Genomic DNA, 144,179 nt, shown 5'->3' with positions numbered 1-144,179 from the left:
CTTACCTACAAATAAATGTAGCATGTTCGATTTCAGTTGTAAATTTGATCCTAAATAAATTAACGATGCTAGGCCTCAGAATTTTATATATTATTTATAATACCTATTTGGGACCTTCGCGTGACTACGGTATTATCACACTCGCTAGTAGTAGATATATGTCGTATTTATCTTTGAAGTCCGATATAGTTTTATGGTTTGCACCGTTGTAATGAATCGCTGATAAGCGAAACATTTTTCATTAATAACAGAGCAATATGAATATGACAATAAAACTTATCGCACCTTGGGAAATATGACAATAAAATGTATCGCACCTTGTATTGCTTAAAAAATCTGAAATGATTATTATATGTATTTCCATATTTTTTTATCTCACTAACCATATGCGAGATGTCTTTTTCAATCAACAAGATAGGCAAGTTTACTTTACCACTTATGACATGACAGTAACGCAGTTCGTTCACCCGCGTCGTCTGCTAACGGTACGCGACGTGAGCTAACTAAGTGGCCAAATACGTTTCATAGATTTCATCGGCGCTTGATTCACACAGGTCAATGGCCAAAACAGCATCTCTTAGAATTGGATTTTCTTAGTGAGAACACGTGCCAAAAAACTGTTTAATTTAGTTACATTATGACCTAGTTTATCAAAAACGAAGTCGAAGACGGTTTTTAAATCAGCATAATTAATATTTAAGGCCTGCATCCAACAATAGTTTTTCTGGCATTACTTCGAAACGAAACAACAGAAAAAAAAACTTCATTTTAAAAGTGTTTGTGCAATAGCAATAGGCAATTATCATATTCGTGACCGGTCTTCTATTTTAGTATCAATATGAATAATTTCACGGATGGCGTGTCATAGGTGCTGAATGTGTCAAATTCTTGTTGCATTATCTAGTATATTATTTGGAATTTCGGACACATGAAATACATATAAGAAAAAAAAATACATACATATATGAATATAGGAAAAATAGCGGCTACATATTGCACTAATTGAATTAATAAATCTTATAAGAGACGATTATGAAGCTAAGATATAGAACTTTACACATCGAAACTGAGGGCATTACAAATCGAAAATCGTTACCTTCTTCTGTAGCGCTCGAATGTACAAGAGTGATACAGAGAGAGATAACTACTCGCGATGGTGGCGGCAGGCCACATAATATTACCAGTATGAAACACGTACATTTTTAACTTGTCGCTTTGTGAAGACTTGAAGAGGCTAAGCAAATAAGGTCCAAAATAGACCTGCCAAGCAAATGTGGTCTTACTTCATAATACATTAACACCGTATTTCAGGTGCACGTGATCTTCAGCTACAAGGGCAAGAACCACCTGATCAAGAAGGACATCCGCTGCAAGGACGACGTGTACACCCACCTGTACACGCTGATCGTGAGGCCCGACAACACGTACGAGGTGCTCATCGACAATGAGAAGGTCGAGTCTGGGGACTTGGAGGCTGACTGGGACTTCCTGCCGCCTAAGAAGATCAAGGTACGGTATTTTCCTTTCCTCATATCGGAGAAAAAAAAATCTTTTATCTGCTTCTCTCTCGCTCATGTATATTCAAGCGACAAAGGCAGATAAATAAATATCTATTTTCGTTTTTCGCGGCAGGGCCTCAGGTACCTTACCGTATACATTATCCAATAATTAAACAAAAATTTAAATAATAAAGAGTAAAACACGGCGGCGCGAACATGAAAATTAAATTAAATGTTATCTGCTTCTTTGCTATCTATGCTTCTTCACATTCAAAAGATGAGAGGCGAATAGTCGAATGAACGAAGTGAATAGCCGGGTCCACACAGTATTGTGCGTGAGGAAATTGCCTCGCACGTATGCTCGCTCTGTGTGGATCCAGCTAATCGCAATAGGCTATACAGGTGCAGTTTGTCTCCTATACACTGTTGATAATATAGTAACTTGACTTAGATACCCTGTGACAAATCAAAAACTCATCTTGGTCTTATAAAATAAACAATTGAATTCAAGATGAGGCACAAATCTCGCTTGAAAACAAAAACATTATTTGAAATGACAAGCCTTGATTTTAATGTTGTTGGTGGCAGTGAGCATTTTCTACAATAATGTGTTTAGCCCATATTTGGCATTTCACCGCACAGTTGAATTAACCCATATTGTCATCCCAGGATCCTGAAGCCAAGAAGCCCGAAGACTGGGACGACCGCGCCACCATCCCCGACCCCGAGGACAAGAAGCCCGAGGACTGGGAGAAGCCCGAACACATCCCCGACCCCGACGCGGCCAAGCCCGACGACTGGGACGACGAGATGGACGGCGAGTGGGAGCCGCCCATGATCGACAACCCCGAGTACAAGGGCGTCTGGGCACCCAAGCAGGTACGACGCGTTTATTGCACTCTTGTTGTTACTAAGCTATGAAACCGCACTAGGCTCATATACAAGCCCAACGACTGGGAGTGGCCAACGCCAACTCATGTCACAGTGGATATTAAGCGTGATATTGACACACCAAAAGCCTAACAATTAGTAAATAACTAGTAGCTACACTATACTCTTAATTAACTGTCTTAACCCATATCAGCTTCCATTTTTCACTCAATTTCTAATGTATAGAACAAAGTGATAGTGTCAATGTCTCATGAATTATAAGCATTGTGACCAACTGAAAAATTAAAAGTAGTTACGAAGATGAGAGTACATTGCTAACATCATTCTCAATTTTCCACAGATTGACAACCCCGCCTACAAGGGTCCCTGGATCCACCCCGAGATCGACAACCCCGAGTACACTCCCGACCCCACCCTGTACAAGCGCGACGAGCTGTGCACCGTCGGCCTCGACCTCTGGCAGGTCAAGAGCGGAACCATCTTCGACAACATCCTGTTCACGGATGACGTCGAGCTCGCCAAGGAGCGCGGGGAGGCGATCAAGAAGACGCAAGAGGGAGAGAAGAAGATGAAGACTGAGCAGGATGAAGCGGAGAGAGACAAGGAGAAGGCTGAGAGGCCCGATGATGAGGAGGATGATGAGGACTTGGATGATGAGGCCGGTGAAGCGGCGCCCGTGGTAAGTGGATCGTGTTAGGGTCGGCAACGCGCATGTTACTCCTCTGGAGTTGCAGGCGTACATAGGCTACGGAGACTGCTTACCATCAGGCGGGCCGTATGCTTGTTTGCCACCGACGTCGTATAACAAAAAAGTAGTAAATCTATTATGTATATTTGGTGGCCAACGAAATGTAAGCTGTATACCATAGCACGGCGTAAACGAGTTTTTATGTCCAGAGACTTTTTTGGTATGTGCTAGTATTTATCTAAATGACATGATACTCCATTAAAATTGATGATTATGGTAACTTAAGCTTCAAAGCCGATATCTACATGAGTTGAGTCATAGATTTCATACTTTCTCTTTTATGTAGGTAGATGATTGATAATCTTTTTATTACCACAACACTATTCAGTCATGCAAATGTTGTTTCGTTTGTTTGAGGTGTAAATAATACGTAGTCAAGCGTCTCGTTCTGAGTAATTATATTTGAACAAAGAATATGATTTGATGTCTGAAGCCAACAAATGTTAACAAAGGATTTTGGCCTGTAGCCAATTTCAACACAAATAAGTATATTGTGAAGATTTACAGCTACAAAGCTGAATCGTGCTACGCAACTGGTGGAAATAATTTTATACAAAAGGATTTCAATCATTAGTTAATCCCTGTTAGCTCTCGAATACAATTTATCAACTAGATTATCTTAAGAGGGAAGAATAGCTTTGCGATCCTAACGAAATAGCGGTACAGTCAACATCTATAGTAACGGATGAAACAACGCGCCAAAAGTATCTGATATTCCGGATAACTTTTCGAAATATAAATCTCTAAATTTCACGTTCGAAAGTATAAATTTTACAGTCTTCATTGTTCTACAGATAGAACCATCAATTTTTGTTAAGCTGATACCAAATGGTAGATACTTTTGAAGCGTTGTTTGATCCGCTACTTTCGATACTGACTGTACTATTTCTATAAAATTCCATTTCGGAAGAAAACGGTTTCCACTAAATAAATCTTAGATTTTGATGTCGATCGCTTCAGCATAATATAAACTAGATTTATAGGTTTCGCCTTTTCTACAGTTCTATGAAAACATACTAAAAAATCATGGAGAATGGAAAATATTTAGAAGTGGAAAAACATTTTCTCTTTTTGTATGGTCGAGTACGTGGTACGGTCACGTCTGAAAATATCGATACGAAAAAAGTGCCAAAAATATGTATACACGACTTTATTGCCCATATATATTATTAAGGTAGTGTATACATATTTTTGGCACATTTTTCGTACTTATATTTTCAGACGTGACTGTACTTCCCTCTTAAATTCGTACATTGATTCAATTGAATAAAACAGTGTGTCGCCTTTTTCTTTTGATGAAAGACTTAAAATATTCAGCGTTCTTATTTATCGTTATAAGCGTTTAAGTCGCTTTCACTGTTTACTGACTGACAATGTTCAGTGACTGTGTAAGCATTTCTGATTATTGTATACATTTAAGTTGGATTTATTTAACACAATTTACTAACGTAAGTTTATTTGTTTGTTTACAGGAGGAGCATGATGAGCTGTAAGCGTAGTGATTAGTGTAAAGACATTAGTACCGCCGGGTACATGAGTGAAACGTTCCAGCACGTGGGGCCCGAGCCCCCGTGTCGCGCAGTGTGCACGGGCCCTAACGTTCCTTAGTAACCTATGTTAATGTGTGAAACTATCTGGACGCCACAAGTATCTATTTATTGTCTGCAACTTGTGTACATAAGTCACGCTCATTTGAAAACACTGCAGACTTATCTGAGACGGTTAGGCTGTGTGGATTAGTGTTGTCGTCTCAGTAAGTTCGCAGCGTCGTTTTATTTACGACACTGTGTGTCGTCTGTGGGTGGTTTTACAACGTCGGCAGCCTAATTTTGTAAGTGTAAAGCCTATGTTGTAAAATAATCTCGAGTGTATGAGTTTTGTTATGTTGTGAAATGAGTCTGATTAAAAAATTAATATAAACTGATTTTTTTTTAATGATCTAAGGCTATTTTAGGAATGAACGAAGGTTGATATTGACGTCTTTGCAGTTGACGTCGTTGAGAGAATGCCGAAAACTACAGTCCCATTATATAAGATGCTTATACGTCTGTGACGGGCTAAGGCCAGAGCACACCGGATGCGTGTGTGTAGACGTACACGCTTGCGTGCGCTAAAATGTTGGCAGTCGTGCACGACGCACACGTCACGCAAGCGGTGTGTCGTCTTTTAAAGGATATGTATATTACAACGTGCACATGCGCGCGCCTATCTACGCATGCGCAGCCGGTGTGCACCCTTATCCTGTTTGAATTTTTGGTCTTTTTAGGGTTCAGTTCCGTACCCAAACGGTAAAACGGGACCCTATTACTAAGACTCCGCTGTCCGTCCGTCTGTTACCAGGCTGTATCTCATGAACCGGGATAGACAGTTTAAATTTTCTTTTGCCGCTATAACAACTCGTCGATAGCAATCGGTGAAAAAGAAAAAAGATTATTATAAAGTTAACATTATATTTACATTGCTTCATTTAACAATTAGGTACTTAATCTACGATTTTGTCTTTCGGGATAGACCTTAAAATAGTGAAATCAGCGAATCTGTAAAAGAAAACCACAAAATTAAAAATATTCCGTGAGCGTAGCGCGAATCAATTAGTTACGTTTGTCTATTTCCTTTTCTATAACTCGAATGTGCAATATCTAATATAGGTACCTACAATTCGGGTTATAAATATGTACCTGCTAATAATACTATTAAATACGCAATATGCTGTTTTGAGATCAGATGTAAGTAAATACATAGGATTAGGTACCTAACAAGGCGAATTTTAGAGGGAAGAAAGTCATACCGTTTATATGTAATTGTCGAAATAAGAACAGGCCTATATAATAATAGGCAGTAAATATATATATCACCCTGGCTGATCCATGACACGGGCAAGGGCAGCATCCGCTCGGTGTACCCTACACATCTCGTTTACCTTTTCAACGCCAAAGACCACTAAAACGCCCGCCGCCGCCGTCTGTCGTGCCCGCGACGCCAATGACCATTAAAAAGGCTATGGCGGACGTTGTCAAAGCGACTTTCCTACTGTCAGTTAAGCTTCATATTCGCTCTTCACCAGTTAACTTTTTGGCGTCCATGGCATTTATTTCTTGACACGTGTGGAAAAGCGTTGAAAAGGTTAAGTGTCAAAAGGGACTCTACGTGTTGGCCTTGCCTCTGCGCACGTCTCTCAAATGTCCGGAACACCATTGTTCCGGGATGGGTAAAGCGCTACGCTAATATATTTTAAATGTAATAAGCAGCATAGTTTTGACACTTACTAAAATCCTTCTTGAGTTCTGGAACAAAGTAATAAAAGTAGGTAAGTAACATTTTGTAAGTACGTATAAGTGGGCCATATACAGCAAGCAAGACAAACAAATGATGCCCCAGTATCCTAAAGTTCCTGTATCCCAGAGGGCCTACCGGAAAAATGGAAATTTCGTTATCTGCCTCTCTATCATTCTTGCTCTATTCGAGCGATAGAGAAGTAGAGAACGAAACTTAGATTTTGTTGGTAAGGCCTCTGGTTGTTACTTCGCGTAAGGGGTAAGGGACTCTACAAACCACCCCGATAACGCATGCGCTTTCTGATACATTGAGGCATTTGATCGATCGATCTAATTCGATTGCATCTCAGTGGGCCTACCGTGAAAAAAGAAAATCGAAATTTCGTTATCTGCCTCTCTATCACTCCTGCATATTCGAGCGATAGAGGGGCAAATAAATCAATTTCTATGTTAACTTTTTGCGGTAGGGTCTCAGTATTAATATCGTGGGCGTTTGTGTCGCTAATGTTCTTAACTTTCGGGGCCAAAAATATAAATTTGAACTCTAAAATTTAATAATGTAGGTACCTAGGTGCTATGTCACAATAAAAAATGTCTAGTTTTGAAAGCCTTGTTGAGGTGAATTAAGGTACTTACGGTCAATTATTTTCTTAGGTATTTTCTCCTGTTTCTTCTTTTCTTTATCTTTATCTGGTTTATTGTCATCGTCATCCTTAGGTCTCCTGCGCCGGGGCAACCGGAATGGAAAGTCGAAGAAACAAGGCTCTGGCGATGCGGCTGCTGTCACTGCAATTGATATGTAAAATTTCGGCAACTGTCTAACCTAATTTTATAGCTTTGTCTCTAGTTTGCCGAATCTTGCTTGCTTGGTAGAAATTCGAATCGAAGACATATCGACTGATATTCATTCTAAAGGCTTCTACAGACCTTACAACGAATGGCATGCGATTTTATGTCAGTGACGCGCCCAATCGGCTTACTTGAACCTTTACTGAATTACATCTGATGCGTTGCGGATATAAAATTATGGTCACTGAATAAAAATATATTCATTATAGACAGTCTGTAAAGCCATTTCCGTCAGTTGAATTTATCGTTTATTAGAAAATTTGAATTTCACGCCTTTTTTCTACTGACATCAGTGTTGGCTATTCACGATATGGACTGAGATACAATAGGTACATTTTATAGAAAAATAATTCGATTTAAGCTAAATATATTCTAATAAATTAGGTAAGCTTACCTTCATGTTCAGCGACGTAGGATAATATCTGAAATAATTAAAATTTTATTACCTATATTTGTATGTGGGGACTCCTCTCGCGCACGAGAGGAAGCTTGTGCCCAACTGCCTAGCAGTGGGACGTATTGTACTGAACTTTTTTATAATTATATTTAATATAATATAATATATTATAATTAAATTATTTATTTATTTAAACTTTATTGCACAAAAGAAAAAAAAATTGTACAAAAGGCGAACTTAATGCCATGTCTCTACTAGTCAACCTTAGGGCAAAGCAGAAAAGATTGTAGGCGGTGCATTTAAAACTAAGGAAATTGTTATTGAAAGAAGCAAGTCCTCATTAATACATATAAATTGATAATAAACTACTTAAATACATATACATAAATTACATGGTGATGTGAAATATTATCATGATGTTCGGAATCTATGTCACTTGCATTAGTCGCTTCTTCGTCAGCGGTAATTTTCAACTGTCAATATTGTTGGCTTAATGTATAAAAAGAAAAACCAATGAATGTTATTTACCATAATGGATAACACCAGGACGAACACTATCGAATGTCTTCTCATACCGGCCTGTTGTTTTGTCTGACACTTTATCATGAGAATGCCGAAGAATTTATATAGCAATATTTGGACACGGTCGTACATCGTGGACGTGGAATATCATTATGTCATACAAAAGACTTAACTAGTGGAATAGTATATTTTATTTTTTACGGACACAGTCACGTGACAGTCACAAGATGTAAAATAAAATTAGTTTTCTGAATAGAAGAATATATGAGTGGGTTAGTACTTGTTGTATTGTATGAGTAATGTACAGTCTAATAATAATATGTAATTATCAACGCAGGGCAGCTTGTGGCGAGCTCTTGGGGAGCAGCGACCCCAAGTACCCGAGTAGTCCTGGGGATCTCTGTCAACCGAAAGGTGGGTGATAGAGGATTTTATGCCCCTGCCTTAGCCGGCTGGAGTCGCGAGAGCTGAGTTCTCGAGTGGATATGGAAACGTATAAGTGGCGAGTTGGCAATATGTTTAAAGTACAGTAGTGTAGTGACACCTCTCTACCCTCAGCCCTCACACCGGTTTTGCCCTTGAGCCATCCTAGATGTCGCTTTTTGTGGAGGCCCATCTTATGGGGGCGAGTCACCGTCTGCCAAAAATAAAATTGCATACCATTTGATTAGGCAGGCGTCCAGGCAGGCAGGCAGGTTTTTTTATCCCATAATCCAGCAATTAATCCATAGCTTTCACCCAATAATTCATTAATTCTCAATAATCCCTACACATTGGCGGATGCTGCCTCTGTGTGCGTCCCTTGACACGGGCAAGGGCAGCATCCGCTCGGTGTCTCTTACATCTAATTAAAATGTCAAAGGCGCCTTTACGTGTTGCGTGCATCTCATCTTACGGCTTACCTCCCAAATGTTCTGAATACCATTGTTCCGGCTTGAGAAAAGACATGTTATAATAATGTGCCTAAATTACTAGGGTGGAGAAAGAAAATAATACAACTACAGTGTTCACCACATTTGCATGTAATTAAACTACATTAATTAAATTGATAAATTCAATTATTAATACATTTTAAATTCGAAGTATTTAATCTCTGGGCTTCATATTTGTCCTTCATCGCGAAAATAGATCTTTCATGATCTTTTCTGTAAAAGAAAAAAAATGTTTAAACCCCAATTTGAACCATTTTTTAATGAATTTCTTTGTTTCAAAAAGTGTTTTTATTGACTATCTATACAATTCATACGATGAGCAAAAACACAATATAATTAATGTAAAACATGTACGTATACACATACGTACATGTTTTACAATTGCTATGTCGTTGCAAATACCTACGTAATGCATCATTTATTTGATTACAGTGCAATATAGGTATACTGTTAAGTATCTTTTATCTTGGAATAAATAATGCTAGTTGATTAGAGAGAGAGAGAGAGATTAAATACCTATTTTTTTATTCGAATGACAAATAAGCAAAGCGTTTTAACTCCGAGTCCAAGAGGTCTAAATTGGGCAGCGAAAAAACAACCTCGAGGTTTTCAATTTAGAATTGAATGAGTAATCAATTAATAAATTTAAGAATCATGTAAAGCGTAAACTTATTTCTAAAGATTATTATACCACACAAGACTACACGAATGATAAAACAACGTGGGATTAATTGTGATTCGAAATGATTAATTATTTATTATATTTGAATAGATAATGATGATGAAATGGATATTCCAATGCATGTACTTCCTTTGTTGTTTTTATTTTTTATTTCATTTGTTGGCATTTAGAATTTATTCTAGAAACATTCCAGACTAGTATTTTTTATACAATTGTTTTTAGGGTTCCGTAGCCAAATGGCAAAAAACGGAACCCTTATAGATTCGTCATATCCGTCTGTCTGTCCGATTATGTCACAGCCACTTTTTTCCGAAACTATAAGAGCTATACTGTTCAAACTTAGTAAGTGGATGTATTCTATGAACCGCATTAAGATGTTCATACAAAAATAGAAAAAAAAACAATAAATTTTGGGGGTTCCCCATACTTAGAACTGAAACTCAAAAAATCTTTTTTCATCAAACCCATACGTGTGGGGTATCTATGGATAGGTCTTCAAAAATGATATTGAGGTTTCTAATATCATTTTTTTTAAATGAATAGTTTGCGCGAGAGACACTTCCAAAGTGGTAAAATGTGTCCCCCCCCCCCGTAACTTCTAAAATAACAGAATGAAAATACTAAAAAAAAATATATGATATACATTGTCATGCAAACTTCCACCGAAAATTGGTTTGAACGAGATCTAGTAAGTAGATTTTTTTTAATACGTCTTAAATGGTACGGAACCCTTCAAGCGAGACCGACTCGCACTTGGCCGCTTTTTTTTGTTGTATGACGATATTTTGTGAAATTCTTAGTATTAAATTTTATCTATGAATTATATTCATTAGTATTATATATGGAATAATAATTACAACATCAATAAATTGCTCTGATAATTAGCTTAAGATAACTATATGTAATACTGTCTTACTATTCATAAGTGCTTGTTGCTAGGCCTACATGAATAACGTATATTTGAACTTTGAATTTTAACTCATCGAGGGTGCGGAGTGTTAGGGTCGGCAACGCGCATGTAACTCCTCTGGAGTTGCAGGCTACGGAGACTGCTTACCATCGCGCGGGCCGTATGCTTGTTGCCACCGACTTAGTATTAAAAAAAAAACTAACATTTTTTACGTGATTTCGCGTTCATGGCGTTAAAGAGTAGATGATGTCTTCACGTCAGCGTTAGTGGAATTGATTAATAAAGAAAGACTCAAAGATGATTATTTATTGATGACGATGAAAAATTAAACTACATACCAATGTCCTTTAGAAACTCTGAAACAATAAATGTGAGGTTAAGTAAGGAAAATATGAGGAAACTTATACTACAGAGGGAGCTGAGCTAAATTAATATTATTATATTTGAATTAATTTGCTGTATTAACAAGATCCTGAGTAGTTTTACCTTTTCCATCCTTCTCCAACTTCTTGCCTTTTTCCTTTAATTTATCATCATCCTTCTTATCTTTCTTCTTATCTTTTTTCTTATCTTTTTTCTTATCTTTATCCTTATCTTTATCCTTGTCATCATCTTTATCTTTGTCATCATCTTTATCGTCCTTATGCTTTTTAGGCTTGTGCTTTTTAGGTTTCTCGTCATCGTCGTCATCATCATCATCGTCGCAGTCTTCTCTGGGCCGGTGATGATGAGGCCCGCATGGCGCAGATGTTACTGAAATCAAATATATAAATATTTGTTGAGACGTGTCCTACTTAGTGGCGACAGGAAATGTTCGACAATATACATGCTTAAATAAACATTAATGTAAAGATACATTTAATATAGGTACCTAACCCAGGAACAATATTCGCGATGAACCCGGGACCTTGAAAAGATTTCATTTCTTTATTCATGACCATTTCTGACAAAAATAGAAGATTTAGAGAGTAAAGTTCTGCTGTTTTTCAGCGGTTCCCATAAAATATTTAAGAGCGTATTTTTTTTTAATCTAGAGGTTGATCTGCCAAATGCAACTTTTTTAACTTGTTTAATGGGGTTGGCAACTGTCAAAGGTTTGCATAGATGGCGCCATCATAGCTTGCCCCTGTCTCTAGTTTTGTTCTATGAGATTTGGCTTAAAGTACTGGAATCCAGGTCACAAAATTCCAAAAAAAAACAAGAATTTGACACAATTCTAGGGATTGACAGGGCAAGCTATGATGGCGCCATCTGTTTAATACTTCGACCGGCCAACCCCATTTAAGTAACTAACTTAGAGGAAAACATACGGTCATACGAAAACAAAATGCCGATTTAAAACGGAGACCTTCGCTAACGCTTCGGTCAATTCGCTAATTATCATGTCACGATTACCTATATAAGTAAATATAAGTTATATTATAAGTAAACAAATAAAAAAGACTTGCTAACGCACTCATTAGGTTAAAACATAAGATCTTATACTAACCTTCATTGTCAGCTACGTACGTTAACACCTGTAAATAAACAACATATTAAGTCCCTGAATAGTGACAAGTTTTGAGTGAGTTGAATATCCGTCTAAGAAGGTACAGTCAGCGTCAAATAATTTGTAGCAGTCAAAGTGGCCAAATAGTTCGGTACACCATATTAAATATATGGTGTACCGAACTATTTGGCTACTTTGGTTGCTACAAAGTATTTGACGCTGACTGTACATGCCGTTCACATTCCATTAGTAGAAGTAGTTTTTACTAACGGAAAGGGTTGTCAATTGATATCTCGTCATAATAATTAGTTACGTAGGAAGTACTTAGGTACTTACTTCAAATATATTATCTGTTACAAGAGTGAATCGAAAGTACTTATTATTCAACTTACAACAAGTTACAAAGGCTCTGGTTGCTTTCTTAGTACTTTATTAAGGTATTTTGTCAATGGGGAAGGCGGCTGTCAAACTTTGCTACTAGGTGGCGCCACTAGAGTTTGTGACATGACATTAGTTTGGCCCCACCTTTTTTCTTTGAATAAATAAATTATCGTAATAGTTAATGGAAATGTGAGTTACCACAATCAAATAAGTTTTGTATTAATTTAATGAGATATTTATGTACCGGTCTAAATAGTTTCAGAGCTTTGAATTTGCATTGATATTTCTGTAAGAATTTACATCATAAGCGAATTCTGTTGGTGCCTCATAATTGACATTTAATGCTGGATTCAATTGAAAATTATTATTTTGGTCGTAAAATATTAACTTGTTGATATTGTACATTTTATATTTTTGAGCGAAAACAGTACATTGCCAAATATACTTAACCTCTCTACGAGTTCTTTTTTCCCTTTAACGGATGCCTTGCGTTCCCGTAAAAGTGTTTTTAACTGTGTTACAGTCAGACGTCCCTATTTTTCATGAGAATCCATTGTATTGCGTTAAACAGACGATTATTACGTACATGAAAATATCCTACATGCTCCTGTCAAAACAAAACTTTTTATTTGAATGGCTTTGAAACTTTATCCGACAGATTCTCGGCCTCAGATACAAAGTTTAATACTTATACAGAGAGTTTAATTATGAAGTTTTATTAAACATTGGTTTATTAAATACAAATATTTTTTTAAGTTATATATTTCATACAACGAGTTGGTAGAGTTGTCTCAAACTCTAGTGGCGCCATCTACAATTAGCTTTCAGCCGCTTTCCCCATTGGAAGATGAATGTATGGACATTTAAAATACCATTTAAATTTGCGTCTAAGATTGGCTCTTAAGCTTTCCTTCTTTCAATATTTCATACTTTTTATAAGTGTGACCTGTTCACTAAAATTTTAAATTTTGCGTCCATGTTCGTTAGTACTCGTAGCATAGACAAAACTGTGAGTTCATATAAAAAAGGTGGGCCATCTTAGGGCCATGTACCTTATTCATTCTACCTATTGAATAAAACAATGAACTATAGAACAACAAACTCGCAATAAATAAACATTCAAAAGACGTTATCGAAGTTAATGAATGATATTTACCACAATTAAAACAGCCGCGAGCAGCCACACCGACTGATGCCTCATGATTGCGTCGGTCGAAATATGAATGTCTGCATTATTGTTGCGATATTTATATAGTAGAATTGTAAGGCAAGCACGACAATATAAAGATAATATAATAATGCATTGAAAAAATAAAGTTAATATTTTAGAATCCAGATGATCAAATATTCATAAAAAAACCGGGCAATTGCGAGTCGGACTCGCGCACGAAGGGTTCCGTACCATTATTTATAAAAACGGCAAAAAATATGTTTGTTGTATGGGAGCCCCCCTTAAATATTTATTTTATACTGTTTTTAGTATTTGTTGTTATAGCGGCAACAGAAATACATCATCTGTGAAAATTTCAACTGTCTAGCTATCACGGTTCATGAGATACAGCCTGGTGACAGACGGACGGACGGACGGACGGACAGCGAAATCTCAGTAAAAGGGTTCCGTTTGACCCTTTGGGTTCGGAACCCTAAAAATCATCTTTTTTATACTAAGTCGGTGGCAAACAAGCATACGGCCCGTCTGATGGTAAGCAGTCTCCGTAGCCTATGGACGCCTGAAACTCCAGAGGAGTAACATGCGCGTTGCCGACCTTAACACTCCGCACCCTCTTTGAGCTCTGGCAACCTTACTCACCGGCAGCAACACAACATGACAACACTAAGAGTAGGGTCTAGTGTCGTTCGGCTGCGGTTTTCTGTAAGGTACTTCCCCAGTCGGGCTCTACTCTGGATTTGGAATGACATCCGCTGTGCTGTTCCCCAACCACACAAAGCGAAATGACATTTACAATGCCCATACCTCTCTTTTAGACGTAGTTTAAGGCAGTCCCCGGGTCCATGTAACGTAAAAAGTAGCCAAGACAAATCCTTTACAATTTCAGGATTTTCTACACAGCACAGAACTTGGCACCCATATAGATCTCAATTCTTTTGTCGGCGAGTCAACAACGACACATATTCTTAATATTGAACTTGGCTCTCATTTCACATTTATGTTTTTGTTGGGATATCATTAATTTTTGTACAGAAATTACTATACTATTAATCATGAAAGTAGTTTTGCCCAAGCTGAAAAAGCAACCCTCACCAAAGAGAATTAAGAAGACCAAGAGTGCTCACTCCATACAACGGTTTTTTTTTACAAAAATACTATTATTTTCGAAGTCTACATCTAGCGCAAAGTAGCGGAACTCTCAGTACTGCTACTCGACAATAGATGTCGCGGCAAAATATACGAACATCTTCCTAGTAGACATAAGGGGACGCAAAATTCGCCTAAACATACTTAATACGCCTTTTTTTTTGTAAAATTAAAACACTATTTTTAGGTATCTATCTACTGTATCTAGGTAGAACATAGGTTTAAGGTTTAAGATCATTTAATCTCATTAAGAATTTTACAATTCACTTGCACGAGATAAAACATTAATAATGAAAAGATTATAATAATATGGATATGAGCGCACAGGCACTAAATTATAACATTTTAAAACGTAAAAAAGGGGTACCTGATCAAACAAATATTTATTGACCGCGCGCTTTCGAAAATGCATGCAACTAGTGACAGTAACACCAAAACAAGTAATACACGGAGTCATTACAGCTAGATATGGCATGATGCGTACGCTGAGCGTAGTTCGATTTGTACACATGAGGTTATACTTGTTTACTCGTTTTATTTGTGTTTCTATCATTTGTCAGTATCATACATATTTAAGTTTAGTTAATAGGTATCTTATATGTTTTTTTTTTTTTTATATAAATTACCGTAATTCTGCATACCTACGTTATTTAATATTTATTCGATATATGTTTTTTAAGTAACGATTTAAAGTGAGATATTGATTTTGTTTCTTTAATGGTTTTTGGCAGTTTATTGAATAACTGAGCACCTTCGCAAAGTATACTTTTTTTTCCATAGTTGGTTCGCGACGGACGTACAATTAAGTCATCAGCATTTCGTAGTTTCATTTTTTGGACCTGATATTTTCGAGTAAATTTTAGCTGAGATAAGATGTCATTTTCAGTTATTTTTCGTACCAATATACAATTGTAATATATGTAGGTTTGAGTTACGTTTAAGATTTTTGTTTCGTTATATAGTGTTTTGGTTGGGGTTAAAAAGTCATAATGAAATAGTACTTTGATTAATTTGTTTTGTGCTATTTGAAGAGTCTCAAGATTGGTTTTGGCAGTAGTACCCCAGACTTCTATAAGATAGTCTATGTGCGGTTTTATGAGCGAGTTGTATATAGTGTGGCGCACTTGCGGTGGAAGAGTATTGGCAAAGTTACGCAGAGCACCAGTGAGAGATGTTAATTTTGATTTTACTTTGTCGATGTGTGGTTTCCAGGTCAAGTTCTTATCGAGTATTAATCCTAAGTATTTTTCACTATCTACTTTTGTGATGATTTGATTATTTATTGTTAGTGGTTGAAAATCGTTAATTGTCTTATTTTTTGCTGCGAATATGATGTAATTTGTTTTGTTTACATTAATCGTTAACAAGTTACATTGAAACCAAGTGTTTAGCACGTTTAAATCGTTTTGCGCATCTTTAATAACATCGTTTATCGTATCTCCAAAATAAAACAGACTAGTATCGTCTGCATAAAGTGTGATGTCACCTTTCAGATCAATTTCTTTTACGTTGTTAATGTAAATAAGAAATAGTAGAGGTCCTAGTATTGACCCTTGAGGAACACCGCAGGTAATAATTTTTGGCTCACTTTGATAATTTTGAATTTTGACAATTTGACGGCGGTTAGAAAGATATGATTTTAGGATGTCTAATGCTACACCGGTAATACCTAACTCTTCTAATTTTCGTAGGAGTATGTTGTGACTGATTGTATCGAACGCTTTTTTGAGATCAATAAAAATACCTAGTGCTAGTCGTTTTTCGTCTATTTTGACTTTAATATTTGTCACAAGGTCTATTGTTGCTGATAACGTATTGGATTTTGGTCGGAAACCATACTGTTTTTCGTAAAGGAAGTTTATACAATTTAGATGTGATTCAAGTCGACAATATATTATTTTCTCAAATATCTTCGAAATTACTGGAAGAACTGATATTGGACGATAATTGCTAGGATCGCATTTGCTCCCCGATTTATAGATTGGCGATATTTTTGCTAATTTTTTGCTAATTTTAGACTATCAGGAAAAACACCCTGATCAAGACAAGTATTTATACACATAGTAAGTAACATGCAATATAAGTACCTATTTTAAAATGCATACCTACATACTGATGAGCTTTTCTGGTGAGTAAGAAATCTAGTGGAGGTATTGGCTTGCTTTGGGACATTGTACCTTCCTAACAACTAGCATTGACTCTGAGCCTAATTATCCCCGTGGGTCAATTAAACGGAGTTGGTACTTGGTACTCGTACCTACCTAAAATTTATTTGTAAATAGGTACAATTGGACAGTGTTATGAAATAAGTGATCAAGCGACAGTTACTTAGTGGAAATCGAGAAAATGAACTCGAAAGATTAGAATTTGAATCGGTTATTGTAAGTTCATTTTTAAAGCAAAAAAGTTAATTTTGACATTGAACCTATAAAAGTGTTCATAATTTAAATAAATTAAAAAAATAACACCATACCTATTCAAGTTTCGAAGTTATTAACGTTTTTCCGCTTGATTCTTTATTGCACTAATACTGCCATGAGGTTAATTTATTTCGTCGTAGCGTACTATGAGACATATTTTGTCGCTGGATTCTTTAATGCAAATTGTTAGAGGTGAAGTGAATAATGGAATAAAATAAAATTCCATATATTTGAGTAAATTGTAAGAGACAGAATAAATATATACAAAAATATATGAAAAGGGTATTTGGGAACGAGCGTATTTCAGTTTACCTCACACTTTACATATCACTCGCGTGTAGATGTTTATGCGGCTACAATATCTATTAATAAAATACACAAAGGAAATATTTGCCGCGATCGGCTGCGTTTTGGTACCTCTGTTGGTAAAACAGTAGGCCAATATTTAATTATAGAGATATTTAATTATGCTTTAAAGTAAGTATAAATTGTGTTTCTGCAACTTTATCTTGTATTTATCAACTATACATTTAAATAATAACAAACTTAGTATAAAATGTAACCTAAAATTAAAACTACCTACAAAACTAAAATTAAAACCTAAAAAAAAAGGGTAACATGAGTGACCTAGCCCAATATGTTTATATTAAGCTAGATCACCCAGGTCAGAGCCCTGTGGAAGGGTTCCCATAAGGCTGGCTGCATTCCCCCTTTGGATCGCTAAATAAATCAAAAACAATGTTTTCCTCCACAATGATTAGGACTATTCCGTCTAACAATTTAGTTTTGTACTGCAATCAACTTTTTTTATAAATGTCAAAAAAATCTGCATAAATGGCAGATTTGGCGTTGTAACTAATAATAATTCATTAGTACTAGCCAGGATTACACACATAAGATATTATAATATAACAACTTACAACTTAGTACGCAACAACGTACTTAGTTCTCATTAAGCGAAATATCCTGCAATTTAAAATATGTAACTAAGAATTAAACGACACCATAGGGCGGTTAAATCGATATTGCTTTTATAAATCATTAAAACTTTAAACCAAAACGCATTAACAACATCTTTATAGCGTTTAACTCGTTTCTGCGATTTAGAATATACGCTTATTATAATTTGTAAAAGTAAATTTGGCGTTCAATTCGTTTTTACGTAAAGAGTTAGTGCATAGGGCCATACATATTTAACGTGTCGCTTGATTCTACCCCTTAAAATAAGACTGTAAGCATGATTTTTCAACAAAGAAATAGTCAATACTATAAATTATTACATTTATATCCGACCTGCATTCATAACTTTTTTTTCGCATTTTGGCGCTTAGTTCGCTATTCCATAACACTGTCCAATTAGTTAGTATTGAGTTCTTTTTAGCACATGATTAATAAATTTAATGATATTATGATAATAACTAACCTATTCTAGGTGTTTATAATCTGGTCTCAAATTGTATACATTACTAAATTTATCCATTATTCGTGTTTGTGGTCATGCTTGGCTTATCAAGATATAATCTGAAGGCATTAACTACTTACTTTATTAATATAATTCGTCATTATTCATCAGAAACACATGTTCGGGCTAGGTGTGTTCAAATTTTGGTAGTTTTGAGATATTTAGGTATATATATTTTACAGTACATATAATGATGCTACTTTACCACCTTAGTCGGTAATTAGCACTGTACGTGCCTATATCGAAAATTTAAAGGGTCATATGTACTGTATAACGTTGTACGATACACGTACGAATAGGCAATATAATTTCTTATATATTATATAAAGAATGAGACCAAATTCAGCGTGTACAAGAATAGGCTGAAGAACTTCTTAACCTCTAAAGCTTACTACCTCTAAGTCGAAGAGTTTATGACAGATACAAGTTTATGATTTGACCTTGAAATTATATCTTTATGTTTATTAATTCATGTACTCCTCTGGAGTTGCAGGCGTACATAGGCTACGGTGTTTGCCACTGACGTAGTATAAAAAAAGTGTACTTATGAACCTTTCTATGAATGACGTACCTATATGTTATATCAATTATATCATTAATAAATTTTAATATATACGGACTTTATTATGAATATTATGGTTATTACTGCATTTTTTATTTGAATCTGGTTTTGTGATTATAACTACAATTAATGACATGTTTTCTTAGATAAATTGTACTTTTGTTTTAGGTACTTTAATTGTAATAAAAGTAAGTAAATATTATAGGGACAATCGTACACAAATTGGTTAAGTCCCGCGGAGACGGGTGTAATGAATGACTAGAATTTACTTGAATGCTATTTTAGTTTTGACTATGTATACAGTGCCGGATTAACCATTAAGCAAAATAAGCACTTGCTTAGGGCACCACGTCTAGGGGGGCACCAAAATCATAGGAAAAAAAAAAACGCGCAGGCTGCATCAGCATCGCAGTCATAGTGTACTACACTTATGTACACGAAACTTTTTGATACGTGTGCAAGTACCCATCTTATAACGAAGGGTCGTAAGAGAGTGAGTACACGTAAGCACATCTCCAACCTTCATCAAAGCTCATGGCCAAAAAATCTTACCGTCGGGCTTGTGGCCAACCGATTTTCTCGACGTAGATTACCGATTTTGTAGCGTATTTTGGTCTCTTGCACACCAGATGTGTCGGCCAGGCCGAGTTGCTGCAGAGCCGCGATCCTGCGACCTTTTTGTCAAAGTGTAATAAAGGGCCCTGCGAAGGCCGAAAAACAAAAGCATCTTATCAAGTTGCGCTTTCGAGTTAAGGCAAAGGCCGAGCAGTAGGAGGACCGTGATTACATAGGTTCGATTTCAAGCCACTCTTTTGCAGTTCGGCGTTAGGTCTCATGCGACGCCAGGCCTTCTACTTTATGCAAACTGCCCCACTTTCGCTTGGTCATGGATCCAAATCCATGCTGTCCTCTTTCGCAGCTGGGCTGCCTTGCTCACACCTCGCCATTAGTTGTATTATATGATAACGCGCCGCGATCTGACGCTGCGGACGTCCAGCTATTCATACCTCGCCATTGGTCAAATTCAAGCCTTGCTTTCTTCCAGCTCGACCTTTGGCCTCATCCGTAAGCGCTGATCGAACGCTCCGCGCATTCAGCCTTAGACTTTGCCTTTAAAAACACCTTCACGATTTAGGCCAATCAAATTACATCCAAAAATAGCGTTTTGAGGAATTAATTCCCAGCAAGCTGGAAATTGTTTTAATACATTTATTTGGTCCTAAATGCGTGTAATCCCAGTTTGCTCTATCCTAGGAGGTGTGCATACATTTTGGGATCCTTAGGAGATAATTTTTTCCTTTGGATTGCCAAACCACTAGATGTAGAAGGAACCCAGTATCAATTACAATAGCACTTAGTGGATCAGACACTGGTAAGAAAGCGTTTTCGGATTATTAACATGATTTTACCAAAAATAAAAATGTCGACCTAATTTACAATTTAGGACTACGAATACATATTAAGGTACCTTAAATAAATCAATCAATCAATATATTTTATTGCAAGAACATAGTTAAATTACATTTCGGATCCTCAGATATCAATTTTAATAATACTTGTAATTAGAACAAACCGACAGCCGTACCGTTTTCGATTTACAAGCAAAAAAACTGAAAAAGAGGAAACATTTATGCACACCTCCTGGAGTGGAGCAAACTCGGATTACACGTATTTTTAGGTCGAAAAAATCTAATTGTATTGGCCTAATTGTGACACATTATTATTTAAGAAAACGGGACTTATTCGCGTTTGATTAAGTTCTAAAATTACCTCCAACGTCAAGATAATGATGTCGACTTTACACAGGCTTCTCCGAGACCATGGGGACTACGCCGTCCTTGAAACGTCGGGTCAGAGGTAATTTTAAAACTTACCCTATTAAGTCCCGTAAACAATAATTTGCTATTTAAAACATTTGTGGCCATTGGTACTTGTTCTGACAAAAACCAATGGCCAATGGCTAAGCCCCTACTGAAGCTCGGCATTTGCCCTCACATGAATGAGCTTCACAGGAAAGCTCTAGAGGTTCCAAAAACCTGTGCGGAATACTGCCTATGTCTTACGTCTTCGCTTACACTTGGACTATGGTTGGCTTGGCCTCCGGACTTATGCGAAGCACGGTCTTCGAATTTGCTTACACTTGACCTTAATACTGCAGTTCTGTCAATTTCCGTGATAAAATGATGTGACGGATTGAAAATTCTATTCTCAGAAGTAATGCGGCAATAAACGTCACTCAATTTACCAAGAAAATCCAATGTAATCTTGATGAGGGGGCACCATGGTCTAGAAATGCTTAGGGCACCAAAATGTCTTAATCCGGCACTGTATGTATATTAATTAGTTATCGGTTTTAGAATATATATCAACTATGTTGCTCTGCCCTGACAGGGTATTACACCGCAATGTGTCCTTGGTTTTGCAATGAACAAATGAAATAAATAAAAAACTTTAGCATTGCATCTCCTATTTTAATAAACATATAATTAATGTAATTAGCCCTGTATTTCTATTGTATCTTATAAAAATGTTTAATGCTGTTGGTTTTCCATGTATATAATAAATATAAAATAAACTTTGAAAATAATAAGTAAAACATTTAAAAAAAGACAGAGAACTGACTGTATCTACAGGTTTCTGAGAATTTAGGTAGACGCTACTTACGTCAATTTAATTAGGTACTGCGTACATTTTGTTGTTCACCTATTCAAGTGATGATACGCGTAAAGTGCGATTTCACGGTTCCATAAAGTTAGTCTTTGTATGCGAACTACGAAGACAATATCCATGATACTTGTTTCATAAGTCACCCAGGTCGATTCACCTAAGCTGAATGAAATGACGTGAACTGATCAAATAACGCGGTTTATAGACTTGGCTAAAAAGATCAACAACTTTTTTTGGCGAATGAACTCATGAATATCGATTATAATAATATATATGACAAAAATCGTGGTAGATCTAACGGAAATATTGAGAAATTGTAAAATGAAGACATTACTATGACAAGTATGACAAGAACTCAGGTCAGGTCATTTAACTCTCTGGTCTGGTCTGGTCTGGTGGTGGTGGTGGTGTTGGTTATGTCTGATATCAAGTTTTAGACATCATCACTTGACATCATTCCGATTTTCGTCGCACTTATGATATTTGACAGGCAATCTGTGGTTTGGTTTATCAAAGTACCTAGGTACAATAATTTAACGTGACGAGTTGTCACAATATCGCCGTTACTCGTCGGAAATTGTCAAATTGCTTACTTACCAAAGTATCCATTGGTACGATACAGTACGATAGCATATTTTACTTATTATCAACAACGCCTACATATCATTCAGTGGTAATAATACTTCCAAACTTATTTGCTGTTGTGATATTGTAGGAATTAGTTGAAATTTTGCCGATTTCATCTAACACCTTTATTTCTTTGTAAATTGATGTACTTACACTATTCATTTGAATATCAATGCTTTGGTAATATGCATTTATCTTTATCGCAACTATTTAATGTCATCAATGAGAATTATACTTCGACAATCTCAGCCAAGCAATCCTAGTATTATTTCTCTTTCGCATAAAAAGTACTATTATAGTCGTTTTTTTTTTACTATAAAGACTACGCCATACATTTATTATGCAAAAAATTATGAGCGTCCTATATTATTTCCTATGGGCTATACCTAGGTATTATAATTCCAATAGTCTAACGGCCTAGGTACTCACGGACTATCTATTGAAAAATTAGAATTTTCTGACAGAAAAACGATCATTCCATCAACACCATAACTGAAAACGATTACTATAACAACCAAAACACTTAACTTTATACCTCAAATGGCGAATACGCTTTTCTGACGACTCACTCGGGCTCCGTTTTCAACCCCCGCTAATGTTATCCAAATAGCGTCGCACAAACGAAAAAAAAACACTATGTTCCTCACTAAGCAAATGTAATAGGGTTGGATTCTCTCTGGCATTGCAGCTTGAGAGCTGCAATTTCAAAATGGTCCTTGTCACAAGGTGATAACGTGAAACGTCAACATTTGTATGAAATTCCACCCCGATTTCGCCGGAAATCCGGTGACGACTGATACGGGAAAAATTAGGGGAATACTTAAGCTCTTTTATATAAAAACTTTGAGTAGGTACTTAATTTTTACCCGATGTACGTCCATTTCTATGGCACGCCCTACAACCCAAACGGATAGACGGTTTTTGACATATATATATATATTTAATTCGTCAGAATTGTGGTAGTGTCATAACTTATATAAATTTTGAAAATAAGGCCCTCAGGTTTTTTTCTTACCATAGCAATATGGGTACCTAACAAAAGCTATTGAAGAGACCGTTTCAAAAATATGTGTAAGCAGTCGGGTTTTTTGTTTTTGTAATTATATGTGATTCCTCTTGTTGTTGCCTATTTTAGAATTACAATTACTTGGGTGTAAATGGGGTTAAGTTTCGAAACAACTGTTATCTAAATGTTGTCAATAAACCACTCAACTATCTAAGACTTTTAATTACCTATTTATAGAGACTTGATAAAATAGCTTTCATGTTTATTTAGGTATTTACCTACAACTTATTGGTTGATATTTATTTTGATGACTTTTCAATTAAGAAGGTGGCATATACCATTTATTTAAGTATTTGTAAGAATGTTTACATGTTAACATGAAACTAAGAAAATATTTTTATATTACACTTATATATATTTATAAAAACTAAATACTAAATATAAAATACCTCCCCAAAGCTACCCGCTTCTGGAATACTCCCTAGGATGCTAGCAGCATTGCCCCTTTGCACCGCCAGGCTCAATCTTTGGGCAAAGAAGGAGCCCGCCCTGTGGTCGCCCGAGACACCTATTAGTCGGACCGACACTTCCTTCATAAATTGCTTTGTGTCGCTCGACCATGGGCCCAGTGTTTCTATGGCAAGCGCCGCAAATTCGTATTGATCCGTTAGGAACGCATATTTGCGGCGCTTTAGTGTCTGGGCCTGGTCCGCGGCAGTCCCGGGCTTCCGAGCCGATCCTTCAACGTGGGACGGGGCTAGCGTATCGACGCAGGTAGCGTCCCACGCTAAAGGGCGGCCAAGGCTCCAAGGCACAAGAGTGCAGCCATCAGGTCTCTTGCCGTCGGTGGCAGAGAGGCCTGACGGCTCCAAAGTCGCAGGTAGGGAGGCGGTGCAAAGGGCGCGGCGGATCAGGTCGTTTAATGTGGCGTGTCTGTATAGTCGGCCTGCGCTCATTTGGCAGTGTAAGCCATGCCGTCCTAGAGCGTCCACAGGCTGGGCGCATCTACTACAAGCGTGGGGCTCGCATACCTTTAGGCCCAGGCGGAGGCAAACAGCGATGCGTAAGGCTGGTGGCTCTAGAGTGGAGCCAAGGTTTCGCGATGGAAGCGCGTGCAGCCAATGCCCGGATTCCTTTTCGGAAACGGCTAATAGCCTCGCCCGTTCGTGGTCGTTATGGCAGTTTTGTAGTAGAAGTTGGTGGTGCATTTTTATACTTATCGCGTCCCATGCTGCTTGGCTGGCTTTCTCCTCTGGTATCTGCTCGACGGGATGGTCTGCTCTCCATGCCGATTCAGCGTCCGCCAGGCACGACACCGACACATTAGCGGTTGAAGGGATACGTAATATACCGCCAATGAGGGTGATCGTGCTATAGGCAGACGACAGAAAGGCTGGGAGAGCTAAACTGCCCGTCAAACGGATACCAAGACCGCCATATTTGATCGGGAGGGTAGCTTGGGTCCAACTGGGGGATGTAAAAGTAACATTTAGGATTTTGCCAACGGTGTCTCTTAAAATTTGGTCAATTTTTGCAGTCATTATGGGGAATTTCCAAAGTGGGGCGCAGCGAAGGATGTACAAAAATTTAGGAGAGAATAGACACAGTCGCAAAATGTAGAGGGCCATGTGTGGGCTGATTTCGTAAAATAGGTTGGAACACTTATAGAATTGATCTATTTTTGAATTTATGGATAGCGGGATGGATTCGTCTAAAATGGGGGCTCCTAAAAGTGTGAGAGTTTCGCGGGATAAAATGGAAATATTTGGCGTGAGCTGGTTAATCTCGTTGATTAAAGTGGAACGGGTATTGGGTGGAATGGCTTCTGAAATAAACATTTCACACTTTTTAAAATTTATTGAAAGGCCAATTTCTGCGAAGCGGTCAATTAAAGTTTTTAAGTCGGCTAACACAGATGACTTACTTCCACCGATGGTGCCGTCGTCTAAATACCAAAAATTTAGTTCGGATGTAAGCTGAGAGATGACGGGATGAATGGCTAGGCTGAAGATTGCGGGCCCTAGTGGGTCTCCTTGCTGGCATCCTACACAAGAAAGTATTTCGTTATTTTTATACATGAGCTTTGAAGTGGCCCCGTAACATTGCCAAAGGTAGCCATAAATTTCTGGTAAATCATTTTCAATTTGGGTCAATAGGATTCCTCGGTCTATGGAATTAAACGCGTTTTTAACGTCAACTTTCACAAGGATTTCAAAATTTGGACTGTCTAAAAAAGAGCGGGTCGCATGCACTGCCGCTTCACAACCTCCTTTAAGCCCAAAGCCCAGCTGGGTTGGTTTAAATTTACTTGTTAGGCGGGAATGAAATTCACGACAACAAATTTTGGATGTAAGACGCCGAAATGTGTTTCCAACTGCAATTGGTCGTATTCCGCCATCTTTTTTACTGAGCGCAACAAGATTAGCTCCATATAGTAATGGGACGATGTCTTGGCAAACTTTACCCGCAAGCATTAGATTTGTTAGTGTGGTTAGCTCCTCCAGTAAAGTCTCACCGGCATCTCCCGCAAGCGGGCTAGTTAAATCTTTTAGGTGTTGTGGGGAGATGCCGTCTAGTCCGCCTGCTGACCCAGCTGGAAAGGAGAGTATCGCATGTAAAATTGCAGTTTTCGATACTTGTAGTGGTTGGGAAGTGGCAGCTGGTGAGTTGGGCTGTGGCGAGGGCATTGAAGCGCAGGGATGTTTCTCTTGCAGAGCATTGAGCACGGCAGGAGAATATGTCGCCAAGGTATCGCTAGAAAAAAGCAATCTAGTTGCTCCCTTTAAGTTGCCATCTGATAATTTATTTTCTATTGATTTGCACTTGTACTTTAGCGTGGTTGATGATACACGGGGGGTTTGGTCTGTTGGGTTGTTAGCGGGATGAGGAATGGGAAAAGAGGGGTGAGTTACATTACTTTTGATAATTGATGTTAAACTCCGGTTTGATTTAATGTGTGGAATATGTAAATTTTGATAAGCAAATGTTAAAAGACGTTCCCAAGAAACATTGCTGTTTTCTGCTACCACTCTAGCTATGCACTCCGCCATGCTTCGTGCTACCGGGGCACGAGCGCCTTTAGGAATACGTTTAGTCAATTTTGCTTCGTTCTTAAGGGGGCTAGTAATTGAGCTAGGGATGTAGTTACCGGGTTAATATTAACGCTACTATTGAATGCCACATTGTTAGTCGTTGTTGGGGGTGGTTGCGGTTCGATTCTGGGGCTGTGAGCGCGAACGCAGTGAATATTAAGGCCACGTTGGCCTTTGTAGCGTTTATGGTCGCAGCAAATGGGACATTCCAGGAGCGGGATCTGAGGTGGGGCATTTTGAGCTGACATTGAAAATTGTAGGTAAAAATACAAATAAGTAAGAGTATACAGATAAACACTAAATAGTAAAAGAAAAGGAATTATTTACAACACATTTTTAAAGTCTTAAATGTGTGGAATGTTTCCCAACAGCGAAGTAGATTCGTTCAAAGGAACAGCCGTTACCTTGCAGAAATGCTATACACTTAAAGCACTTAGAGAGCACCACTTCCTAGGCTGACACACTAACTAGATTCGTCGCAACGGGTGTCAGTAGTAATACTTAAATAACACTATAGAAATCACTTGTAAACAAGAAATTGTATCGCGGTTGTTGATATTTTTTACATTGACATTCTTGTCATGTCAACCGGGCCGTGCATCGGCCGGCGCTCCTTTTGGGCCAGGCCTGCGATCTGCGGCCTTCGCGGATAAATACTAACCGCTGTACGATTACTGTAAATTTCTTGATACATATATTGTACGGAAGGATTTATAAATATAATTGCATTATAATATTTTGTGGAAAAATTTCTTAACTTCTGACATATTTTTTGACTTTTTTTATATTTATAAATCCAACAACAATTTGAATAATATTTTGAACGCGAATTGCCGAAATATATAATTATCAATTATTTATTTTAAACTTTATTGCACAATAAAAATAAGTACAAATGGCGGACTTAATTCTTTAAGGCATTCTCTACCAGTCAACCATATCATAGTCATATATTTTATCTATTTGGAAAAGTATGAGAAGATAGCAGATACTTTTTGCGCATTGTTTCATACGCTAATACAAACGCTAATACCTATTAATGTTGACTATACCTACGCCATGCCACAAGAACGAATCTAAATTTTAATTAGGTTACCTACTAAATAAATCCGTAATCCATGCAATATAACATTAAAAGAATAAGTACCTAATTATAATACATCTCAGAGTCCGCATCCCCCAAATTCCGTCATGGTCCATTAAGCTTTTATATTTCCACCCCGTGACAAATTGTTAAAGGAAATTTTACGTCGTCTGTCGTAAACATTCTTTACGTTTCTTTGGGTTTTATGTCATGTCGTGGGTCGTGGGGGAGCAATGGCCAATCGATGTTAACACGATTAGAACAGGACAAGGTACGGTGCTCTGGGGCCGATCAGTTTAAACATTTTATGTGACGTGATGATAGGCTATATGCTATATGTAGCTCATCATAGTAGGGCTACAAAACTGTTGAATTATTCGTAATAATTTCTGTATTCTTGGCTTACGTATTTCTACGTTGAGTTACCTTAACGTAATTTAACTTAGGTAGCAAGGCAGCTCGACTTCGCTGGCTCCCCCATGTGGAGAGAATGGGAGAGGATCGTGCGGCCAAGAGTGCTTATCTGGGGCGACCAACTGGGAGACGTCCGGCTGGATGGCCTAGGTACCGGGGGATCGACGAGGTCCAGAAAGACTTATGCGACATTCAAGCGAATGAATGGCGTCGGATCGCACTGAATAAGTACCAATGGCGAAACCACGAAATTTAAGTGTCGGAGGCCAAGATCCACTTCGGGTCGCCGAGTCACTGAAAGTAATAGTTACCTACCCTTTACCCTTTGGTACCCCTTTAGAGTACCTAGAAACTAAAATAAATAAATAAAATGATAAATTAGGTATACGTTCTGCAGACTTGTTCACAAACGTCTGAAAATGAACAGAAATCCATAATATCAATCCCATTAGGCCATCCCCTTGATCGTATCTAAATCGAAGATAACACGATTAGGGCAGGCCTTTAATAGACCCGAGGGTCCGGGCTGGCCCCTGAGGGGAATTCGTCCAAAATTTACTATTCTGCACATTTTCTGGTGCAGCTCACGAAAATCCCCTTTGGTCCGTATAGAACATCAGTAGTGGATGCCTAACTATCAAACTGTTTGAAGAAAAAGAAATTGTATTACAGGTTGTAGGCTCACTATCAATAGTAGCGGATGAAACAACGTGCCAAAAGTATCTGACATCCCAGATAACTATTCCAAATATAGATAAATTTCTAAAATTCACGTTCAAAAGTATATCTTTTACAGTCCCAGTTGTTCTATATTAAAGACATCACTCACACATTCTTATGAAGCGTTACTTGATCCGCTAGTTTTGATGCTGACTGTACTAAATAGATTTGATGAGATGAGATATTGCTAAGCCAACTTAAGAACTTTAGAAATAGTTACATATACAAATAAATGCATACATTTTGTTGGTTAAAGTAATTTTCGGTTTTATTTTAAGTATAAGGAAGCTACTGTACCTACATGTACATAGGAGAGTGCTATAGTAAACATCCCTATAATGGAACAGGCACTAGTAATAGTCGTAGACAAATCCTGTAAAACAAGTATTTACCATCAATTTTAATTCCTAGGCAACATTTTACTATGAAGAAGAGCCAAAGAGCTGCTTAAGTTTAATTTTTATTGACATTTGTTAGTTTGAAAACGAATGGCGCCATACATCCCATAACTGGAGCAAAAAACCACAGTTTTAATTGGTTAATAATATTGAAACCAATTGCAGTAGCTTTAATTATATATAGAAAAAACATAAAGGACGAATTGGACATTTAACTTTTAAAGCATAAAGCGGTAGAAATTTTACAGGTGTCGGCGAAATATCAAAAATACCTACTCCAAATTTTCTCTTAAATGTCCCATGATTGGAAAATTATATATATATATATATATATATATATATACATACTTAATTAACCTTTAATTCTAAAATGTCACTTCTTATCAAGTGTAGGTACCTTTTTATTAGGATTGGCTAAAAATCGAACCCAACTTTTTTATCTTTGTTTGTTCATACAAACCTACTACACCATCAATTTGAATAACTCAGTTTACACTTCTAGTTTCAATTGTAACTTAAGGCGAGTTACAATCAATCTAATAACTAGTGTAACCGGGGTCATTATTTTATTTATTTATTTTATTTTATTTTGATAGGCATAATAACACAATGCAGGCAACAACATTTAACATATTCCATACATAAGTATCTTATACACTACCCACACCACGATTACACTTGTACACAACACAACCACGGAACTATTAGGTATTAAGCTAAGTACAAATTTTCACTATAAAATCTTGTTATTAAAGGCAATAAAGAATATAGTAAAATATAACAAACTGTTAGTACGATGAGATATTTACTTACAATTTTGGGACCGCAAAACATTTAATAATAAAATTTATAATTACATTTATATTTTTTTTATGCTATTGACACAAACTATTTTGAATATTAGGTAGGGTAAATCGCAGATGACACGTGGCAATCAAATTTCGATGATGTTAGCTTAAGTTTTACGGAGCAAATCACTCTCAATTAAACCGTACACAATAAAGAATCCAAAAGTGGCAAAACGAAAGCATTTGTTTCACATCGGCCACGGTTCAACGGGTAATTGTCAAGGTCGCCAATAGCACGGTCTATATAAATTTATCAGTACCTTAACTCGTGATTAACGCTGATCTAGTTTATCGTAAGTATGCATATTTGACCAACTGCCGACTGACGTCTAAATTGCCCTTGAATGACTGGCCGTTGATAATATCACTTTTTAATTCATTCAACTCTTATTATCTACATCAGAAACTTTGAAAATAAAGAGCCAACCGCAGCAGAAATAACACCTCGAAAGACCTTACGAGCCGTGGTCAGCGAACAGGCTGAGATCTTACCGCAAATTACTTTTAGCTATTGCTTTAATCCAGTGGTTCCTAACCTTTTCAGTCCTGTCACCCCCAAGACTAACTAGGGATCCTGATTTTACCCCTCTTCCCAATAATCATCAATAGTCTTTCTTATAGGTCTAATCTTTGTTATTTTTAATCAACCTGATTACTTTCGTGAAATACCAGTTTTACCCCCACGAGGGTAATTACCCCAGGTTAGGAACCGCTGCTTTATTTCATCAATAGGTATGTATTGTATATAGTAAGTTCATGTGCTACTTGCTTTCTCTAATTGATTTTACCAGAGGAGGCCTAGCCAAGATGGCAATCGTTTGCAGAAAACGAAACAAACCGCTATCATTCCATATATTATTTAAGTTTATTGCCTAGGGTTTCGTTTCGTTTTCTGCAAACGATTGTTATCTTAGCTAGGCCCCCTCTGGTCAAGACAACATTGAGCTTGAGTGGAAGTCTTTCGGCTGATATGATGACATGACTACGTCAAACTACTAACATGTACCTCTTCCATGGCAACAGACTCGTGCGGATTAAGTCAATACACTATGTATCCTATTTCAGTTGTGCTATCTGAACTCAGAACAGCTCACGTCGATTCAACCTACCAAGCGATTAACACCCTTATATCATTGTTATAGCGTCTAACACGCGGATCACGATGAAACTGTGAAAAATGTAGATGATGTAATGTTGTTTAGTGCCTCAAGTAAGCCGCAGGCGCTAACTCATTGTTCTTTTGTTATTATTTCGAGAGATTGTCTCAACTTCCTGGTGTGTTGTTTTGATACGAAATTGGTAAAATTTGGAATGCAGGCAGATCCAAATCTGTCCTTGGCATTTATGTATTGTTGACAGAAGAATGATTAGAATATTGCTGCTTCTGGCTGGCTTTTATATTTTCCGTCTAGCTAGTGTATGCCAAACGGGTTTTCAATTGGATTTACCCTGAAGTCTAAATGGCATAGATTTTGTACCGCGGCCATAGAGTGGACTGTGCTAGAAAAAAACTAATAACATACAAAATTTACTATACAAGCTTTTGCTAAAAATTACTCGCTTTTTTTATAAAATTAGAATAACTTTTTAGTTTCGTAAAATACCTACATATTATGTAGGTATACTTTTTAGGGTTTCGTAGCCAACATGTCCAATCGTTAACGATCCGCAGCGTAACGTAGCCATCTCTCTCTATCACTCTTCTATATTAGTGCGATAGTGACAGTAGCGTTTCGTCCGCTACGGAGCGTTAACGATTGGCACGTTGGCTACGCGGGCAGCCATGTCCGTCTGTCCATCCGTCCTCGGATTTGCTCCGTGATCGTTAGTGCTAGGAAGCTGCAATTTGGCATGAATATATAAATCATGCATGGTGACAGAACGGTCAAATAAAACTAGAAAAAATAAAATCGGCCAAGAGCATGTCGGGCCACGCTCAGTGTAGGGTTCCGTAGTTACTCTTCCGTCACAATAAGCTAAACTGGAGCTTAAAGTATAGTAAATTGTTAACCAAGGGATGAAACGGTACCTTTCACGCGAGTTAAACAAATAGGCAAATTTGCATAATCAGTACCTAATTAAAGTAAGTCATATTTTTTGGACCTATGGTTCAAAAGTTAGAGGGGGAGGGGACACATTTTTGTTTTCTTTCGGAGCAATTATCTCCGAATATATTCACTTTATCAAGAAATGTTTGTTGAAGACCCCTATTAGTTTTGAAAGACCTTTCCAACAATATCCCACACTGTAGAGTTGAAGCAAAAAAAATTTTTCACCCCCACTTTACGTGTAGGGGAGGTACCCTCGGGACAGACAGACAGACAGACGGACATGGCGAAACTATAAGGGTTCCTAGTTGACTACGGAACCCTAACTAGTTGACTACGGAATCCTAAAAAGAAGGATTGCCTACAAAAAGAGATGAGATCTCATTAATAAAGTTTTGAGATGTAATGTTTAAGATTTGCCTATTTTAAAACCGTATCAATACCTATTACATATCTATAATTTTTAAATACATAATGACTTGGCAATCGTACACAACGCTTTATTATTATTATTTACTCGTATACTCGTTGTGTATTACTTAAACTGCATGTCATTAGGGCTAGCGCTATGTTCAATCAAGATCAAGTATTTTAAAGTTGACAATTTTTCCTATGTACATAAGCAAGCAAAAAAAAATAACGATATCTAATATTGATACGATTCTAAAATAGGCAAGTCCGTGGAAATCGAGTTCTGTGGACACCCCACACTCTTGACTAAGAAAACCGACTTGGTTGAGCATTACATCTCAAATCTTTTTTGTACTAAAAGAAGTGCGTTGCGAGACGTGCTTCTTTTTACATATAATATTTTTATGGGATATTTTTTATAACTTTACAATAAGGATTGGATCTTTGTTATAATACGATTAAATACGATAACATGATACCTTATTTTACACAACGTACTTATATTAATGGAGAACTGAAAAAAAATATGTTTGAATAACAAATAACCTCGTGAGACTCTGTGTAAAATAAATTGTACATTAGGTATTAAAGTTTTTATTACGTATATACTTTTACAGTATAATGGAAGCCTTTAAAGTAAAAAAAAGTGGCTGTGACATAATCGGACAGACAGACGGATATGACGAATCTATAAGGGTTCCGTTTTTTGCCATTTGGCTACGGAACCCTAAAAACAAAACAATTGGCTACTTGACTGTTTTTTGTGAATAATGACAAACGATCTCGATTTTCCTAAGGATCAAATGTCTATATAGGACTCATGGCATTTAAGCAACACAAAGGTCAGAAATGAGAGTTAACAATTGATACGCCTCTAACAAAATGATAAGGTGATGTGACGTCACATCATATAAGTCTGTCCTAAATGTACCTATGGAAGATCAAGGAAATTGTCATTTTGACCCTGAAATACTGCGTTTATGTGGATAGTTGTAATACAATTTATTTTTCAATAAAATGCGAGGAATCGAATGGTACTATTTTCTTTTCTATTTTTGAAAGACAAAAAAAAAAAAAAAAATTATAATCTCAATATATTTTTTTAAATGCCTGTTTTTTTATAATGCATGGCTAATTTTTTATTCATTTAACTAAATTTCGTTATAATATTCAACATGTGTCAAGTATGTGTGTGTGTGTGTATTTTTTTTCAGAGGTTGTGCAATAAAGAGGATTTGTATTGTACCCAATTGCTTCGAAAACTCAGACGGTTAAGTTGTTTTACTAGCTGATAATAATAACATTTAGTGCCTGAGCGAATTACGTATGCGGTGTTCCCAGGCTAAGTCGCGAGTAAAGTCACGAGTGGGTAGAGATTAATGGGGCTTGTCGACAACCAGAAACGTAACGTTGAAAAAGTAGACTATATTAAAATATTCAAAAACAAAGTCAGCATGTTATGTAGCAGATCAGACTATGCGCCTACTTAATAAAAAATTGATTGATAAAAGAGGTATGTCTCTATATACGGAACAATTAGGACTGTGAAAGTTACTTTTGTACGCGATCTTTAGAGATATAGGTAGGTAGGTATCTCTATTTGAAAGAGTATTCCAGGCTGGCAGATACATTTGCGTGTGATTTCATCTGCTACTATTGACGCTGACTGTACAATATTGGATATTGGGTACTTCAAATATATTATGGGTTATGTTTATACAGTATAGTCACTAATCCAGCACTAATGCTGACGCAAGAGAGCCGAATTACTAGACAATTAAACAATTTTGATGTGTTTTTTATTATTTTAGTATGTAAATTATTATATTTAAAGAAAATTCGACTGTTATCTGGAACTTAGCTATGTATAGAGATTGAAGTGCGATACTATAAGCGCACATAGTAACTTTGCATCCCTATTACGTGCCAGATTGCTGGGTGTACCATCGAAGTAACGGATTATCACGCTTTCACTGTAATATGAGTGAGCTTCAGTGCGCTTATACATATGTAGTTGACGACGTTGTCCGACGATTTAGACAGATATGAAGGCTTTTTCACAACATACTTAATCTGAAAATAAAATTGATTTGATACCTATACGCATCTCAGTCGCACTCAGTGCATAAAAGCAATATATTTTATTATCTGTACTATACGACGCATAACATAAGCTAAAATGACACAGACCGAATCGCTTGTATATGGAAGGTAGAGGCAAGGAACAGAATCTCCTTAGTCAGAACTGTTGCAAAAGTGCCCAGCTGTTAGCTATAAATAATATTTCCAAATCTCTCCAGAGTAGCTAAGAACCTAGGCGTTATTGACGGAGTGAAGTGCGCTGTCTATGATTAGATATTTTTCTCAAGTATTCTAGGTATTGTAGCGCCACCTATTTATGGTTTTTTGTCGGACACTTTTTGGTATATCGTCGGGGATAGTGCAATACCGCGTAAATAACAAATGCAGTAAGGTCCAATTACCTTGTACATTGATTGAATTTCGAACTCTTTCGACTTTGTTAGTTACGCGGTATTGCACTATCCCCGACGATATGGAGATTCTGTTCCTTGTCTCTACCTTCCATACCCTTGTAGGCGAAGCCGTACATACATACCCACAGCTAGAGTTGGGCCTCCTATGGCGCTCCTATGGAATATGTATATGTTGTCATGTCACTGTCAATTCTGTGTCAATTTAGCGTAGTCAGTCTAATTTCTATACAAATTCTTAGGTACTATTAATTCTAACTTAGATCTCAATGATATTGAGGAAAACGGACTTTTATAAGTTTGAAATGATTAGTCACTATCGCGGTATCAGATAATCCCAAAGCAGCTAAATGCTCAAATTCGTAGAAACGTTTACGGAAAAGAATTTTTCTATGGCTTAGTGTATAACTGAAGACCTGTAGGTAGTATACAATATTATACAATTAAATGTCTATAACCTAAACTGTAAATGTAAAACATGAAGGCTGATGTATGTAGGATTATGTCTATGTAACCTATGTGTAGGCTGTTAATATCTATTGATTCAATGTAAAAAGTAATAAATCGCTAGATAACCATAATGTTTCTCACTAGGTGAGGTGGTATGGCTTTAAAACGTCCTCTTCTCCCGCGCATCTTGCATGCATTGTGATCATGCCAACCTGACCCAGTCTTCATTAACTTTATGCCCAATGAAACTTAGAGCACTGACCGAAATCTCTAAATGCACTTTTTTCCGTAGCTTATACTAAACCTTTAAATACCTCATCATCATAAATTTAAGAGCTGCGCTCTTGTCGGTGAAGCAATCTGCAGGCACGCCTTTCTTTGGTCTCTTCCTTGACAGCCTGATACGACACTACGTTCAATATCTCCTTCACTTGATCCATGTATGCTTTTTGGCTTTCCTCTATTTCTCCTTCCTTCGACTTTCCCTTGTATAATGGTCTATTTAATCGTGTCGTAACAGGTGCCCCAACATGTTTCCTCTTCTATTTTCGATGGTTCTCAATAGGTACCGCTTTTCTTGAACTCTATTTAAGACCTCCTCGTTGGTAACTTTTTCTGTCCAGCTTAGTTTCTCCATACGCCGCCAGCACCAGCCTAGGTAGCCTAAGTAAAACCAAAATTAATGTATAATAAACTTGAGGTCGACATCGCACTTTTGACAATTATGACGTTGCTTAATACGAGTACGTCCATGGGCTGCGATGTCCGCTTACCATTTTTTATTTAGATCACATGAATCAACTACATACGTTAAACGAACTGTAGGCAATTATGCTGTATATATTTTACTCCTTGATCCGATTGAATTTCATCTTCTGATTTTAATTTAAACACTCGGGTTATAAATAATACTAAAACAATGTTCATTTAATTTCTCATCGGATCGTACCGGGTATCGCGGGTGCAACGAATAGCTCGAAGAGTATTTCGGATACGTACCTATTGACCCAATTCAGAACATAGCCGTATTCGGCTTAATAGGTAAGTACAGACTACAGACGGACGAAAGATGCAACAACTATATTTGATAATTTGCTTAATAGTAATTTTAACATTTATAACGAATCTTCTATCTAATACCTGCCTACTTAACTGGTATTTATAAAAGTAATAATTGGCGTTTCATTTGATATTTACCCTTTCGCTGAAGGAAAACATCGCGAGAAAACTTAAATTAATCCCAAAATGGTGGTCGCTTTCGTAAAAAGCCTACGCCTCCGCCAAATGCGCCGTGCCGAAAAGCAGGGACTAGCGGGAAGATGAGGTTTAAAGACATATGTGGCAAGGCGGGCCTGTAACTCAATTGCGATCGGCTTGCCTATTCCGTAGAAAAAGAGAAAGAGGAGTTGATAACAAACTCAACATACAGTAAATCTGGCTTGGTTTTGAATTTTTACGCCATTGAACAAATAACATAGATAGGAAATTTTATTGGTAAAAGTATCACAAAACAAATTTTTAAAAGTAATTATTACAATTAATAATGTAAACTAAAACTAGAATATGACTAAATTAAATCTAAAATAAAACTAAAAATGGTCCCTGCGGCATAGTACCGAAGACGCTGGCAGCATTTCCTCGCTGGATCGTTAGACTGATGCGTTGAACGAGGAAGCCCTTTATATTTTCGACATAGTTACGTAGGTAATGTGCTAATCGATCCGAAAGAAAAAGTGTCCCCCTCCCCCTCTAACTTTTGAACCATGGGTCCAAAAAATATGAAAAAAATCCTGAAATAAATACTTTCAATGAAAACTTTAGTGAACATGATCGGTCCCGTCGTTTTTGAGTTATTGCAAAAAATCTTCTTTTCTTAGTAAAAAGACGTAGAAGGCGCTGCAAAGGTACTCCATTATGATTGTACATGATACTTACTATAATAGCCCCCGTTTGGCCTATTTTAACGGAATGGTAACTATGAAACCCTACACCCTGGCCCTACACACTGGCCCGATATGCTCTTAGCCGATTTTTCATTTTATTTTCTGGCGTTTTGGTAAATATAAAATAGGGTTAAAATAATCAATGGCATATCGTACGAAATGTTAATGTCTGTACTTAACACATAAATGTGCTTAAGAATAAGTCTTCCATTCATTTCACAGTTTCCCAACATTTAGAATTATCGAGACTGACTGGGCTATACTAAATATTCGATCATTTTAATTGCCGAAGAAGCTCGTCCGTAAAGAGTGCAACGGGGAGCCTGAAAAGAGCCTCGATTTATGTATTGACCACATTGAAAACCTAGTCTCAGCTCAGACTGAATGATGCAGAAACCAGGGTGTTACATTTTGCAGCACGACATAATAATCGAACTAAATAAATAATTGAAATTGAAATAATTGAATAAATAAATATTAAACGACATATTACACAAATTGACCTAGTCCCACAGTACGCTCAATAAGCCTTGTGTTATGGGTACTTACTAGACGACGATACATATAATATATAGATAAAGATAACTCAGGAACAAACATCTGTGATAAACACTATTTCGAACTACAAATATTCGGCCATTCCATTACTCTAAATAACGAAGAAGCTCATCCGTAAAGAGTGCAACGGAGTGTTTGAAAAGCCTCGACAGGTCTGAGCCTACATATTGACCCAATTCAAAGTCTCTCAGAGCGCCGAATGGTGCAGAAACCAGGGTGTTCCAGATAGCAGCCCGGGATGCACCGCTGCACGATGCGAGTCGGCGACCTCACTCGTACCTGTACTAAGCGAGAGACAATTCGAGGAAATGCGAGAGCGGATGTTGGTTGTTGGACGCTGTATATTGATGCTTTGATACGAGAATGATGCAGAGTCATGCGTCTAGGAAAGTTGGGGCTTAAGATAATTACTTATACATTTACTTTAATATTAAATAAGATTTGATTGCGGCTCGGCAACAAACTGGTTACTCCAGTTTGGCTTATTTATATAGCACATAGAACTGTGTAATAGTTTACATGAATAAATACTTAAATGAATTTATAATAATAGTATAAAATGCCTTAACTAATAAAATGGCGACGGAGGTATATTGATCCCGTTTTCGTTTTCAGGTTTATATTATGCTGCAGAAGTTTTGAATTTTTCGTTCATGAAACTTTCTTTCCTTCTTTTTCTCGAGTCAAATAATCATAAGAAATGCTAATAATTGAATATACTTATTTATATAACTCAGTAGGTGCTCATGTTCTTTATTGCTTTTATAGATGTTTAATTTAAATTTTAAATAGTTGTGGTATGAAATCCTAACAACCCATACTAACTATTCCTACCTACGTAATATTGAAATATATTATGTGCAAGTCCTTCTAATCGTATCAGAATATAAAACCACCATAAACTAAGTTAGCAATCAGTGTATATCAAATCTAAGTAATCTGCGATGCTCCTGTGGTATGGAGGCTCGCCCCTCCCGCCCTCTCAAAGAGGGCAGCCCTCAGTCCTCTCGCCTTCTCCGCGCTATCCACACGCGCGCGTACAGTGCCAACAATTGTATGAAAAAACGTGCTGTGTTCCAATTTATCACATAAAAACTATCGGATTTTCACTCCTGTAAGTCATTATCCCTTAAGGTACGTTATTTAAGTCGTTTTCTGTATTGTGCGTGTTAAAAGGTGAATGAATCTCAGCTTAACAGGGATTGTACGGAGATGAAGTTGTGTTTTTCAATTCAAACACCTGTTTTGCCTCACAAACGTGACTGCCATGTCCGATTTTATCGTTTTACACAGTTGATGGCTTACAGTTAGCTTACTTATCAAATTAAAACGGGAAAATTGAAAAGGTTTTCGGATATTGCGGTTATCAAGTTGACCAGCATTGGTTAATACTTTAAGAACTAAGTACCTTGTTTTACATCGACGTTTTGCCTGTCTGATCTTGGATTCGTGTTGTATTCTTAATACTGAAACTTGTCGGCAGATTAGACAGGTATCTCATATTGACTTAGGTAGGTGTTTACGATCAACAGCTCAAATAACTGCGCAAACGAAGTCCTCAAAATGCGACTCTACAAGTATACATATACATACTCGTAGTTAATATTAAATTTTAAGAATTCGCTATAAAGTATTTCTGCTTCTGATTCTACTATCATTGTTCTCGTTGAAAACCGTAGGATAGGCAGAGAAAACAGTATTTTTTCCTGAAATAATTAAATGCTTGGTTATGAATAGGGTTTAAAACCTGAAACCTTAATCTTTTGAAGTTTCTTATTAAACGGGTATTTCAAGTTCTGTTAATGAAATTAAATGTAAATAACTTCAAACGGAAGGGATAACGACTAAGGTACCATTGGCCCGGATATTAATTAATTTGAGAGGTCTAAAAGATACCCTTGAGGATTTATGAGGACTTGCTTACAGATGGGGTAATGGACGGTGAATTAATATTAAACTACCAATTTAAACGCGATCTCATTCCACGTACTGAATATTATCCCAAACGAGATACTTAATATCAGATGGATGTGCGTCTACGCTCATGTTTACGCCTTTTTGATCCCGTTTTGGTTTTCTATATGTACTATACTAGTTTGTTTGTCCTTTCACCAACAAGGTGCCAGTACCTATCGTTTAATGTTAGTAACGACATATACTGTATTAACCTCACGAAGTTTTCTCCGTACGCTATAGTCTATAACTGCTGTATCTTTGGGGGTTGAAGGGAATTGGAGCTTAAACACAACTTAATAGTAAAAGTGTCTTAGACAAGCGAAACGGCGGGCGAAACGGTTCGTGTTTAAACTCCAACTTCCTCGCCAGTGAGCCTCTCAGGTGACGCTTCGGGCCTTCGATATCAAGCCTTAAGATACCAAGCATTAACTTATACTTTGGAAGTTTTGATTCATATGTAAACCCCTCAGCACGAAATATCAAAGCCGTCGTTAAAATGTACACAACAAAGTCTAACGCCCCTGACATTACGGTCGTGTTCACAGTGAGCGCTGTCCGGCGCTGATGGTAGCGTCAAAAACTAGAGGCAGCAGTTCGGAACGTTCTCAAGGCAACATCCTTTCTCTCGTGACCTATTTGCTCGAGTGAGGCTTAATTCAATTCCTGTGCACACAGTAGTTCGAAGGCTGGGAAAAGGGACAGGGGCAGGGATTACGGACTGGCGAGGGTTGGTGTTTCACTTTGCAATGTCTTTGCGTCAAGTATTATAATTATAATAGGAACAGTAAAAAAAACTTGAGGTACCATTACGGAGTAGGAGCCCAAAAACTCGAATCGGGGATCTGGCAGACTCGGCGAGGGCGGGATGAACTTGGATTCCTTCTTAAAGGACCCAGACACAGCACTTGATAGAGATCAGTAAAGAAATTAGGTAAAATGTTGAAAAGTATAATTACAGTTGGTACAGATAAGATTCACCGTGTCACACACACAACATAGCACCTCACAAAAAAAATGGAATGAATGTGTTGAATTTTTTAATGCTGATTAACATTAATAAAACGTAAGTTTTAAACATGAAAACGAGTATTATGTTTTTATAACTATACTAAATTAGTAAGTAAGTACCTACTTACTATTTTGTTAGTTTTTTTCGCTAATAAACCGATGAATTTTACATTGCAAATCGCTATATCTATGGATTTTATTGCATTGAAGTGATTAATTAATTAATTGAACGGTAACCTAACAAGGATCTTGATTGTTTTATTAGCTTTAAGTATCACTATATCGTCTATATCTTTTAAAACAAAGTCCCCCGCCGCGTCTGTCTGTCTGTATGTCTATATGTTTTTATCTATCAATAGGGAGATTCTTGGGGAAGGTTTAGATGTACAACTAGTGCGAAGCTAGGGCGGGTCGCTAGTTAATTTTTATTACATGCTAATCTATAGAAATCAGAGCAATAAAATAGTAATATACATATCTACTGTGCGATTAAACTATGAACTGCTTAACGTCATGTCTACCCACACTATGTAAAGTACCTTCGGTTATTCTTATCAAGTTGTTATCGCCTTGGCGCTGCTCGGTAACACGTGCCTTAAGGTAAAATATCTATATCCTGGAAGTCAATGACAAGCTGAGACGTGAACAAAATAATAATGTAATAATATGCTTGCAAAAGATGCCGCTGATTATGAGGAGATTATAACTTTAGATTCTAAACTCCAGTGGGGTCCCCATATTGCTACTCTTTCGAATAGACTGAGTTCCGCAGCTAATGACAGTGCACTGTCAATACATTTATGAGAATATTCTGTATGTACATAAAAATATTGCCGAATTTAGGAAAAAAATTGATATTCATAATATTAATACTAGAAATAAAAATAAGCTCGCAGTGCCCTTCACTCGGCTCCATAAAACTAAATAATCATTCATGGGTAATTGTGTAAGATTTTATAATAAACTTCCAAACCATATTACTGAATTAGAAATTAATAAATAAGTACACTTATTTCTAAAGCATATTATACCACACAAGACTACATGAATGATAAAACAACGTGGGATTAATTGTGATTCGAAATTATTAATTATTTATTATATTTGAATAATTGTTGTTTTTATTTGTTTGACATTCCGAATTTATTCTAGAAACATGTTTGACGATATTTTGTGAAATTCTTTTGTGTTATATATGGAATAATACTTACATCAATAAATTGCTCTGATAATTAGCTTAAGATTATTATATGTAATACTGTCTTACTATTCATAAGTGCTTGTTGCTAGGCCTGCGTGAATAAAGTATATTTGAACTGAACTTGAACTGAACTGATTTTGCAAGATGTTTAAGTATTATTTAGCTGGGAGTCTTAGAATAATAATATTAATAATCAATAGGAAGAGTTCATGACCTGTAAATAGCTGAAGCACATAGGCAGAGGGGTCTATTTGTATATTTTAATTCAAATGCTTAATGGAATTATATTATAGAGCTGTAATTTATTCCTAAGTCTGTAAACCTGATTAAATCTTTACCCTCTACCAATGAAAATATTTCGAAAAGTATTAGCCACGGCATGACACGCTCGACGTTGTGACATTCAATCCAATCATCATTGACCATCATCATAATAGAAAAGTTTCGTCACATGACAGCCTATAAAGCGGGCGCCCCATAATCTTGATAACGAGTTAATATCCCGATTGTGTAGCTAGTAGGTGTCATGTCGGAGCATCGAACATAGCCGTTGGATAAAATTGAGCTTATTTAATTTGCTTTTTCATCAGGATTCAAAATATTTAGTTGGTTTGTCTCCAGTTCCATATATGCTTCGTCACTGGTGCCTGCCTACCTGCTATTATTAAAGTACGCAGTCTAGATTGCTTAAAGAGTTCCATCCAGACTGTGTTAGTACCTAACCCTAAAGTGCCTCAAGCCTTTTGCGTACAATGAAATGCAGCGATGCAGGTTCGTGCAAGCACGACGCGCCCTTTGTTTGACAATTAGTTCGTTGACGTCGCTGACTCTGGCAATCAGCCTGTTTGGCTAGTTCGCGATCAAACGGGTTGCTGAGGATTATTGGCTAATTTATATTGACAGATATCAATCACGCCCAATGTACAGTCAGCATCTATAGTAGCGTATGCAACAACGCGCCAAAAGTATCTGCTACCCTCGATTACTTTTCCAATTTGAGGTATATCTCGAACGCAAACAGCGTTCAAATGTATCTGCAATAGTTTAATTGTTCTATCCTCCTAAGTCTCGATGTCCTTTTAAAAGGACAAAACAAAATTGACTTTTGAACTAAGTATACTAATGGAATAAAAGGAGATTTCAAATTAAAAACTGCAAAAATAACTCTGGAGCTTAGGATTCTATTTATAGAGACCTTTTGTTAAGCTGTCAGTGAATGGTCATATCAAAGTCTGATACGCTACTTTAATTAAATGCTGAGTGTACCTACTTACCGTATTCATTTGAGCGCAGGTAACTTCTATATATTCACCAGAGCTAGCGCCGAATCTCTTGATTTACAGATTGAACCTTTCACACGTTTTAATAATTCAACCTGTATCTTGAAGTTTTTCTCAGAGTTACGACTTGTTAATTAGTATTGTTCATTTTTGTTTTCAATCATTTTTTTATGATGTCAATCGTAGTTATTTATTTAACTTATAACATATGTATAAAACATATGAAACTACTATAGTACTTGCTATTGAAATGAACACTCACAGGGTACAGAAAATGAAAGAGACCCTGATATATAGTGAAAATAATAAAAATAGACTTTCCGCGACTGAACCTGTAAGCATTATATGTCATTTTATAGAACAAAAGAGCGTATTCAGCCTCAACTAAGTACACCTCGCGCATGAATCACGGGGGAGAGATAATATAAATCGTAGTTTCCCCAACAATTTGTAAAACTGTCTGCGGAAAATCCTACAAAAATCCGCCTCCCATACCACATGAGAGTGAGGAGGGACTTGCTTTCAAATGACGCATAGCTGCGCCGGTTGAAACTAATTTTCCGCTTGTACTCCGTCTGGCTTGGTCTAGCCTTTTCAGGGATTGAATTTTTTTGGATTTTTTCACAGACAAATGATAAAACCTTGTCTCAAAACCAGTCATAGATGTGGCAGTGGGTTTTTTATTATTTCTATTAGAAGTTTTTTTTTATAAATACTACAGATGATACAGGGGGCTCCGTTGACTAAGTTGATTATGACCACTTAGGTACGTTTGTGGTTTATTTACATGTGCCAAATTCTAAAACTATCTTAACCGGCTGTTCATTCTCTCGGCACGTCACATGCCAGTTGTCTTTTTGTTTGTCTACTTTAAATCTGCCGCTGACCCGCTAATATTTTAATCACCACTGTTGTTTGGTTGTTTAAATAATCAATATTTAATGGATTAACTACATGCATCTCGTAAATGTAGTAATCACGTAAAACAGAAACCGACGTTGCAAGTCCATTTCAGCACTAAAGATCATGGGTTAGGAAACCCTATTTTTATTTGAATATAGTAAACATACTCAAAGAACTATTTAAAATTGATGTTTCATTAATTTATATTTTAAACGTTTTAAAAGAAATGGCGCCATACTTTCCATGACTGAAAAAAAAAACATAGTTTTTAATTTGTTAATTATGTTGAAACAAAATGCAGTATCTTTCATTAAACACGAAACTTTCATTGAACAATTCGAAAACATAAAAATCAAAGAGGACATTCAACTTTTAACGCGCGAAGCGGTAGAAATTTGACAATTGACAGAGGTATCATTGAAATATCAAAAAGAAATTGGTGCCGTTACCATAAGTAGGTAGTTACTGCGGACACCAAACACCAGTGTTTATACCGATCTCAAGTTTCAGAAGGGATTTGCAAAAAAGCTAGTTTGAACCTACAATCGCTAGAGACATCTGTAAATCAATTCCCTTGTCCCGCCGCGGTAAGAGCACGGCCGGACCGGTTCTGTTGCGCCAGACAATGAGAGCGTTAACTTCGCGAACGTCTGCGATGCTAGCGGAGAAACTGTACCAAGTCTGACTGTAACCAATTAAAAGTCGAGTGAATGCTGATTGTAGGATCGTTAAGGAAGAAAATAACTGAAAAAAAACCTTTGACCTTCACCGATTATGTAAAGCATGACGTCACCGTCGGTAGAGTGACTCATTAAGACATAAACATGATTGATAATGACAAAATTCAGTTAGTTTACACAGTACTTCTTAATTTAGAAAGGACAAGATTTAATAATATATAAATATAATATATTCAGTATTTTGTACCGTTGATGTTTCGTTAGGTAAGGTTAGGTAGGGTTGTACGTAGTGGGTATTTATTTGTTTTTAATTTAGAACATAACATGCAATGTCTGCATCTTATGATGTTATTGCATGACGAATAAAGGCCTAAAAATATTATCTAACCACATTTTTACTCAACAAAACAATTTCTTTATTGATGACATACAAAATAACAGTTTGTAAGATAAGATTGCATCTTCTGCGGTTTCGAAACGTTTTCAGAGTGAATCATCGTAGATTTATGATCTTTATCTTGATAAGGCGTGATAAATACGGAGTAAGAGAATTGGCACAGTGGTGAAGATCTTTATTTAAGTTTAAAGATTTGACATATACTGGAACAGAGATGAGCACTCGGACGTATGTTGCATTCGAATGGTTAATGCAATTGATTTAAATTAAATTGGGTTGAAAACTTTCGAAACAAATGGCGTTGTTATACTGTGTACGGCGTTTAATACGAAAGTTAACGATTAGGATATATTTTACGTAGGCTTTAATTATACAGCTTTGAAGAAGCAAAAGGTTAGAACATATTGCCTATAATGATACCTATATATTAAGGATCCAGCAAAAAAAAGCTAAAATCCTAAGTACATTTCTTTTATGATGCCCACAGGAAAGCCGCATAAAACTTTACATATACTAAAAAAGTTTTAGATCCATTTAACGTATATCTGTATTTATATATACATATTATATATATATATGTAATGTAGGTACCGTGTAATGTAAGGCAGGTATGTAATTGATTTTAATATTAATGTATATAAATAACTAATTAGCACTCGTTTATAACACTGGCAGAAGATTTATTTTCATGACTACAAGTAACATAGGTATATAATTCCGTACATGCCATGGCCATAACAAAGAAAATTTTATGCATGTCTAGTTTAGCACCTTATCTGGTTCTTGCGACAAATGATTACGACCTTTGTTTTTCTTTACTTCAGTAGCTTATTGACTGTCATTGAAACTATGTAAGGTAGAAGTACTAGTGCTCGACGCTGCACTAGTCACCGACATGGGCACTTTATTTCATGGAAATATAAGTTAAATTTGAACAACGAAGATGTTTCTGTATTCGAACTTAATCCTTGTCACTTTGACATAAAGTGTCCATGTCGAGTACTAGTGCAGCGTCGAGCACTAGTACTTCTACCTTAAATATCCCTGACGACTTCATCTCTATAATCATTAAATATTATCGTAATTCTTAAGGTCTTAACGCAACCGGTTCTAGCTCTTAATGAAAAGACGAGTTTTTCTCGTGAATCTTCCTGCAGTCGGCATGATATTATGTCATGAGCCATATTGGGTGGATGTTATGTTTTGTGTTATAAAAGGATCGTGTTATTTTCTACTCCCACGCCACCTTCGCAATGCATTTTGCCTTGTTTAATAAACAAACATGGGACGAGAACGTTTAAAAAACCCGGCTAAAGTGCCAGTCTGACTGGCGCACTGAGGATTCCGTGTCATGTATTCAAGTCTTCATAACCCTTTGATTTTTCCGATTCTAAAGATGGGTATTCATGATTTGTTGTATGTTGTAGGGGAAAAATAAGTGGAGGAATTGGTAGCACTTACCTTAAAACGCTCTAAAAATATATAAAAATGTCACCAACTTCTGTTTATCTAATTTTAATATTTTTGTTAAATAAACGTTATCTAATCATAGTAAATTTGGACGAAATCAAAAACATTGCCGTTCCTATATACCCGAAACCGTATGGGGTAATTGGAAATAGTCCGCGGGGGAAATGGAATCACTGAAGATTTTCAATCTAGTATGACTTTTCATGTTTCTGTTTTTACCTCATGGCATATATAATAATTTGAAAAATAAAAAAATATTGAGCTTTCAATCATTAAGAATACAAGGGGTAATTGGGAACATAACTGATGATTGTATTTTTGTTGAACTTGAAAGTCTTGAAACCATTTGGGGTTTGAAAGCGGATACCATATAAAACAAAATGTGGAGTCTTCAATTACAAAAATTCCAGGCTTACATCTACGAGTATCTAACATGATGTATGATAAAAATTATAACAACAGTTGAAAATATTTTATGCGATTAATTGTGACTGCAAGTTCTTAGCTTCCGTATTTTACAGTCACATGAAGTTGAAGGTCTTTTTATTATGTTTAGTATTAAACGTACTCAAGATATTTTACTTGCCATTCCCAACTCTCCCACTCTACCCTAATACCTACATGAAAGGGATTTTGTTTTCCCATTAAGTTTGATATCAATATTCGATACCAAGTGGAATCAGTAAATGTATATATATACCTACAAATTAATTACATTTTTACTTCTTATAGTAGGAGTGGGGTTTCCGATTGACGGCCTTCGGGCACGGAACTGTAAAAAGGAATAGGTAGTCTTTGTTTTTTAACCCACTATAAAACTTAAAAAGAACAGGTATTCAATTTGGTTGAATGTTTGTTATTAATTTTATCTCGACGATTTATGCGTTTTGATTAACAAATCCGAAGAAATTCCGCACTCATACACTGCGCTGCGCATCTTTGAGGAATGTATGGGTAATTGTGCTCTGGGGAGTACTAAATAGCATTCGGATAAGGGTAAAAACTGATTTAGTTTCCCCAAGGTGCAACCTAATTGCCAAACAATGATGCTGTCAATCTGCAAGTACGAGTATCGATATATACCGGGTGTTTCCTGTAACACGAGCAAATAATTAAATCATATATTGTACTCCTAAAACGATATCATTTATGATTAACAACTTTTAAAAATTATGACTTCTTTAGATTTTAACTTTTTCATACAAATTTAATATTATTTTCAATGTACGCTGCACGCTGACATCAGTGTGTTTGACTTGACGTTGCTTGTCACGCTTTAAACGTAACAAAATTCGCAATACAATGCGTCTCAGAATTAACTTCAATGTATAATAAAAATCAGAACATAAGTTATTTTTCAAAGTTGTTGAACAAATGTTGGTCAGTTTGAGGAGTACAGCTTACAGTTTAGTTTATTGCTCCAGTTACAGGAAACACCCGGTATATGATTAGAATGATTAAAACACGTTTAAGATCTTGGAAAGATCTTTAAAACTTAATGACATGTCAAAATGGACGTTTATTTCGATTCCGCCGTGATGCCAATAAGATGTATGTACGATATTTCTAACGTCAAAGTGACATTGGTTGCCCGAATCGAACTGCTTCTGTCACTTATACGACATATAAACGATATCTAAATGAGAACTTATCTAAACCAGAACTTATTGTTATCGTAACTATCTCATTCTTCGAATCGGGCCGAAAGTCGTAAAATTGTATGTTATACCCAAACGCGGCAGAGAAATTCTCACTTTATCACAAAATCCAAACAATGGCACCCAAAAACGGAAACGATTGCACAAACATTTACAAACATAACCATACAATCAAATTTGACTCTAGTCATTCGAAGTTGACATTCGAAATATGTATTGGATATCTTAATTTCAGATTTGACCGCCCCAAGCCTTAGATGGTGAAGCCTGGTTCGTATCTTAGTGCAGTTTTAGTATATGTTATATTGTATGGTATGTGTTGCAGAGAATGGAACCGGTTGGCGAGTCACCGAGAGGCGCATTTCGATTTTGAAAATATTATACTATATTATGTGTCCCTCTAGCAGCGATATATGTGTGCGAGGGAGATATACTATATTCGACTTTAAAATCTGAATATCTACGCCTTGCTGGACGCATTATTTTACGTTTAGGTATGGAGCTCTACAAAAGCTTTTGTGGAATGGGAAATGACCACCGAAACACGTTGAATAGGCGGGTGTGTGTGTACAGCAGTTTTCGCATGTCGAAGGTTCCTTTAGGTCCCTAAGTGGCACCTATCGATCTACTTAATAACGTTGTTATACTTTTCATTAAGCTAATAATGTTTAACCTACATATTATGTAATATTGAAAATATTTATGAACATTACTTTAAAGTTACCGTAAACTTGAATAGTTCGAATCGTGGGATACCTTGGTTAATCCATTTTTGGGCACTAGGAAGTTAATTTGTGAACGTGAGCTTAAAAAAATATACGATTTAGTTGGCAATCTTAACAGAAATACAGAAGTTGAAACAATGAAAGCGTTCAGTAACAAATAATTTATTGTTTAAAAAAGAATGATTAAACAGATCAAAGTCAAAATCAATTTGTGTAAAAATATGTTCCATAATATCAATCCAGAGAGGAAAATGCGGACGTTTATATGCAAAAGCTGTCGGCCACTATCGTCTTAAAAGTTTCAGCTGTGATAAAAGAACGCAGATAATCCGGAATGCACTAGAGTAATTAGCTCCTTTTCACGATGAGTCACCCGACGACACGGTGACGTTACGCCCGCGCATGCACTTAGCTATAGAACGCGATTCGAACTAACATTCCAACATCAAAATGTTATCACTCGCACCTCATTTCGCTCGTACTTGCTCGTCCATGTATTGGCGCGAGCGAGACGCACAAGCGAATGATATCGAAATGTAAGTTCAAATTGGTCTCATAGTATAATGATGGCTAGAACAGCAATCGAACCTGGTGACTCACGCGCAATCAGGTTCCTATCGTTTTTTATTTATCTCATTTGTGAGGCTAACTGTGTTAGCATGCTGCGTTTGTCAATGCATTTTCTTTCAACATCGATTCAGTTGTATAGGCATGTTTGAATAGGAACTTAATGAAAGTTATTATTTAATTCTGTTGCTATATGTACAACCCTTAGCTATGTTGTACGACGTGAATATGTATATTATAAAGAACAAATTTTACTGCAGGACTAACTCCGAAATTGTATAAAATGCCTGTCCTATCATAGGCATATAATACATTGACATCTGATCAAACAATTTGTCTGGCATTTCTCTCCCTATCATTTCCTATTTTATATGTATATATATACTCGTATGCACATCGCGCTCTATAATATAATAGTAATAAAAAGACACGTCAAGATCGATTACCTTCTTTCTAATGCCAAAAAAACGAACTATATTAGTTGAAAAAATACCCTCTATTTATTTAGGGACACATGTAAACTAAGGTGGTCTTTTCTATTCTTTCGGTGATAATAGGATTAAATTAAAGAAAAAAATGGCAAGTTTTTCATAGAGGTGACCCCTACCCCCCTCCCCCTACATAGACTGATGGTATGCAAGCGGGGTCACCTCTCTCTGCATCTGACTGTACTTATTGTTTGATGATGAACATCATTTCGTGATATTTTTTCAAGACTATTAGAATTCAGTTAAACCAGTCAGACTCCTCAGGATCAAGAAGTCAGATTTTTTCGTAACCGAGTCCGATTCCCAGTGAAGGATATTTATATTTAGCCTTTCTCTACTGAATTAATAATTAATTAAAGGTTGCTAGGTAGTTTAACGCCAGTAAAATAAGTGGTTTTGAAATATAACGAAGCGCGCGACTATGTTGCTGTAATAAATGGAAAGTGTACTTCAGAATATATGGGTGCTTCGCCAACATGCCAAACGTTAACGCTCCGTAACTTAGCGTAGCCATCTCTCTCTATCATTCTTCCATATTAGGGCGACAGTGACAGTTGCATCTAGTTCGCTGCGGAGCGTAAACAATTGGCATGTTCGCTACGCACCCTTATACCTAAATACCCACGATTAGCATGCTAGTGCTAGAGAAATCGAGCAAGTACGAATAAGTACCTACCAACAATAACCTAGGTTGGAATTAGCTCGCTCTCCACTTGCATCGGAATGACGGCTATTTGTGCCTGTTATTTTTAGATTCGTTAATGTTGCTTACGAATATGCATACATATAAAGTAGTCGGTATTAGCGTAAATTTATTAAGATAAAACGGATAATAGCAAAAAGTCGAGATAACTTCAATAGATTGTATTGATTGCTGTACTGTCTGAGCTGTAGACCTCGCAAACCTCCATAGCTTCGACGATTTGAAAAAGATCCAAAAACATCCACATATTATAGGTAAATTATCGAACAACGGAGATTCTGACTATTAAGCATTGAGGTACCTACCTATATACCTACCACTCCAAATATCATCCTAGCGAGCGAACGACCTTGGAACAATCTTGTGTCAGCTCAATAATTTTACTACCTTAAACACATCTCTTCTTCCTCGTGTTGTCCCGGCATTTTGCCACGGCTCATGGGAGCCTGGGGTCCGCTTGACAACTAATCTCAAGATTTGGCGTAGGCACTAGTTTTTACGAAAGCGACTGCCATCTGACCTTCCAACCTAGAAGGTAAACTAGGCCTCGTGAGAATTAGTCCGGTTTCCTCACGAAGTTTTTCTTCACCGAAAACGACTGGTAAATATATGATATGATATTGATATGATATTTCGTACATAAGTGGTTTGAACCCGCGACCTCCGGATTGCAAGTCGAACGCTCTTACCTCTAGGCCACCAGCGCTTTTTTACTACCTCAAACACATGGTAAAAAAAAATCTGATTGAACCCTAGAGAAAACACATTTAGTCTGCCTTGCCCACCTACGGCATCTACCGCACCTGTCAAAAAACTCGAGAGCCTGCCGCCAACATCAAAAAATCTAAAAAGTTCTATTGTCACGACTCTCACGACATCGTGAGATGGCAATTTCACCATAACCTATTAAACTTTTACGCTGGTCGCCCTGATTCCCCTGGCATATAGATAAGGGCGTCTACTATCCGTTTATTGTAGGGTGGTTATCATACCCTCGTACACTTGACCCATTTCTCGTGACATGTGACAGGCTGCCAGGGTTACTAATGGTTATGTTGCTGCCGTGTTCGATAAATTATATATTTTTTATACAAGTGCGGGGAATCATAGGGGTTTATGATTCGAAACTTATGAAGACACTTGTTTTTAGGTATTGTATTCTACCAAGAAAGATGCTCATTTAAGACATTTAATCCCTTACCTTGATAAATGTCTTTAAATACCTACCATTAATTAAGTTGTACAGCCAAGATGACAATCGCTATCGCTACGACAAAGAAACGCTTTGTGTCCCTTTATCACTATTCCATACTGTATTAGTGCGACAGTCGACAGTGACAGTTGCGTTTCGATCACTACGGAGGCGGAGCGTAAGCGATTTGCATGTTGGTTACGCGACCAGTGCCCGTAACGCAAAGGTACAGTGTAGCAAAATGCACAAACAAAATTATCACCCTATCATTGCGCAAAATTGCATTACCTACATCCATTACAATTAGCTATGTTCGAATCCCCTTGCATTTTACACTTATTACAAACCTAGGTAGACCTTTACTACAAAGCAAAACATCCAAAACTAAGTGTTTTCCGTTGTAGGTCCATGACATCTGTCAATTTAGCCCGATTTAGATTTCCGTGTAACCTCGCGCAGGCAAATTGGTGACATTTTGTCCATGGTCAAACGTTTTGAACGCATCACATTTCACTTGAAAAGGTCAGTCGGAGGTCATTTCAGAAGAACAATGTTGTGTTGGATAATACAGATGATGATGATTAGTTGTGTGACCTACAGAATATCCGTAATATTAATCTTCATGTAAATTATGTGTAGAAAACAAAAATATATTTCTGCAAATAATTATTTCTTTTATACCCTGCATATTTTCCGGTGACAGATTATCAAATAAGGAAATTATTAAATTTAAGTAATCATAATAATTATAAAAGATAGAGAAACTAGAGGAACGGCTGCGCCCGCGTGTCTGGTTGCTGTAATTTGTTCTCGACACACGCGGCTCAGGTTGCACATTCCCTCAGAATTGAGTTTCCTTTTCTAATTTCGAGCGTCGTAGCTGTAGTTTAACTTGGCACTGTTATTTTTATTCGGTTTCTAAGTAGCTTGTATAACTACAACTGGCAGAAAATACACTCATTTTACCTATTGTTACCTTTTTGCTTAGCTTAGATTTTTTTAGTATGGCGACGAAATCATAAGGTGCAGTTCTGCGGGGGTAAAATGGTTCCATTTTTATCACTTGTCACTATACCCGTCACTTTCGCGTTTACATACTTGTTAGAACGTGACAGTCATGGTGACAAATTATCTTAGCCCTATTGTTACTCATTACTTATACTGTTATAAGTATCTGTAGGTACTGTAACTCAAAAACTTTCAAACATTTAGCACAACTCTCAAACACCATTTAGCTATAGGCAGATCGGCCTTCAAATTAAATTTAATATTTTATCATGAAAATACTTCAAGTATTAGAGTACAGAATGCCAAAAGTTTGCTGAACCAGTTTGCAATTTATGGCCATTAAAATTATAATAATCGTTATTGGGTCGGAGCCTGTAATTTAAAGCCAATGTCAATAACTTTTCAATTTAATTTAGTTTTGTCCACATATTTTATGAAACACTGCGCTGATTAAAATTACTTTGTTTCTTGTATTTCATAAAATGATTCGAAGCCTCGCTGCAAGAAGAAAGTTAATCCCTAATACTTATCAGTATCCAATATCGCTAGCAAAAGAGAAAAAAAATGAATTAATTTTAGTCTTGTAAAAGAGTTGTTGTAATGTAAATCTAGGCACACCGGCATAAAATCAATAACAAAATGGTTACCTTTTACTTAATTCTCTTCGTTATGCAATGTTTGAACAGACAGCTTGCAAAATGGTCACAGTCCGGCTGTTATTGTTAAACACTTTTAGTTTGGAAACCTGAGCATTACAAGCTAATGCAGTCTTTGAATGGAAAACGGGGAACCTTTAAACTTCAGGCCTAGAGATCATTATTGAAGAATTAACACTCGCAAAAGCTAAGTTGGTTATAAGTTAGAAGTTATTGTCTTTATATTTAGTGCCTGGAATCTGGAATGAACGAAGTGTTCACTTTTTTTTATTATAGTGTAGATTTTGTCGGTCAAAAGTCATTATTAACAGAGAATCATTAGATAGACGTTGATATTTTTTCCTTTATTAACAACTTTGGAGTCAATAACCGCAATTTTACGTGCGGTGCCTTTATTTCCAGCTTTTCAATGCCATTTTGACACCATTCACTTTCTTACACAATTTTAGTTTGTACAATTTTTACCATTACTGGTAATATAATATTGGTAAATATTATGTTTAAAACACATATTAGCGAGAACAATGAACAGTTATTATACTAATCGACTGTATTATACGTTTCAGGTTTGTAAAGTGGGGCGATATCCTTTTTTACTATAATAACCGTCTTAAAATAAAGTTACGAATATCTTTCATTTTATACATATTTTATTATAATCCGTTTAGCAATGAGATAAGCGTAAAAAATAACCGAGAGTGGTTTCCGACTCAGGCAAAAAAAAATTAAGGACACAATAAAGCCCGGATAGAATAAGAATTTTCTGTATGTTTTTCTTCGTTTACCGAGCGTTGGCGATTTCCTAGGGGGGACTAGAATCACTAGGACTTCGATAACCGTTAGAGTTATATATAGCGGGAGATCAAACTTGTAACGGCTTGTCTAAGGTTGCTCGCTTGTGGTAAGCAGGCGACGGGATGACAGCTAATGCGACAAAGGGATATTGAAAGAGGTTGAACGCTTTCTAATATTCACGGGTTGTGGATTTAAAAAAAAACACGATTTAGGCACAAAAACGCATCCAAGTTTTGGATTTCCGTATTTTATTTAACTGAGATGACATAAATGTACAACTAAGGAACAAATCAAATTATTTTAATTCAATACTTATAACTCTTGAAAGGCTAGGCGCCTTTTTACAAGCTTTTATTTAATTTGCCGTATAGTATGTATGTTATTTTGTTAGTCAAATCTTGGAAGCTAAATATGACCCACTTCCTGAATTCCGATTGAGCATACACTTTGCATACTTATGTAAATCAGTTTATAATGACATGGAGCTCATCTGATGATGGAGACAGGAGGTGGGCATGGGCACTCTGTGATAAATCAACGCAAACAAATTGTGTTTGGGGTTTTTGGAATTGTCTCGATGAGAATTAGTTGACCGTGGAAAGTACTGTACTTTTCTTTCCAGCGAAGCTTGTATCCAAAAATGATTTTTTATCCAAAAACTTATTTTGATTACATATTGGTAGATGTTGAGAAATTGGGACGGGTACCGCCGCGCCGAGGGTAAGCTGAAGATGCCGGTTCGAATCCGGCCTCTTCCACTGGAAGCTTGGCCACATTTTCTTTAGTATATGACACCTATTGCAGTTTATGACATCAATGTATTTTCCACAAGTCTTACGAAAAACGTCCCAACTAAAATACAACTGCAGTTTTTTGTCGTCATCATATAAAAACAATGTTTACAACATTTTTGGCACATGACGTTTCCGATAACCTGAATTTCTCGCCCAGTGGGATAATCAAACTTGAGATCTTCGGATTGCTAGTCCAACGCTTCATAACATAGTATATGTTTGGTAAATTATCTTAAGATTAGAATTAAGTACATTTGGCGCTTAAACCGACTGTCTTAATGTCACTTAACACAGTTAAAACCATGGACCTTAAAAACGGACATCTTCCATTCCATAACATAAATCTAATTATTTATCCATTCTCTTTCTACTTTCTAAATAACAATCCCATTGCACCCGAACTCCCGGAAACAATGTAAATTACTTATGTAAGCACCATTACGTGGTAGGATCAGGTGTACCGAACCTCCGAGAACCATTTTACCATTACCGTCCATCGGCCACTGTTGCCTGAAGATTACCTTTACGACTCTACTTAAACAACTGCATAACCTTTTTGGGGAATTCAATTGACGTGTTTGTTTGATTTTAGCTTTTATTTGTATAACGATAAGTGTTTCGGAAGGGTGGTAGAAAAAGTAGGGCGCTGCGGTCACGGATACAATTTGGAGCGTACTTTTGTTTGGGTCGTGACGCGAAGGAGGGCGAAGGTAAGAGTTCAAAACGATGGTAATTGTGGGCATTATGCGAAATTACTGGTTTTACGTACGATTCGAGGTTGTCGTCCCGTCCGGGACGGTGTAAATTATAGAAATTAAAGAGAAATATTGCATTATTTTAATTTAAAATGAGATATTACCTATGTACATATTTATAAGGTTTAAGTACTCTAATATATTTTATTCGCGCTAGATTGCGATTATGACATGATAGTCTGTAATAGTAGATTGTTAACCAAGGGTGGGATGGTTACTTTTACTCGAGTTGAACACAATGCAGTTGACATTTAATTTCGAGAATACTCGGTCTGCAAATACGGAAGCTAATACGAGAGCTTTTAACTGAATAATATGGCATAAATGGCTGTTAGCCATTGCTCGAAGCACAAATAAAAAAAATACTTTCCACCCTAAGGTGGGAAATGCAATGTCTGCTGACTCAGCCTGTGGCCTATCAGCCTATGAAAGGTGAACTTTCCGAATAGGAGAGATGAAAAATGTATGTATTATTTTGAAATTTGTTTCATTACAGTGATGCGATCTATCATTACGTTATGAAGATTTTTACTAAAGAATCAATTTGTAGAGATTTTGATTTTGAGATACATACACCTGCATTTTAGTATATATTTACATAATCAATTACAATAGCTATATTATCAAAAAACTAAGCCAAAATTAGCCTGAGGCATTGTTCCCAGGACACTGGCCGCGTTCCCTCTCTGCACAGTGAGGCTAAGTTTTTGTGCGAAAAAAGCGCCAGCTCGTAGGTCGCCAGACACCCAGACTAGTTTAGTAGAAATTTCTTTTACTAGTTTCTTGGTGTCGGACGACCAAGGACCGAAAGTTTCAATCGCAAGTGCCGCAAATACATAATTACTTTTTAAAAATGCATATTTGCGACACTTGGCAATTTGAGCGTCGTCTGCTGCCGTCCCCGGCTTCCTGGCAGAGCGCCGGACATGAGATGGGGCCAGCGTATCAACGCATGTTACATCCCACGCCAGGGGCCGCCCCAGGAACCAAGGTACGAGCGAGCAGCCGTCGGGCCTTTTGCCATCTGCCGCTGATAAACCAACTGGCTCCAAGGTTGCTGGTATGGAGACGGTACCTAGTGCTCTGCGGATTAGGTCGTTTAGGGCCGAGTGTCTATAAAATCGGCCGGCGCTTGAATGGCAGTGGAGTCCGTGGTGCCCATAAGCGTCAACAAGGCTTCCACAGCGGGAGCAAGCGTGTGGCTCGCAGGCTTTCAAACCTAGCCTGAGGCATACGGCTACGCGCAGTGACGCCGGGTCCAAAAGGGAACCAATGTTCCGCGACGGCAACGCGCGCAGCCAATGCCCTGACTCAGGTTCCGATACTGCGAGCAGTCTAGCACGTTCGCAAGGGTTCGAACTATTGTCCAAAAGGGATTTGTGGATTGTTTTGATTTTTATCAGGTCCCAGGCTGCTTGGCAGGCTTTTTCGGTAGGCGGACTCTCGCCGGGATTTCCAGCACTCCAAGCTGACTCTGCATCTGCCAAGCTCGCCACTACTACAACCGTGGGATTGGTGACATTAAGAATGCCACGGATGAGATGGGCGACGCTGTGGACAGACGAGAGAAAAGCGGGGAGAGCCAGATCGCCCGTAGAGCGAATACCCAGGCCACCATAATTAATAGGCAGAGTAGCCTGAGACCAGCTTTGAGAGCTGAAAGAGATGTTTAATATTTTGCAAACCGAATTTTTTAATATGTTGTCTATGGATGACGTGAGACTTGAGAATTTCCAAACAGGGCTGCAACGTAAAATATATAAGAATTTTGGAGAAAATAAACACAAACGTAAGATGTAAATGGCTGTATGAGCGTTAATTTTGAATAATAAATCTGAACAGTTGTGAAAGTTATCTAATTTTGAATTTATTGCTAAAGGGATGGCGTCTTCGAAAATAGGGGCACCGAGTAATACGAGGGAATCTCGTGTAACAAAGGTGAAATTGGGCGCGACAGAGTTGAGACTTAGAGTCAAAGCAGCCCGGGCGCTAGCTGAAAGCTTTTCTGAGATAAAAACCTCACACTTATTGAAGTTAAGTGTGAGGCCTATCTCAGCGAACTGCCTTGAGATTATATTTAAATCATTTAATACTGAAGAAGCCGTCCCTGCAAGTGTCCCATCATCCAGATACCATAAATTTAGTTTTGATTTTAGCTGAGTGATGATTGGGTGAATAGCGAGGCTAAAGATGACGGGCCCAAGCGGATCTCCTTGCTGACACCCAACGCATGAGGCAATTTCTTTTTCACCAAACATTAATTTGGATGGATTGCCGTAGCATTGTTTTAGGTATTCAAATATTTCCGGAATTTCCTTTAAAATTTCGTTTAAGAGAGTGCTACGGTCGATAGAATTAAATGCGTTTCTTACATCAACTTTTACCAAAATTTCGAAATTTGAGTTTTCCAGGAAAGTCCGTGTGGCGTGTACTGCGGCCTCACAACCGCCTCTGACACCGAAGCCAAGTTGTTTGGGCTTGAATTTGTCTGTAAGGCGGTCGTGAAACTCGCGGCAACACAATTTAGAGGCTAGTCGCCGTAGTGTGCTTCCCACCGCTATCGGACGAATGCCGCCGTCTTTTTTTTTTTAAGGCTATCAGGTTAGCGCCGTATAAAATGGGAGTGATTTCGCTGCAGATTTTACCTGAAAGCATTAAATTTATCAACGCGGTCAGCTCTTTGAGGAGGGTTTCTCCGGCATCTCCCATAAGCGGGCTCGTCAGGTCCTTGAGGTGCTGCGGGGTTATGCCGTCAAGGCCACCGGCCGAACCATTAGGAAAAGAGCTGATCGCCTGTAAAGTTGCACGGTCCGTAAACTTGTAGTGGTTGCGGAGAGATTTGAGGCGGCACGGGAAGTTGTACTGGTGTAGTTGAAATCGGATGCTTTTCTTTAAGAGAGGAGAACACTTCGTCAGAACGGGCGGCCAAGGTGTCACTAGAAAATAGAAGTTTTGTAGCGCCTCTTATGTTACCGTCAGAAACCTTATTTTCTATTGTCTTAATTTTATAGTTTTTCCTACTCCTCTACTGTTATCTGTCATTTATGCATTCATTAACACGAATATAAGAACATACATAAAATATTTCAAGAAAAGTCTATATTGTCTATTCCTCATAAAAGCTCTTGTGCTTTTATAAGCTATAACGTTACTGCGATTAATGGCTACCAACCTAACAAACTTACAAAATATTCATTTGGTTGCATAGTAAAAATAATTACTTCATAAGTCAGAAACACGCATGTGACACCCGTAATATAGCAACACCCATAGACTACGAAGACCGCTTAGCGTTGCTTGTTAGTCTCCGTATGCTACGGTGGCCAAAATTGAGAAAAAACTGTCCAAAAAATTAATTTAGCAAGTAGCAAGTACCAGGGCCTCATGAGTTACGAGGAGGTGTCGCTGACCGGCCGGCCGCGGCCCGGGGCGAGCCGGCGGGCGGTATATGCTCGCGCGTCTTGGCTATATACTTTTGCTGTAATTTGTTTACCTAAATTAAGATTTATTTTTGTTGACTCGTAGGAAAAATATTGTATGCAACGTTGTATAAGTAGGTCAAAAAATTCTCGTGGCGTATTCCTTTACAATGTTCGCCTACGCCTTCGGCTCCGGCTCACATTGTAACTCACGCCACTCGCCTTTTTTGACCCTTCTTATACAACTGTTGCATAAAATACTATAAATGAGTATTGCAAAGATTATAGGTTGCAGATTCCGCGGAATCGGAATCTACGGGAAAGTCAGGATGGAGTACATTTTCTTTGATAATAGCCGATAAAGTGCGATTGGATTGGTCTTGAGGGATATGAATATTTTTGTATGTAAATGTAAGTAAGGCTTCCCATGCGGGTAAATTATTATTAGACACAACCTTGGCCACGCATTCCGTCAGGCTCCGAGCTACAGCAACCCTAGCGCCTTTTGGTATACGTTTAGCTATTTTAGTGTGAGCTTTTAATACTGCTAGACGGGTACATAAATCTGCAGAGGGAGTCGCAGGGTTGGGAACAGAGGCCCCAGATCTGTTGACATGAGAGGAGTCCGGCGGGGGTAGGTCTATCCGAGGAACATGTTTCTTGGCAAGATGGATCTTGAGTCCATGGGTGCCCTTGTAGGGTTTTTGGTCTTGACAAATAGGGCATTCTGTGAGCTGGGTGGAGGCCGGATACATTAACACAAGACGATAAACAATACAAAATTATAAGCACGTATGTAGAAAATATAAGTAAATGTTGACATTTTGACACCGATATTTCCGCTGTATTTATAACCTTGTTTATATATATCAGTCACTGAGATGTCACTTTTCAGATATATTTTTAGGGTGAACCGATTTGGTGTTATTAGAAGAAAGACACCAGAAACATGGCAAAACTTCTTTCACTCGCCGTTCTTTCAGTGCAGATGATAATTACAGTAATACAACATATAAAATTTGTAATAAATTCGAATTCATAATATTATAATTTTTGCTCAGTTGACATTGACATTGAATACATTTGAATACATATAATTAATAAAACCGTTTTAGAAATATGAATTATATTTAAATAATGATTCTTATGTAAACAATAAATTGTCCGTTTGTTGAATACTATAGGACAGGGGTCGTTATGCCGCAGCTCGTGACTCTCATGTGCCGCACGGGGCTTTTGCGAGGTACAATAGGGATGTTTCCTGCATTTAAAATAAATTAATTCACTGGTGTGAAATAAAGCACCAGAAGAATATTAGAAAAACCTAGACCGCAGTAATTTTTAGACACAATTTCTATTTAATAAATTAAGTAATTTGACCGTGACGTTGTTCTGTTTCATAGAGATTCCAAAGTGGCTAATCGTTTTGACAGTTCGAATAAAGAAACTGATTTGACTTTTGTCGCAATAGGGTAGTTGACTGGGTGGGTTGACTTGGGTAGGGTAGGGTAATCTTAAAATGAACAACCAAGCTATTTTAAGTACTCCTGAAACTGACGATTACGGTGGCTGGTTGTACGATCGAGTTCACAAACATCTTTACGAGCCAACTTTCCTAAAATACATATACACGACCCTATTGCCAGTGTCTTAAAGGCGTGTAAATATTTATATTTTTGGAACGTTGGCGTGTAAAGAGTTTCTGATTTCGACACTAGGTAATTTTAAAAAGTTTACCGACCCCAGGCATAGGATATACTTATAATCGAGGTTACTTACTAACTAGGACTTCAGACCAAAACGGTACTGAATTATTGAGTGCGAACCGAAATAAAACGAACCAGGTAATCCGTTGACCTGAAAGGTGATTCACCGATGAAAAAGTTTACAGCAATCAGCTTGTTGAACCTGGTTCGCCTTAAATATAACTTGACCTCGATAATTGTAACAATTACCTAGGATTCCGGGTTCACACTTATCCTGGTTTATTGGGGGCGAGGTGCCCCGTAAAAATTGTACAGAATAGCCTGAAATGAGTACAGACAGCACCAAAAGCACCATTCTCTAACAACTTAACAAAAAGAGGTGGGTCTCTATATGTAGAACGATTAAACTATTACTATTATAGATACTTTTGATCGCGTACAGTAGAGATATTTTATCCCAAGAAAAATGATTCGAAGGTGGCAGATACTTTTGGGGCGATTGTTTCATCCGCTACTATTGATGCAGACTGTACGTGCGTATTGACTTGTTCCTAGTAAGTTTTACATTTTAACTAGTTCTTTATAAAAAAAAATTTTTAATATAGTTACTCTGTGAGATGTCAGCTTAGAATATGTAAAAGTGAAAAACACTTAGTTCTTTGAGTCATCATCACAGTGAACTCACAATGGTCTTAAGTATCCCCAGCAAGCGCTGGGGATACTTAAGACCATTACCTTATGTATCTCTTAAGCGCCATAGACGCTATTAGCGCTTAAGTCCTTTATGCCAATTTCCCCGTTTTAAATCTATTTAATCATGGAATTTGGTCATACATTTTCACGCGAATCGGTTGAGAATTGCGACCTTTAGAGGAAAACATCCGGACATACGAAAGGAAAATGCCCGAGTTAAAGTTAAAACGCTTCGGTCAATAGCAATATACTGTCACAGATTCTATTCGCGCGTCATCTACAGTTAGCGTTTACCAGTGTTTTTCTGTTTTTCAATAAGAGATAAGATATTATTATAAAAATAAAATCAAGTTTGCAAATATTGCAACTGGGTCGATGTGAAATGCATCGTTACCGAGTCAGTAGATAAGCGTTGCATTTACAGTTGACGTGCAGATTGCGGGCAGCGAGGGTTGAAATTATGAATATTTAACTGCGCTTCGTCAATTAGTATTGCGGTCTATGAAGATTATCAACACAATTAACATACAGTCAGTGGTTGTAGCTAACCGGACGAGGTGTCTAAAATCCAAACAAAAGTTATTTTTGTTAAAAACACAATAGTAACGTAACATCATCATCCTAGAGACTTTATCAGTCATATCAGTTATATTATAATACATAGTTATTTATTTTGTGTATATACTATGTATTGGCTGTTATGTGCAAATCGGATGACAATGTAATATTATGACGACATGAAGCTGATCTGATGATGGAAACAGGAGGTGGTTATGGGAACTCGTGATAAAACAACGCAAACTAATTGTGTTTGGGCTTGTTAGAATTGTCTCGATGAGTAGAGTGAGATAGTTGCCTGTGGAACGAAAGATACAGTCAGCGATAAGAGCTTGTACCAAAAATTGAATTTTTGCCAAAAACTTATTCATGTTTTTACGAGTATATGGTGTAATACCATTCTAAAATATTTTTTGCTCACTTATTGATACATATCAATAAATGCTAATGTAACTTCACTTGTGAAGTAAATTTGTGTTAGAAACTGTAATAATTAACGCAAATTATTTCGGTATCTTTGTTTAGGAACACACTCCAATTTAAATATTAGCATAAAATCCGTTCTCACGCACCAATTTACAACCGTATTTAACCTAAATACGAGTGTTGTCCTGCCCATTCGTCCCCATTGCTCGACTCGGGTCTAAACAGCGTATGAACCGTGTAAGTTGCTATATCTATACGACCAATGTAGCTCTAAAAGACCCGACGCCTCTGACCCGCCGTTGTTTTAACCTAATAAAATTCTGCCATCTGCTTTAATCTATGTTACTTAACCGAAATAAGGTTTTAACATTGATTTATTTTGCCCAATTTTGTCCTGTGTTTTTATGTAGGTATTTAAATAGATATGTTTTGTTTTTACTTCAATAGTATATGTATTTAGCTATATTCGTCAACACACGTAACTTATTTTGGTGACCCTATTTGACAACGTAGGAAAAAGTTTGATATATTAATAATTTTAAATATTTCATCTTTAGGAGGATCTGAATTCATGAAAAGTGTCTTGAACACTTGAACTATGTTCTTCTACGTTTTGGTTGCAGAACTAGGATTATTAGGAATGCAAACAAATTGTTACTCCTATGCGGATGCATTTTTTTAATCATGTCTAATGTAACTTTGCTATACCTACCTACTCCAAATAATTTTTAATTAAGTGATCTCTGGTAAACCCACTTTGTCAGTAGAAAAAGACGAGAAATTCAAATTTTCTATGGGAGGACAACCCTTAACGCCAGAAGTTTTTAATAAGGTAGCCTTTTTGGCGGAAATGACTTGCTAAGCTATATTTGATGGACATACTTAAGTAGCGTACGTCTTTTTAAATAGAGACACGTCTCGTTTAATCAATAGTGTAGTTTTTATGTTGGGTACCTATCTGTTATCCGAAAGTGATGTCACAATCAAATAAATAGCTTTAGTTTCAATTAATGAGTGCGGCGTGGGTACCTAATTAACACACAACAGCCGAGAGCGAAAGTGTGTGTTTTGGCCGCGTCAAACGGAGCGGAACCAAGTGGGATGTAACCATTTATTGTTTTAATGAATTTTGACACCAACAACGTAATTTTTTTTGTTAATATTTCCAAGTTTGTCTAATTCTTGAAAATATTCTTGTAAATTTTAATACGGCAATGCAATCAATAAGTAGATACAGATAGCCAAATACCACACATACTTAGTTATTGTAGAATTAACGTTAGGTACCTACTGGGTTAATATGAACAGGTATTTTTAACCTATATCTGAACCAATGTCTCAGAAGAAACACTCGATAGCTGAAAGTAAATTTCAGCAATCTCACAATCTAATATCACACTAACGTTTAGGTATATGACGTAAATATAAGATCTTTAATCAAACGTAAATAATCGTGACTATTTAACGACGGCTGCTGCAACGGGCTCTAGGGAAGTCCTTTAGATTTCCACTTATTCTAATTATTTTTTGCACAAATATGTACCAACTGTATAAAGGTAATAAAAAGGCAATTCCTGCTTAGTAAAACGGCAATCCATTTGCTGAATCACTACGCTTCAACGCAATCTACCTAAGTCCACGTTAACATATATTCATAACATATACATGCATTCAAAGCCATCCAATCCATCAAGCCATCCTGCACATCGCAGTGTCATGCCTCTTACTTCCTCTATGACACATCACTATTTATGCCTGAATGGTCACTATGATGTTTAGAGGCGTCAAACGTAAGACTTCAATCTTTATGAGGCCTCGGCAAGTTCAGCCGAATTTCACCTTCCCATACAAACGGAGTTTCGTTCGCATTTTAAAACTACGTGTTGGATTGTAATGAAACTTTTCACATACAATGACATGAGGTCATATTGCTCTACCTTATAAAACAAAACGAAATAACACAAAAACAAGTTTTGTAAAAAATCTTAAATTCTCTTTTTTTTTAACTATGGTTTCTGAGGCTACATAAACTAGTTACAGCAGCTAGAGTCTGTGCGGAAAGAGTCGTGGAATGTATGGGGCCCAATACATTCCACGACTCTTCTCTTTCCGAACAGACCTTATATTGTAAGTCTAAAGTTTCAGAGCAATCTAGCTAGTCATTTTAAAAAGAGAGCGTAACTACGTTTGTAAGGAGAGAGAATGAGGACTACGTTTGTATGAAAAGACAATTTCGCACGGATCCTCCACTTTAGTCCTAAGGTACAATGAAGATGTAAGTTATTCTGGATATTCGGTTAGAGTCCGTCTAAGCTAACTTTGCACTGACTTGAGCAGAACAAAGTGAGGCTGTATATAAACGTCATATTTTCATACACATTTGACATGAATGACGACCACACTTGTCATTGCAAATGGCATGCAGAGTTAGCTTGATCCAACTCTATTATTAGATAGGTACGAGTACTTCATTATACACGTATAGCGTATTGCTTCTTTCTGTCCCTCCTTCCTCCACAAAATTTTATAATTGCTCATTCACTTTTCGGGCTGTTCGGTTATGGAACTCTCTCCCTGTCGAAATAAGACGCGCTCAATCCCTTGCTGTTTTCAAATCCCATCTTAAAGACTATTATCTGTCCCTTCCTTAGTGTTTCTGTCCCCGTTACTGGTTATCACTTTTGGCAAGAATTATATAGTATTGTATATATGTATATATATGTAGGTATATAATTATGTAAGTAGTGTGTATGTATATGTATTGTCTTACTGTTGTAGACTTAAATATTAAGGGTATTTTAGTTTGCTATTTAGTTTTTTTGCACCTCCTAATTAGTTAATTTAAGTTTCAGTTCTCCACTACCTAAAGGTTGTCTGGAAGAGATCGCTCTGTAGCGATAAGGCCGCCTGTTGTTTACCTCTATCTTCATGTTTTTTATGTGTTTCCATGTACATTATTTTCAGAGGTTGTGCAATAAAGAGGATTTGTATTGTATTGTATTGTATAGTTTAACCTTTTAACCACCGTAGACTGATATATAAGACATACAATATCCAGCTCATTTCGCCACAGTCTGAAAAATAAGACAAAGCAAGGTGTAACTTCGTACCGGACGCGACACAGGCACGCTCGATGAAAAATTCTAAGCGGTTAAAATGTTAATATTTGTAAGCTAAATATTATCGTACAGTTACCATCAGTACAAATATGATGGTCGTATTTGGCTACCTGACAGCGTTATAATATCTGCGTTATTGTCTGCCTCTTTCAATAGCATGGTGTTCAAAAGTGTCACTATCAGTTAGTTATCACTTGGATAAAGTCATCCATAATACGCCTGCAGATATATCGGACTGGCCAAAGTGCTCATAAATATCAGAGCATGCATTCAAAACGGCTTGATAATAGAGGCTTTGTTCTTATTTGTAATCACCGCTTCGATATATCTGATGGGGACTGTACCTAAGTGATATATACGATAGCTACTCGTGTCAAACCTATCAACAGATGAGCTCTCTCGAGGATTTCAACGTCATTGAGATCCATATCCAATACACTTAGCGTATAGCGTTTGATGTTGAACTCTCGATTTAGACGGAGTAATTAATACTTGAGCCGCAATACTACTTGATGAATTAACGAAACCTGTTTCCACGAATTAACGAAAGCTGATTAGATATATATGGGTTTAAAAGATACTTATCTAATAAATTATATTTATAACTATTTATTATCGACCGGAAGGACTCGGTCGGACTCGACGATTGTACTCGTATAGGACGACTGGGTAGACAGTCATGGCCCTGATGAGCATGATTGCCAACTAGACCCGTGATTTATCGTATTGATTACTTCCCAGTCTGCGACTGATTTACGACGTGGTTAGTGCGGAATCCCAGATTCTCAAGATCGATAGAATTGCCTCAGTAATTGAAATTCTCGTAGACTTTCTCCTCAATCTGCTCTTCGGTGTTAGGAAGTCTCATACGTATGTAAAATCTTGGTAATTTTATGTTACAGACGTTTATCCTTCCTATGTCGTGCTGTTAGGTATTTCAGCCGCGAAAGTGGTTAGTTATAGCTTCCGCGGGCTAACGATTTGAGTGATTTAAATTAATTGCGTAAATATGCTTCGAAGATAAAGATAATCCTTAAATTGCATGATTGATACGTAAATGCAGAGCAAGGCCCGGCATAAAACAATATCTGAAGATGAAGCGATAAACCTCATAAGGTTTTTAAATACAGTTTCGTTATTTACGGTTGCGTAAGCGACTGACAAAAAGGGAATCCTTAAGGGATTACCTTTTATGAATCCCCTTTAGAGGCTTGTATTTTAATCCTTCTCTTCGACGTTTAAAAAGAATTAAGCGTACGAGCCCTTTCTTATGTTACATAAAATGGGTTTTTAGTTAAACAATATTGCGGTGAAGTGTAATTATATTTTTTACCTGCCATTATAGTAACAAATCTTTGTTTCCTCTGCGTTTACTGAAGGAGATCCCATATAGGGATAATTTGTGGCTTTCCATTTTCCATTTGTTCCATTGTCCGGTAGGACAGTGCAAAATTATGTACCTTTTTATAAGTATAACGAGCGAGCTCATCGCCAACAAACTGTCTCGCAGTTTGGCGAATATTTTGTTTTGTGGTACACATATTTTATATTTTAATGTTGTAATAAATAAAAAAAATAAAAAATTACCTAGATGGAACATAAGGACCCTTTAGGCATGGAAACCCACATTTGATTTATTTAAATAGACCTATGACTGTGTTTCTCGTTATCGTGTTTCTTTTTCTATGACCAATAAAATAAAGCAAATACCAAACATTTAAACCAACTAATGCGAAATTTAACATTTCAGTTGTGACGTTAAATCCTAATTACATAGTTAAATGGTCGATCGTAACCTTAGGTATACCTATCAGAGCGTGATTATAAGCAGTTCACTGAAAAACAAGACGATCCAGTACACTAAATCAAGCAGCAATCGTGCCACTTTCATACAAAAGCATACCTACAAAGGCGCATTATTGCACACTATCGACCAAATCAGGCACAATTAACGTCCTATAGTCTGTTATAATGCTGCAAGCACTATCTAGATCTTTCTGAACAAGGAGGCATTATCCATTCACAAGAAACGGGATAAAAAAAACTGTAACTCAGTGAAAGTTTGAGCTATTTTCACTTCTATTATGCGACGTGCAGACGTTTGTATTTTGCAGATTTCTAGAGTGGCTAATATCTGGTATTTATTGGATGTGGTTAGCGGATTATTACATTATTTTATGTTGGTATCCAATAAAATGAAATACTTTTTTATAGTTCCAGTACAATTTACACTAATTAAAAAAGTACATACCTATTACATAGTACAATTTTTGGTATTATTAATTTAAATTAACCAACGTGAAGATTCTGCTTACTCTCTTAATGGGTGTAAATAATTAAACATCAATAATCTAAAACGATATCTAATCACTTGAATTGTACTAGTTAGAGTCCATACATGCATAACATGTAATCTCAAACAATTAGGTACTTATATAGCAAATATACTAAATAAACTTTAATGAATCCGTTATCCCTAACACTCATTGAACCAGAATGAGCATCCCACACGAACTGACCGAAATATTTACATTTAAACTAGATCACCACAGATTAAAGTCGTTACACTACAGCATAGATCGCAGAAGATACGAACGTACGTATATGGGTAGTGATAATTAGTTTCGCGTGTAAGTCATTATCATTACGCTACTGTTTTTTTTGTACACACAAAATTTATGGACACGATTCGACCTCAGATGGAACTAACTATCTAAATAATTAGTAATAAATTACCTCTAAATCATTATTTAATTTGGAAATGGCCGTGGATAAAAATAATTAATCGGCTGTTTTTCGGAAAAGTACATCTGTATTAGCCGTCGCGTACGTAAGTTTAATTTGTAATTTTTGTTGCGTGTGGTGAAGTAATTATTTGATGCGTCCCGGAGACATAATAAAGGGGGCTTAATTGGCTATTTATTTATCATTAGGGTGCGACTCGTATTTTGTTAATTTAATTTCATTATGGAGTTATAATGAAATTAAATTAACCCTTTGTACCTACCACTACCACAGCATAAAAACCAGAAAAATAGTGCAGATACACGCGAAAGTCACTTCAACAGATGATCACAATTTCCTTGTAATGATCTAAACGAAATCAAAGATTTTAACCTTATATGATCTTATATAAATACTTACGTAACCTGAGGTACTGAGGTTACACAAGGATTACATAAAAATATAATAGGAATCGTCGGGAATTGGCCATTCCTTCCAAACAAGTACCACTTCTGAGGCATATTTAGATTTTTTAAATATGATACCAATAAAATTTCAATGTCTGTGCGTCTTACTTGCATAGTATGAGCTAAAAAAATGAATACGTTTTACCTACATACAAACAAACCCCGTTAAACGCCGCCACATACCGTGGGCGACACTGAGTCGCGAAGTTGCAGCTAATAATGCATTAACCGCTTTTGCCGGTACGTTATTCGAATCAAACCTTTTCATGATGACTATTACTTTATGTGAGTAGGTACTTATATGATATAATTAGAATTTTAAAATTTACTTATCTTAGTTACCGTTCTGATGTCAAAGATTCCCAACGACGCGAAACTCATGTACCTATTATTTAATGTACGTGCTGTGTTATCTTCATTTCTGTAATGGCAATAAGTCTGTTTTATTTACTAATTTGTATATATAATTGTATTATACAGGGTGTACATTTAGTCATCTGCAATAATTTACGGGGTGAATATATAGGTCATACTGAGCAACTTTTACTATGGGACTAACCCCGAAATCGCGAAAAAAAATTGACTCAAGCATACAAAATATCAACATCAGCCAGCCAAAATGTACGTACCGTATACATATGTTTTCTATTATTCATGGATTAATGTTCTATGAAATAATTAACTATCGCAGACTTCCATATAAGCTTTCAAATCTTTCCTTTTTGGGCTAAAGACGATATTTAAAGCATAATTATCTATTACAGAATGCTAATGATACCCTATTGTTACCATCTTATCAACACAGTAACCTAATATGTCAACCCGAAATCCAAGCCGCCAAGCCAAGCGTGGGCCTATTACTTCACTGAGACCCGTGTCTCAGACGTGCCTTACTTTCTTACACATCTATTACAATGTATCAAGGCACATTTTCCTTTACTGGCTCTTTTTAGAGAGCGCGCTCGTGACTCTATTGAAAATAAAGAACCACGTCGCAAGACTTTTTCAGACCTTAACAAATCATTGACAAATTGATGATTACTTTTCTCACTGACTGTTGCAATCGTAACGTAACCAGCATGTATGACTGTCAAATGCTGGCAAACGGTAACTGCAAACATTCACTTTGTTATAAATCACATAATCACGTAACAGATAAGCATCTGTAGATTTGGGCAAGTAGCTGATTGATGCAGCTATGAAGGCATATCTCGATGGCTAATCATTCATGTCTGCACTAGTTTTAGATTTCCGTGTTGGGTTAATGGTATTTTACATTAGCCGAATAACGGATATGCTTGCTATTGAAAATGCATGTAATCAAGTTAACCCAAATTTGGGTTGCGCGTTGAAACGTGTAACGATAGTCGAGTTCCTCAATAAAGAAGTAGTTGTTCGGTTAATGTTTTATTTATAGGTAGGTGTATATCAGGAGGCAAATATTTAGTAAACAAAAAGGTGTTTAGCAATTTGATGGATTCGCCATTATTGAAAAAAAAAAACTGATATCAGATCTTCGGGCATCTAAAGACTAATGCAACTAAGCGTATAAATAGTAACTCTTAAATGTTGGTTTTAAGAGTTACTATTTATACTAAGGAATATGATAAATATCATCTCAACTCAGTTCTATTAAAAGAATAGAGTGGAGAATAATAACAGCCATGTGTGAAAACAAATTTAACAACATAAATATGTGTGTTTGGTTCGGGCGTCATTCGTCTGACTAATGAGGTGCCATGGTGTGTGAACTCTGTAAAAACTTGAACAAAAAACAAAACACACTCTAATCATAAGTTGACATGGGTGTTATTGCTACTCTGTCATATTTTGTACCGAAAAAATGTTAATATATCGCAGGTAACTAAAAAGTAAAAACCAACTACGATTGTCAAAGTACATATATAGAAAAATTAAATTCCAAGTAACCAAAACTGTTGCGAACTTTTTTCTTGTAGGTAAGTACATTAGAAAATATAGGACTGAAATAGTGTGTAAAATTGTGAGTACTTGCCTATAAACTTTGCTGCAGGTATAAATGATACAATCTACAAACTGCACTTATTTCTAGAGAGCCCCTATTGGACACTTGCGCTTTTCTCCTTGTTGCGGTCTGCAACAGCCACGCAGGTAGCCTTTCTATCTTTTTATAGACCACAATACATGTATTAACATTTTACCTTAATGTTTGTATTAAGGAATAATCAGTTATCAATTTTCTTAAGTTTCACTGTGTCTAGTCGCAATGCAACTACACGTATAATATATATATATATATAATGTTGATGTCTAAGATGGATGACTAATATTTACGTCCAGTATGCCGTATGGTTGTTTTCCACCGACTTAGTATAAAAAAAAGTTTAGATTTGATCAGTGATTTGGTGGTATTTAATATTAGTGCGTGGTTATGATTACAAAATTTTAAAACCAGCTGTAGGCTTGACATGAATCATTTACGGGAGTGAAATTTCGCTTCTCAATTGTTAATTATATACCGGATACATATTGTAAGAAAGCGACAAGATTGACAAGGATCATCTTTGTTAAAATTAATATTAAATATTCATTAAAATATGATCTGCTCCTCCTGCAATTTTTACCAAAAAATTAATAATGATACATTAAGTACTAATCATACATTTAGTTTCTGGCTGGTCACACGGTTCGAGTAATTTTGGCGAATGATAGAATAATGGGTCGTTTAGGCAATAATGTCATGGACAAAAAACACAGTTGGCCCTGTGGCGTTACGTGTAGAAATCTGATCTATTTTGTTGTAATTTTGTACTGTACAAAAACAAGCCCTCTGGTGTTTACTGTGTTGTCTGGTGTTGTTTGTATTTCTCGTCCTCGTCTTTCTATCATTGTCATTGATTATCCTTGATCCTTGTTGATTATTAGGTTATGTATACTTTATTAAGTATTTATTTCCGCCTTCATCATTTGTGGCACTATAAGCTCAATTTGGTCCATTAGAACGAGTTTTATAGTCTAGAGTAGGAAAATTCTAAGCTCAAAATATCGTTGATAAAATAGCCTAACATATACGTATACGGATAAGTGTATAAGTATATTGTTTTTATCTAGCTAGATCTCGGATCCTGACCTTAAGAGCAACCGGTTAGAGCGAGGCTTCAGTCGCAAAATCACGGCTTGTTATAGCTTAAAGGATGACTCACGCTACACAGTGCCAGGACCGGGCCGGGGCGGACCGGAGCGAGCCGTCACACGGACTTTCAGGAGCGCCACCGTCGCCGGACCGTTCCGGGGCCGGGGCGACCGGGCCATCATCTCTATATTATAGTATCTCTATGCGTTGACACTATCGTTGAGTCTCCGAGCGCGAGACAGGCCGGGCCAGGCTGTCCGAGCTCACCGAGCCGTCCAAATAACGGACTGTTCATGACAAATGTCACAAATGTCAATCATATTGAAAAAATTGGTTCGATGGGAAGCAAGTCGATATAGAAATAAATAATAAAATCAAAATATTGGCCCTGGCTGCCATAATAGCTGATGAAGAGAATACTGCATACTCTGGGCAATTGTGCATTTGGACATTTCGCGGACACTTTCGGAAAAAGGAGAATTACACAACATTATGTGAAGAGCTTTATTTCCACATGACCCGAGACTCTTTCGAAGCCACCGTGTTCTCTGCTTAAGGTAATGGAAATACAATGCGTGTATATTGTCTCAAATAATCATGTGCCGTAGCATATTAAACTATTAAAAGGAAAAGGGATGACCGGTTCTCCATACAAACATAGTCCCCATTTTCCTCTCTGGATATTGATATTCCCTTCGTTCTACATCCAATTTTGTAATAGTACATTACGATACAAGTGCGAAAAATAGGAAATTCGAAACAAGTGGCGATAAATTAAAACACGACCGAAGGGAGTGTTTTAAATCGACACGAGTTGCGAATTACTTATTAGCACATGTATCGTACAACGTTTTACAGTACATGGCTCTTTAAATGTTCGACACAGTAACGTAATATGCTAATTTTCGCACTAGTGCGGTAAAGTAGCAACATATGTACTGTAAAAATATTATCCGTAATGGGAACTACGTTTGTATGGAAAAGCGGTCTCGTTTTGAGGTAGGTAACTAGGCAGATTACTTAGAGATTGACTCATCACAAGCTGCCCTAAGTGCTTCTTAGCGAGTAGACAGGCCTATTGTTTTTCAGTATTATTTTCTTCTATTGAGGTGTGCATTTGTGTTGTATTGCAAAAATATATCCGTTGGGGTTCAATGATACCCGATAGATATTAACCCTGAATCACAAATGATCATTTTGCTTAATGCCGCGTTTTTGCATTATTTTCTCCATTCAATCCTATCATAGACTTGTTCCGTTTCAGGAATGCATGAAAAACTTAAGTTTAAAAGAGAAGATATTTAAAATGGCTGTAGGAATACCACAACATTTTAAAGTATCGATATAAGATAATCATCTACAAACATTCAGCTACAGAGAAATACGCGTACACCACTAAGAATGTCGGTGGTGCGCTCTCAAAGTAAAAAAAATAACTGTTAAGTTCGGTACACTAAGATAGAATTGTCTAACAAGTACAAAAAATAAACTACTTACTGGCTTACTTACTTCTTGCGAAAAAGGAATTTTTGATCTATAGTACGAGTGGGTTAGGTAGTTGAAATTTACAGTGTGCATTTTATGGTTCCGTAGGCAAAATGGCAAAAACCCTTACAGTTTCGTCATGTCTATCTGTCTGTCTATCTGTCTATCCGTATGTCACAGCTATTTTACTCAAAAACTATAAGATAACCAAAAGGAAAAGTGGAAAGTAGGTATTTTTTATACTACGTTGGTGGCCGGCCTGATGGTAAGCTACTACTTAGTTTAGAAGTTCAAATGTATAAAAATATAATTTTTAGGCACGCCATACATGTAACTAAAAGTGAAAAGGTTATTCAAGTAAAAGAGTATTCAATTTAAGATTTTTTTTTAAGTAAGTGAGATGGCAAAGGAGTCTTGCGTAGCCCGTCATGCTAGCCCGAAATGATATGAACGCTCTGACGTCGGGCTACAGCGGCGGCCTCATATTGAGAAAGTCGGGCGTAGCCCTTGTGCTATGCGTGCTCTAAGGCCGAGGGCCCCCTCATAACAAAAGAATCGGGGGTAGCCTTACGTACCTAAGTAGCTTCCTCATACTAAAAAGTCGTGCAGAAGAAGATAACAATATAATTTTTTCAATATGTCAATTCCAGATTTCCTGTGTTTCTTAAATGTATAGTAACATGGCAGCAGTTTTCATCTTTAGGGTTCCGTACCCAAACGGGACCCTATTACTAAGACTCCGCTGTCCGTCCGTCCGTCCGTCCGTCCGTCTGTCACCAGGCTGTATCTCATGAACCGTGATAGACAGTTGAAATTTCCAAAGATGACGTATTTCTGTTGCCACTATAACAACATAGTATTGTGTTCCTGCCGGTGAGTAAGGTTGCCAGAGCTCAACGAGGGGAAGGAGGGTTGTTAGGCTCGGCAACGCGCATATAATTCCTCTGGAGTTGCAGGCGTACATAGGCTATGGAGACTGCTTACCATCAGGTGGGCCGTATGCTTGTTTGCCACCAACGTAGTATATAAAAAACCAAATACTAAAAAGTACGGAATCACGTTGGGCGAGTCCGACTCGCCCTTGTCCGGTTTTTGTATTTATTCGTAAGCTTGCATTAATTGCCATGGCACTTTAGGCTTAGCTTGCAAGTACAGTCGAGGAAATTGATTCTTTAGCAGTTAACGTGTCACGTTACAATGGACAGCTCTTACCATAAGTATGTACAGCCAAATTTACTTGAACCGCAAGTTGCTAAAGAATCAATTTCCGCCACCGTACTAATAGGATTTTCTTTGCTAATAGGTCTAATAAATAATATGTTGCGGACTCTTTTCTTAAACCTTTTTACTTGTATACTTTTTCCGACATTTGACGCTGTCATGTTATTCAAATAGTAAAATAAATCTGACAAGAGAGAAAATAGTGATCTTATTTACAGAAAGATACTTAATGTATGAAAAAATAAGCAAAAATAAGAATGAATGTTTTGTGAGTGTGAAACAATTTTATTTTCTTTGACAAATAGAGCACTGCATTGCATTAACGATTATTATTATTTCAATTTGTATGTCTTTCCCATCACGGAACAATGGTATTCCGGACCTTTGAGAAGCGTGCGCCGAGCCCTAACCTAACGTAGAGGCCCTTTTGACACGTTCATGAAATATAAGATGTACACCGAGCTGATGCTGCCCTTGCCCATGTCATAGGACGCACGCAGAGGCAGGCCCGACAGGGTGTAAGGACTATTGAGAGTTGTTGGAATCTAAAATAAACTAGGTTATTGTGTGAAAGCGATGGGCTAAACACTGAGCTATGGGATAAAAAACCAGACGCCTGCCTAATAAAACGGTATACAATTTTATTTCCGGCAGACGACACAAAAAGCGACATCTGGGATGGCTCAAGAGTAACACTGGTGTGAGCGGCTCAGGGGTATCGAGAGGCGTGCACCGCTTTCAACCCAGTGGCTGTAACAGCCACTGTGCCAACTCGCGTCTTGCACTTCCACCCTTGGAACTTATAGCTCTAACGACTCCACCCTGGCCGGCCGGCCAAGGCAACCCAGAAGCAGATAATCCTGTAACACCCACCCTCCTTCGAATGACAGAACTCCCTAGGAACACTCGGGTACGTGAGATCGTTACTCCCCAACTGCATGCCACAAGCTGCCCGAAGTTGACTGATCGCACTGGTAAAATCAGCGGGCCATAGATTTATTAGTTTGCAGTTCCTAAAAGCCACTGCTGAAAGGATGTGTAGCTGTCATATACAAAAACAATGGATAGACAGTCTCAAAGGGTATGTCTTATGATAAATAGTTTCATGCCGCAGTAAAATAATGTGATTTGTAGTATTTAGTTTTAAAATATATTTTTATAATGTGTATGCTAATCTTAAGGTATTTATCTATGGGCCGCTAGTTGCCTGAAATAAATTATGATAGATAGACGGATAGATGGGGTGTTCTAAGAGAAAGTCGCTTTGAAAATGCTTTTGTCTTGTATGGCAGCTTCCTCAATCAACTGCGTAAAGCTCGAGAAAATACTGCCAAAAGGCTAGGCTAGATAATAAGTTTTAATAAAAGAAACATGTCTTTATGGGACCCATAACATTGAAGCAATACAAAAGTTAGAAATGAGAGTCAAATCTGACAATCGTTATCTACGCACGAAACGCCTCTTATTAAATGGTACTTGATCGTGACGTCATGATTAAGTTTAATGCGTTTTATTTGCATTGCATTTACAAAAAGAGGAGCTTTCAAGTTTCGAGGATTATGTTTTTAAAATACGTGTATATTACGTAGGTTTGTTTGTATTGATTTTTTGATTCTAGAAATAATAGTTGTATAACCTTAATATGTATGTAGGTAAGTACTAAGTACATAAAAGGTACCGAAATAGGTCAGAAGAGCAGTAAATTCAATATTACTATACAGTATATCCAAAAAGAGCGCTATGATAAGTAAAAGTTCCTTTTTAGGGTTCAGTACCCAAAGGGTAAAACGGGAGCCTATTACTAAGACTCCGCTGTCAGTACGTCTATCCGTCTGTCACCAGGCTGTATCTCGTAAACCGTGATAGTTAGTTGATATTTTCACAGATGATGTATTACTGTTGCCGCAATAACAACAAATACTAAAAACTACGGTACCCTAGATGGGCGAGTCCGGCTCGCATTTGTCTGGTATTATTTAAATATAGGAGGCAAATGAGCAGAGCCCATGAACAGAGGTTGTATCATAGGATAAGTAGATATGTACAAAGAAATGGCACTATGTTAAGTAGATTTTTTTTTTTTAATATAGGAGGTAAACGAGCAGAGCCCACGAACAGAGCTCGTATCAGAAGATTTATAGAGATGCACAAAGGAATGGCGTTATGTTAAGTAGAAGTATTTTTTTTTTAATATAGGAGGCAAACGAGCAGAACCCATGAACAGAGCTCATATCATAAGATTTGTAGAGATGTACAAAGGAATGGCGTTATGTTAAGTAGAAGTATTTTTTTAAATACAGGAGGCAAACGAGCAGAGCCCATGAACAGAGGTCGTATCTTAAGATTTGTAGATATGTACATAGAAATGGCGCTATGTTAAGTAGAAGTATTTTTTTAAATATAGGAGGCAAATGAGCAGAGCCCATGAACAGAGGTTGTATCATAGGATAAGTAGATATGTACAAAGAAATGGCACTATGTTAAGTAGAATTTTTTTTTTTAATATAGGAGGCAAACGAGCAGAGCCCACGAACAGAGCTCGTATCAGAAGATTTATAGAGATGTACAAAAGAATGGCGTTATGTTAAGTAGAAGTATTTTTTTTAATATAGGAGGCAAACGAGCAGAACACATGAACAGAGCTCATATCATAAGATTTGTAGAGATGTACAAAGGAATGGCGTTATGTTAAGTAGAAGTATTTTTTTAAATACAGGCGGCAAACGAGCAGAGCCCATGAACAGAGGTTGTATCATAAGATTTGTAGATATGTACATAGAAATGGCGCTATGTTAAGTAGAAGTATTTTTTAAATATAGGAGGCAAATGAGCAGAGCCCATGAACAGAAGTTGTATCATAGGATAAGTAGATATGTACAAAGAAATGGCACTATGTTAAGTAGAATTTTTTTTTTTTTTAATAGGAGGCAAACGAGCAGAGCCCACGAACAGAGCTCGTATCAGAAGATTTATAGAGATGCACAAAGGAATGGCGTTATGTTAAGTAGAAGTATTTTTTTTTATATAGGAGGCAAACGAGCAGAACCCATGAACAGAGCTCATATCATAAGATTTGTAGAGATGTACAAAGGAATGGCGTTATGTTAAGTAGAAGTATTTTTTTAAATACAGGAGGCAAACGAGCAGAGCCCATGAACAGAGGTCGTATCATAAGATTTGTAGATATGTACATAGAAATGGCGCTATGTTAAGTAGAAGTATTTTTTAAAATATAGGAGGCAAATGAGCAGAGCCCATGAACAGAGGTTGTATCATAGGATAAGTAGATATGTACAAAGAAATGGCACTATGTTAAGTAGAATTTATTTTTTTTAATATAGGAGGCAAACGAGCAGAGCCCACGAACAGAGCTCGTATCAGAAGATTTATAGAGATGTACAAAAGAATGGCGTTATGTTAAGTAGAAGTATTTTTTTTAATATAGGAGGCAAACGAGCAGAACCCATGAACAGAGCTCATATCATAAGATTTGTAGAGATGTACAAAGGAATGGCGTTATGTTAAGTAGAAGTATTTTTTTAAATACAGGAGGCAAACGAGCAGAGCCCATGAACAGAGGTTGTATCATAAGATTTGTAGATATGTACATAGAAATGGCGCTATGTTAAGTAGAAGTATTTTTTAAATATAGGAGGCAAATGAGCAGAGCCCATGAACAGAGGTTGTATCATAGGATAAGTAGATATGTACAAAGAAATGGCACTATGTGAAGTAGATTTTTTTTTTTAATATAGAGGCAAACGAGCAGAGCTCACGAACAGAGCTCGTATCAGAAGATTTATAGAGATGTACAAAGGAATGGCGTTATGTTAAGTAGAAGTATTTTTTTTAATATAGGAGGCAAACGATCAGAACCCATGAACAGAGCTCATATCATAAGATTTGTAGATATGTACAAAGGAATGGCGTTATGTTAAGTAGAAGTATTTTTTTAAATACAGGAGGCAAACGAGCAGAGCCCATGAACAGAGGTCGTATCTTAAGATTTGTAGATATGTACATAGAAATGGCGCTATGTTAAGTAGAAGTATTTTTTTAAATATAGGAGACATAAGATCAGAGCCCATGAACTGAGCTCGTATCAGAAGATTTATAGAGATGTACAAAGGAATGGCGTTATGTTAAGTCGAAGTATTTTTTTTAAATATAGGAGGCAAACGAGCAGAACCCATGAACAGAGCTCATATCATAAGATTTGTAGAGATGTACAAAGGAATGTATGACCTATTATTCACCTCGTAAATTATTTGCAGGTGACTAAATAAACACCCTGTATATATTTGTTGTTGTATCAACAAATCAAGCATTTACATTAAAAAAGTGAGTGACATTTAATTAAGTGGAACTGCTGATGAAGACCAGACGGAACACCTCAACTACGCGTATTTCACGTTTGGCGATATCTTCTTCGTTGAGATTGTTCTGCAAGTTATTATTTAAGCTTCATTTTAGTCAAGATCTATTTCTGATAATGGATCCCAGGAATAATGGATGAAACTCTTCCAATATTTTACATATAGTATCTTTTTATATTTGCATTTAAACAGTGCTATTTGGTGAAACGTGTTCATGAAGATTAGAATATAATTTCTCCTTGACAAGTATTTTACGAGTTAGGGCTTAGGTATATTATATGAGCTTACCTATGGGCTATTGTTTTTCATTCAATAGTTTACATATGTGAAAGAGAAAGTATAACAATATGCTTGTTAGACTAAAATAGCTTTAGTTTTGTTAATTTCAAAAACTTAGTAGGTGATAATTATAACATAGGTATAGAATCTTCAAAAATAAAACAGTAGATACAAAGCCGGTGTTATTGGCCCGTCTTTATATATAGAAAATCGATGGCATGATTCCTAGGAAGAGATCTTCGTATGTGTTATAGTTTCAAACTTTCCCATACTGAACGATCTAAATAGGCCACCATGTATACCCTACGGAACATTTTATTTCGTTGGAAGAATTTAGGGTGTAGGGGAGAAACTACCCAATTATGAGCTACTTACTGAAAACTATCATTAATAGACAATTGTAAGGATATTTAACATTGCCAAAATAAGGTTAAAGGTGCCCTCTAGTAGTACTTAGTCGATATTGTGATACAATGAATGGTATTATAAACATTTTTCTTTTTTCATATACTATGGACATTCCTCGATGGCACCAAGCTGCAACCGGAAAGCGATGATCACACGGCAAATAAAATCGTGAAGACTGTAGCAGCCACGTCTAAGGAGGATGAATGTATCGACATTCAATATTTTTTATTTATTTTTTGTTTGATATGTAAAAATGCACGTCAATAAGGTGGCAAACTATTATTAACAGAGGCCGGAATTATTGTGGCATTCTTGAACTGTCATAGAGAGTTCTCATTTATCGACTTCGGGTACACATATATCGATACAACGTAGAACACAAAATATTAAAAAGTTATAAAGTTAATGGATATTTGACTGTAAAAGAAGTAACTGCTTTTTTGCATTTCTTTTTACTTATTAAAAAATAGCTCTATAGTTAGGGAGTACAAGTCCAGTAAGGGTTGCTAGATAGCATCTCTCCAGCAACTCTTACTGAGTTTCAACATAATTACTTATATTTTCAAGAAATGAGAGGGGTAAAAAATTATAACTAACCATATTATTCTCAAAATGTTGGATTGTTTTAAGCATGACATCAGTGGAATACATTTTGAGCGCTGGGATTCGGTGGTTAACAGTCATAGTCGGTCTTTCGCATGTATTGCCGTTATTCTTTAAAAACGGATGGGAAAGTTACTTACATTTTATTCACAAGAAATGCAAAGTAATTTAATCTTTAATTTATCACCTAGGAATGTAAAATTAACGACGACGACGACTTGTGATGATTTTGAAGTATATTTTTTGGCGTTGGTGTGGTAATTATACATTAATTCATAACGAGTTCAATTATTCACAACCAGTGGCAGTAAATTAAAACACGATCGAAAGGAGTGTTTTAAATCGAAACGAGTTGCCAATTATCTATTCGCACATATACAACGTTTTACAGTACATATGGCACTTTAAATTTTCGACATAGGCGCGTAAAGTGCTAATTAAAGTAGTACCATATGTACTATAAAAAATGTTGTGTTTCAGTCGTTAGAAAAAATTGTTTAACCCTTTACCAGGCCAAGGGATATATTCCACCCACATCTTATATCGGTTACCGTAGTCAGGTTTTAACTCCAAACCACCTACAAAATATTTTGTCAATCCCTGAAAATATTATTTTATGATCTTCATTCAGAACACGCTTCTAAATTGCGTAATATATCTTCGGCAGCCGTTTAAATTCACTTGAACGCTAATTTCAGTAAACTACGGAGAAATTCGAACACTTTCCATAATTTCTAGGAAACAGAAGTACATAGGTCGAACAATTTTTTGATATTTTGTAGATTTTGAGTGTTGAAAGCTAATGTAATCGTAAACATTGCTAAATATTCATGCATTATTGTGTATGACCAGAATTAGGATGTGGGTTGACATTATCCCATGGCCTTATTAGAGTTTAACTGTGTGGGAGCTATTTTTCCCATGGCCCGGTAAATTGTCTTGTCATGTCATAAAAACTCACGTAAGTAAGTAGTGATTGATATAATGTTTCGTAGGAGATTTAGAGTTAAACCTTGACTATTATAACCGATATAAGATGTGGGTGGAATATATCCCTTGGCCTGATCAAGAATATAATAAGACAAAATCTAGTATGACAGTTCATTACTTAGACAGGCGATGGGATAACCGTAACCCACATTTTTATTTCTGGTTTAAAGGAAGATCTCCGACTTTCATAAATACATTTTTTACAAGGCGTTCAATACGGTTGCAACAACATATAAAGTACGTATTAAGACACGCTGGTTCTTCGGGGCCTGGTAAAGGGTTAACCCTCGTGTCTTCAAACCCCCGAAACGCTCAAGATTTCCACTTCTCTAAAATACATAACTGTTTTAGCCAAAAATATTAACTGTTGAACTATATTGAAGGCCCGGTTCACATTGAGTGGCTGCACCACTGTGCACATACCAAGTTTATTCTAATTGTAACTTTTTTGACCACATTATTTTCAATATTTCTCGATTTTTAGCGAGGTAAAATTTTTTTGATGTCATGTACCAAATAATACAAAAAAGGTACTAAAACTGGGAGTAAGCGTCAGGATGTCAGGACCATGATAGCTATTTGCATGACACTTACGATACTACAATACAGTAAGGGCTATAACCGCGAACCACTTCATTAGTTCATCTATTCGCCTCTCTATCACTGCGCGATCTTTCTTTGTGCGAAAGAGAGGCACATAGGCTTCCCCTTCCCCCTGACGAAATTATGCGTTCCACGTCTTAATCATTAATTTAAGAACAATAAAACATACGAAGAGTATTATTGTATTATTTCAGTAGTTACAGTAATAATAGGCATAAAATAGGGAATATTACGCAAAATTCTGCGTAGAGGGCGTTACTAACGCACACGGGGCCTACCGCGAAATGGAAAATCTAAATTGTGGTTTCTACCTCCATCATTCTTGCATATTCGATAGACAGAGAGGCAGATAGGTAACGAAATTTCGTTTCGCGTTAGACCATCTGTAACCAAAACGCCTTGATGCATCAATGCCATAGTGAAAACTTGTCAAAAAACTGTTTAAGGCATAGTATGCATAAGTTACTCTCAGGTTTATAATACATGCTAGTGCTGCTCTCTACAGCCTGAAAAAATGTATGGCCTATCTATTTCAGGAGAATGCATCGTACGCGAGCAGTTAGCAATAATATCGCCAACGACAGATTGCAAATGAAATATAGGCACCTTTATGAGTAATTCAATAACTGCACTGAAATATGATGTTCGTACTCTCTGCAGGCAGATATACAGAAGATCAGTTGGACTCTAAATTAAGTAAAAGAAATAGTTTCCCGTAATCTACAAATTTATTAACGAGATATTTCATTATATATAACTTCGTACGAAATGAAAAGTAATACGTGGGAATATGAGAAAAAATTAGTATATTTATATTAATTTATAACCTACATGCTCATTAATGAATAATTTTTACAAGCAGTAACATTACTAGATATCTCATTTAATATAATCCGACTAAATTACATTTCCGCAACACCTCCGTATTTCACAAAATAAATCAAGACATTATGCAACTTATATAATTTTGACGTATATATCCGAGTCGCCCGTGTTGCGACCGTTGCGACTTTCATGTAGTAACACCTAACATGGAAAAGTAAATAATAAAGACTGAATCTTCACGGATACCGCGTTGTTCGGGAAATATATATAGGTCAAATAAATACTTAACTAAGTCGCTTGTAATAAACCTTGCGTAGATAGATAGATAGATAGATGTATAAATAGAATACTCTTTATTGGAACACCTCAGTAAAAAGATACAAAAGAAAATAAAAAACAAACAATTGATTAAATGTAGAGGCAGACAACAGGCGGCTACGTAACGACTTATATATACTTATAGTACGTTATTCTTTTGTTATATAATTTATTTCATTGTCAATAATATGATAATCCGACAATATTTACGAAACGGCAGTATTTAGTTCTTAAAGCTCTGCTTCTTCTGAACATTTTTTTATTCCACTTCATTTACTATTAAAATTGGTAACAAATTCTTAGGCAACTTGTCTGGCGCTATCAACTATCTCAAGTAAAATGTGGAGCCAGCGTGACTAAAATAAATATAAGTACTATTTTTTTATTGCTTTCCACAAAACCGGCAATATGTAGAATTGTGTAGCTTTATTTACAGAAATTTGGTTTCATATAGAGATTGGCAGTCATTGTTAATTAACTTCTCTCTGCGCCGAGTAAAATATAACCCGACCAAGTAATGTATTGGCTATACCATCCATATTTAACAAACAAATTTATGACGTTTTGTAACCTTCTTATTTTGGCAAATATATACCGACACATCCAAGCATGCACATTGCGAAGGTGGTATTCTGGTTTTTCATCTTGGTCCAATGTGTATTTGCGTCTGACATTTTGCTTAATGAGAGAGTGAGACGCAATGCACATTGGACAAAGATCTTAGACTAGTGGAATATCACCCGAAAGGAAGAATTGAGTCACCGGGTGGCCCGGAGGCTCCGGGAAGTCCGATTTTCGCTCATAGCATGACCGGCTAGTCTCCGGTCCGAGCCCGCACCGGGCCACTACAGAGCTCCGGTGATGACGTAATGCTTTCCATAGAAAACGAAGCGCCGGAAGCTCCGGCCCGGCCCTGCCCCTGTGTAGCGTGAGTCAACCTTTAATGCTTTATTACGTATTATATTTGTATTTTCTATGATTTATTTGTACCTATGCTGTATCTATTCGGGACCATTTTTTTAATGAAAAGCATTTGCGAGTAATTCACGCATAATAAATACCTACATTCATTTATAAATAATAAATTATATTTTATATACATACATGTATATAAAACATGTAATTAAAATAGTAATAAGAATGAAATAACTACTGTAGTTACATACGTATATACCTAGGCTTAAACTTAGACGCAGAGATAAAAAAAATCTTTCACATAAAATGATTTAAGTACCTTTATAGAATAAAAGCAAGTTATTGATGTAAACTGCTATCAAACTTTTGGGTAAAAAACTATTATTAAATTTATAGCATTTATATTCAATTAAGTTCGTGATTTTCGCACCAGTCGCTTCTCTGGTAGAATAAGATGTCGTTAAACGAACTGATACTCTGTTTGATTATATTATTAATCATGACATAGACTAAATGTCGTCATGCTGAGTCATTGCAACAGAGATAACTCCTTAATACATAGTAGGTAAAGTTTCTTTTTATCCCATTCCCAACAGTTTTTTCTGACAAGTGCGAAGAGCTTGAGTAGGTAAGATGTATGCAATATCATCATAAGAATGCATGGGCTCTGAATTTGGCTTAATATTCACAAAGATACTAATAAACCTGGACTTCGATATCAGTCCTTATAGTAGTTTATTTTTATAGTATATTAATCCTGTAATTATTTCCTTACAATAATCTTCTCAATAACCCGGTAACCAAGACACCGTAAAATAAAATGTATACCTACAGATAAAACTTATACTGAAATAAATACGAGTAGGTACCAAGGTAATAAACACCCGTTTTTGGTCTTCATATTTTTTATTCACCCAAATCGTCGTTAAAACTCGAACGTGGCTTATCCTTGATCCGGTTTTCCAAAACCAGCACTCGGCTCTGAATGTTCTGATAAGCGATTATTATTTTGTAAACAAGATGAGATGACTTTGGAAGTCCCAGTGGAAATTACCTCGTGCCGCCACCAAGGTGGTTTTAAGGCTACCGCTCTGCATGAGTTAATAAAAGTAAAAATATTGGTTTTACTTGTATACTCTATATATCTGATATACTCGTACTATATTGTTTTGTATGTATATAACCGCGGGCGGAAAAACGTCCCACTTTGTCGCTTGCCATGAGGACGTTAGGACGAGATGTGCTTGTATCTGTTTACGAATAACGAATACGCCTGTCAAGGCGTCCTTATGGCAAGCGACAAAGTGAAACGTTTTGCCTGCCACGGTCACATACCTTTTCATACTATTTGCACGAATTTTACCTCTAGTACTATGAGTAAATATACCTCCTGAAAATCAACTTAAAAAACCTAATTCCTCACAATTGTAACTGATTTCAGCTCTTTGGCCGTGGGGTCAGCTAAGCGCGTTTTACTTAATTAACACACGTTTTATTATCTAATACCTGATATGAAATTGATCTGCTTGATGGACTTGATACTCTTACTTTCTCACATTTTCTAACACGTTTAATGCTTGCGTGATGTGGCAAAACAATGGTGGGTGTTATTACTTATTACACAGAGAGAGATCTTTATGATAGCGCTATCAAATGTAATGGATCGATTGACAATCGATCTCTGTGATTGAGCCCCGCCCACAGAATAATATTCTGTTATGTATCTGTAATGTAATGAGATGAGAAAAAATGGACGAATGTTAAGCATTATCATTTTTAACAATTATTGCGCCCATTGTCGGTATATCTGTAACGAAGTTTTACAAGTTAAATTCGTTTCATTCTCGAGTCATCGAATGAAAATTTTGCATATTTGATGTCGGTACGAAGGTATTATGATAAAGCATAAAAATCACCATACCTATAGTATCATGGCGCATAATAACCTCATTTTGGCACCTTTTAATTGCTATTCTTAAAAAATGTTCTACCAGGTTCTGTACACGGTTTTTAACTGCGGAACCCTTAAAACACGCGACAAACAATGCATTTAAAAAGGCCTACGTGGAACCTGTTCCTGCAAACGAAAATGTATGGCCAATCAATAAATTCCAATGTTGAATGTTCAAAATCAGAACGTGTTGAAAAACTTGAATTTCGTTATTTACAGACGCAGCTGCAGCCTGGCAAAGCGGCCAGTCTACAATACCCGGCCTTCGCAGAACATGGATGTGTAACTAAGTGAGTGTACATTTTATATACCTACATAAACGTTATTGTCCTGCTTAAGAGATGCAGACACAGATTCTTTAATTGAATTTAATTTAAGGTCGATATTTAGAGGAAGTAGAGGTAGAGTCAGACCAAGATACCTCTGCAGTGATTTTTACAGCACAGAAGTGCAAGTGCTATTTAACACGACAAATATCTATGAATGTAAGACGTTTAAATACACTTGCACATCTGTGCTACAAAAATCACTGTAGAACAAAAATCTGATCTGAATCTTTGAATAGAATTCTATATGATATATGTACATATTTTATAGTCCAATTAATGTAAAAGTAACTCAGATATATATGATTCTTAATGAACTCTAATTTTAGTTTCGAGTACTTATCCCAGTAGTTTTTCGTTTTTGTTAAACAATATTTTATTTTCTTGGAAAAAATTTTTTTCTTCAAGGTTAGAGTAAATAGGTATCTCATAGGTAAGCGTGCTCCACCGTAGACCGCATCATCACTTACCATCAGGTGATATCTTAGTCAAACGCCTGCCTATCCATAATAATATTATTTAGTCAGAAAAATTCCAATAAAATTTGCCTTTTTCATCGAGTGTACAAATTTAGTTTTGGCTATTTTGATACTTCACAAGGTAACTAGTTCAATATAACCGATTTCACGATCCCACCCCTCTCATCTCTCAAAACTTTCACAATAGAACTATGAAAATGCCTCGAATGTGCGCGTGTATGTGTCCCGGCTCCCTTTGTTTGCCGATTCACCGCCATAACTGTAAAGTGTCCTTATAAGTTTGAGCAGGCATGGAAACTTAGTTCTCCAAGTGGAGGATTGTAGGTGATTAAAGTCACACTACTGGTAGCGGCAGCCATTGGAAAATGTAGGGCGACCTCTTTACCATTGTTGAAGTTACGCTTCTGTTTCACGCCGTTGGTGTTTTATTTGCTATTGGGGTTCCTTGTCCACGATGCACTTATTTAGTTCTAAATATCTATTTGACACCTTATAAAACAAAGTCCTTCGCCGCGTCTATCTGTCTGTGTGTTTGCGATAAATTCAAAAACTACGGAACGGATTTTCATGAGGTTTTCATCTATCAATAAAGTGATCCTTGAACAAGATTTAATTTAGGTGTATAAGTTTCTAAGATTGTGTAAATTGGTCAACCCGTGCGAAGCCAGGGTGAGTCGCTAGTTACCTATGTATTCATGTTTTTCAAAGCCTTCTTAACTTCATTTCACGCACATGTCTGGCATTTTCGTTTATAGCGCGATATTGACACGTATATAATAAATGCTCTCAGAACTTCTGCATACCATCACTTTCGAAACTTACTGCGCCAATAGTTGGTATACATATCCAATTTTACTTTAATTTGATGAAGACACTCGGATCCAGCAATCATAATAATAAAGAGAAAATAGAGATGAAGTCAATAAATTGTACGGAATTCGTTCCTTATTGTCGACGTGCACTTGACGTCTGTTCGAAACATTCGACCCGTGACCAGGGACATAGTTTTATTTGAAATAACGCTTCTGAAGATGATCAATGCAATCTTTTTCTGTTCCGGTGCACTGAACAGTTCCTTCTTTAGCCAAATCGACTGCTGCAATTCAGAATTGTTCTTGTAGCCCTCCAAAGCAAGACGAAAAGCAGTGTTTTATTTGATACGTGAACATTAGATTCATCAAGCGCAAAAACTAAGTTACGTACTGAGATCGATTAGTTATCTATTTATTGTTCGCCTGACCTATATGCACCTTGATTTGAATGCTTTTTACAAGCTTTTATTTAATTTGTGCTGTTAGTATGTATGTTTGTTAGTTATTGTGGGTGAAATCTTGGAAGGTATATTTGACCCACTTCCCGATTTACGATTGAACTAAAAATTAGCACACCTACATGTGTAAGTCCGGTGACAATGGAATATGATACCATCGAGCTGATCTGGTTATGGAGACAGGAGGTGGCCATAGAAACTCTGTGATGAAACAGAGATTCTATGGCCACCTCCTTTATTAATTATTAATTGAAGCTGACTGTACTTGCACCCTGTTTGGTGTCAGCCAGTCAGTAACAAGGATCTCGGCAACAAAGCCCCGTGAATGGATCGTCTTTCCGGCTCCGCCATTGTTGTCTCGGCCTTGCCTTTCACTCGTTGAGAAATTAAAACTAAAACACGATTAACTTCATCGAAATGTCTATTTATACCTTTTGTTATTTAAGTATTGGTCATAAATGAATAATTGTCTGTAGTTAGCGAGTATAATAGGCTAGGCATGATCGCTTATGCGGGCTGTCAGCTCACAATAATACTCGTAGACATGTCGTGAATGTGTAGGTATAGGTCGTGGTAAACAAGATTTGTTTTTTGACGAACTATATCAATGACAATGACGTTAGGTTAGACTACCGTCTATGGCATAACTAAACATAATATGTAACGGCTCCTCTACACGATGGCCCATCGCTGGACCAGCGAGATGGCCAATTGGCATGGATTGTGCCACGTTGCACGTGTAGCTGCATAATACGCACCATTGCTGGCCCACTACCTTTGATCTCCAGACGAAAAACTGACACCGTGCCCATCCCATCACCATCTCGCCGTGCCATAAGCCATCCGACACTACTATCCTCTCTACACGCTGGCCCATCTTAGTGGGCCTGTATGATGGCCTATCGTGTAGAGAAGCCATAATATAAACTGCGTAATCATAGTCATCGTACACACTCAGTCACTTTACTTCCTGAATACCTTACGTACATCTGTTAGATTTTCTAAATATTTTTCCAGTGATTACCTACAAAAAAATTAAAATCTTAGCATGAAAAGAAACAGCGAGAGATATTTATCCTGATGCGTATATTTGTATTGAACTCATAGTTTTTTTGTATACTGCTAAATATTGTAAAAGACATCCATAGGCGTTTTTAATTTTATGAAACTACCTCCTTGTTTGCACCCATCGTCCCTGAGTATCGCAGCTGTATTTGCGTTCACAGCGTTCTAGATTTTGAACAGATTAAACGCTCCAGTGACCCCTTTCCAGAGCTTTCTGATCCATATGTCGTTATTAATGTTTAGTTCCAGGTCTTGTGTACAAAATGTACCTGGTGTATAATGTAATGTAAGCAGCTTTGCCACACACCCACCTTTAGTATTTACGACATTATATCAACTAAGTAGGTTACAGTCTGATTTATACTTTGAGAATGGGAAGTATATAATCACTCGGTAAATTCAGCAGATATATACACGCGGAGTCATAGTTACAGTCAGATGCACCAAACCGTCGGTCGCTGTTAAAACTTTTGCTAAATTTAATTGTTTAGGGAGTTTCATAGTTCACCGCTGTTAGTGAATTGTGCTTGATGCAACTGGCACTTATACTTCTATGTCTGATCATGCTACTAATCGAATACCTACTACTAATAAGCCAATCTGTGTAAGAAAAGTAATCACCATGGTCGGCACAAAGGCCAATTACAAAGCGTATTTTACAAGTTATTGTTGGGTACGTCATCACCGCTTGGGCTTTCAACAAAAGAAACAAATGAATGCCTGGATCGGCAGATAGATAGAGCAGGAAAATGTGTCACAAACCACCTCATTCATCCTGTTAATGACTTGGTTTATGTTTATGGTGTCCTGGTACTTGAACCTAAATTACCTGCTTAGAAAGAAACGATAACGATTTATATTACTTTGTCACAATGCAGTGTGTTGAGCTAAGTACTATAAACATTTAAGAGTCCCAGGCAAACGGAGTTTCGTTCTCATTTTAAAACTACGTAATGGATTCTAATGAAATTTTACACATACAATGACATGAGGTATGTCTAATCTTGTAATTAATCTATATAGCTCCAGTTTATAAAACAAATGAAATGGAGCAAAAACAAGTTCTCTATGAAAAAAATATTGTTGTATTTTTTAATTATGGTATCTGAAGCTACATAAACTAAGTACAGGCATAGATATACCTTACCCCATTTTAAGTACAAAGTTTTAGAGCTGGGGACCCTTAACAAATACTATATAATACTACTACACGAGTGATATATCTGTGCTACAATTAATGTTTTAGCATCCCTGCGCTCCTTCTAAATAATATTTCAAAATACGCAATAGAAATTATTATTATTATTATTTGTAAATCACGCAGGCAGTTGAAAAAACTGATAATGCCTGTATCCAGAGTCATCAATAAAGTTTTCAGTGTTGAGTAGAATTTGCATTGTGCTGCTTATTCTTAAACTCATTCCTCTGGGAGTTTGTTCCAAGCTTTGACCACTCTGTTGCTAAAGAAGTGTCTATGAGGATTGTTGTAGGACCTGCGAGACACCAGCTCATACTGATGACCTCTCAGACGGTTGTTGTTGTTGCGCTCTAGCATCTTATGAAAATCTTTGAGGTCATAGTGTTGGGTTAGTATTTTGTATGTCTCAATCAGGTCTCCACGTTCTCTGCGCACTTTCAAGGTTGCGAGCTTCAGGAAGTGCAGTCTTTCTTTATAGGGCATGTTTTTGAGTTTGTTCGGTATCTTGGTGAAACTACGTTGAACCTTCTCCAACATCTCAATATCCTTGATAAAATAAGGGCTCCACTCTTGAAATGCATACTCCAATATAGGCCTAACATAGGTTTTGTGAATTCTGAGCATCATATCCGGCGTCAGATTCCCAAAAACTTTTCTTATGAGGTAGATAAGGCTCTTTGCTTTCTTAACGATTGCAGTTATATGTTCTTCCCATTTCAGGTCCTCGGGTGGAAATGTCCATGATATTCAAGGTTTTCCGAACATAACAGAATTTGGACAAAATGCGTAACAAGATGTGATACTTTTAGTCATTGCAGAAATTATTATGATGTCAAGGAAAGGTTAATCTAGCTACTATATAGTTTTAAAATTATTAACTCAGTTTGGAAATATGTTAGTACACGTCGGCCCTGTTAATGCACCTCTTATAATTTGAATACTCCAGTACTGAGAGCTAAGCGAACTTTGGTAGTCATTTATATATTTATTAGGTACTTAAGTTAACACAGATTGCATATCTCTCGTCCATATTTTGGTGACTCAGCCTGCAATTACATCCTTTGCCCGAGATATCCCTAACTAGTACAACAATTATGATTTCCGCAATTAATATGTAAGAGTTTCCGTCCTTCTAACATGCCGCGCGTTTCTTGCCATGACGGTCAACGGACGATTAGCTTAACGACTCTGACATTCTTCAAAGGGCTGCAGATGTAACGTATGAGTTCTTTGATATTTCACCTGGCATATATCTACATTTAAATATGGCCGATAAATCTAATACTTGAACACCGCACCATTGTGGACTCACTCTTATAATAGACTGTCTAAAAATGGATTTAAACCCTTTTAGTATTGGCAAGTATGTATGTACTGCGAAGATCTCTCTGGAGAATAAATTCTGATTGTATAATAAACAGGATATGAATTGATCTGGATTTGTTATGGATATGATAATCTAGGCTCCTAAAACTAGGCTCCTATTTCTGCATCAAGCAAGCAAGAGGGACAAACGAATACGTGTGGCCTCGACTCCGTATCAACTATGATGTAATTAGAGTTATATTTTTACTGGTTATACTACTTCAAACCCTAGCCTACCCCAGGTGATATGATAACAGCTTACTCTATATGGGTTCTAATACTTCTAACGCCTCCATTACAAAGCTCAAAGCTAGCTCATGTATACAAATTGACGCAGTATGCGCCGCCGGCGCCGTGACGTCACTAAATCGTGCGTTCAATCGGAGCCATTAGTATTAGGAAGTGGGTTCAAGGCTCTGTAATTAGTTTGTGTTCAAATTATTTCTGGACATAGTGCCTTAATGCTATTAATAATTTAGTTATTTGCATTATAAGACCTCGTGCATCTCAGAATATGATTTAATTAGACAGCGTATCTGGCAATTTCTAAAAAAAAATATCATAAAAGAAATGCTACTTTGTTTATATGAAAGTTGACTTTCAATTGAAAACGACATGACGGCATGAGGTTAAATTCAAGGAAATTATTATCTCCTCAAATAATTCCTATTATCCAACCATTCATTTTCTGAATTTTCAATAAGAGTGATAATCTGTGAAATGTATATTTTAACAATTGCAAAAATACTTTAATAAAAGAAAAAATATATATAAATAATAGTTGTAGAAATTATAATACATATTTGGTGTCTGCATTCAGTGACTATCATTGGTAATTCCTTTACAGCTATTCGATTTAGTGCGCTTTCAGCCTTTATCCTATAACCAGACCTCATGTTAGGTCAAAGTCCGTATTACCGTGGATTCATCTTGATTTGCATCAAGTTATTCTCACATGCTACAATCGACATCAAATGCAACCATGTCGCCTTTCACGCTTTTTATGAATGTTATGCATTACTCACCATATCAGGGAAGGACTAAACATTATTTTCTTGTGAAATTCGAGGGAGAAGATGCAATTCAAATGCTTACTCACATGAATTCCCTTTTTACAGTATATAATTAACGGTTACATCGAACAATCGTTACAAGTACTCGTACTTAAGAAATTACTTTACGTCGCCGGTTAAGGAATGCCGTGCGCGTTGATGTCTATGTTATAGAAACAAGTGTTAGAGTGTTGTACTCAGCAAAAAACATAAATAATTCGATAATTGCATCGTTCGATTGACAAGTGGAATTGCGATTAATCGTGTTAGTGGGTATAATTAGTCATTTTCATAGATAATTGTTCAACTGACTTACATTTTCATGGGAACCTGTTGATTACTGTTGATGTTTTGATTTTTATGAAAATCTGGTAAATTACCTACATTCAAAAAGCAACTTTGGAAATATATATGTGTCCTTTTCAAGCAAAAGGTAACTTATCGTCGGTTATAAATAGAAGTGTCTAAAATAAGGATGCAATTAGAAAAACATTAAAAAAAAACTTTGATAAAGATTGATAATTATCAAATGTAACGTTTTGCAGGATTATGTGAGTCACAGTATTATGTCATCATGCATGACAGGTCAAACCAGACCATTTTGTGACTACACTGGACTGTAACTACTTAAAAAAAATATAGACGCATAAATGTACACATAAATACGTATATAACAGTCAGATCCGAGTAGCACTTTAAATATTAAGATTACACGGCACTTTCAGATACTACTTAAGTATGAAGTTTACCTACTTACTGGTACATGTACCTACAACTTAGTCTTACTCATTCGCTTTTCTCTACGAATATTTAAAACTTGTATTTTCGTAAACAACCCGTCTTGCATAACACAAAAAATATTGTAGGATTTAAACTGCTTAATAGCATTAAGTTCAAAACAAGTGGCGAGCCTCTGCAAGGCTGCTCTCCATAAATCATTCTACATCGTCTGCTGGTTCTACGAGTGACCTCGTGTTTAGCACGGACCTTAAAGTTACAGTTATACTGGTCTGTTTAGTCTAATACGCGGTAAGCTGTAATACAGGGCCAGGGCTATAACACCGTTAAACATGATATCCGTGGACGGGAAGTGAGATTACACGGTTTCTCACGGTCTGTATCAACATGGATCTGGGGAAATTCTGGTTGAGATTTTTAGGGAGATTAACTTTAAAAACAACGCACTTGCTCGGAAAAACAAATATCATGTGCACGCTGGTAACGAATTACAGAAGGCAAATTCGACTTGCTTTGATGACAGATTGTATCAGGATGTGCATGGTCATCGGCAGTTTGAGTGGACATATAAGATGTGAGACAGTTCAAAAAAAATAGAAACTACCTATATTGATAAAGCAGTGGTTCCTAACCTTTTGAGTCCTGTCACCCCTAAGACTAACTAGGGATCCTGATTTTACCCCTCGTCCCAATAATCATCAATAGTCTTTCTTATAGGACTGATCTTTGTTCTCTTAAATTAAGCTTATTACCCCCGTGAAATACCAGTTTTACCCCCACGGGGGTAATTACCCCCAGGTTAGGAACCGCTGTGATAAAGGGAACAGAAAAGGCAACTCAAAAATCAAAATCAATGTAGTGGTCATTGGAGAGGTCTTTTTTAATAATTGACATCCATGTAGTCTGTCGTCTGCCACGAGGATTTGGTCCCGATATGACATATAACGCACTATTTGTCATTTGCTCATCCTGTCTTCTCATGTCATGGCCGTACCAACGCAAGTGCGATTCTGTGACACATTCTTGTGTTGGCCTGATCTTAAAGCTTCCTCGGATGTAGACATTAGGCACTTTATAGGTAAGTAGGTATAGGTGTATTTTATTTATATAAAAAAATGTATGTGGTATAGTATAGATAGGAAAACATTCAGTTAATTTGAAAAATCTAAATAAATTAAGTTTTGTTAGTTATTGGAACTTAAACACCCACTTAAATGGCGCTTATGATAAAAATAACTGCGATATCTTGTCTATTGTATGTTAATTACTATATAAAAAAACTCAACAAAGCCAGTGGGTGGCTTGAAACCCGTTTTCGAGAATATTTCTGTTAGTTGGTTGGTTATTTGTCTGTGACATTAGGTCAACCACAACAGAAGTAAGTAATGAGTAAGGAACGGTAAAAACTGATGAGTAATTATACATTTTTCAATTAGTTTTGTACCTCACCTTCGTATTTCAAAACTTATGAGCAATCGGGCGTTTCGGTGGTGTGGTCTCGAGCGACGTGAATTATTACTGTGAGAGGTACTTGTGGTTATCTCACTAAAGCTGATGATATCTCCGAGACACTTACACGGACGTTCTGGCAGCAAACAATGAATTTATGGGGCAATATTTGTATGCGGTCATATAAAAATAATAATATTATAATATTTGTATGTCAGTAATACATAGGACTCGTAGTTACACATTTCACGGGTACCTATACACCCTTAATGTACCGGTAATGCCTTAACATGATATTCCCTTCTCATAACATAATAAACATTAAATTCAATGTTTACAAACTTCATTCGAAACTTCAATTTAACTTTGAGATGTCTGGTTGTCTGCTTTTTACGGGCACTAAATTCATTGGTTAATTGATGTATTTGTACGAAAATAATGTTTATAGCTTCATACAGATTTTTAATGGCGAAAACAGTATAGTTAGGTTCTCTATCTACTTTGTTAAAATATAAAAAAAATACGCTTGTTTCAAGGATAATGTTTGTTTTCCTTGTATTAATTAACCTTTTGCAATTATTGCTTGCAATCTTTCCGTGCAATTTCCATTGTTTTATCTAAACATAAGTTACAAGTTAGTCGCACGGCATTGGTTGCGATAGACACGAAATTTATCTGATAAAAATAAGTGCCGGGTAGTTTACAGACATCACTATTATATACAAATTCTCCTTTACATTGGCGTGCATTATGTCTTTTAGCCTGGGATCTTAAATTGTACAATATTGCAATAGCCTTAATAGTTTGGGTACGAAGTTCAAGGTTTAAAAACGGGTCTCTACTAAGCTCAACTGCAGGCGGACAGACAAACTGATATGATGAAACTATAAGAGTTTCTTATTCTCTACAAATAGATGTTAGGTATACTAGTAACTATAGTTACTAGTTTTAGTTTAATATTAGTAATGCTGAAGCTTACTTTCTGAAGGAAGTAGGTACGTAGATTTTTGTTATTCTTTTAAGAAATAAGGCTCCTCAATCCGAACTTTGATCATACCACACCACATAATCTATATAACATACTGTACGTTTATGTATCTATACGTATCCATATAATTATATGTATGTATCAGAACAATCGTATGACCTTAGAGACCCCAACTCACGGCCAGCGTTGCAATCAAATCGGAACTGCAAGATGCCTACAAAAAATGTCACGACACCTATATCCAATGCAATTATTATAACAAAGCAGCAACGTGCTTAAGTCACTAGTATGTACATAGTTATAAATTTTCTCTAGTTACGCAAGTCTGTTTTTTATTATTTTATCCTTCAATCTTATCAAGAAAGTTATATATGTATGATGTTGATATGTACAGTATTTATTTTTAGGTACACACTTACGTTTGAATTTAATTGACTCTTTTCTGGATTTTCGTGTTGCGTCTTATGTATATTGTCTCTCTAAAGATACATATTATCAGTCAAATCTAGTACCTATATTTAGGTTCCTGCTTGCAATCATTTAATATTGGTAATACCTAATCTCTCATACAGAACTGCAAGTAAGACAGTCGTAGCTATGAGTGCCAATACCATTTACATGTACCAATGCTCTCTTTATGTTTAATGTTTACATATAAATAATAGGTATATGAATAAAACTATCTTATAAAGTTTATTGATCCAAATGTGACTGTATTATTCGAATTAGATTATATTTTCTACCTTACTTTAAATATATAATTGCATAAGTATCTCTAATTTTTACTAAATTTAATTTTTAGCGACAATTAAGTATATTCTGTCTAACCTAGCCTGTTGTTAAACTGTATCACGATCTTGTAAAAACAGTCATTGTGCGCAGTCGCACGCCTCGAACCTTGAATGAACTTTGCGCAACAATAAGTATAATTATTAATTGAATGAGCGGTTAAGTAACGCGCGTTATCCAATGCGCCGTGAGAATCATAACGATTCTGTAACTTGGATGAACTGCACGGATTTTATACTCCTTGGGATTTTTGTATGGAGGAAATAATTGTATTTTAGTTGTTGTTTGTTAGTTCGTTACTTGTAATAATGTACACCTTCAGATGATACTTTTAATTTAAGGCGACAAAAACGCATACATTACTTATAGGAGTTACAATGTCAAACATTGGGACGCTCTGTTTGACGGGAAAAATGCAGAACGAAATTGGAAGACATATTTTTATCTTTCATTAAGTCAACATTTTTTTTTTTTTTCTTTTATTAAGAAACAAACGGTCGTTTACAATATGCGGTATTATTAACTATTGCATTTTAAAGCTAGACCTACGGTTTCCTTAATTAAATATAAGAGTGCTAGATTTTAAACAGTTTTTTTTTTGCTACATAGCATCTGAGTTTTATATATGTATATATAGTAACTGCACAATTATAATAATTTATGTTAATTATAACTGCTTAGAGAAAATGAGTTTCTTTAATATTAAAACACCTAAAATAGGACTTCTCTGGATTAAAAGTTAGAGCAGGAAACGTCTCACCTCCGCAATTTGCTCGCATTAAATATTACGAGCACTGTATTTTTCATTCCGTTCGGATGAGAGGCGGAAAACTTAAATATTTGATTTTCTTGAGAGGCTATTTCGACGATGGCATTATTTCAGTCTGCAAGTTCAAAGCAGTCTGCACGTGTAGTCTGCAAGCAGTTCTGCAAGCATTGGCGTTTTCTGTTTAGTACCAACCTTAAAAACCTTAAAGACGTTAATTTGGAAGTTTACGCTGTGACGCTATTTACTCACACGTATACATATTATTAAATGAACGTTACACGCATCGACAAGGCGACAATTTACTTAATAGTATGTTATTTGCCGATTACCTTTAGAGTCCACTATTAATATGAGGTAAGCAAATTAGGGTAATAGAAATGTTAATATGAGGAATTATCGAGGTTCGCATGCCTCCACTGTAACAGTATTGATGACTCTATATTTATGATTTCAAACATAATTGTTTTTATTTGGCTATCGGATAATTATATTGCGGTAGACCTCGAATGATGTCATGACGAATTTAATGCCTTAGTTTAGTTACCTACTCAAAACGGCGGCATATAAATAAGCAAGCTATTTTTAGTCGTTTGTTTTATAATGGGGAAAAGTTGTTATTTAAAGGCTCGTGCTAATATTGATTCCCAAGCACACAAAGGATTCCAAAATTGAAGTTCGTGAAATAGAATCTTGAGTGTTATGAGGATTTCAAGGCACGAGGGTAAAATAAACTTTGCCTCCGAGTGAAACACAATTTTTTTTACCACACAAACGCGAGAAAAATACTAACTATGAAATACCAAAAAAAAAAACAAACCGGATCAAATCCGAATGAATGTTACAAAAAATGTATCATTCAAAATCAGCATCTAAAAATCAATTCTACCAGCTATCATAAGGAAACAACTCAAAATTTGCATCTGATTACTTTGCCTCACATGTGGATAAAATACAACTTTTTCATTCGTTTTTGAACAATCAAGGGAGCCTTCACCAGTTGGTGTGGTAAAGAAAAATATACCTATGTATAGCATCAAATATTTATTAAACACAGAATAGATAAATACCATTTTTTTTTTCTTTTTTAAATGATAATACGATACTTACTTCAAAAAATAATATAAAAATATAGTGGTAGTCTGAATTAAAAGTAATAACTAAAAAAACTTCAGTCCCAATACGAGTGGGTAAGTGTGTAATGTTGTCGAAACTCGGAGAAGCTCGTTAAATTCGTTAACGACTATAAACAAGAGTTTTATGACAGCCGGATCATTGAAACGTCCGTCCTTCCAACGACTTCAGTCGGTCGCCGTGGTATTCCATGTAATAAAATACATATGTACTTACAGCGTAAGAACATAAACATTACATATGACAAACATAATGACGACCGGTCTGGCCTAGTGGGTAGTGAGCAGTGACCCTGCCTATGAAGCCGATGGTCCCGGATTCGAATCCCGGTAAGGGCATTTATTTGTGTGATGAGTGATGAACGACCTGTATCCCTTTATTTTACAATCCGTATTTGTGGGTGTGAAAAGGAGAGAAGAATTTACTATGAAAATTGTTCTGTTGTAAAATTATTACTTCTAAAAAAGCTTCGAGGTACTTTAATTATACATAATTAGAAATATAAAGGTCACAAATTGTCTAGCCACATACATAGATGACAAGCTTCATGTTTTTATCGATAAGCACATAAAATAACAATTAGCATCGGGTGACAAAAAATGAAACAAAAGGCGTTATTAGCACCTATCTCAGTCAAACATGACGGAAATAACGTGACGAGGAGATGTCATTAGTCACTGCCGTTGCTATTGTCTTGTTTTATTAATCAAACTTGTCTAAGTATGTATGATAAACCTTTTAAATTATTAAATAAATATCATAAATATGTCAATATGTAAGTTTGTAATCCTAACCCGATTACATATTTTTGGACAGAATGAAATTTCTTTTCGTAAAGTGATTTAAAAAAACCTTATGTCACATGGGCCATAAAAATGAACGGACCCTCATTCATCAATCGATTTAGTGGTTTTAGGTCTTTGGTAGAGTGTACTGTAAAGAGATACGGTATATCTAAGGTGGGGAATGTAAACGCTCGAGGTGGATTTCTGATAATCTATATTAATATTCACAGTACCCACGCCACGTACCGCACGTATTATCTAAAGCTAGCAATTTACTTAGCTTTATTTACACAAATATGCGTGCATGATTCTCTTCTTTCTTTGACCTCTTTTGTGATTAAGAAAATTATGCAACAACAATGTAAAAATAAAAACGCATTTCCAGCATAACAAGTAACAACCATACTTCGCCGTAAGTTGGATAAATAATACGACAATAAGAGTCCGGGTCTTAACTCCCAAAGTGGGTATTAGATTTTTTTTGTCTATCTACTTCGACACCCACCATATTATGTAAATCAATAAGTTGATCTATTGACATTAGTAAAGATAAGTATGTTTAAATTTTTTGTTGTAAGTGCTGTACCTATGTTATACTTATACCGAGATAGTACGTGCACGTATCAAGAGCTGTAAAAGTCGCAAAGCAAACAAATTTTTCATTTAAAAACACTACCCACTTGTTTATTTCATTAAAATCGGTATTCGTATACTTTACTCTCATGTCATGCGTTCCAATTTGTGCGTACACGGCAATAAACACTACAATGGTAAATAAAAAAGATAGCCGCATCCTGTGGACGTCATTGTCGCTATGGCACCATTGCAATACAATAGAGTGACGCGCGACGTAGCTCCTTGTCGACAACATATGCAGGCCAATTCGAACGTACTCTGACATCAGAATGATATTTGAATCATGTTCGTTACACAATTATATTTTGAGTACCTAATAAAACCCGTAATTATTAAAAAAAGGGCAAGAATTGTTTCACTGGACGGCTTTATGCTCAGTTAAGTGTAAATATAGTAAATATTAGTTTTCAGATTCCTCAGATCCATAGATTTTTATTTACAAGACACTTATAAAACTACATTAGTAAACTACCTTTTAAAAGGTTCCATAAAAATACCTATTTCTTAGGTCGTACGACATGAAGGTCGGTATATCGGCGGAGATTATCCGAATCCCACCTTTGATCCCACCTCTCTGCTATCATTCTCAGGCTATCATTCTGATTTCATCACCACAGATGCCATCTTCTTCCTTACTATGACATAAAAGTCCTCTTCTACTCGTTACATACGAGTATCTGCTACCTATGTAATTCTTTTTTATATTTATGGACTAACGCCGTGTATTTACATATAAGTAAATCATGAAATAATTATAACATGAATATCATGTTGCCGATATTGATTTATTATTAATGATTAGTGGCAATGCATCTCATTCGCATCAACGTATAACTTTAATGCGAGTTAAAAAAAGCTTGAAAACTGTTTAAGGTATTTCAAAATTTAATTTGGTTGAAGATAAGTACTTATATTTTGCGATCCTCATTACTTTTATTAGAACATTATATTAATATCCTTAATCAATACTTAATTGAATGAACAGTTACATTTTACAATAAAATCAGCCTGCAATCCACATCAAGTTTCACAAACACCCGCAGCATGTTCAGATCAGCCGTATTATCTTGTCATTATTTAGCGTTTTATGTCATACTGGTACTTGCGTGCGAACAATCAGGCCGCGACGAAGCCATCCGCTTTTAATTAGTCTCATTAACATATAACAGCTGAGCTGTTTATTACCACTATATTCGGTTTGCTTGTCGATTATAGTTGTTTTATGTGGGAAGATTAATTGTTACTTAGCTCGCAGGCGCTAAAAGTAAACGGACTGTTTCATGTTGCTACGTAGTTTTATTACTTACAAATCTTACAATGCAAACTGCTAATTGTGTAAATACGCTTGGGTCATAGAGGTACAATAATACATATAAAGATGAAATTGGGTAGGGGGAAGATAACTGAATGAGACGCTCTTTTGGAACGTTCAGGAGTAGCAGAGAAAGGGTTATTATTGTTTATCCTTGTCACAGTCTCGCATTATTTTATTCCATATCGTGAATTTAGTTTGGCTTATGGTGAGTAACAAATAATCCGACCAAATTATATAGGTCATGTTTGGTATGTTGTCTGGAATCTTAAACGATGTTTTTCTACTCGTCGAAAACTTATCAATATATTTCTTCTATAAAGCAGCGCCGTAACTAAATCCAAATCTTCCCATATGCCCTAGATGGCCTAGATTATTCTTGACTTCTGCTGATTAATGTGAGCAAAATACTTGAATCTCTTAATTTCAACTTACTCTCTAATTTAAGTACTTATTTAATTTGTACAAACATGTACAAGCTACCAAATGCTACTATGACGTACATAAAACTTATTTTTAGTCGCTTTAAATGATATCAGCTTAAAAACACCACATTAAAAGCTTTCAACGACTGTTTCATTTACACGTCACATGTTTTGTATCTCATTGTTGGTACAAGAATAAATTAAGGTTTGTCTGGCGCGAACTAACCATTGTACATGCACACTTGTACCAATAACTTGATAATGAAAGTCTTATTATTCTCTCAAAACCTGCAAGGCCGGGTCATTGTTTGTGCGGTGCAACGTTTGTCCCAAGTAAATAATACGTTATAACACTATATTGTCTAATTAAATTAATCCTTCACGGTCCGTGTCTGTTCTTTCTAGGTTCTGAAAGGCGGTTTCAAAGCGGTTGCAACCAGTTTTTGGCTTCAGTTTAGCTGATATAAAGTAGAATTTCGATTATGGCTAATTTATACAGGATGTTTTACCCTGAAAAAAATTACTCTCCTATAGAAAATGTCAAGATCAGACAGTCAAAATGTATGAAACAGTCAATTTTTTTCGCGATTACGGGGTTGGTCCCATAGTAGAAGTTGTACAGTATGACCTGTATATTCACCCCGTAAATTTTTGCAGGTGACTAAATAAACTTCCTGTATATATTACGTACGTTACGTACGTATTTATCTAAATTTATCAATGATGAACGTGAAAACCAAGGTCTTTAAATATACCTACTAAACTAGAAAACAGTGTAAAACTTATTTCCCTTGTAACTAATAAACTTGTTGAAATATGTATGCTATAGTCAGAATAGTTGCTAAGGAATGTATATAAATGTGCATGGTTGCTTTTTACGACCACGATACATGGCATGGGTTGCCTCGTAGTGCATTTCTACGTATGGTTTGCTTTTTATAATTTCTGGTTAATTCCATTACGTTCAAACGAAGTGTCTCTATTTGACAAATAAATATTTTATTTTGAATATACTAATCCACTTTTTGAAATAGTGCCTGTTGCATTTTACTAAGCATAGCTTGTACTATGGGTACTAGGCGACGATATATACCTATTACATATATGTATAAATACAATATAGAAAACATCCATAACTCAGGAACAAATATTCGGGAACACACAAATAAATGCCCATACCAGGATCCGAACCCGGGACCTCCAGCTTCGTAGGCAGGGACACTACCGTATATTTAAACTTATACCTATATGTCACCAATCAAATCATTATGGTGGACTGCATGAACTGCATCGGCAGCTGTTCTCTAATAGCGAACTATCCGGCGAGCTAAAATAACTTTTCCTATAAGACTTAATAACGGACTACCCTTAGAACTGTTGATTTAATATGTATATCAGTATGTTGCATACAGTTAGCAATTTAGCATAAACTCTATAATTCACTCATTACCGTAACTTTCTACTGAACTTCGCTAACTCTATAGACGAAGTTGCCTGGAAAGCAATAACTGAAGTGCCTATTAGATAATTACCTGTACCTAATGGCTACAAATCTAATTATGAACAGTATCCAGTTAAAAATTACGGAAACAACAAGGCAACGAAATGTTTACATAACAATACCAAATATTGGAATAAATGCTTATAGTTTTGTTTACAGTGTAAGTATATAGTGATAATAATGTTTGTAATTAACAACTAATTATTGTTTTAAGCACCTAAATATTTTAATATAGGTACAACTTTTTAACATTCTTCAACTCTTTTGTTGTTTACAACAACTACATTGTTTATTTATGGGAAATATTAATACAGCTCCAAGTATTATTGTATTTCATTTAGTTAAAGTCAACTGACGATAAAGGTACTGGCTAAAGTGTAGTTAGTGTTTTTAATGTGCCGCATTTGGACACGGACTTCTAATACCTACTCGTACATATAATCATATTAACTAAAATTTGTTTACAATTTTAACGCTTTATTCATCTCAAAGTGACATAAACGAGTTGCTGCCTGTGCTTGGGTGTCAGTGGATCTGTGGGTTATCGTGTTGGTCATCTCTAATCTGTGAAATTAATGCGGTTGGAAGAGTGCAGTGCACGCGCTACATACGAGGTTGGTGTTGTTTGCGTAGAAGTTTCATTTGTTTTTTAGATAGGTTACGGTAATACTGGTGGATCATGGCTTCCATTCCATAAAGACCAAAGGCAACTATGGCCAGTCCAGACGAGATATTCAGATCAGCCGATTTCATAAGGAAAAAAAAAATGGCGCTAATCTCATTTAGCGTCCACAGTCCACACGTACACAATTTAATCACCAATTTTAGATTTATGGTATAGCCCTCGAAATAAATAATGCACCTAAATGCGCATACTAGCGTCGGAAATTGTCATTTTTGCATCCGCGTCTCCATTTAATCGGTCAAAATCTAAAAATGTAATCAAGTGAAATAGGCGAGCCTATTTCATTTTCGCGTCCGCACCACCTGATTTGATCAGGCAATTTAATCAGATTGGGCGAAAATTGTTTTCGTCTGGACTGGCCTTAATACCCAAATTAAAGAATATATGTAAGCGTCATTAATATTACGTCAAACTGGCACAAGTAAAAACTTGAAACATGTTACCTACTACATTTCTTGAGATAAGATTTATGATAAAAGGCTATGGGACCTGTTCCACTAGTTTGCAAACAAACAAGATGAAACTAGATTTTAGAATTTTGATGACATGACTTTATTGACTTGTAGAATAACCTCAACCATAAACTTGTTTATCTACACACATATCACAAACCCTTCAAAATCCGTAAAACAATGGCCAACATTACGATATATACTGTTTTGTTACAACAAATTTCTTATGTGTGATGATTTGCTTCATAACTACATCAAAATCGATTTGGTTATACATTCAAATTTGGAACATCTCTGAAAAAAAAAAACAATTCGATTTGCCCTCTATTCTAATATCAATCGAGATTCGAAATGAAATGTAAATTGCATACAATTTTGACATCTCTCGCATGTTAGTTTATGTTGAATGATACGGAAATAGGCCCCCGACTCTAGTTTGTCTCTGAATTAAAAAAACAAATACGAATGCCTGACATGCGTGAAAAAAGTTTTCATTTACCGCCATTTGACGTACAATTTATCTTTTAATACTTTAGTTGACGTTACAGGGGACAAAAGAGCTGGCAGCTTCCTCGCTCAACGAATAAGGGTTGCGATTCAGCGAGGAAATGCTGCCAGTATCTTTGGTACTATGTCCCAGGGTTATCTTTAGATATAGATTTTTAGTTATTAATTAGTTTAAGTTTGTATTGTACCTATCTTTTAATTAGTTTTAAGTATAAAATGAATATGTTTTGTTGTTTTCAAAGTAACTATAGTAAAAGGTGAGTGTAAAATGAGCGATAAAAATATTTCGGTGACGCCATCGTCACCACATATCCGCGTGTTCCAGAGACCAACAATGCAACGATGCCCCAATCTTGCCTGTAATTTGGGTTATTGAATATATCATAAAGTAAAAAGAGCTTTATTCCATTCCTTAAATTACTATTACAGATGTCAAATACTAGATTATTAAGTCATTTGTAGTTATTTGAATTAAAAACATGCATTATATATATTTAATTAAAATTATTTTTGTCGCGTAATACTTATTTATTTAATTTATATTTAGTAAATTTTAATGTAAGGACCGCCTGTAGCGGTGAAAGCCTCCTCCATGTTTTTGCATCTCATGCGGTCTGCAGCTAGTCTGCACCACGGTTTTCCTGCAACCTTTGCAAGATCGTCGCTCCAGCGTTTCTTAGGTGGTCACCGTTTACGTTTGCAACCCATGGGATGCTAGTTTGTAACCTTTTTTGACCATCTATCGTCTATGTTTCTTTGAAGGTGCCCTGCCCCGCCATTTTAGTAGTAGAATTTGTTCAATAACGTCTCTAGCTTTCGTTTGTTGCCTTATTTTCGAATGCCTCACTTTATCTCTTAACTTAAGCCCCGTGTAGCCTCTTTCTATGCTTCTTTGGCATGTTCTGATTTTATGCATGGATTTCATAGTTAAGGACTAGGTCTGACAAGCGTAAGTGAGACATGGTAGTAAACAAATATTCATAGCTTTCGTTTTTAGACTCGTCTTTATTGTGCTTTTAAATATTTCTTTCATACCCCAGTATTTATTCCAGGTATTTTCTATTCTTCGGTCAATTTTCTTTTCTGTGGTGTCTGTAAACGAGATTTGGTGACCCAGGTATATGTAGCTGTCGACATACTCTAAGAGCGTTGATTCAAGCCAAATATCTTTTCTTTCTCTATTAGTCATAACTTTCGTTTTGTCTCTATTTATCTCTAAACCAATGGCTTTGCTCTGCAAGTTAAGTGAATAGAACATGTATTGTAATTCTTCAGAGTTTTCAGAGAGCAGAACTATATCATCTGCGAACCTTAAATGGGAAAAAAAGGTGCCGTGAATTCTCAGCCCAACCAAATCCCAATGTAAGCTTCTGAATACGCTTTCCAAGACTGCAATGAATAACTTAGGAGATAACGGGTCTCCCTGCCTTACCCCTCTTTCAACCTTAAAAAGTGGTCCTGGTATTTTTATTTTAACTCTAGCAGTACTTGATTTGTAGAGCTCCTTGATAATCTCTATATAGGTAGTGTTGACCCCTTGCTCTGTTAGTGCCTTCCATATCAAGTTATGGGAAATTGAATCAAAGGCCTTAGAATAGTGTACAAAACCGATGTAGAGCGTTTTTCTGTACTCTTTGTATTTCTCTATTATGTTCTTTAGAGTATGGATATAGTCCACTGTAGAGAGACCCTGTCTGAAGCCAGCTAGCTCGACGGGTTGGTTATCATCCACCGCTCTTGTAATCCGTCGTAGAAGAGACGAGGAGAATAATTTGTGGAGCGAAGACATAAGACTGATGGGTCTATAATTTGCAATTTCTTTTGCATCGCCTTTTTTGTATAGTAGTGATATTTCAGCCATGGTCCACTGCTTAGGTAGCTCCTTCTGTTCTAAAATTTTGTTAAATATTTTAGTAATTCGTTTTACTAGTGCTTCTTTTCCGGCGATTATCATTTCGTTGTTTATGCCATCGGGCACAGGGCTCTTTTCAGTTTTCAGCTTCTTTATGGAGTGCTCTACTTCGTTTTCTGTGGAGCGTGGGACGCTGTCCATATTTCTGGGTTGAATTAGAGATTCAGTCTAGACTGGGAGAGTTACATCATGTTGATCTTTTTGGTATAAGTTTTTATAGAATGCTGTAGCTATTTCTAATATTTCTTTGCGACTGGTTACGGTAGAGCCTGAATTAGAGTTTAATCGAGTCATCATTTGTTTTGTATTGTTAAGTTTCTTGTATGCTTTGTTGACACCACCTGTTTTCTGAAGATAATTACTTAGTGTGGTTAATCGGAACTTCTCTATGTTTGTCTTAATATTTTTGTTTATAGTTCTGTAAAGCATAGAGAGTTTGTTTTTTTTCTTCCTTGGTTTTGTGTTCTTTGTTTTTTAGCTGTTGTCTTTGGTGTATTTGTTCCGTTATGTCGCTTGTCATTATCGCATTTCTTTCGTATTCTTTTTTTGTTACTTTGGATGTTAAGCAGCTATTTTTTATGATGGTTTCATCATCATAAAAAATAGCTGCATCATCAATCAAGCTTAGTTAAATAATTATTTAGGCTAGTTTGCATTGTTGAAATATCAATTTTTGAGTCGAAACTATTACTGTATCGTTTTCTTGATGGTTTATGAGATTGTATATTAAGTTTTGCTCTAACCATGCGGTAATCGCTGGGGAAGGACAGATTGGATAGTACATTGACATCATCAATGTTTTTAGGCGTATTTGTAGTAATAAAATCGATTTGTTTCTATGTAATACCATCCGGGGACTTCCATGTCCATGTAGACTTTGGAGATTTCTTAAATTTCGTGTTCATAATTGTCAAATTGTTCTGCTTGCAAGTATAGTGAATATGTCATAGAATAGTACATTACGATACAAGTGCGAAAAATAGGAAATTCGAAACGAGTGGCGATAAATTAAAACACGACCGAAGGGAGTGTTTTAAATCGACACGAGTTGCGAATTACCTATTCGCACATGTATCGTACAACGTTTTACAGTACATATGGCCCTTTAAATGTTCGACACAGTAACGTAATATGCTACTTCTCGCACTAGTGCTATAAAGTAGCCCCATATGTACTGTAAAGTTTATAATATGTGTGGAGATAAAATAGTATATGTAACTGTACATAATTAGGCATTAAAACACTCGTTTGATCCTATTAAGAAACTCACTTCGTACGTTTCTTAAACCCATACTCGTGTATTTTAATGCCTTTTATTATGTAGCAGTCACATAAACTACTATTTTAACAGACTTCATTAATATATTATGTAACTAAACAATTCGTCTTTCAGCTTTTGTTAAATTTTGTCTCTTCTACACACAGAAATGTCAAAATGACAGGGACAAACGATTAGCAACGGTTTGTTAGATTTGACAGACGTTTATGAATAATTCACCATTATTTATTTGTCCAGGTTTGGATAGTGCCGCTACGTTTTTTGACAAAGAGACCATTTAAATATTGTTTGGAGTGGAGGAGAGGAATTTGTGCAAGCTAAAATAATCTATTTCTCTAATCATGAGATATTTTTCTTGAATGTTTTTTTGGATAAGTACTAGTAAATCGGTACACATGGCGAGGTACGAGTACATAAGAAATGATCAACTTAAATTTAATATATATTAATACCTTTGATTTTCATACCTATAAACTTCCTCAGCATGCTCTGGCGCCTTGAAAATTACTGCGATTTTTAAAGACGATTCCCAATGCGATGAGCACAGACAAATCAAATAAAAATCTTACTTCCACCGTTTCCACATACGGCGCGATGACGTCACAAGATGGCCGCCAATCATGCGTGTTAGGTAAAGTGCAGCGACCCCGGTCAATGTTAATGTCAGCTGTTAAACGCGCCAGTATCGACGGTTTAGTAAACTTTAGATGGATTCTGTGGTAGATTCGTTGGTTCACGTTTATTAATAGGTTCATGTAATATCTATTGGACCATTGAGCAGTTATTTTATCTGCCCCTTAAACTTTAGAGAATCTAACCATCACTGTAAGCCAAAATGTAATATTAGATATCAGTTTCCACTAATCTACAGAAAGGACTATTTAGTGTTTAACTACTTCATTGTATGGAGAAGTATTGATTATGTGATAGGAACTTACATAGGTACTTATATTATTTTTTTTTTATAATTTAACATCGTAATGTAATGTCCGAGTGCTTAGTTTTCATTTATCATGCTCTGAAAGTGGGTAGTTGTTGTTCTAAAAAGTTTGCAGAAAATTATACGTTTCTGCACTAGAGCATTATACTTTATCAATACGTTTTTTCATGTCTATATTCATCGTAATATAAATTAAAATTTGTCGTTAAAGGGATTTGTTGTACAATTTCCATTCTAATATGTAACTCTGGGGATCACGACACTTTTACCTAAATTATTAATTGAAAGTACCCTCAAAAATACTATAAAAGTTTATACTTAAACATGTTTTTTTAAATACACACGTATTTTACTTTCCTCGTAGTCGAAATGAAAAGTGTTTAACTCGGGTGAAAGGCACCATTTCGGTCCCGGACTATTGGCGCTCTCACTGCGTTCGGGCGCCAAACTACCGACAGATATGAGTGCCTTTCATCCCTTGGTTAACCATCTACTATTAACTTTCATGAAAAAATATCTTATTTACTTCCAGCGATTCAAAACAGAACAGAACCAATACTCCTAATCCTGATAATGATTGAAAAATTAGTATATAATATAAATGAAGAGGGTCTCGACATACTTAAAGGCCGTTTAGACCCCAGATGTTTTTTTGGGGTATTTTTTTAAGGAATTTAGGAGGTTTCCTCTAGAGTATCCTAAGATTGACGCCGGGATGGGACATCCCGGGGGATCCAAGCTGTGAATTCATCACAAAACAACAAAAGTACTATTAAAGTCGCGTCTAAACTTGAACTAATCTATTTGAGGAGGGTGTAACCACTCAATAGTCTGGGGCGCGTCTGTTGGCTTCCGATCGGCGATGGGTCGGACAAATACCTAGCATCCCAACAACGGCTGACTGTATTTGTGTTTCACACTTGTACTCGTCAAGGGTTTCATTGATCTGTTTTGTGCCGTCTGGTTAATTTTAACTTAAGTTCAAGGCATAGACTATATTATACAAATATTTTAAATAGATTGCGCTCGAAATTAGATCTAACTTTCAATGGAATGGCATGACATTCAAGAACGATAGGTACGATCTTTCTTGGTTGACCATTATATGTCTGGCTTTCTTTTTGACACTACTTCTGAGTAGGAGACCTTTGCCATTTGCTTGACATGCTATAAACTATTTTATTCTTATTGTTTTTTGTGTATGTCAATCATACTTTATTACCTTTACCTTAAAGCGTAAAATAGTATTGATATGAAAACTTTATAAGATACTTAATCTAAGCCTTCGCGTGCACATACGGATTTTACAGACTTTTACTTAGCGTCGCTTATATAGTATCATATTTCTATGTAGATGTAATTTAAATATTATAAATTAAATTTGAAACATTTCCTGGTGTCTGATGGAGCTGCAATTTGGCATACTTCCGCAATATCGACGACAATGCATATAGCTGATATGATGATGCAATCGGAAGATGACCTAAGGAACTCCGCGATTGAAAAAAGGTGAGCTTCCTTGAACCCAAGTCTTCAGCTAGTTATGCTGTTGTTGCTTAGTTTATGTAACCGAAGATATTTAAACTTTACTTAGTTACTTTCCAGTAACTGTAATCTGACCATTCGTGAAAGTCGTCGTTAGAAATAGGTACTTATCTTTTAAGCTCAGCGCCTATCAATTAGTAACAAACTTTTCATTTCATTTTCATTTCCTTTCTAGGTAGGTACAACTTTAGCGAAAACTTTTTAGCAATTGTACTTTTTGTAAAGAATGAAACGTCTTCACGGTTCAAATATTTTGCAAATGACATGATAAAAGCAAGGAAAGTCCATCACGCTCGAGAACAATTTATGCATTGTTGTCAAACTGTTATGCAGAACAGAATATGGTTAACACTCCCTTTGTTTAGCCGGCCAGGTCTGCCAGCTTATGGCAAAGAGTCTATGCTCGTGCGTTATTGTTAAAAGAGTCTATTTTTGCTTGATTCTAAACCATCAACTTGGTTTATCTACCATCTCTGGGTTGTTATTCACAAGAAGTAGCGAGCGCATCGCTTCAACTTCAAGCTTAACTACATACCTATAAACTATAGGTACTATAAATGTTAAAAGTCGGCAGGAATTATGAGCGTCATAACCAAGATGTCAATCGAAAAGTAAAAAAATATCAGAACGACGTGATCAATCGGGAAAAGTCACATGATCATTTTCCATTGTGATGTTTTCTATGAATGTTGTCACTGTCAGTGGTGTCACTCGTCTAAGTCTTATTCCAGGTTGCCTAGACAAGATGACTACTATCAACAGACAGAAAACACCACTCAAAACTTAAATAATGTATGGAATTAGTCACGTGATTTTTCGTAGCATCTGTCATGTTTGGCGTTTTTTGATGTACGATTGTCACCTTGGCTCAGGTCTAGATATACTGGGAACTAGTTCACTGTCGAGGACTACAGTTTGTGAATTGGGAAAGTAGCAGCGATGCAGTTGAGCGCAATTTTCCACAATGCAACTAAACTACGGTCGCGTGCGAAAATTTTTGCTGTAACTTTTTTCAAAACGTTTTTTATTTGATGAGTAGCTTATTGTGCTGTCAGCCTTTTACTTTAATGTTGAGGCCTGAGGGTTCTAATCTAGACAGCACTTTTTCTGGCGGCGTTCAATTATAATAATTATAATGTCGAAATTCTTAATGTAGTGCGTAAATAAAGTTCGTAGAATTGTTGTAGAAATTATTATATTTTTTGTTGAAATGTTGATTTTGGTTTGACGTGTATTTGGGCTCTTTCCGTCATAAGCTATGCGTACGTATTAGTATGAAGTACTGCATAATTCATTATATATTTACTTAGCTCTAATAAAAAGAGAATGACAAATATCACACGTACATTATTCAATTGTATTAAGTATTTGCTCTTTCTACAGTCCTCGGATATATGTATAAATTGTACAACTATATACAGAGATTGAAATAGAAAAATATTTGTTAAATATTTGCATGAAATGTGGTAAAATAAATTAGATGGTAACATTTTCTATCCGTGCAACACATCTCGCCGACAATATGGGCATGCAAAATGTATACTTAAATCTAAATGTTATTTACATAATTTACATTCTATTTACATTTAATGATAAGATTTGAACATTACATTTACAATTGTGGGGGCTTTACACTGCTGGGTAAAGGTCTCTTCTTCTTCCGCCAGCGCCACTCATATTTCAGCAGAATCAGCAGTTCATATAAGTACCTACGTTCTTATTTATTGGCACTTGTGGTCTCGAGCACCTGCCGGCTTCACGGTACGCAGACTCCGTTGTTTATAGCCGCTGCATTGTGCGTCAGCGCGTCTGAGATTTCCAGATTAACGTAACAAGAACCCTTTCACATTATCGTATATAAATATATATTATTAGATAGGTACTTTCACATTAGATATGATTGGGGCATATAAAAGGTAGTTACTTACTTTTTTTAGGACCCCCAAAACGTCTGTCATCGTAAAGAAGTTCGCTAAAATGTATAGTTAGGTCCGTTTATCGTTATCACAGTCAGAGTCAACTGCGCGTGATACAACCCGCACTTAATCTTTTTTAAGAGAACCTTTGTAAATAAAATTTTGGAAACCCTAACGGACTTGATGCCCAGACGGCATTCTATAGCATTTGCCTTTTACTTGTGCACTGTGACACGCTAGCGGCAGGTTTGTATTAAATACCCATCATTCGATAACCGATAGAACTCCGATGTGGCTGAATAGCTCAAAGTATCAAATGACAGTTGATGTAGAAAGTTAACGTTTTACAAAAGAGTATTTTACGTAGGAACCGTAGGTGTCGGACGTATGTCGCCAGGTCACTAACACACTTAGAGCCCTATACCGGCTTAAGCACTTCCTTCCGATTGGCACTAAGGTTCTCCTTGTTCAGGCTCTTGTATTACCTATTGTAGATTATGCTGATGTATGTTACACGAACATCACACAAGTTTCTCTGAACAAACTAGATCGGCTTCTTAATAATAGCATCAGATTTATTTTCGGACTCCGTAAATATGACCACATATCTGCATATCGCCGTCGGCTTAACTGGCTCCCTGTTCATGAACGTAGATCGTTGCGAATTTTGTGCACTCTATACTCTGTTTTATTCGATCCAACAGCACCCGACTATCTCAGATCCAAATTTCATTTTATAACTGCCCGAACAGGTTGCACCCTTCGCAAGTCCCGTAGTCTTTACTGTTCCTTGTCATAGTTCTGGTTTTGTCTCTAACTCCTTTACCGTTCAGGCGGCTTTGGAATGATCTCCCACTCAACATCAGTCAGGCTCAAACCAAGCTCTCGTTTAAGCGCATGTTACACAAGCACTTTTTCGACCAGCTCTCTGGTTAATTGTCCATCGTAGTCATAGTAGTATTTTTTGCACTGAGTACATAAATTAATATACAATGTGTCCGGTCAATGATGTCGGAGCCGTTAAGGGCGTGTAGTACAATCGATTTCATCGATAAATCACCACGTGTTTTTTTTTTTAAGTCAAGGGTAATGAAATGGCGGCATTTTTAATTTTTCAAACACCTGAGCACTGGTGCACGTGGTATTTTTGGAATTATCTGTAAATTTTTCGTCCTACGAATACAAAAAATATCTTATTGGATGGCTAAACATGTAAGCAATCGATTAAAGCTAATAATTGTATGCAAACATTTCAATAGTAAGGCAAAAAAAAATATTAAAAGTAAATAATTAGGACAGAAACGCATTATTTTTTCAGTTTTTATTTTTTTATGTAAAAACTAGGTCGTTTACCTACATTTTTTTTGTTTTGCATTTGTAGTACAGGATATTAGCTAGAAATGCATACCAAAATCATAGCTCTATCTTCGATACTTCAAAAATAACACGTGTTCAAATATGACCCTGTTAATTACCTTTATTAATAACTTGAGATAATCCCAAGAATTATCATCCCCACTCCCAGTTTTTCTTTTACAAGCAAGTAGATAAGTCAAGGGGTGCTGCCAGATCAATCAGTCATCCCTCGCTCTGCGTTGTGATAACAAACTTCTGCTATCTTTGGCTTACTTCAGTTCGATTGTGTTATTGTTGAAACTTTTGTTAGTTGTTGGACCTGCTGTTTATTTTACGTTTTTGTTAAAATGGAAGACGGCTACTATTCTAGTCAGCACACTGCTGACATACATTTCGTTTACGGGTTTTGCAACGGGAACGCTAATGCTGCTGTTCGAGAGTACGCAAGGAGGTTTCCTAACAGACCCATTCCGAATTCTCGCACATTCATAAGAATTCATGCACGGCTCGCTGAGAACGGCATAAGAAGACCCGCGGATGAACGTGTTCGACTTGTGGCACCCCAGGACGAAGAAGAGATCTTAAGATTAGTCACACAGGACCCGAGACTGAGCATTAGAAGAATAGCGAACAGGATGAATTTATGCAAGTGGACAGTCTGGAGAGTATTAAAAAGAGAAGGATTACACCCTTACCATTTCAGACGAGTACAAGACATTATTGGACCAGATTACGCTGCAAGATCAGTTTTTTGTTCCTGGATAACAAGAAGAGCACGAATAGATCAAACGTTTTTGAAACGTATTATGTGGACCGACGAGGCCACTTTCACGCGATTGGGATACGTAAACCACCGCAATGAGCATCTGTGGCAGTTGGAGAATCCTCATGCTGTGAGACCAAGTTCGTTCCAGCACCAATTCTCAGTAAATGTTTGGGCGGGAATCATTGACGATATTTTAGTTGGGCCAATTATTCTACCTGGGACAATGAATGGCCCACGATTTTTAGAATTTCTCCAAACACAGTTCCATGACGCATTAATGGAGCTGCCAGTAGCATACAGGAGGAGGATGATTTTGCAGCTGGATGGTGCTCCTCCACATTTTGCAAGAGATGTGCGAAATTATTTGAATGAGCATTATGTCCCGTGGGTTGGACGTGACGGACATGTCGCTTGGCCGCCTCGATCACCGGACTTAACTCCACTCGATTATTTTCTATGGGGCACCTTGAAACAAAGAGTGTACGTTGACATACCGGGCACAAGGGAAGATTTAGTGCAAAGAATAATTGAACATGGAAACATGTTAAGAGAAGATAAGGAGATGATTCGGCGGTATACGCAGCATATTGCGATAAGAGCAACTGCTTGTCTACAAAATCGAGGGGGCTATTTTGAGCAGTTACTCAACTAGTTAGTCATCTTTAGCGTTAAGATACTTTTGTTATGATTTTTATTAAAATTTAAATGATTATTAGCGCTTTGTTTTATTTTTTCTCCTTCTCTAAAAAAACAACACATTTTTAGGCACATGTTGGGACCTCTGTAACTTCTAAAGTTATTATGTCAGATCCGTAATTTTGGTATTGATGTCTAGCCAATATCCTGTACTACGAACACAAAACAAAAAAAATGTAGGTAAACGACCTAGTTTTTACATAAAAAAATAAAAACTGAAAAAGTAATGCGTTTCTGTTCTGATTATTTACTTTTAATATTTTTTTTTGCCTTGCTATTGAAATGTTTGCATACAATTATTAGCTTTAATCGATTGCTTACATGTTTAGCCATCCAATAAGATATTTTTTGTATTCGTGGGACGAAAAATTGACAGATAATGCCAAAAATACCACGAGCACCCGTGCTCAGGTGTTCGAAAAATTAAAAATGCCGCCATTTAATTACCCTTGACTTAAAAAAAAAAACACGTGGTGATTTATCGATGAAATCGATTGTACTACACGCCCTTAACGGCTCCGACATCGTTGACCGGACACATTGTATATGTATGTATATTTAATTATAGTATATTTACGAAAGTTTATTACCGTTAGTATATATTATTTATCGCTATTTTGCTAGTTTTAAGTTACTTATTCTGTTTTTTTTTTGTTTAATGCTTGCACGTACTATGGTTTCTGTTTAGCCTGATGGTGGACTGGTAGAGAATTCCTTTAGGCATTAAGTTCGCAATTTGTACTTTATTTGTTATATTGTGCAATAAAGTTTAAATAAAATATTTTTTTAAATAATAAGATGCTAAGCTAACTGTAGATACTACAATCTATAGCTTTATAATGAATTCCGCTAACAATATATAACAGTTATTCAATAACTTATAATTTTTACTTCTATACGTAAGGAAAATGGGCCAATGTGTATAAAAATATACACTAAATACACAAAGGGCGAAACACAACTTAATTTAAAAAACTATTTTGAACTTAATTCTTATTATGTTTGCATTAATGGTCTCCAAAACCAATAACAAAAACAAAACGAGGGCTCAGTGAAGTTATTAAATTGCTAATTACTCAGGTCATTAAGCAGTAGCTTAAAGCTTGCCCTGCGTCAAAGCTGTTCCGCCACACACACTGGATTTAAATTCATTATAAATTGTAATAATGCCGTAATCTTCATTCACTTTTGTGAAACATCATCATATCATCAACATCAGGAAGTAATTCTACTTTAGATTCTAAGATTTAGCCTACATTATATTAAATAACAACTTACTAACCTAACTAACACACCAAATTAAATAAGTGCCATTAAAATTAGTATATACTTATCTGTTATTATTAGGTAACTAGATTGTTATTGTCTAATTTTAAAGAAATTATAAAGAACTCATCTCCTGACGCGAGACCAATCGCGTGCGCGTCAAGAAAAGACTTGATTTATCGCCTTTTCCAACGGGATAGAAATGTTAATGTCTATTGTTAAGAGTCTACAACGAATGTTTTATCAACCTGTAGCACAAATACACGAAAACACCTTTTTCTTAATATAGATAAGAATCAAATTCGAGCCAGAAAATGGTAAAAACAGACACCAATGATTTTGTTGCTAGTGCATAGAATTTACTGGTTATTATTTAAACTACTAGTGTCAAGTAGGTATCTACCTGCGTTTCTAGATATTTAAACTTTATTACCTGCACAGTAAAGCATTTAACAGAATTGCGTGATATACTTACGATCATAGAAAAGTACCTAGTCTGCGTGTTCTTAAAACAATCAACAGCCATTATTTCTCACTGTTTTCAGAACACGTAGCTATTACTATCGGAATGAAACTTTCTTAGCGAAGTTATTTGCTGTTTCATCCATAATGTCTTCATCAAAATCAATAAAGGCTGACGATGCTAAGCATACATTGCGTGAACTAAACGAGATCATTTAGGAGTTAGGCACCCTGATTTATTTTTTTAGCACTTTAGAAACGTGATTTTTTATGTTAGAACTGACCTGCCAGCCTAGCCAAGGTGACAATCGCTATCGCTTCGACAACGAATCGCTTTGTGTCTCTCCATCACTCTTCCATATTAGTGGGACAGTAACAGTTGCGTTTCGATCGCTACGGAGCGTAAGCGATTTGCACGTTGGCTACGCGGCCTGGTCGCGGTGATTGTACATGCGCCCTATTTAAGGTTCATTATATACTTACTATAACACGATATATGCTTCTTTTAAGGTTAAACTTGTGTGATGTCACTCATTTTCTAAAGTATTTATTTTCTCAATTCCAGGTCCCACAATGAGGTGTCTGTGATCTAAGCACAAGAGGCGGTCGCCTACGAAATCAAAATGACGTCAGAGCGCGCCATCCCGCATCTGCGGGACATCTTCGGTCTCAACCAGCAATATGATACCAAAAGTTTCGAAGATGACGACAAAGGCAAGAAGTCCAAGAAAAAGAAGGACGACTACCGCACCTACACAAACGGTGACGTCAAAACCTTAGAACGGCACCTCAGCATGAAGAAGACTATACGGAAGAAGATCATGCGGGATCTACAGCAGGCGTTCGTTGAAGACCCTAACGAGTTTAAGGTCGAGAATACGAGCCCTGAGAAATTAAAGGCGGAATTAAGCGCCGAGGCTGTGAAAATTGAGAAAAACGTACGGAAGAATGATCCGACGTTCCTGGATATGCTACGAGGAGAGACGAGGGGTGAGGAGACCAGGGAGGAGCAGCCGCCGGCGGAGAAGACGAGCTTCTGGCGGCGGCTCACCATGAAAAATAAGAACAAGAGATAAAGCATACATTGCCGATACTCCATTCTCATCAAGCTTACTGGCCATCTAAAAGATTGATAAAGAAAATGTTTGGCAAAAAAAATGGCGCCAACTACCTACGATATTAATGTGAATATGGAGGAATTAACTGAAATTAAGGATTAATTTACCGATAGAAGCACATTTTAACATCAGAATACTGAAACCCTCGATCAGTCAAAATCAGATCAGTGCACTGGTTACTTTTATAATACTTATGCAATATGTATATAGATTGGCCCAAGAATACGTTGTATGTAGGAATATTTTTTTTATGTGACATATTTTATAAAATATCATAAAAATTTAAACTATATACAATCCTTTGACTGATCTCCGAAATGTTCTCTTTTAGCTTTGTTACACTAACGCAAAGGTGTGTTAAAATTATCAACATTATGCCGGAGGAAAAAAAAATGTCAATGTATTTTTGGGCGACCGTGTATTTGGTGCTTACGTCACAATATGTCATTGTATTTGACTGAGTAAGTATGTACCTATATTGTTTGTTTTCGGGTAGTTTGGTGCCACCTATCGAAATTCGTCAACCGTAGGTACTCGTATTAACTCCACGGTCTCGTTGTTTATTTATACAATCTCGTGATTTACGAAAACATATTTGAAGTGAACTTTAAATCTAAGACTGTATTTTGGATGTTGGCATAGACTATTTAAATAGACCAGTTTTGTACTTATTCTATGTCAATTACTCGGATAATATTTATTATTATTGTATAGTAAGTTTTGGACTTCTGAAATGTACTGATTATTCAATCGTTTTATTGATAGCTCGAGTGTATAAATTAAGAGATCCGAAGGAAGGAAAATCACCTGTTGTAGTAACATTTAACACATACCTACATAAAACCTTTTCCGGAAGACTATTAATTTAGGAATCAATATGTCATGATTGGTTTTAATTTAAATGAGTTGGCTCACGTACATGTAAAATTATAAAGCTTTAGAATAATTAACGAATGGTATATTTTTGCCCATCTTGCGACCTTAAGAAAACTAATTTGTACTAAATGTTCCATATTATTTTCTATCAAAATTAATTATAATATATGTTGGGAATTAACTTTTTCCATATTTTAGTGACATTTTAACTCTACTGAATCGATCTCGAAATTGGTCAAAACAAGTTAAGTGACTAGTTTCAGGAATTTCAGGTAAACATGAGTTGATTGGTGTAAATGTTAATACTATTAAAATTTTTAATTGAAGTATCCCGAATGGAATGGAATGGTTTCTTAGGTGTTTTTGAAACAGAACTATACATATACTGCTGTAGGGTCAAACACAAAACTGTGTTCACGTCTTTCCTGTAGACGTACCCAAAAATCAAGGGCTTCAAAGATTAATTATCTTATTTAACCCCTATCCACATAAAAAGGTACTCCTTTTATTTGGATAATTATGATAAAATCATTACTTAACTACATGCCCACAAGCTGTTAACACATGTCCACAGGACAGAAAACTTATGTGTCAGAACTATACAGTTTTCTCTCCTGTGGACAAAAGCTAACAGCTTGTGGGCATCTAGGTAATGATTTCATCATAATAATAAATTAAAAAAAACCTTTATAGCCACTTTTAGGTATGTCTACAGGAATGATAGTGAACATAGTTTTGAGTTTAAGCCAGTAATCGTCTTATAAGATCCATAATTTTATTACTACGTATTTCATCTCTTCCTTGCTTTAATATAAAAATGCGGTTGCAACATTACTCGATATTGGAATGGTACTAAAGTTCTTAATGTATGTACCGGACAGCTAGCATATACCCATTTGAAAATATATTAAGTACCTATGTAATGTACAGTCAGCATCAATATTAGTAGATGAAATAACTTATAATACTTTTCTAAATAGAGATTTACAATTCAGTATATCTACAATTCCCGTTTTAAAAGTATCTGCCACAGTGTAATTGTTCTTCATATAGAGACATCTGTTTCTGCAAAGCTGTTAAAGAATTTAACGCGTATGATATGCTAGTTTTGATGCTGACGGAATATATGGATCATTTAGATTTTTCTATATAAGTGCTTTTTCGCAATAACTGCCCAAAAACGTTAAAAGCTTACACAACTGTTCGTCTAAGATGGTCAATTATTTATCGTCCTACCCCGTAGCCATCACTTTCTTACAATACAAGAATGTGTCCAAAAATGACGCATTACATAACACAATTGACGATAAAATTGCAACCAACATATACTCGTACGTAACCTTCTGGCCGCGATACCGTTTATCATTCGACAAAGATACCCATTTTTAATCTTTTACCTATGTCCTACCATTATGATACTCGTATAGAAGTAACGATGTTCTAAATCATGTAATAAGTACTACTGGAAGTCTTAAGATTCGCTTGTTTTACAAGTTACAAGATATCATAAAAATAGCGGTCTACGAGTATGTGGTAGGCACTACTGCATCAAATCAAACCTGATGTAATTTCTGGAAATATTAAAAATGTGGATGTTGGTAGGGTCAGGCCAGGCCAAGGAGAGGCAAGGTTATGATAGCACAAGTGTTATTTAAAACGTCAAACTTCTATGATGATGTATAAATACCACTTACACTGCGTTTGCTATCAAATTCGTTGTTCGTCTTGGTCTGACTCTATCACCTCTTCTTAGTGATTGGGTACCTACTACTTACAGAAAAGATAAAGGCAAAAATTTACATCTGTTGTTATGTGACCCTGTAAATATGTAAAAGGATCAGCTTTTTTTCTAAAAAATGGAATCGAAAACGGAGTTTCGCGTTTAGTTATCTACAGCTTTGTGTAATAGTTGTGTAGGCTTTCAAATTCCTCTGGAATTTAATGTTTCAAATTCTAGTTTAATAATCGCATAATATTAAGCAATGCCTTCACTGGAGCACTACTTATATGGACTGTCAAACTGCATGTTAACTCGTTTGGTGGGAACGGAGCCTCAGCAATGTCAGCAATGCTCCGCTATTGTTACTTATAAAATATCTCGTTCTACATGTGATGTAACGTTAAGTCGTTTATGTTAGTTTTAACGTGCATGCGGTCAAACACACGGTGTTACGGAGTGAATTTATCACATCATAAGAGGATGTATAACGAAAGTATATAACCGGTCTTCGTGAAAAGTATATGAGCATTGTGGGGGCCTAGCCAAGATGATAATCTTACCTTGACAAACGTCAAACGAAAATAAAAAATGGGATCACGATGCTATGAAATGTCATGTGAATATTTCAATACATATACAATTTAAATTTCAGTTGGCGTTTTCTATCAACGATTGCCATCTTGGCTAGGCTCCCTGGCCTTCATCCTTTCAATTGAAATGTAATGGGCTGGGTAGTAAAGCTGGAAAGCTTAGAATTTCAAATGGTTGGATTAATTCAGTGAGATTGAACCGGTGGATATAATTCATATTGCATAATAATTTGTAAATATACAACACATATTACTTATATTATAATATGATAATGAAAATAAAACAGGCAAAATATGATATATGTAAAATGGTTTGGCACGAAATGTCTTTAAATAGTGTTCGTAATTACTAATTAGTGGCAGATAGAGAAAAATTATCGCCATTATATGTGTGCCTATGTCAATACTGAGATATTAAAAAATTACGTGTACCTAAAAATTGGAGCATATACGAGCTTTTTACCTATTTTATACCTAAGCAGCTAAGCTTCACTTGCTTACACTAATGGGTACCTATCTAACCAATTATTTTAGAACGTGTCCGATTGATAATCTGATCGAAATGTATTCAAAATAAGTTGATTGTTTTTTGCTGAAAGTGACTGTGACATGTACTTATCTAAAGTCTAATATAAGTTGATGGCAAAAAAAAACATTTTTGATACAAGCTTTTATTGCTGACTGTACATTTTTCCACAGGCAGCATCGAGACAATTCTAAAACCCCAAACACAATTAGGTTGCGTTGTTTTATCACAGAGTTCTTATGGCTACCTCCTGTCTCCATCATCAGATCAGCTTGATGGTACAATAATATTACATTATCACCCGACTTACATATGTATGCAAATTTACAGCTTTATCGGAAAGCGGCAAATTTAACTTGCAAGATTTGTCCCATACATACTAACAGGGCAAGTTAAATAAAAGCTTGTAAAAACAAAATAAAATTTTAATGGTTGGAATGTGGACTTTAATGATTGGATTTTATGGAATTTTAATGGTTGGATTTTATAGATTTTTAGGGTTTTATAATTATTTTGGATTAAGTACAAAAATTCACAAACGTCAAATTTATTGGTATTGGGTACAAAATGAACTCGGTGAAAATCAGCTGTGTTTGACTGTATACACATATGTATTTTAGACATAAGTATCTAATGTTGTAAGTGGTAATTGTATATGGTAGGTTCGTGGCAATTCCTAACAGTTTGTTGTGACAATTTTAGGTATTACTGCAATATAAATAATTTTACAAATTTAATGTTCGTGTTATTTTCTACCTGAACCCTGGCGCCTAGGTAGTGACGTGCATTTGTATTCTTTTTTTCTAGCATTAAAAATAGACTACAAGATCATGACGTGTCTTTTTATTGAGAAACACTTGAAGAATAAATCTGTAATAATTATATACCATATACACGGTGTTTTTTTAAAACTCCGTTAATTTCGTGGTATGGCTTAGTACATCTAAGGAAAATGAATGGCATAGGTAGTTAATTTTCATTTCTAAGGTTCCATAGTCAACTAGGAACCCTCATAGTTTCGTCATGTCCATCTGTCTGACCGTCCGCGGCATTGCTCGGCGACAAAAAGGTAAAATATTTTGGGTGGCGTGCGCAAGGGTGGGTGCCGAAGCAAACAGCGCAGAGGCCTTTTAAGACAAGTTTGGTGTTATTTATTTTATTAATTCAAATTACGATTTGCACCTTACAGCTATTGCCAAAGTGGCACAAATTGTAACATATTAAACTATTTTGAGACACAATTACACGTTATATACCTAGTTCGTTACTAAGTTCTGTTATTCGATTTGCAACCTCTTTATTTCCGTTAAAACAAATGCTACCGAAAAAATAAAAAATGTCAATGTGGTGGATTTGTGAGCTATAATTATGTACCACACATAACGCTTATCTCGTCGTACCTATCTATAATGAATTGGGGCCTAAAAGAGAATCGTATCGCAGTAATTGCGTTGCACAAATGTGGGCACCCGCCAAACATGATTTTGAAGTTGCTTGAAAACCTAAAAATCAACAAACAATTTGTTTATCGCACAATGAATAGATACAATAGTACTCAGAGCTTCGATGACCGCAAGAGGTCTGGAAGACCACGCACCGTTCGAACCCCAGCTTTAATAAAGACAGTGAAGGCGAGAATTGCAAGAAACCCCGTCCGGAAACAAAAGTTGTTGGCAATACAGATGTCTGTGAAGAGAATCTCCCTAAAAAAGTTATCAATAAAGACCTTGGACTACACGCTTACCGCAGACAAAAAGGTAATTTGCTTAATGCACGATTAAAGACTATGAGGCTAGAGAGAAGTCGCGTGCTATTGAAGCGGTACGCACAAAATGGCCACCGAAAAATACTATTTACAGATGAAAAATTTTTTACCATTGAAGAATGTTGTAACCGCCAGAATGACAGAGTGTATGCAAAAACAGTCAAGAGGCGATTGCGGCTGTTCCGAGAGTGCAACGAGGCCATCATCCCTCTTATGTGACGATTTGGCTGGGATGTGTACTCAGGGCTAACACAGGTTCATTTCTGTGAAAAAGGTGTGAAAACTGGGGCCAAAGTTTACCAGGAAACCGTTCTCGAACCAATAGTGAAGCCCTTAAGCCACACCCTATTTCAAAACCAGCCATGGGTCTTTCAATATGACTCAGCTCCTGCACATAAGGCAAAAACAACTCAAGCCTGGTTTTGAAGGACCAAAATTTACTTTATTGCCCACGAAGACTGACCGTCCTCCAGCCCGGACCTTAACCCCCTGGATTATGCCATATGGCAGGTTATTGAGGAGAAAGCCTGTGCTAAACCCCACACAAATCTTGACTCCCTCAAGCGGGCCATGGTTAAGACAGTGACGGAATTAGACATGACAATCGTGCGTGCCGCTATTGATGACTGGCCTCGTCGTTTGAGGGCCTGTGTCAAGGCCAGAGGAGGCCATTTTGAATGATATTGTCATATGTAATTCCTGATTTTGTGTACTTTGTTTTAATATAAAGTTTATTCAACTTTCGTTGGTATATTTTATGAAGATAAAGATTATTGCAGTAACAGAATTTAGTAACCAACTAGGTAATGCACCATCAGCACGCATGCATAACGGCTAACGGGCCTCTGTGCTGCTCCCTAAACTCCAAGCAAGCTGTCGACATCTTTTAGCATTTTCCATACTTTTAACTACCTGATTTTCTACGCCGTCAAAAGATGGCGCTATTATTTAGTTTTAGAGCCAAGATTTATTTATTTTTAAACCTACTAAAGAAAATAAGATGGCATTTTTTTATGCTTGTATTTTATTATGTATGGTAAGTCGCCACTTGATTAACACGCAGTCATCAGTCATAATTAGATACACATCAGAATTAAGAGGAAAGGGGACGGCCGCTTCTCCATACAGACGTAGTCCCCATTTTTCTCTCTAATTTGGTGTATATTAACAATAGCTATGCCCCTACTTTTCACTTTTTTAATATTTTTGATTATTGTAAAAATTAGGAGCGAAAAACAGTTTTCATACAATTTTAAAAATGCTCCTAAAGTGTGTCAAAATATTTTAAATAATATGAATATCCAGAGAGGCAAAATAAGGACTACGTTTGTATGAAAAGGCGATTTCGCGCGAGACCTCCACTTTCGTCTTAAAGACAGCTAGGGAGAGGGAGTCCCTATTAGGGTTTGCAATATCTGTCCGATTTTATTATTCGGATAATTCGAATAATAACATTTTTACTATCCGAATATTCAGATTATTTCGGATAATTATAAATGAAACAAAAGATTTATTCCAGGTAATATAATTCGTAAAACTAGCTTTAAAATAAGCGTGGAGTTGATAACGGCTGTGATACTAGAGTGCCGTCATGCGAATTTAGCATCTTACTTTTAAAAAAATGCGTAAATCAGCAGAACTGTGGGCAAAAAACCACCTAGGACTATAGAACTATTAAATAAATAATCATAAATAAATGGGCACATTCAGTTTCACAGACACCTTATAGGATGCTTTGCGATCACATAATCAGGCGGAGACTCATGCAGAGTTAAAATATCACGAATGCAATTTTTAGTTAAGTTGTTGATGATTATTAGTTTTAGACAAAGTCCCTGTTTTTTTTTCTTTCATAGTTATTAATGCTTTCATTGCAAGAACCGCAGTACAATACTGTGGATTATATATTTCTAGCTGTTGAAACAGGTGATGGAAAAGAAATGGGAGTAGGTATAAGACATCCATTTTTTTATTTGTTGAATTTGCCAAAGCATAATTATGTCAGAAGAGAGAGACACTTTATAATTATGCAGTGCTTTAAAGAGCTACCAAATTAAGCAGGATTAGTGTACAAAGCTCGTGGAAATTCAGCCGAATTTGAACTAGTCACTGTCTGAAACAAGAAGACGCTCTTTCGCCAATGCTGTTCAACTTGGCACTCAAATACATCGTCTAAAAATTGTTTGTGGGGCTGTAGACTTGAACGGCAAACATAAGATCATTGAATAAGCTGATGACTTGGGGCTATAGGCTCAAAATAAAACCGACCTGGAGGCTAGGGACAGGATCGTAGAGTAGGAAGGAGAGAAGATTAGTCTCAGAATCAACCAACAGAAAAAAGAAGAATCTCCAAATGAAAAGGTCAGCACATCAATGTGAAAAAAGTCGTAGCAACTACCTACAAAGGTGTGAATGGTATTAGGTATCTTGGTTGCACAGTGCCGGATGTTACCAACCGAAGGGAAGAGGAGATAGATGTTCGAATCCAAAATGCCCTAAGATGCTCTGCAGCGCTCCACCGAGTTCTAATAGTGTCCAAGTTAATCAGTAAACTGACCAAAATTCGAGTCTATAAGACAGTAATTAGATTTTGATGTATGGGTAAGTTTCACACTTGGACTCTGACTCGAAAAAAAGAGAACAAGCTTTTAATGATGAAGACGAAATTCTGGCGGAAGATTCTGAGACCTATCAGAGATGAATATAGAAGTTGGAGGCGTAGGAAAAATAGGGAGCTAGAGAGCTAGTTGCGGCACCCGATACAAATGGCTATATTTTAGCCGCACGACTTCGCTGGCTCTGTCACTTGGACAGGACTGGAGAGAAGAGAGGTGAGGCACTAGATGTACTTCCAAATATGAACCAGTTTATCCATATATAAAGCCTCTTTATTAACGTACGCTTTTAAAGATAACATTATGTTAGCTATTATGGTAATCATTTAAAATTAGTTGGGGTCTTTGTATTAAAACATAGTTAAAAACGTTATTTCTGTGTTATATAAATTATCCGTTTATTCGGATATTTTGAGATGTATTATTCGAATATTTTCGGATATTATTATTAGCGGATATTGAATATCTGAATATTCGGATTGCAAACCCTAATCCCTATATCGATAAACTCAATTATCGTTGCTTTTATTCCTGTATACTAGTCATTTCATTCTGTCCCCATAAATCTATCTGGTCATAAACATAGCTCCTGATTTCTGTAGGATTATAGATATAGTACCACTTTTTTCTTGTCAAGGTTGAACATGACATATGTATTTGGAGGGGTGCTAATAATGGATAGGTACTTCCACAAAACATTTGAAGAAAAATTCTTTGAATCTTTACATTTCTTACCATTCACTTCATACTTACACAAATATTAAGTTTCAGCCCTTGTTGTTTTTCGGGTGCCGCCGCTGTCTGCATCAGTTAAATGCTGAAGATCCAGGTCTTGTGTTTGTATATGGTAAATAAAACTGTGTTCTCAGAAAGGCTTTATTTGCAGCCCTAAAATTTTAAACTTTCTAGTCGAGATTGAGACAAACTTATAGGGCTATATATAGGTATATATAGCCCTATAAGTATCATTTTTATTTCCTTCATGGTCTCATCCCAACTAGTCCCACTCATAAGTCGGTGGTGATATAATCTAGTTTGCAACATCAGTTGCAAACTAGATTATAAATCTCATACAAACTTTCCCATTTTAATTGCTCTTGAGTTGAGTTGTAAATTGTATCTATCTCTGTCTTGATCATGCCATAAACTTATCTTACTGGGTTATTGTTTATAGAAGTCATTTTACGAAAATATATATCGGTAAATATCGATCTCCTAGGCTTCATCAGTAAGATAAATTTGTGGTATTCTAGTATAGGTATAGTTTAGGCAAGGTGGGGTAGTTCATTTATGAATATTTAAATTAGAAAACATTTCTTACTTTGTCAACAATGTAACCCCAACTTGTCCAATTCTGTTCAATACTTTATTATCCTTGTTTCAATAACCAGTCAGTAACAAAATCATATTATTATATTTCGTATATCAATAACAAATATTACGTTTAAATAAAAACAATACTGACACTTTATTTTTCAAAATGTGTTACTGGCTGTTAGTTTGTCTGAGGGTATAGTAGGATAAAAATAATAAAATATTTAATTTTGGGATAATAAACACATTATATTAATTGCAGGTTTAAAATGTATCCCAAAACAAATTAAATATTTTATAACTTTTATTTTACGGACTGTTGGGAATAAAACAACAGGTAGGTTTAAAATTGCCAATATATTTCAAAAATAATAGAGATATTTATTTTGATGGCCATCAAATATTGTTTATTTGATACTCTTGATAAAGGTTTATTTGTAAATGAACTTGTAAATCTATTAAGAAATAGATAATTCTTATTGTTTTTATTTATTTATTAGAAAGTACATAAATTCAGATAATTGAATATTTAGCATATATTATTATATATTAAGTGAAACAACTTTTTGAATACTAATGTTTTTATATTATTTCGTCTATGTGATTTTTACTCATGAGATATTTTATTTTATTTATACGTTCTATTTTTGTATTTAAAAAACCTGTTTATTTATATTGGGTTGAGTTTTATTTTTCATTTGTGTTTTTATAGGTTTTTCATTTGTAGTTGGAATTTATATTTTTGTAAAGATTTAAATATCGTTTTGGCAATTAAACCTTTTTGTTGCGTTTTTATTGGTTCCATATAATTTTATTTTTATTTTGAGTAATATAAAGATGTTTGTGTGATATTTGTGTTTGTTTTTTGCTGTTTTGTTTTTTTATATTCGTTTTGGTTTTGATTATTCAACTAAACCTTTTAGTTTCCTTTTTGATTGTTTCATATTATTTTATTTTTGTTTAAGAGGTTTCAAGATTTGTTTGAGATTTTTGTATGTTTTTGTTTTTTTGCTGTTTTGCATTGTTTTTAGTTCGTTTTAGTTTTGATTGCTTGTATGTTTTTTCTTAGTATTTACGTACATACGTACAGTATGTTAATAACATACTATAGGAATAGATTAAGTCTTAGTTTATTGGTATATATGTGTATCATTTATTATACTCGTATAAAAATCATTCCCATTTCGGTACGGACCAAAATGGGATCACTAGTACCAGTCTTTCGACCACGTTATAAAAATAGACATGACTATTAAACGTTATGAAATATATTTCATTCCGGGACGCATTGATTTCATGCAGTTTAATAAAAGATAAGCAACTAGCCACACTAGGATAGTGCTCAAACTGGTCATAGGCTTGTAAAATGGGTTTTACAAACGCGGAACCCTATGGCGCCTTTCGTTAAAAAAGAAATTTTGTATGACTTACCCCTAAATAAATTAAACTTATCTCGTACCACGAATTTAGGCAACTCTACCTATCCGCTATCCGGGTCGTCGTCGCATTAAAAATAACTGTAAAAGATAATTAAACATACAAGTATGGTAACTGACGAATATATATAAGTAGTATAAATAAATATAAATATATATTGCATACTCTACCGACTTACACGTCATATAGTTAATACCTGTATTATTTATGGACCCGAAACGGACAGTAATAATTTACTAAAATGCTGCGCGACGTTCCTGCGCCTCCGCGTTTAATTTTCCTTCATTCGTATTGGGAATCGCCTCTCGCAACATAAGTATCCCTCAATTCGTTAGGGAGCACCTCTCAACTTGTGACCGTGACCGCCTTTGATTTCCGCTACCGCCAGTATAAACGACAGCTAATTCATACTGGAAGAGATTCGAGATAAGGGCAAACTTACAAACTAAACATATTTATGAAAAATTTAAATTCGGCTTAGTATAGAACAATAATCATTGCTCTCTTCAAACAGTTTCCTGTTTTACTTTGCATAGTAGTACAATATCTGCAATTGATTTAAATAGGTATGTACCTATATATACGTAGTTTAATGTTTTAGCCAAATGACCAAATCATTAAAAATTTAAAGATTTTTATAAGTTTTGCTTAACTGCAATGTTACTAGAAGGTATTTTATGTTAGTTAAAAGATAGGTAAAATTGTTTATAAAATTAGTTGAAAAGTATAAGTCCGCAAAAAATATTTTTTTAGTTCTTGGTATTCGTTACTTACTGAAGTTTACCGATATTTAGATATCCTCTTATGTCATTTGTCGTCATTAGATGTGTACCTGATCAAGTTTACGCACTTTTACGTAAAGTTACGTAAAGTTTCGATGTATGTATTTGCTAACGCCTTCTACCTCTCCACGTTCTGTGTCCAATTTCTCCCATTGACATGTTGATTGAAAAAATGGTCTGATGTAAAGCTTTACTGGAAAAGACGGCATTTAGGACAAACTTACAACTAAACACAATTTTGATTCAAAAGAAACAAAATTGAAATTAAAATGGAAACAATAGTACAAATCCAATTATTCAGAGCTAAAGTTTTTTTTAATATCCAAATTTTCAATCGAAAATAAAGAACATAATGAGCATAGGGCTAAATGTTTTACGTAACATGTTTCTTTTAAAGTAGCCTTAATTTTTTGTCTAAAATTAGTGTTTCGAAAGTTAAAGTAAGCGTATATGAAATGCCTGATTCATTTAATTTACCTGATGAAATATTACATTTAGTCACCGCCTGCGAAACGGACGGCAGGTCATTTGGCGCAAGAACTGTAGTTGGAATCTAAACATGTTCCTGATTTCCCCTGCGATGTTTAGTTACACGATTTTATGCTGTCTGTCATATTTGTACAAACGATGAACGCGAAGAAAGGTTTACTGAAAGAGATATGTATAAGGACAAACTTACAGACTAAAGAAATTTTGTTACAACTTGCTCTGGAAAAAGATATACAAAATGTCAATACAGTTTTAATACCAAACATGGTCAATATCGAAACTAATACTATTTTACTAATTTAATTTACAACGCGTTTATTTTATTATTGTATATTGGTAGTGAATTTAATTCACTCTCAAATAATTAACGTTACTGTATTAACACAGTTAATATGTTAAGCATATTGGAATCTTCAATCAATGACAGATTATATCCCTTGGTATTGAAATAATAGGTACGTAATTAAGCCCTATTTTTGTTTTCTTTTTTAAGTTAATATTTTTATTAAATAAAACAACTGGACAATAATCATTACGAGAAAAATAATTGCAGCCTTAAATTAAACAGACGTTCTTTTGTCAAATTGAGTATACGTAGTATTCTAGTATTTCATTATTTTAAACTGCCACGGATTCAGATTCTCAATATTATCAAATGAATTAAATAATAAATCTTGTAATCGTGACAAAACTTCTACAAGTGCACAAGCTACATACCTTGTATTAAAAATTAAATAATAATGGCTCGTGTTTGTAAGTAAATGTATTAACATGTAACATGATTTTGGCATATTCAAACAATCATTTTGTCAACTACATGTGACTTTTGACTTACTGGATACCTGTACGTAGATCGTTGGTTGGTTGATGTTTTTTAGTATCCTTTGTAGATTTTTCAATTAGGTATCTGGTTTTATCTAGTGATCTCCTTTAATATTTTCGTTGACTACCTGTGAATGCTTTACTGAAAGAGATGCTCATGCCTTTTAAGCTTACAAGCTATGTACATGTAATGTTATTTTGATGTTCAGATTAAATAGACGATCATTTGAAATTGATTGTCGCTTCATTGAGGAAATATATAAATTTAACGAAATGTGGAAGAAAACTGTAGGTATTTAAATAGTTTACCTATTAAGTATAATTGCGTTGAAATACGAAAACAAATCGATAAAAACATAAGAAATGACTTTCCTGAAGACTTGCAGTATCGTAAGACAAATAAAATGGCGATATTTTCATGAATTTTCAAATACGTGACAGCCTTGTACTGGAAAAAATGTATATACATTAATAAACTTACGCCTAAAATAATGTAACACATGCTTTTCAGTGCGTTAACTTCAGCTGCTTTCAGTATGAGGTTTCTGTTTTCTCTGCATCTAATAAAATATAATTACTTTATTTTTTTATTAATATCAATTGTTGGTTTTAAACTGTATGTGCAATTGATATGATTTTATTTATCTAGATATTAATTAATTATTTTGCTATATAACGACCTAATATTTATAGGTCAAAGGTTAAATTATGTTGTTTATTAATTGATTCTACCAGCGCTTCGAAAATGACCATCCACTGAGAAGAAGCGCCAAAGAAACTCAGCAGGAAATCATTTTTGATGGTGTTTATATTTTCTTCACGGGTATTTATGTTAGGTCGCCGTAATTTTAAAACGCAAGACAATCATATTTTTCTTTTCGAGAGAAAAGAAAAGTTAAAAATACCAGTTATCTGAAACTATTAAACAGTAATAGCCTTAAATAACCAAGACTTAATAATGTGAACTAAATAAAATTCATAAAAAGTGATAGTATAGTAATACTATTCATTACTTCACATACAAGTATCCAAAATTTAAAGAATCAAGGTATATTTACCTCTAATTGATGATACGAAGGATTTTTTTAATTTAAGAAATAAAAACGAACCCAACTCTTTCGACTCCTTAAAGATAATTCAAAATGTGCGACGCTGAGCTGGTTGTAGAGGCACCTGAAGACATACCCGAGCAAAGACAAACCCGAGCAAACCCTGCTAATTAATCACCATTAATACATAATTTATAGTATTTTGTTACATCATTAACTTATATTATCTATGCATTGATTTCTTTCTCTCTCAATTCATACACTTTAAATAACTGGCGCTCAATCCTTCTTCAGTTCTTCTTCTTCTTCTTCTATGTAAGTTTGCAAAATCTTCATACCAAAAAAAGCTAAATTATCATTTAAATTATATCCGTCTTAATACTCTTAATTTAAGTTAATTATCTGCGTTCAAGTATGCTGTTTTCATGATTCATGGTAATCAACAATGATTTGCTTTTTCCTCTAAATAGAACAGATTGATTTAATATTATAATACCAATGAAAGTACCTTAAATATATCATCTTACGATTATGAAAGTTTGAATATCCGTTTTGATTATTTGTCGTTGCTAATAATTTTATTTGCGTATAAAATACCCATGTACTTATAAGTATATATATTGGTCTTAATTATCTTACTCGTTCTTAAATTCTTTTCCTGTAAATTATCATTACATACTTAAATAAGACTACGACCTGCCTTTGCCATCGCCCGGATTTAACTTAAAAGAAAACACGTTTACCTAAATAAATATATGTAAGTAAAGAAAATTCCATGAATACAGGAATCGATGTGTTTATTGGACTGTCTTAAACTTAAAGAACATTTTGATATATTTTTCTATTCCCTCCCTACTTGGTTGCCGTCACATTATTTCGAAGTCTGTTTACCTCTTAATAAATTATATTTCTCAGTTATACTCCTACCATTACATTTTGCTTATCGGTAAAATATCAAATAAAATAATATGATCATCAAATTATTTCACTTATATTATATGCTTTTGTGTTCGCATTTTTTCTTTAGACGTCTTATACTACTAACGCTTCACTCGATATATTTTTATAACATTTAACAACTTTTATTGATAAATTCGATATTTTGCAGGTATTTTGCAAATGTCTTTTAGACTACTTAGCTTGTCTCTTAACCGTAACCATCTCATTCACTCTACATACTCAATTTACTCAAGAAGCAATCATAAGAAATTACCTTGTTTAGTTTAAGTACCTACCTATGCCATACCAATTTCAGTACATTATAATAAAACTCATAAAATGCAAAACTAAATAAGGTAAATTTCCTACAAAATCAGTATTTTTCCATTCTCGTCTGTTTCTACGAGTAATTGCAACGCTTAAAGCATTTTAATGCAGTTTATTTATAGTAGTATTAATGATACTAAATAAGCTCTTAATTTTATTTACATAACTTTTTAAGTAAATTATAAACTTACAGCTATTGTCCCTTTCCCTTGATGTTGTTGTTTTGTATTTAAAAAAAGTTATATACATCTACTGTGTGTTGTTAGCAAACCAACACGTTTTCATTAATCAACGCATTATTAACCAATTAAACGTATATTAAAGAATATATAATAGTCCTCCAGTCGCGTTAATCTGTCTGTAGAAACCAAAGATTTACTGGACCGATTTAGTTGCGGTATCAAATTTATACCATACTAAATTAAATTAAATAATTAAACCTAATTATAGCCAGACAGAACGTCAATGTTTAATAAGACAAACGTTTGTGAGCTGTGTTTGCAAACATGCTTTATTAGTGCATTATGATGAAGCATCTAAACCTAGCTATTACCCCACAATATGCAACTGCATCCATAGCTGAGCAAAGTATTCAATCGTGATAATATTAGGTTCAACTATTAAAACAGAAATTAAAACCTAATGAAACATTTAATGATAATTAATGAAGTAATATCATAACTAGAGAATTATTTGAAAGGTAGCATTCCTTAAATATGGAACGGTATACCATAGCCGATGCTAGTCTGCATCCAGTTAATAAAATTAATAATGATATTAAAATTAAATACCATATTGATCTATATGATTATATTTGTCATATATCAGACAATCAGCACTGCATTTTATATTAACATTATGTTATATTAAATGTACATACATGTACATGTGTATTTTAATCTTGAAATATTCATATTATTTACTGTTGTTTTCTTAGAAGTATTAGAATAAATTAAATTATTTTGAGAAAATATCTTACTGTTTTCTTATTTTAATTTTCACCAAAAGATATTCTTCATTTAAAAAAAAACGTAAAGTAAAATGATAATAATATTAAATTATTTCAAAGGTTACATTCATATTCGCAAACCACTACAGGCTGAACTGCAAAGTTCGAAACTGCTAAGGATTACCAAGCGTGTAACTTAGTTTCACATTTATTTCATCCAATATATAAATAGTTTCGCCAAATCATCTTTTTAATTTCCTATTTTTATACTAGTATAAGTCAAGGGTAAACTCTACGCATTCCATACCCTTTCTTCTATCTACCTAATCAGTGTCAACGTGTCTTAAGAATTGCTAATTTGATACGTAATGACACTTTTCTGTTGTTGGCATAATATTCTTATTTAAGAAATTCAAGAAAATTATAAAATAATTCTAATTTGATACTATAAAATATTTGCTTAAATATTTCTTGTAAGAATTGAACTAGGGCGATGTGAACGGATGATTTGGCGAAAATTATGACAAATGATAAAATATGATGATAAAATGAATGACAGAAGTAATCTAAAGTCTTGAATAACAACGGATGCGGTATTTTTTTACCGGTATTGTTTTATCATCAGTTCGATGCGAGCTTAATTTGAGTGACAGGACGAATAACACTCAGAGTTAAGCTTCCACATGACTTATACCGTGTTACACAGTGTGTGATCGGGACTGATACCTCGGAGAAGGCTTACACAGTGTGCGATCGGGACTGATGCGTGCTAAGTAAGGAGGTGGCTTAACACTAGAGTGCTATCGAAACTGACACCTGCACTATCAAAGTATATCTTAATGTTAACATTACGACAGTGACAGGACGAATAACACTCCGAGGTAAGCTTCCACATGACTTATACCGTGTTACACAGTGTGTGATCAGGACTGATACCTCGGAGAGGGCTTACACAGTGTGCGATCGGGACTGATGCGTGCTAAGTAAGGAGGTGGCTTAACACTAGAATGCTATCGAAACTGACACCTGCACTATCAAAGTATATCTTAATGTTAACATTACGACAGTGACAAGACGAATAACACTCCGAGGTAAGCTTCCACATGACTTATACCGTGTTACACAGTGTGTGATCGGGACTGATACCTCGGAGAGGGCTTACACAGTGTGTGATCGGAACTGATGCGTGCTAAGTAAGGAGGTCGCTTAACACTAGAGTGTTATCGAAACTGACACCTGAACTATGAAAGTACATATATCTTAATATTCTTAATGTTAACGTTACGACAATAACAAGACGAATTACACTCCGGGTTAAGCTTCCACATGACTTATACCGTGTTACACAGTGTGTGATCGGGACTGATACCTCGGAGAGGGTTTACACAGTGTGTGATCTGGACTGATGCGTGCTAAGTAAGGAGGTGGCTTAACACTAGAGTGTTATCGAAACTAACACCTGCACTATAAGGTATGTCGTAATGTTAACATTGCGATAGACAATTACATATTAAACACGTTAGACAGTGGTGACTACGATGTCATAATGACTTGAATTGTGTACAATCCCGCCTATAATATATTATTTTTGTCTATACTCACATAAATAGCCTTATCCGTATACAAAACATTAAGACCTTGTCTGAAATTCTTATTATTAAGTTTAACACCTCTATTATAATTAATAATAAAAAACCTCTAATATAACTACTTCAATGGATAAAGAATATATTGACTTTGATTTTGACTTTAAGCTTTGTGGACGGACGGCAGGATGCTTTTATAAACATATGTTAGCAAAGTTGACTGATAAAAAGTCGTTCAAAGATATCAAAGCAGGAGAAAAGTGTACCATAATGCAATTTTCAGAATGTCAAGCACGTACTTAAAACACCCAAAACATTAATGAATAAAAAAAATCTTGGTGCGACGAAGACTTTTGATTGAACAAGGGATCAGCACACATACAAAGCTAAACACATTGAAAAACCAAAATTTATTCCTGAATTAATGCGATTTAGTTGCAAGCGAAATCACGGTTCTGTAAAATAGCACACCAGATCCGAAGAAGCTTAACGCAGCCACATACCAATGGCCATAGTGTCAACTGAAGGAATAATATTGTACGCCACATCACATTCAAATATTACTCTAATCGTTGCTCGGTGTTAGTGAATCTAAATAGGTAGCACAAAATGTTAATACAATATACATCTAATGGAAATTACTAATGATACCATCACTCAACGCATTCATATAGGCAATATAGCTTTTAAGTGCTAAATGAAAACATTCAAATGTATCGGGACTATAACAACGAAATCTTAAATCCTAAAACGGAAGCAAACCAATCTACCAAACATGAAAAATAACATATGCCGTACAATTAGGAAGAAACTCATTTGCAGGTTTATCAGTATTTACATGTTATTGTACGGTATTCTAGTATGTACTATCTTCTAGTAACAGTATATCACAGATGTTAATTTTCATTATTTCATTATTTTTAGTATCTTCTGGCTTACGACATTCTTTATGAATAGAATATATTTTAGTCTATTTTGAGCCTATACTATTTTACTGTAAAAACCCAACCTCAGTGTAATTAAAACGATAATAATATCCGAAAGAAAAATATAATAAGAAAATTATATTATTAATGTAGCTGTGAATCAACAAATAAATAGATTATATGTTATTAATATGCATTAAAACGACCTAAGATAGATTAAATCCGTAAAATGTGTTCAACTAAAGTGGTGATTTGTGAATGACAATGTCATTTTTGTGCTCGATTGTGAGAAAAATACTTTTGTAGTGGCGTTTTGTTAATAAAATCCCCTATACACATACACATGCAATCACAAATAATTTTATATAATATTATATCACGTCATTGTATTAGAATCAGGTTTACGATTTGTAAGACACAATTTGATTCCATACGAGTATTACTGTAAAAGGGGTTTTAGAGACAAGATCAGTCTAAAATCCTTAAAACGCGCACACTTGCCCAAGTCTACAAAATCTCAAAACTCAAAGCGTTAGCGGATTATGTACTAGTAAGAGTATCATGCCCTTGTGTATCTGCCTAGAGATGGAACCTGTTATGGCTATTAAAATAAATTAATAATCATTTCAAATACAACAAACAAAATTTTAAATATTTGCGTAATTTTAATGTTATTGTATTAATCATAAGGCACCTTGTCATGTTAACATACTTTAACCATATATAGTTCTATATATGGTTCATTATTAAATTATAACTAAAAATACTTTATGTTTCACTCAAAAAAGCACTGAAGATCACATCACAACACATAATCACATTTTGTTTATAGTTCAATTTTTTTATGAAAACTTCACTTCGGTTTAATAAATATCAAGCAAAATGAAATAAACACTTTTTTTTACTATTCATAGGTATTTTTTTCGTCATTTGACTTAATTTCGCTAGTATTCTCTTTTTTTCACTACACAGTTTACACTATAACGAATACTTAACAAGCCATCACGTCTTTTCCAATTTTTACAATCAAAAACTACCACAGACAAAACTTTTAATTTCATTTTAAATTATTAAAAATCAGCATTTAATGAATACGTGATACTTTATCGTTTACTGTAATTTCACCACATAACTCCATAAATAGTTACAGCTGAAATAAAAAAAGCCAAAACAGAGCTATTCTTACAAAAAAATCAGGTGTATTTTTTTTACAACCAAATATCCGTAAAATCTAGATTTATAATTGTTTCACTTTTCCGCGATAAGACCGCCTGTTGTTACCTCTATTCAATTGTCTTTGTTTATGTTTCTGTACATTTATTGTAAATTATGTGAGTTGTGCAGTAAAGAATAGTGTATTGTATTATTCTATTATTTTATAAGTAACAATAAATTCAAGTTCTTTCTTCTCTGCGTCAGTTTATTTTGATATACATAACTAAAGTAACGTACTTCCCATATTTTAACTCATTTGTATGGTAAATGGATGAAATAATTTATATTTTAATGAAATTAAATAGACACTTAACATTGAAATTGATAAAAGATAGGTTCGTTTACACGACTAAATACAGTAAAACAAAATATTTTCATTAAACTCTTCTTAACCAAAACTAACATTTATATTATTTAATACCTACAATATTGAACTGGTTGATTTACTTTTTCAGATTTTCTTGTTATTTGTTTAGTTCAAATGACAACTGGTACATGAGCTAACGTTGCAATAGAATTAACAATAATTTAGTTTATCATACCTGGCTAGAAACGTAGTTTTCAATGTTCCATAATTTTCAACTATGTTGTAGAAAAATGTGATAATAATTCCTTGTCTTATAATCCTAACTAATATCAACAATATCATAACCTTCACTTTATAGTTCGTGATAAACAACATTCAATATTCGGCCTACTCTTGTATTGCACCTAAACATATGAATTCTTTTCTTGGTTAGATATCTAGTAAGTAAATCAATAGTCTAGAAACCTTCTGTACAATATCTATGGTCTTATTAGTATCGCAGTATATGTAATGGTTTTTAAATCACTATTTTATTATTTTTTATTAAGTGATATAATTATTTTATAAGAAATTCATAAAATAGTGGTCAGAAGAACGATTATGTTAGCAATCCTGCATACAAATATGCATGTATTAATAGAATATCTAAAATATTCATATTAATAAATATGGTTAGTATGTAATGTTATTTTTTTTATAAAAACATATTTGTAAACATTGCTTTTCTTAGTAAGTGTATTTTTAAATCATAGAACGTATATGAAAATAATGTTGTGGTAATTATGATTGTATGAACACTAATTTTATTATTAACTTATCTTTTCTAAAGCTGATTTGGGTTTTTTCCTATAATCATTGGATTTTTGTAAATAAAATACATAGCATAATTGTTTGTTTAAAAACAAATACTACTATACTAGGTAATTTATCCTAGTTTGCAATTCAACCGTCCGCACGAAGGCTTCAAATAAACTTAGTCACCGTCACCTAATATTGTTTTAAAAGAAATAAATACGTATGTAAAACATTTAAATAATATTATCATAAAAGTACTACTGATGAAAGTTTTGAATGATCTAAACCAATATAAAAATTCAGTTTTGCGGGTATGATAGTAATTTTGTAACTTGGTTACTTGCCTAAGTTAGTTCCTGTATTCAAAATAATTATTAATGAAAATTTGTTGATAATTTTTCAAAAGTAGGCATTAAACCCTATAATTTTATTAAATTATTTAATAGTAACCACATATAGTATACTTACTATGTAAATAGCATTTTTTTCGTATATAAAATAACACTAGACGTACATCATTACGACAAGCAAGCTTATCTCTAGGAAAATTACTACTTACGTCTAAGCTAACCTAGTAATTTGTTTGTGACCTACAACTCATTGGGATAGGTTCCAATTCCAGATCTATTAGTATTAGCATAGATAAAATTACACAACGTTAAATATGTATTTATTAATCTGCTATTGAAATTACCTCATTGTACATTGCTATTTAGGAACCAGGTTTGTTTATGATGAAAGTATTACTCATTTCATTTAATTTATAGAACAAATTATCATTTGACTCCATAAAATATTTATCTTTAAAGATACAAATTTTCTTCGTATAAACAACAATTTTCATTGAACAGTACATGGGCTTAACATTTTCCTATTATGCATCCTTTTTAGCCTAAAGAATTTATATTTCACCGTATAAATTTCAATTTTACTACCTATTAGGGGTGAAACCAATGTTCATTTTGTCTTCACGTAATTTGTATTTTTCCTCCAAACATATCTTAAAATCTTTTGGCACTTACTGAACTCAAAATGTCCCTTCAATTTACTCACTTTGAATTTAACATTACCCTTTCTTCATTTAATTTATGAAATGCGTTGATCCTCTAGAATAAGTTATATCTCAATTTCACACTATCCATTTCGATTTTCTTTCCTGTATATTTTATTTTTATTTTATGAGACATAGATCCCTTAGGATGAAAATAATGTTAATTTGCCATCTCATAAATGCGTTCGGATAAAAAGAATTTTCACTTTAGCCATTGGTCCTTAAGGATTAAATCAATTTCAATATCATAATATAAAATTATCCTTTTCATTCATTTAGTTTATAAAATACCTTGATCCTGTAGAATAAAACCAATTTAGTATCACACTGTGATTACGATTTTCTTTACCATTTATTTAATTTTTGTTTTATGATATCAGATTCCTCAGAATGAAACCGAAAATAGTTTGTCTTCCAATAATTTGTATTTTTCTTACTCCCACACTTAAATCTCTTACTATAAGAATACAGGAATATACTTATAATAAAATAATGTTCGTTCGCCTTCCCATAATTTATATTTATCCTCCTACCACACCCAAATCCCGTTGGAATATAAAATAATTATACACCCAGTCATCCACTGGCTTAAACATTTCTCTACCGCTTCTTATATTGATAAAACGCCTTGATCCTTTCGGATAAAACCAATTTAAGCTCAGACTATAAATTTCGAAGTTCTTTACTATTTATTTCATTTTTATGACACTGAGACCCTTAGGATATAAACCAATTATCATTTGCCTTTTTATTTCTGTCAAACACACCTAAATGCTTTCGTCTAAAAACAATTTTGTTTTTGCACCTACTGGAATAAACACTTCTCTTCGCTTTATTTAATTTATAAAATACCCTGATTCTTAAAGATAAATTAAATTTATATTATACACTATGAAATTCGATATTTATTCCTATTTGTTTCATTTATATGATATATAGATCCCATAGAATAAAAATAATGTTTTTTTTTTGTTTTTCATCACTTTTTTTCTCCTAGGTACCACACCTAAATGTTTTCGGCTAAAAAATAATGTTAATTAACACCTACTAGACTTTACATTTTCCTCCTTATGTGTTTCATTGTTATCATACATATACACTTAAGATAAAAAGTGTATAATAATGTATACATATATATATCCCTTATTATAAAAATATTATTCATTTATTTTGTCATAGTTCATATTTTCCACCTAACATACTTAAATCCCTTCGGATAATAATAACTTTAATTTTTTACCCACTAGACTTACCATTTCCCTTCCGTTCATTTAATTCGTAAAATTATTTTACTTCGATTATTTTGTTCATTTTATGATGTTCAGATCGTTATGATAAAAACCATTATTCATTAATCTTCTTATAATTCGTATTTTTCCTCTTACCACACTTAGATTTTTCAGATAAAAACATTTTTCAATTTACAGCCACTGGACTTAACATATCCTTCCATTAATAATAAAATTAATAAAACGCCATGATCCTTTAGAATAAAATCAATTTAGATATTACTCGATGACTTTCTAATTTTTCTTTATGTTTATTTCATTTATGTATCAACATAGATTATGGATTCCCTCAGAACGAAAATAATATTCATTTGCAATTCTATATTTTGCCACTTACCATACGTAAATGCCTTCGGATAAAAATAATTTTCATCTTACAGTCTCTGGTCTTAATTTTTCCCTTCCATTTCTATAATTAATAAAATGCCTCGATTCTTTAGAATAAAATCAATTCAAATTTCACACCATACATTTTAGTTTTTTTTTCCTACTTATTTCATTATTATGATACATACATTAGAACGAAAAACAGGGTGCCTACTAATAATTAATATTATTTCTCCTACCGCACCTATATCTTATCAGATATAAATATTTTTCGTTTTTCTCCGACTGTACTTAACATTTCCCTTCCATTAATTTAATTTATAAAATATCCATACCACACTTTAGGTAAATTTCGAATATCTACTTATTTAATTTTATGTTACATAGCTCTCATAGGTTGAACCCTATATCCATTTTTCTCCCCATAAGTTGTATTTATGCACGTAAATGCCTTCGGCAAATAACAATTTTACGCTCACATATGTTTATATCATTAATCAAATGATTTGAACCATTGGGATATAAACATATAAAGGAGATCGTCAATTTTCTTAAGTGTTTGGGCCCTCTTGCCAAGTTGAACGCATACATGTAATATATATAGGAAATTAATTGCTATAATTGCTAGAGTATGACGGTGAAAACAGAATCACGAAATAAAACGTGAAAGAAATCCTACATAAAAAAACTTGAACATGTTAAAAAAAAGGTTTTATGCACAAAAGCGTATACTGCTCATACTATTATGTAAACGTATTATGGCTTTTTAAAAGAAAACAGACAAATTCTGACGAGTAAATGAAACTAAAATCGTATCCTCATTCAATCAAATTCAAAAAGTTATATTCTTATCTTATTCGGAAGTTTATTGTTACTTCTAAGAAGAGTGAACAGATTGATAACAGACCATTTTAACACTTCTTTCAACGAAAAAAGGTTTATTTAATGTTGGCGTTGCATGCAAATATTTAACAATATTCTGAATTCGTTTAAATCTCTAAACTTTGAACATAAATATAAAGTCAAATAAGTATATTTCTTAACTGTTTACTTTAGGTATTTTTATAGTTAATTTGTAATTAAAAAGTAGGCATATAAATAAATAATGTACCTACTACTACTACCATTGATATTTTGAATAGCAGCGAAACGCACTTATGTCAGCTATGACTAATGGCTACCGACCATATAGTTTAGTGCAAAGAGCAAATACCTCACGGTTGAGGTGAAGTGTGAACCTTATATCAGTGATATAAAGACGTTTAAGAACGGCAACGCTTTTGTTACTGTATCTGTACAAAAATGTATCTTAACCTATATATTCCTTACGCATTCAATGAAATGTATTGAATTACGGAAAAGAACTGTAAAATGTCTTTTTATCATGTATTTCTAATTCCCGTTTCAATTACCCCCAATAATATGACTATTTTTAGTATTAAAATGCGTATTAATTAATAGAATAGTATGAACTTTTTTAGGCGATAGAACCAAGTGGGCCCAAAATCGATGATCTTCTTTTATGTTCTAAATTTTGTTTAGATTTGATTATAATTGATATTTTACGATATTTGAATCCCTTAGGATTTCAATAATTATTATTTGTTTTTCCATAATTTATATTTCTCCTCCTACCACACCTAAATCCCTTCGGATTAATAATAATGTCTCACTTCCACTTATTTAAGTTCTAATATGCCTTGATCTATTTTTACTATTAATTTCATTTTCATGACACTGTAGGATAAAAACCAATTATTTATGTTCCTATTTCCCC

The 144,179-nt window shown here is 35.5% G+C and overlaps 6 protein-coding genes across 10 annotated transcripts in view; 3 read left to right on the top strand and 3 right to left on the bottom strand.

The window, feature by feature from the left end:
* Window positions 1-5,058, top strand: part of LOC133519831 (calreticulin) — a 7,645-nt gene extending 2,587 nt beyond the window's left edge. The window contains exons 4-7 of the mRNA XM_061853952.1: window positions 1,312-1,509; window positions 2,169-2,378; window positions 2,731-3,069; window positions 4,611-5,058. Of these exons, the coding sequence (XP_061709936.1) occupies window positions 1,312-1,509; window positions 2,169-2,378; window positions 2,731-3,069; window positions 4,611-4,631 (768 nt within the window). The 3' untranslated portion in view covers window positions 4,632-5,058. The remainder of the gene's footprint in view (window positions 1-1,311; window positions 1,510-2,168; window positions 2,379-2,730; window positions 3,070-4,610) is intronic.
* Window positions 5,059-5,105: 47 nt separating this feature from the next.
* LOC133519841 (uncharacterized) lies at window positions 5,106-9,067 on the bottom strand. Of its 2 annotated transcripts, XM_061853972.1 has the most exons (5): window positions 8,188-9,067; window positions 7,657-7,684; window positions 7,050-7,199; window positions 6,405-6,422; window positions 5,106-5,675 (listed from the first exon to the last, which is right to left on the bottom strand). In XM_061853972.1, exons 1-5 carry the CDS (start codon window positions 8,311-8,313, stop codon window positions 5,653-5,655), a joined length of 345 nt encoding a protein of 114 aa, XP_061709956.1. In that variant the 5' UTR covers window positions 8,314-9,067; the 3' UTR covers window positions 5,106-5,652. The 2 variants fall into 2 exon arrangements, with proteins under 2 accessions (XP_061709956.1, XP_061709954.1); XM_061853970.1 differs by lacking the exon at window positions 5,106-5,675 and having other exon boundaries at window positions 6,104-6,422; window positions 8,188-8,710.
* Window positions 9,068-9,180: 113 nt separating this feature from the next.
* LOC133519840 (uncharacterized) lies at window positions 9,181-14,158 on the bottom strand. The gene is made up of 5 exons (XM_061853969.1): window positions 13,732-14,158; window positions 12,195-12,222; window positions 11,192-11,458; window positions 11,044-11,061; window positions 9,181-9,326 (listed from the first exon to the last, which is right to left on the bottom strand). Exons 1-5 carry the CDS (start codon window positions 13,774-13,776, stop codon window positions 9,295-9,297), a joined length of 390 nt encoding a protein of 129 aa, XP_061709953.1. The 5' UTR covers window positions 13,777-14,158; the 3' UTR covers window positions 9,181-9,294.
* Window positions 14,159-23,960: 9,802 nt separating this feature from the next.
* Window positions 23,961-27,510, bottom strand: LOC133519817 (uncharacterized). Of its 3 annotated transcripts, none has more exons than XM_061853929.1 (2): window positions 26,101-27,510; window positions 23,961-25,680 (listed from the first exon to the last, which is right to left on the bottom strand). In XM_061853929.1, exons 1-2 carry the CDS (start codon window positions 26,684-26,686, stop codon window positions 24,071-24,073), a joined length of 2,196 nt encoding a protein of 731 aa, XP_061709913.1. In that variant the 5' UTR covers window positions 26,687-27,510; the 3' UTR covers window positions 23,961-24,070. The 3 variants fall into 3 exon arrangements, with proteins under 3 accessions (XP_061709913.1, XP_061709915.1, XP_061709916.1); XM_061853931.1 differs by having other exon boundaries at window positions 26,152-27,510; XM_061853932.1 differs by lacking the exon at window positions 26,101-27,510 and having other exon boundaries at window positions 23,961-25,103; window positions 25,561-25,683.
* Window positions 27,511-39,071: 11,561 nt separating this feature from the next.
* Window positions 39,072-123,155, top strand: LOC133519838 (uncharacterized). Of its 2 annotated transcripts, none has more exons than XM_061853966.1 (3): window positions 39,072-39,208; window positions 86,748-86,818; window positions 118,154-123,155. In XM_061853966.1, the coding sequence occupies exon 3, from the start codon at window positions 118,212-118,214 to the stop codon at window positions 118,662-118,664; it is 453 nt and encodes a 150-aa protein (XP_061709950.1). In that variant the 5' UTR covers window positions 39,072-39,208; window positions 86,748-86,818; window positions 118,154-118,211; the 3' UTR covers window positions 118,665-123,155. The 2 variants fall into 2 exon arrangements, with proteins under 2 accessions (XP_061709950.1, XP_061709949.1); XM_061853965.1 differs by having other exon boundaries at window positions 39,080-39,228.
* Window positions 114,746-115,816, top strand: LOC133519485 (uncharacterized). Its single transcript, XM_061853490.1, has one exon. The coding sequence runs from the start codon at window positions 114,746-114,748 to the stop codon at window positions 115,814-115,816; it is 1,071 nt and encodes a 356-aa protein (XP_061709474.1).
* Window positions 123,156-144,179: the final 21,024 nt, after the last annotated feature.

This window comes from Cydia pomonella, chromosome 7 (assembly GCF_033807575.1).
Source record: "Cydia pomonella isolate Wapato2018A chromosome 7, ilCydPomo1, whole genome shotgun sequence".
Taxonomy (NCBI): domain Eukaryota; kingdom Metazoa; phylum Arthropoda; class Insecta; order Lepidoptera; family Tortricidae; genus Cydia; species Cydia pomonella.
Note: the sequence above shows the minus strand (reverse complement) of the source record. Positions and strands in the feature narration are given on the sequence as shown.

What these genes read in the sequence shown, in the direction of transcription:
- LOC133519838 (XM_061853966.1), top strand. Translation starts at nt 118,212, where the DNA reads ATGACGTCAGAGCGCGCCATCCCGCATCTGCGGGACATCTTCGGTCTC.
- LOC133519817 (XM_061853929.1), bottom strand. Translation starts at nt 26,686, where the DNA reads ATGGCGGAGTGCATAGCTAGAGTGGTAGCAGAAAACAGCAATGTTTCT. An exon ending in AACAAATCTAATGCTTGCGG is followed by an intron (nt 25,681 to 26,100) that starts GTAAAGTTTGCC and finishes TTTCTTGTGTAG; the next exon opens with GATGCCAGCAAGGAGACCCA.
- LOC133519841 (XM_061853970.1), bottom strand. Translation starts at nt 8,313, where the DNA reads ATGTACGACCGTGTCCAAATATTGCTATATAAATTCTTCGGCATTCTC. An exon ending in TCCTGGTGTTATCCATTATG is followed by an intron (nt 7,685 to 8,187) that starts GTAAATAACATT and finishes TAATTATTTCAG; the next exon opens with ATATTATCCTACGTCGCTGA. An exon ending in ACCTAAGAAAATAATTGACC is followed by an intron (nt 6,423 to 7,049) that starts GTAAGTACCTTA and finishes ACTTTGTTCCAG; the next exon opens with AACTCAAGAAGGATTTTAGT.
- LOC133519485 (XM_061853490.1), top strand. Translation starts at nt 114,746, where the DNA reads ATGGAAGACGGCTACTATTCTAGTCAGCACACTGCTGACATACATTTC.
- LOC133519840 (XM_061853969.1), bottom strand. Translation starts at nt 13,776, where the DNA reads ATGAGGCATCAGTCGGTGTGGCTGCTCGCGGCTGTTTTAATTGTG. An exon ending in TCGCGGCTGTTTTAATTGTG is followed by an intron (nt 12,223 to 13,731) that starts GTAAATATCATT and finishes GTTTATTTACAG; the next exon opens with GTGTTAACGTACGTAGCTGA. An exon ending in GTACGTAGCTGACAATGAAG is followed by an intron (nt 11,459 to 12,194) that starts GTTAGTATAAGA and finishes ATTTGATTTCAG; the next exon opens with TAACATCTGCGCCATGCGGG.